We start from the raw sequence: 144179 nt of genomic DNA on the forward strand, positions 1-144179 counted from the left end.
AACAACAGAGGATGATTAACAGTAGGCCTTTGTGCAGAGAAAAATTATGGGAGGATATGTGGCACTGTGTCCAAACCAAAGTTGTCACAATGTACCATGTGACTGCTCATTGCCCTCTTCAATTTCCAGGAAATGATGAAGTTGACCAACTTAGCAAGGATAAGATGGCTGGAGGAACCTCCAGAGGGAGAAACTGCCATTTGGCTACATCATAGATTAAAGTGTGCAGGGCAAAAGGCTAGGTGGGCTGCCGGGACACACTGGCGGCTGCCCAAGTAGATTCCTGATTTTGTTGCTACATGCCAGAGCTGTCTTACCTGCTCTCACCACCCATGATGACTGGATGCCCCCAAGGGGCATATCAAACAAGGTGACACCACACTTCAGTGGTAACAGATAGACTACCTTGGCCCTCTCCTGTTATCTAAAGGGACCAGATATGCATTAACTTGTGCAGACACAGTTACAGGTTGGATGCAGGGCTTCCCCCGCAAAAGGGCCAATCAAATGGCAACTATTAAGGGACGGATCTGGTTGAGTGGCACATGTGACACACCACAGGTAGTCGAAAGTAACCAGGGAACTCATTTCACAGACCACGACATACAACCATGAGCCCAAGACTAGGACAAATTATGAATCTTCCTCCTGCCATACAATACAACAGGAGCTGGATTAATTGAAAGAATAGACAGCCAGCTGAAATAAGCCTTAAGGACTAAAAGTAACTTTATGCAGGGCTGCTGTCTGCCTGAGGAACTGAGGACACTAAATGAGAAACCCAGACATCAACTGCCTGCAGCCTTTTCTGTTATCTTGCCCATGGCCACACCATTAAGATTATAGATAAAGGAAAGTTCCAGTGAGCATTTTCTTGAACTTACCTGGTGTACTAGTAATAATTTACTGTTACCATGTCCTCAGGACTTCACAGCAGAGACAAGGAGCATTAGTTGGTCATGAACTGTACAAGTCAGTGGTTTGCCTTACTGACCCCTTGTGGAGAGGGAGAATGTCTAACTTCACAAGTAAAGGACACTGTGTTGGGCACCTGGCCTTCAGAACAACAGGTGATGCCCAGTGTCATCACCTGAGGAACACTTTGTATCAGTTTAAGACAGTTAGATATGCTGAGGTGTCTCACTCTCTCTATGCTCCTGAAATGCAGATAGATTGGTATGGTACACTTTCCCAGGCAAGTCTATTTTAGTCTACTATCACAAGTTCATACAGTAGCTTGCATACTACCTCATGGAGCTGATTTACATTATGGGTACTTATTAAACATTTGTCAAATTCTCCATAGGTTAGCAACAAGTAACCTATTCCTGGACTGGGCAACAGAAGTTGTGTATCGTGTCACCCAGACCAACTGTTATCTGCTCAGAAATCCCTGTGAATGAAACACAAGGATTTCCCTGGGTAGTTCAACCCACATGTGAGATGGGATGGACTTGGAAAAACAGAACTGAACTAAAATGCAATATCACTCATGCTTTAACCCAAGTGTCTAAACAAATTAATGCTATCTTAATTACCTTAGCATGCTTGCTGAAGAGTTCTTGCTCTATGTGCTGCTGTTGTAAGATATGGATTCAATGTGCCCCAAGATTCCTGTCCTGAGGGCCTTAGAGAAGACATAGGATGGTCTGAGGTTGAGAGGGACACAAAGGGGCTTTTGGGCACTGAAGGGGTGAAGTGTCAGGTTGAATACTAATCAGACCTTAGGAAAGCTTGCAATGAGATAAGAAGGTGTCTTAAGCATGTGATAATGAAGAATAAGGACAGGGGAAACTGCTCACTTCCCTTATCTCCAATCTCTAGCTGAGAATCTGAACAGGGTGACCTTGTTTATAAAAGTAAAGGAATGCACTCATAAACCATGTGAGGAAATGCACCGGTTCCGTGGGCATGCAACCTATCCTACATGCTCCCACCTGCTTGTAGGCATAGTGTAGCCCTCTGCTGTATCCTAGCCCACCAACAAGTAATAAAATGCCCAAAACCTCTCCACTGAGTCCTACAGTGCTTTGGGCATTTGCAGCCCTGGAGTTGAACATTCAACCGTCAAAATCTGGGAGGACAGACGATGAAGCAGGAGACTACAAGATGAGAAGTGGTTGTGTTGTCCCACCATGCACTGGATCAGAAGCAGCCTCTGCAGAGGAGTCCCCATCAGCCTGGGCTGACTTGGCCTCTTCCCTTCCTTCCTTTCCTCCATGCACTCTCTTCCCTCACCTTCATTTACCATCTTACAATACTTCTCATTCCTCTTGAGCTCCTCTACCTCTGCCAATCTTACATATTGCTCTTCTGTCTCAGGTCCTCTCATGCCTTAACTTATGAATGCTCTTTGCATTGCTTCAGTTATCATGTGTCAACCAAAGGATGCTAATCTATGTCTTCTTATCAGAGTTATCTTTTATGCTCCAAGTACAAATATCCAACAGTACAACTCTCTAAGAAACCCCACTAGCACCTTGCTTTATATGCAGCACGTACTAGAAACAAGTGGTTATTAGATGAAGGTGAACCTCTCTATGCTCCTGGTGCATGGCTTTGAAATCCAGCACATTTCCATCTTTGGTTGGTTCCACACAATTCTTCTTAGAAAAATCCTCATCCCATGACTTCGGGTCACTGAGTTGCAGTACTCCAGGGAATACCGTAAATAGATTGCTGTGTCAATGGCCTCTGCCTTGCAAAGCTGAGAAGATCCTGATTTCATCAGCAACTGCAATGCCCTTCTTCATGAAGGCTCACCTCAACCATTCAACATAAATCAGGTCTCTTTCTACCTCTCTTTGTGCTTTTCTCTCATCATCCTTTATAATCAGATATTTATTTGGGTACAAACACAAACAATATTTGTATTGTTCAGTGCTTACCAGTGACCATGGTACAGTAGAAACCCAACAACTATTTACTCAATGAATGAATAAACTGAATTAAACAGAAATCCTCCAATCATCAAACTTCTACTCTGCACCTGACCTACTCCAATTATAGTACTTCAGAGAAGAAGATGAAGATAAATTCAACATGGTTTCTGTCCCCAAGAAATTCACAGTCTAGCATAAAAAAGTCTAATGAAAAAGTCCAGTAACACAAATATTCAAAGATACAGAAACAGAAAAGGAGAGGATGAGTAGGCCTGGGTACCCAGAGTAGAGGAGAAGTGGGAAAGAATCTGAGCAGCATAGACCAGCCTGACTCACCATGATCCCTCAGGAGGACTGGGCAGCTCACACCTCTATTCAGCACATAAAATAACACTAAATAAAACTGAGTTTCTAAGATGCTGCAGTATTAATGATGACATAAAGGTTTTATGGGCAATGTGGGCTGTGACCAAAACTCCTCTACAAGAAAATCAATAGAAACAGAATTACCACAGTGAGAGCAAACATCTCATCACTTGCAGTGGGACAGAGCTGGCATTTATAGCTGACAAAGAGTTCACTTCAAAGTGTGCGAAATCCTTGTTTCCTTTAGAATGTAATTTTACCATTGAGAATGGCAGAATCCCAGTGACCATGCCTTGAGAATCCTGTGGATGGCTGGATAGAAAACCAAGGGTGTTTATTCATCATATCCCTCATTTCTGTCTATAGGATAGGGGATTAAAGTTATTTCTGACAGCTTATCAGATGCTGAGGCAAAGCCACCCACTGATTCAAATAAGAGTCAATACCTTAGACAAGATATAAAATGGTATCTGTTAGCTTTTGAAGCATTAAGAAGTCATCCCAAAACTTAATGACTTAAAACAACGGACATTTATTATTGTGCAAGATTCTGTAATCATCTGGCTGGCCCTCCTTCCCTAGGCTGACTGAGCTGGAGGCAAATTTTCTAGGAAGTCCTCACTCCTATGTCCATGACAATTGAGGCAAAGGAATGCCTCTCTTTTCAGGCTGACTCAGCTCACAGTGGGTGGGCACAGTTTCCCTAGAGTAGTCAGAAAGAATAAGACCCAATGTGCAAATGCTTTTCAAATCTTTGCTTGTGACCCACTTGTTATTGGCCTTTCAGTAAAGTGAGTTCTATGAGGTAGACCAGAGTCACTATAAGAAAGGATTACCTGGACTGGGGGTGTAGCTCAGTGGTAGAGTGCTTGCCTAGCATGTGTGAGGTCCTGGGTCACACCCTGAGCAGTACAAAACAAACAATGACAAAGCACTACCCAAGGGTGAATAAAAGGACAGAAGGCAACCATTTTTTTGCAAACAATCTAGCACAAAGATAAATGCAAAACTTGCCCAGTGAACATTACTACAAAGAACAGTTGGAGTTTATGCTTGATCTTGGAAAAATTCTCATCAAAGTCCCTCCGGTGCTTGTAGTCCTACAAACTGAGATGATTCTCATCACCAGCATAATGACCAATACAGAATGTGTGCCATTTTGTTGATTAAAGGTAGCTAAATTCTCCAAAGATTGACAAACAACACCACATTTTATTTCTTCCTAGATTCAGAACCAAACAAAAGATGGTTACAGGATGAAGAGGAGAATGCGTTTGAGGTTTGCACCTGCTCTCATGCCCACTGCCATAGGCCTGAGGGGACCATTTTGGTAGAATCTGTACTGTGGGGGAGCAGCAAGTAAGATTCCTACAAGGCAATCTCAGAGGGAGAAGGGAAGGGTTGATTCAAGCACATTTAGTTGCTTCTTTCAAACTTCTAATCACAGACCCCAAGCCTTCTCCACCCAACAGGTTCTGCATCCATATCGTCCTCCCTGCCCCTCTCCCTGTAACCATGAGCTTTCTATTTCTTAACACAGTGGACATAACCATTAATCCTACCACCAGTCAGGCACGTGACTTTCAAGGAAGTTCTTATTATCCACGAGACCACTCTCCTTATGAATTCTTCCTAGGGTGGTTGGTAAGTAGTGTGGATTTTGTCCTCTGAAGGCTCCAAAGTGGGAATGAAGACCAAGGTCACTCTGTAACCAAGGTTGAAAATGAAAATGCTCCTCTATTTCCCAGTCACACTTTTCAATAGAATTCATCAAAATTTTACAAAGATATTAAAAACCCAGATATTTTTCAATAATAAGATGTCAACAAAATATTAGTCCTTCCTATTATGAAGTTCCCAGAAGTTAAAATTGAAACAAATATAAATAAATCAATCTTCAAAATCCAATTTTGTTCCAAAATTAGTCTGCTCAGAATTTTTAGTTGAAAATTTTCATATGCAATTGTATATTCACATAGTGTTAACCAATAATATAAAACGATTCAGTGTATCTTTAGAGTTTTCCCCTGTGATACCATCTTGCAAAATCATACTATCACAACCAAGATACTGACACTGATACAGTCAATATACAGAACATTTTCATAATTGCACAAGATTCCTCGATTTGCTCTTTTATACCCACACCCATTGTCTCCCGTTCTCACCCCCTACTTCACCCCCTAAGAACCACTAATTGGTCCTTAAGTTCTACTTTGTCACCTCAAGAATGTAATGTTAATGCAATTAAGTAGTTCACAACATTTTAGAATAGAGATGTTTTAATCAGCATAATTTTCTTAAGATTTATCCAAGTTTGTGTCACCACAGCACATTTTTATCTCTGATTAGTATTTCCTGGTATGGATATACCATGTTTTATTTTCATTATTCACCCACTGAAGGAAAATAGGGCTGTTTCTAGTTTTGACTATTACAAGTAAATCAATGTAAATAAGAATTCATAGAGAGATTTTTGCATGAACGTCAGTCTTCATTTCTCTGGGATAAATACCCAGGAGTTCAATTACTGGTTTTATGGTATTAGCATGTTTAGTATTTTAAGAAACTACCAAACTGTTCTCAAGAGTGCTTATACCAACAATATTCCCAGAAACAATGTAAGAGTAATGGTGGGCAGCAACTGCTGCTATTATTATTTTTTTAAACATTCTGATAGGTACGTAGAAAACCTCATTGTGCTTTTAATGTCATTTCCCTAATGGATAATGATGGAGAACCTTTCCACATACCTCCTTTGGTTAAATGTCTATTCATGTTTTCACTCATTTTCTAATTGGACTGTTTTCTTATTGCATTTTGTATTTTGAGTTTTGAGAGTTTTCTTTGTATTCTAGATACTAGTTCTTTGATAGACATATACTTTGCAAATATTTTCTGTCACTTTGTGGGCAGTCTTTTCATTCATTCTCTTCATTGGACAATTTTTCCTCCGTAGTACAAGAGTTTTTCATTTTGGTGGAGCAAAATTTATTGATAACTCCAGAATTGTACATTTTGTGTCAAATCTAGTAACTTTCCCTATCCCTAATTTCCAAAGATTTTACTCCTTTGTACTTCTAAAGTTTTATAGTTTTATATTTTACATATACTCCCATGATTCCCTTTGAGTTAATGGAGAGTTAATGAGATGAGAGATTTCGTTTGAGGTTCATTTTTTTAGCCTACAAGTGGCTAATCATTCCAATGGATTCCAAAGAATTTTCCATTGTGCATATTTGTGTGGGCCTATTATGAGTTATCCACTGTGCTCCTTTTATTTATGTCTTCTCCAAGATTACACAGTCTTGAAATGGAGTAGGTTCTTTGCTTCACTTTATCCTTTTTTTGTTTTCACAATTGTTTTAGCTATTTTGATCCCATTCTTTTCCTCACCAATTTTAGAATAAACTTTGCCTATATTTACAAAATTATTGCTGGGATTTTGATAAGAATTATATTAAACCTGTGGATCAATATAAGGAGAATTATCATCCTTGCTATGTTGAGACTTCTAATCCGGAAATATCTTCCTTTATCTTATTTAAATCTTTGATTTCTTTCCCCCATGATCTGTTATTTTTAGCATTTTCTCTCTCTCCCTGTCTCTCCTCTGTGTTTGTGTGTGTCTGTGTGTGTGTATGTGTTGCGTGAGTGTGTATAGTTAGGTTTACAGCTGTGTGTTTCATTTATTTGTTAGATTTACAGGTTTAAGTGGTTGTATCTATAACTTTGATTCCCAGGTGTTCTTTGCTACTAGGTACATATATAATTGATTTTTATATTTTCCTTGATGATTGTGAATTTACTGATCTTACTGTTAATTCTAAGTGCTAATCTGTGGAATCTTTGGCATTTTCTTCATGTATAATCATGTCATCTTCATATGGAGACACTTTTTTCTTTCTTCCCTATGTACATGGCTTTTAATTGCTTCTCTTTCCTGATGGTATTGAAGTATCCAGTGTAATCCTGCCTTATTCTCATTCTTGGGGGAAAATATTCAGTCTTTGACTATCAAGAAACATGTTAATTATAAGATCTTTGTAGCAGCTATTCACCAATTTAAAGAATTATTTCTAGTTTGAGAGATTTTTGTTTGTTTTTAATCATGAATAGTGAGAGTTGTTATATGCATTTGTTTCAGCATTGATTAGTAAGATCACATGATTTTTCTTCTTTAAATTGTTGATATGGTGGATTGCATTTATTGATTTCTAAATATTGACCCACCTTCAATCTCTAGAGTAAATGCCACATTGACATGGCATATAATTCTTTTTATATTTCGCTGAGTTCTGTTTGCTAATATTTCATAAGGATATTTGATCTATATTCATGTGGGATATTGGTCTAACAGGTTTTTTTAACTTTTGTTTGTTTTGCTTTTCTTTATGGTTTGGGGTTTTATATCGGCATAATAAAAGTCTCACAGAATAAATTGGGAAGTGTTTTCACCTCTTATAATCTGTAAGAAAATGTGTAAAATTAGAATTAACTTTGGTAGAATTCTCTTGTGAAATAATTTGAGCCTGAAGATTTGCAGGATGGGGCAGTTTTTAAGTTACAATTCAATTTTCTTAATAGTTATAGGACTATGCACACCATCCATTGCATCATGGGTGGTTTAGGGAATGGGTCCACTCCATCTAAGTTGTATGTGCGTGTCTACAGACTTTTATTTTTTTAATTATTATTATTCCTTTTGTGTCAGTAGGAACTATAGTAATACCAAATTTCATTCTTTATATTGGTAATTTGTGTCATCTATGTTTTTCCTTGTCAGTTTTGCTACATATTTGTCAATATCTCCTATTTTTCTAGAGATCCACCTGTTTTTTTAAAATTATGTTTCTGTTTCCATTTCATTGACTTCCATTCTCATCCTTATTTTCTTCCTTCTGCTTGCTTTTGATTCATTTTATTTTTGTTTTCTAGGTTCTTGACATCATATCATTGATTATTCATTTTTGCCTTTTTCTCTAATATATGCTTATAGTACTATTGCTTTAGTTGTGTTTCACAATTTTTGATGTTGCATTTTTATTTTTTTGGTTCAGTGTTATTTTAATGTCTTTTGACTTCCTCTTTGACCATGAATTATTTAAAAAGATGTCTAGTCTCTGCTTTGCCAATCTCTTCTTTTAATTGGCCTATTTAGAGCCCTGATACTCAACACAGTTGTTCAAAAATTAGAGTGTAAGTCTATCATTTTCCATATGTCTGAGATATACATGGTAAAACTAAAACCCACAAAGCTCGTGTTGCTGTTCAGGTCCTGAGGTGCCTACTCATTGCACCTTCTTTTATTTTTCAGAGTCCCACTAGTAGTTTTCTATATAGTAGCCAGAATATTTATTTTTACTTAGCTAAAGTATGTCTTTTACAACTTCCTAGAAGCAGAAAGTCTAAAGAATTTTATGTCCTCCCCCTACTTCCAATTCTGCTAAGAATTATGACTCATATTTTTTCTCACCCTGAGAGTTCCTTAATGTCCAGAGACATTATGTTCACATTCATTCAGAAGCAGAACATGATCTGTCTTCAACCAGAAAATGGAATACTTCCTTCAGCAAGCCAAAGTTCAATTGATCCAGCCCACAATGTCTGTCCTTGCTTTCATAATAAGTCTGAGCAGTTATCAGAACATATACAAGGATCATAATACTGGCCTCACACTCTCAAACAGAGAAAACAATGTTCCCCAGTTCTTTAAAATTTCAACACATGTAACACATGTTCCTAGAACAAAAAGCCATTCCCCAAATTCCAAAGAAGATGTGCCCCAAAATGCAACAGAATTTGAGGGAAGCAGCTATCCGGGAATAAAGCTCCCCTCCATCATATCCTCTCTCCTGGTGCCAGGATCCATGCCCTGTCACCTAGACACACAAGCTGGTGTGGCTGAGTGTGGAGTTCAATGAGCAGTGTTTTATGGAAAAATGAATTGAAAGGACAGGGACCTCAGAGGGGAAAGAGATGTGGGAGAGATGGAGCAAGGCTAATTCCAATCTCATGAAAAGCAGCATCAACAAATAAAATGTGAGACTGATAAGCACAGCATGATATTTTAAAACATTAGAAAATACAAGAAGAAAACCAAAAAAAGTGTTGAAACAGGAGGACAGGAAGGAATGTTGTATCATCAAAATCTATTGTGGTATCATATGATGTGGTAAATACGTTTGTACATTACGGTCCTAACTGTAAAATTAATAAAACTGATTGCTGTAGTCTCCCTGCTGCCTGGGTCAGTGGAGGAATTCCTGCCTCTGAACATCCGTCTCTTCTTTGTAACATCCACTTTTTTTTCCTGCAAGCCGACAGAGCTGGCAGCAAGTTCCAACAGCAGCAACCCATGGGTCAGAAAACAGGTCATGTCTGGGCAGCATTTTCTGAGCCGCCTGGTTCTCATCTTGGTTTTAAAGCCAAGATTCACATCAATTCAGGTCAAAGCAGCCAATGCTCATTGTGCACCCAGCATGAGAGGGTGGGAGTATAAACCCCACCCTGATACACAAGGATATGCAGTCACAACCAAACCGGTCTCACTTTAGAAGAGGTAAACATCAGGATGTAAGGGTACAGGAGTCTCTGCAAGGCCTTCAAAGTGCACACTGATCACAGGAATGGCCAACTATAGAGCTAGATTGGCTTCCGGGAGCATCTGGTCCTTCCTCCTCACTTGACAAAGTAGGAAACAGAAGCCCAGATGGGAACTGTGCCTGCACGCGGCCTGCTCCAGCTCACAGGCACGAGGGTGAGCTGCAGACAAGTAAGTCCAAAGCTCTAGCATAATTGGAGGTTAGGGGAGTGATGTCTGCAGATGTTTCCTGGAGGGAAAGAGCCTGAGGTGGACTTTTGAAAAATGGGCAACAGAAGGAAAGGGTTTCAGAAGATGGGAACTTGACCTTTGCAAACAGCAGAGCTTTGCTCACGTGCATACCTCACCGCAGGCATGCAGTGGATGTGGTTGGTGTCCGTGGGTCACTCACCCTCTGCTGAGTGAGCAGAGACTGTCCCTGACTCAAAGCTACTCAGAAGATGGCAAGAGCTCTGTTCAAGCCCAGCCTGGGCTGTCCAGGAACAGTGGTTCTTCCTTCTAAACATCTTGCACATTGGTCCTCTTTCGTCATTACCCAGCACCACCTCTCGCGGTCCACGCCGCCTTCCTCTTTCACTGCTGTCTTTAAATTGGCCTCCTTGAATCCCCTCTGACCTCTTGAAACCAGTCTTCAAACTGCAACCAAAATGATGTTTAAAATATACACTGTGATAACACTGATAATTTTCTGAAAACTCTTCAAAGGATAAGGATTCTTTTTAAAAAGAAGAAAAAAAAAAAACAGATCAATCTCCTGTACATGGTACACTGGTTATGTTTATTCATGCCCCACCTCTTGAGTGCAGTTCCTCTCTCTGCCCACTTACTCATGGTCTTTCCTGACTCCTAATCACCCAACTTCTACCTGCCACAGGACTTTCGCACACGTTTCTCCCTCTATCTGGAATATTTTCTTCCTCTCTTCACTTAACTAAGCTAGATATCAGCTGAAGGATTGCTTTCCAACAGAATTTTCCTTGGCTTTCAAAACTAAGCTGAGCACACAGTAGGACTTATTCAATTGTACCCTCAGCTATATCCTTTAATTACTGGCTAGCTCTCACCTAGGTGGTGCTCTATAGGGACAAGAATTATTTTGTTTCTGCATGATGAGTTAAATATAACTTTCATCTCACTATCAATTACTTAGCAGGTGGCGAGCAATATTTTATCAGTGAATGAATGAAGCTGAGACAAATCTGTTTTTAATTCATGAGTAAGAAATTATTAAGAATGCCCACTCTTTTCACTGTCTTGTGAAAAATAACATGCATGGAGACACAGATGGGGGGAGGCAAGGTTTTGTTTTATGATTCAGTGTCAAAACAAGAATGATAAAACTGCATGTTTCTCTGCATAAGCCCCAGCCTGTGCTCCTCAAAATAAAACCACCCACCACCAATACATCCCCCCGCCTGGGAAAGCACTCCATTTGAAAGGCAGATTCTCTCTGGGTTGACCCTGATACTTGGATTCTTCCCTTGTCCCTAGAAGATGAATGGCCTGTGCTTCCTCAAGCTCTAGTGCTGCCTCTTAATTAAAGAAGGGTCAATGGAGGCCAGTGAATTTCTGAGAGAAACTTCCACTCAGAGTCCCCTGCATTGCTATTTCTGAAGCCCAGGCAGAAAACCAGGAGAAACTCACAGGAAACAGGCTTGCTGATCTTACAGGAACCCCCTGCAGAGAGCGTGTCTGAACTTCAGAGGTCTGCCAGGTTAGCATGGGGACCTCTTCACCTGGCAGCAGGATGGCAAGGTGCAGCAAGATTCCCATGTGGTGGCTCAAGGTTAAAGGTTCAGACACAGGGGCACACATTGGCCAGTTATGTGACCAGGGATGCATTTTTCCTGTCTCTGCCTGAACTTCTTTGCATACAAGAATCAATGTGAAAATTGGGCTGCTGTGGCTATGAAATGAGATTATCTATATAAAGTGCTCAGTGAGGCTTCAGGCACAGAGCATCCCTTGGTCAGGGCTAAATTCCACAGACAGAGAGGCAAGCCTGAGCTCCACCAAGGCTGTGAGGTACCCTGACTGTGAACTCCAGTCAGTTGGTGTAGAAAGGCTGTTAGTATAAATGCATCTTAGCAGTGGAGGTGCAGCAGCGTGGCTGAGTTGGACTGGAAGATGGACAATAAAGCTAATGTTTATGCAACCCCAATTCCGTGCAGATCACTGCAGGCATTTGCACGTGGTCCTTCTGTTTTCTCTCAAGTCGGGCAAACACCCTCAGTGTGATGCCCCACAGGGACAGCTACATTCATCTTTCATTCTGTGTTGTTTTCAACACAAGGAGCTCTGGGAAGACCACCAACCCTCTCAGCCAAGGTCATGAACAGGAGAAAAATTCTCCTCCAGCGGGCAGACAGGGAGGGAGGGTTTAATACTACTCCACTCTACCTCCTGGAATGGGGCCCCAGGTCCTGTTATCATTCATGCCTTCTTTTCTCCATTTCATTCCCCCACGCTCTACTAATCTTGTTTCCTGTAAACCTTGGGAGAGAAGTCAGCGATGTGGAATTGCCTGTTCTCTTCCTGCTGCATGGGTTTATCTCTCCTAGTAGGATCTATTATAAGTGCCAAATGCACACAGCTAATTCCCCACCTGGCAGGAGCTGCTGGAAAGCATAAAAAGTGGGTCAGCTCATCAGAGTCATTTGTCCTGAGGGAATGCATGACCATACAGGAGGAAAATATGTTAATTTGGCCAGGAAAAAATGTGCCTTTCAATGAATCATGGTTGCAGAAGGAGTTTGAATTAAACCACTCAGGTATTCATGCATGTATTAATTCATTCACTTGCTCATTCACTCATTCAACACATGCTTAGAAAAGAACAGAGTCCATGCAGGACCCCTAGTAATACCAAATCAAAGAGGAGGTCCATATCAACCACATGAGGTAGTAGAAAGTTCATGGGCTTTGGTTTTAATTCACTAATTCATTCATTCATTGTTATGGTTTGGAGATGAAGTGTTCCCCAAAACTCCTGTGTTAATGAAGGAATATTCAGAGGCATAATGATTAGATTGTGAAACTGTAATCTAATCAGTCTGTCCTAGTTTGAATGGACTACCTGGGTGACAATTATAGGCAGGTAGGATGTAGCTGAAGGTGGGGGGTCACTAGGGACTGCCCTGGAGTATCATCTCTAGGGCCCTTCCAACTCCCCCAACCCACTTCCTGGCTACCTTGTGGTGAAAAGGTTTCCTCTGCCATGTCCTTCTGCCATGATCTTCTGCCTCACACTGAGTCCAGAGCTATGGTCATTCAACCATTAGCTGAACCTCTGAAACTCTGAACCAAAATAAAATATTCCTCCTCTAAGTTGTTCTTATCAGGTATATGAGTCAAATGATGATAAGCCGACTAACTGATTCACTCATTCAACTCAGAAAGGATCAGACCCTGTATAGAACACTGGAAATATCCAACCAAAGGGGAGGTCTATGTAAACCACATAAGGTAGAAAGTTCATTGGACTTTGGTGTGAAACTGACTATTGGGTTAAATGCTAATCAGTGTCCAGGAAAACTTGCAGTATGAACAGAAATCTAAACCATGTGATAAAGAAGGAAATGGAGAGCTAGGGATATACTCAGTTGGTAGAGTGCTTGCCTTGCATGCACAAGACCATGGGTTCAATTCCCAGCACCAAAAAGAAGAAGAAGAAGAAGAAGAAGAAGAAGAAGAAGAAGAAGAAGAAGAAGAAGAAGAAGAAGAAGAAGAAGAAGAAGAGGAAGAAGAGGAAGAAGAAGAAGGAGGAGGAGGAGGAGGAGGAGGAGGAGGAGGAGAAGAAAATGGAGAGAGGAGCTGGCCACTTCCCTTATCTCCAGTCTTTAGGTGAGAATCAAAGTAGAGTGATCCTGGCTGTAACATAAAAGAATGTACTCTTATAAAACATCTGAGGAAGTACACCCTTGCAGTGGACATGTGACCTGTCCTGTTTATCCCCACTGCTTGGAGGCAGGATGCAGCCCTCCTTGTATCCCAGCCTGCCTCCTCCAAGGAGTAAGTGAACACTAAAATGCCCAAAACCTCTTCACCGCATCCTCAAGTTTCTTTCTTTGGGTTGATTAACAGGATGTTTGGGGCATCTGCAGCCCTGGAGTTGAACACTGATATAATTTTGAATTTAAATTCTGCCATTTATTTGCTGGGTAACCTGGGATAAACTGCTTAACGTCTCTAAGACTTTGTTTCTTCATCTATAAAATGGGAATTATGATTACCATCTAGGGTATTGTACAATATAAATGTGTCAAATTTAACAACACAGTGAGTGGAGATCAATAAATAAAAACTGTTATTATTATGATGACCATCAGTATTATTATTGCTACTATTCCAAAGAAATAATAAATTGCCCTTAAGGAAGACAATAACAAACATGGCCAAGCTGGTGTTTGTGGTTACAGTTCATTATGTCTCACTTCTTCTAGAATGAGAAGAATGTAAAAGTTGGGAGACATGCATGAGACAGAAACTCAGTAATTTTAGTATCAGGCATGAGTAATCCTTTCTCCTAGACTTTCCAAAATTTAATTTTGCAATATGGAGACTCTGAACACTGCCTATAATCAGACTGGGGCTAGAACACCTGGTGTATGTTTGACAGTATATGCATTTTGGACTTATGAATGCTCTCAACACAAAGAAGCAACTGTGAAACACCAGGTACCCCAGTTTACAGGTGAGGAACCCAGGTTCAAAGAGGCAGATGCCCTGTGAAGATCACACAAACAGGCTCTAACCCAGGACTCCCCCAGTCACAAGGGCCGAAGCCCCCAACACTCAACTTTGACACTAGGACAGGGCAGCTTCGTTAGTCCCTACTTCCCACATCTGCCGCAACCATTGCCGTCAGTATATTCCCATGCTTTACTTGGCTTTGTGGTCCTGAGCAAATAAAATCCAGTGGGCCTGTAGGGAATACTCCCATTCACATAGACAGATGGCTGAGAAAGCAGTTAGGGTCAGAATGCACACAAGCTGAACACAAATCAGCAAAGTGAGACTGAACATAAAGACAGGTGTGCTCAGGGATGTGTAAATAGAGCTCTGATTCAGCACACAAACACATTTTTTAAAAAATAACGTCACTAATATACCAGTAAACTAAAATTAACTTTGAGTGCTCATTAGGCACCCAAGATCATGTCAAGTCTTTTAATCCATTACATTATGTAACACAACAGCCCTGTGAGCCCTTATCATCCTCAAAAGGGTACAGAAGAATCAGAGATATTGAGCCAACTGTCCAAAGTCACACAGCTACCACCAGATTTCGATCCTGGAGCCTTTTGACTCCACACCAGAGTCCTTGCACTGACACAGCTGCTTCCACTCTGTGGCCTCTCCCACGGGTGACTATTCTGCCTCAACAGGGCAGAGTCAGGAGAGAAAAGCAAGGCCCAGGGCTCCACTAATTCCAGTTGCTGCCTAAACACTATTCTTTCATGACTTTTTTTAAAAATTTCACTAAAAAGAATGAACACTGAATCCTACTTGAAAATATTTAAATTTTTATCCAGCCATATGTTACTGCCCAAGGGAGGTGGGCTACCTTCCAAGTGCAACGTGTGAGATCGTGTGGGGAAGGCCTGAGGAGCTCTCGTTTCAGATCTGATGTTCTGGACCCAAACATGTGAGAATGGGGATGGCTCGCGGCAGAGCACTTCCCCGCATGCCTGAGGTCTCGGAGTCGATCCCCATATGAAACGGAGGAGCAGATGCTGTAGCTCCAGATTACAGACAAAATTCTGGTATTCTCTGAGGATCAGAGGAAGACAGCACAGACCACTCCCAGGAACAGCACTGAACAAATGCAAACCCACTCAGGAAGCTTCAGTGTTGGGCCGGACGGAACGAGGTGGGGAAGAGTTATCAAACCTCAGTGTCCTTCACCAGGCTGTGGCCATCGCAGTTAGAATCGTGCCTCTCTGTAGAGTCCGCAATTAGCAACCAGATCTGGGGCTCACTGTGCCCCAGGTCCTACACTGCCTGGTCTGTCCTCACAGTGACCTTCTGAGTGAGGTGGCTTCATCAGCAGTTTGTGAATAGGGAACAGAAATCAAACAATGTGGAGAAAGATTTCAAAGTCACTTCACCCATGCGAGGGTCAGTGACGTTTGTCTTACTCTCAAGTCACAGATTTCCTAAATGTACTCCCTGGTACACTAAATGCCTGATGAAAACGGGCATACATTTACTGTGTTTGGGGAATATGGTTTACCCTATTTATTCTTTTATAAGGGGGACATTAACATGGAAAAGACTCAAAGAAGTCCTAAGTAAAAGAATCTTTTACCTCAGGTTAACCCGGAACTATTGAACCTCATGTGATCAGAACCTTTTAATACTTCAGACACACCTTGGAACACCCTGGGGAAACTTGTGGCTAGAATGCAGTTTCCTGCTCAATGCCCTTGAGAAAAACCACCCAAGAGCCCAATGACCCACAGATGATGAAAGCCCAGGAGCAGAACAAGAGGTCCAAACTTCCACAGCCAGAAGCAGCAGGCTCAGGAGGCAGCCATGAGCTACAAAGCATGTTCAAATTTAAATCCATTAAAATTGAATAAAATAAAGAACAACTTCACCGAAACAGTCACATTTCAGGTTTATAAATGCCATCGGCAGTTAGTGAATACTGACAAGGATACTCTCTTGGACCAAACTCAGGCTCCTTCCTCGGCTCCCTTTTTCCATCAGGGCATGTTCATTGCATTGTCCAGTTTTAGCAAGAATCCTGCTATGTCAATTTAGCCAAGTCCCCACCCTCAACATCTGATCACACTCCGCATCTGAGTTCCTCATCCCCTACCTACTGGGTGATGTCTATCTCCCTTGCGTGTCTTAAGCAAGAGTCCTGTTAGATCAGATGTGGAGAGAAGGCTGTGCCTGTCCTGAGTTGCTCCATTTTATAAAGCATCAGCTTGCCCTGAACTACTCAATTTTGAGTACAAGTGCTAAATCAGAGTGACTTGGTAACTTGTCTGGTTAACAGATAGCCACCATGTTAACAGGAAGGAAGATTCTACCTTGCTCCTAGCTCCTCTAAAGTTAGGAGACAGGTTGGTGAAGGAAAACAGGCTAATTCAAAGCTGGCCTTGAGGAAGTTAGAGGAAAACTTTTCTGTCTCAAATTTCTACCTGGGGGATAGGGTTTGGGGGTCAGACAACTTTCATAAGAGGAGAGGGTAAACAGATGGGATAAAAGGCAGGAAATATACATATGTAGATTCAGTTAGGCTGTACCGATCAGATACATTTTGTGATTGATTTCCTTGGTGCCCACCCAAGTCAGAGGATAGTATCTCAGTTTACATTCTCAGTAGGAGAAAACTCCAGATGTAGAAAAGCAGTTATCAGGAAGTTGCTTTTAATTTTAAAGGGACTCTGTTTCAACCAGATGTTGGACATACGAAACTTATGAAAAGGAATAAACCCAAACTGCAAAGCACAATCATAAGGCACTGAGAAATAAATTTATCATGCTAATAAAAAATGACCACCTGTGAACTTAATGAATTAAATCAGAAGCATATGGATGTATAGGAGTATCAAACCCACATCAGGGAAATCAAGCCCATGAGCTTATCAGACACACCAGACCAATAAATGATGCAACTCCCTGACCTGAAACAAAAAGAGAGGCACCTGAGAGACTGGTACAGGGGCACACACCTATCCATCCTCTAATCAGATCATCCAGTGAACACTTCAGTGAATGAAAAAACAGTGATGGGTTACAACAGTGGACAAGAAGGGCATCAAAACATAGCAGAAGATACACAACTCACCAGGGTAGAATTGCAAAACCTTAGGCAGATTTCATATAAAAACCACACCAATGTTGATTGGCTAATATGCCTGTAGGATGAAGTAGCTCAGAGCAAATTTCTGCTTTATAAAATGGAGTAACTCAAGGCTAGGCACTGTTGCTCTATAGAACAGGGAGGTCAGAGCCCGCTCTCCACATCCGGTTAACTGCAGCAACCCCTCACCCATTTTGCCATCTACTAACCTACAACCTATACCTTAGTTGAAAATTATACTTTTCCTTTTTGTTTTCAAAATCTAGTCTAATTCCCCCACCCTGGCAAAACCCTACTGTCCCTATACCTATCTATGTCTCCCCTTGAGGAGAGTCTGCCTTATTGTGCTTTCCATGAGCACAATAAGAACAAACCATATTGGATAGCTGTGTGACAGAACACTGCCACAGCAGCTTAAAAGTTCTGTGGACGGAGCTGGGCCAGAAACTCAGACTTCTGGACTCAGTATGGAAAGTGGAGACCACTTGGTAGAATTAGCCCCTCTGATATCAGGTTCTTAAGATTCTAGGCTCCATTCTCTGTAAATATCCAAACCAAGAAGCCAAGAAAAGGAGCTTAAAAGGTTGGCTTATTCTCCCTACCTGAAAATAGGGTTTTGCTTGTACTTTGTCACCTCTTAAGGATAATGGAAATAAAATGTGATAATATATGCAGAACAATTTAGATCTATATAATATCTTTTTGACTAAAATTCAAAAGTATTATCATGTCCCTCAGGGCACTATGCTTCCTCCATATTTAGAAGCATAAATATTCAGATATCTATACAATCTCTTTTGAAGGAAGACCTACATTTATATGTAATGACTCTAAAAAATCCTACTGCTTTTTACTGACTCCATTATCAAAATGATGCTCTTATAGCTATCTGGCCACTACCAGGCAAATTTTCCTAAAATATCAATTTTTCCATGCCTACCTCTACTCAAAAGCTGCCAGTAGCTCCCTACTAAGTCTAATTCTAATTCCTGCCCTCTCGGGCTTTGTGGCCACCCATGATGAGGCCCCTCCTGTGTCTCCATGCACTCCCATACTTGTCCATGACTAGGGTTTTTATCCATCAACCTCGGCAGAAATTAGCACAGCAGAGACCCTTGACTGTCTGCTCTCAAGGATGCTAATGATCAAGAACAAGGAGTTCCTTACAAGAAAGGAAACTGAGGCTACACTCTCACCACTGTAGCCCTATTCACAGTCCTTCTGCCTCTTGGTCACACCTCACCCCTGTGATATTGCCCCAGTACTTTAGGCTATAAGGAGAGTAGGTCTGGGAACAGGACAGTCTAGATGCAGGAAGGCCATATGTCCTCTTGATTATTCTTCCCAAAGTGTCCTATCAATTACACAGGTTTGCCTAAGTACCAGCCTTCCCAAGAAGTGACATATGTACTTCTTTAAGTTATCCTCCCTGGCACCTTCAGATCAATATCCAAAACCTCTCTGTTAATGTCCCTCTCTCAGATTTCATCCTTCAGTGACTTATCTTGCCTCCCAGATTAGAACCCCAAACCCCCAGGCTGGTCTGCCTCTCAGTCTCAGGTTATGTCTCAAGTCTCATGTCAGTCTCGAGGTCATGGTCTTTGCCTGAGCTAAGCGCATTATAATTTCAGAACTTTGGCACATCTTTCAAGAGATTTCAGCCTTGGGCCCTCTGATTCCTAGCACTCTGCTATGACTACAGCAGGTGTCACTGTTTGACATCATTAATGTATTGTCCTATTTGTGCGTTGAGTGTATATCAATCCCAAGCAAAATTTGCAAGAGATCTGGGACCGAGCCATTATGAGCTTTGAATTTCTCCATTAATTAGGAAGTGCCAGACACACGGTGGGTGCTCAATAAATAACTGTGCAACAGATAAATGGGGTATCCATAGAAGTAGCAACCTGCTCATTTCTTTTTTGTTTTCTTTTCATTTATCCATTTATTACCATAGACTGGATTATTTATGAGGAACAGAAATTTATTGGCTCATGGTTTGGAAGGCCAGCGAGTCCAAGATCAACGTGCTGGCATCTGGTAAAGACCTTTTTGCCATATTATAACATGGTGGAAGAGAGAGAGGAGGTGTGTGTGTGTGTGTGTGTGTGTGTGTGTGTGTGTGAGAGAGAGAGAGAGAGAGAGAGAGAGAGAGAGAGAGAGAGAGAGAGAGAATGAGCAAGCAAGTGAGGACTAAACTTGTTCTCATTTAAGGAACCCACTTCCACAGTAACATATTAACTCACCCACGAGGGCAGAACCCTGATGACCTAGTTGCTTCTTAAAGTCCCTCTTCTTAATACTGTTACAATGACAATTAAGCTTTCCACACTTGCTTTTAGGGGGAAATACTCACACCATAGCAATGCTCAATTGCTCCAACATCACTTGCTCTTCATCCTTGTCAAAAATTAGTTGAGCACTTTGTGGGCATGTTCCTATGCCATCTGCTCTGTGCTATCAGTATGCCACTCCTTGGATGACAGTTTACTGGTCAGGTTATTGTAGCCATAAATGAAGCCTTCATTTCAGATAGAACAATCTCTTCCACTTCACTCTTCTTTGTAGAATTATTTCAGTTGTTCTAGTGTCACACCTTTTCACACGAATTTTAGAATAAGCCTGTCCATGTACACAAAAATCTTTCATTCTTGCTGATGTTCTGAGAATTTTATGATTTCCTATTTGAAGAACTTCCTCTACCCAGTCTTTAAGGGTATGTCTGGTAGTGATCCATGGTTTTGTCTCCCTTTATTCCTGAGCTATAGATTTGCAGGATATAGAATTTGCAGTTGCCAGCTCTTTTCTTTTAGCACATAGAAATTATTTTAGCAGTTTTTCTCTACCCGTAGGTCTTCCCATCAGATTCCCATTTTTACATAAATTTGTGTTGCCACGTAGGCAATATATCACTTACAGTTGGCCGTTTTCAATATTTTTCTTTGTCTTTAAATTTTTGAAGTTTAATTATCACAAGTCTTGGCATAGATTTTGAGTTTACAAGAAAATCCTATTTTAAGTTCAAATTTCTTAACTATGTAGATTTGTGTCTTTCACTAAATTTTGGAAAGTTTTAGTCATTCTACATTTGAATATACTTTTATCCTCGTTTTCTTTCTGTCCTCCTTTTGGAACTTTATCATCGTACAAAGCATATATATAATTATTCCACAGGTCCCTCGTTATGGTTTTGATGTGGTGTCCCCAAAAGCTCACATGTAAGAACAATGCAAGAAGGTTTAGAAGAGAAATGATTGGGTTATAGTCTTAACCTAATGAGTGAATTAATCCCTAGTGGGATTAACTGAATGATAACTGGAGGCAGGTGGGGTGTGGCTGGAGGAAGTAGCTCATTGCGGGAGTGGTTATAGGGTATGTATTCCAAAGTTGTATCTGTTGGACTTGGTATCAGTTGATTTTCTTTTATCAATAAATTTACAATTTTCCCAATCGTTGTTAGGATGGATGAATTTTTATTATACCTTGGACATTTTGACTCTTAGTTTGGAGACTTGTTTTATATATAAATCATTTATTTGGTAATTCATCACCCTGTTGAGATCTAGCACACAGGCCCTTAGCTACTTTTATGTTCTGTGGCTCGAATGACAATTATGAGAATCATTGGTGTGTTATTTTATTCTTCTGGTGCCAGTGTGGCTCCAGGGTTCTTACTGGGCAGCTGGAGGAGGCAAAAGTTTTCTTCAGGCCAGGCTACCTGATGGCTCTTGGTCAGAGTATGGACTCTGCAGGCAGGTGTTTGTGGTGGGTTCTCCCTCATCTGGGGAGATGGAAAGCATTTTCTGGGCAGGTGCTTCATGCGGCAGGATACCCTCCTTCCTGACACTACTGTGGTGTCTGGTGGTCAATTAATGTCAGTTCTACAACACCTAGTGAAGACAGTCAGTCTTAATTAAGGGTACAATCCAAGACAGAGCTACACAGGCATAATTCACTGCTCCTGTGGGGTTTTTTTCAGACATTGTTCAGAGACTAGAAACTTGAAGCCAGAAAGATAACGCCTGCCTTTCAGCACTGCTTAAGTATGTCTCGTTGTTCCACTAAGTACGCAACCATGGTCAAAGTTAGTGGTAAAATGCTAAATTTGAGAACAGTCTATCACTCTTTGATGTTCATTTTTCTGAGTAGTGATAGAATTTCCTCTTCAGTTGAGGCTCTTTACACATTCTTTGAGTAACTAACTGAAAGAAAATATCTCTTCATCCCTCTTATCCTGTAATATAAATAACATCATCGGGCATTAAGTACTTTATACCTGAAAAGCCTGGTTCTGTGCCTTGGAAACAGTCCCATACTAGTGAAATCTCTCAGAAAGTTGTTGGACCTAGGCCCCTGTTTTAAGGGAATCAGAACATGAAGAAAAAACATCAGATCAGATTGGTTTTCAAGCAGGAAGCTGGACTTCAGTCTCTCTCTTTCATACCAACTTATTTTGTTTTCTTGCTGCATTTGCACAGAAAATATGCACATATTGAAGAGTTCAATAAACTGTAAAATCAAATATGTCAATCAAGAGTTCAGAAATAAGCTGTAGTTTGATTTTTTAAATATCTCTACCAGGTGCCTGTGCATGTGCACACACACACACACACACACACACACACACACACACACACACACCATGTAGATATTATGTGCAAGATGAACATCTTATTTTGTTAAACTCTATTCAAGAGACTGTTCAATTTTCATAATAATTTCAGTAGTATCTCTGCCAAATTTATGCTTACAGAGAAATTTCTTATAAAACTCTTGGATTTGGAATCAGTGGACCCAGCTGCAAAGTCCTACGTCCTATTTAATAATTATGTGTTCTTGGGTAAATCACTCAACTGTGCCTCAGTGTTCTTTAAAAAGGGGAACATTTTTTATGTGGCTTGACAACTTTGAAAAGTGTTTCTGAGGATCCAATTAGCTAATGTAGGTGAAATCTCTTAACAAATTGTAAAATAACCCCTTTTTGAAATTTGCCATTGCTGTTTTATGCACCTGTTTCCAACCTCATTGTGCTGTTCTCTTGAATGCACTTGCCTAGCATTCAAAGAAAAAAGGAAAGCTTGGAAATTTGATTTCAGAATGCCCAATTGCCATCTCATCTAACATTAATGGAAAAGCTTCTGTACCACTATAAAAGTGGAATAGGGACAAGCTGGGAGGTCTTGATGCATACACAGTAGTCCTAGGAGTTGTCTAGCCTACCTGGAAAAGGAGAAAATGGAAGTAAGACATTTGCCCAATGTTTTTTTCCCCAAGAAAGAAATCATAGGGCCTGGGTGACAACCACTGGCCTTCTTATCACAGGCAGTAGATCTTCTCTGCTCACTGCTATTATAAATGTTATGAATCCAACCCAAATGGAGATGTTCCACTGACGGCCCAGCATGAAAATTTTCTGTTCACTCTCCATGACTTCTTTGTCCCTGAGGTACTGAGAAGTACTCTATCACCTGGAGATGGTTCCATGCTGCACAGCAAGTACAAAGCCTCCCATGATGGAAGGGACTGCATTGATTCTGAAAAGCACCTGCAATCACTCCACCAGGGCACTGACTGCCTCAGTAGTCACTTGGTGCAACAGCTTGTGTAGATCCTCTGTGTACTACAGGGAAACCAGTAGCTGCTTCAGTGAGCTTGGACAATGAATCACAATTTTCCACAGCACCTGTTTTACTGTCCTTTAGAGCCCTGCTCTTGACTGAGAAACATCATTTTATAGGAGTCCTTTACAGTTCATTAGATAGCTCTAAGAGCAAACCCTATGTAGAGCTGCCTTATAGCCCAGGTGCCTTCCTTCTTAGGAATGCAACAGAGAGCAAAGATAAATAGAATAAAAGGGGGCCCAGCATCTGGCTTTCATGGAGACCAATGGAACTGGCAGGGAGGAGAGATGGTAGGATTTTATCTTCATAGGCCACAGAGCAAGGCTTTGGGTAGAGGCTGTTTTACTCAACTTTTTTGCCTCTGTGACCCAAAGGCCTGACAATAATAAGGTAGAGGAGAAAAAGTTTATTTGGAACTCTCAGTGTTAGTTGTCTCACTCCATAGATGGCCAACTTCATTGCTATGGGCCTGAGGTGAGGCAGAAGGTCATGGCAGAGGGCATGGAGGAGGAAAGCAGCTCACAGCATGGCAAGGAGGAAAAAGAGAGCGCTTTGCTCACCAGCGACAAAATATAAACCCCAAAGGCAACCCGCAGTGGCCATCTTCTCCAGCCACATCCTTCCCTCTATAGTTACTAGCCAGTTAATCCCTATCAGTGGATTAATCCACTGACAATTTCTAAAGATTTGATTTTTAAAAAATAATTTTCACCTGTTAAATGGTTCTTTTGCCAGTGAGAAGTTTTACTTCACACTTCACTTTTTCATTCTAGGACTCCATTAAAAATCAGGATATTGAAGTGGATTAATCCATGATTAGGTTATAGCTCTCACAATCTGAACATTTTGCCTCTGAACATTCTCATGTTGTTTCACACAGGCATATTTGGGAGATGCTACATATCCAAACCATAACAGAACTAGAAGAAAAGAAAGAAGTCTGCAGGGTATGTTGAGAAACAGATCCCCAAGACCCTGAGAACAGCCCTTTCCTTTACCTGCAGACATTTTCCCTTCCCTTTAAGCATCTCATGCTATCATTCTATAGACTATCAGCAAATCTATCATGTACCCAGGCTAGAGCCAAGGGAACTTTCAGGTTCTTTATTCCCAATTCATTTTTTGTTATATATTTTTGTAAGGTTGTTGGCAAGGAGATAAATATTATTGTGTTCAGTTTTTCCATTCTATCCACCGTAGATTACTACAGATGTCTCATTGCAAGTGTGATGGAAAGAGAAGGAGCCCTGGCTCTTTGACTGCATCTGCCTGAAGTGACGTGTGAGGGGCAGCGTCCCATAAGAGAGTTGGCAGGGCTGGGAAGGACGGGCTAGCGACTCAAATGCCACATATACTGACTCCTCTTACCAAAGTATATTAGATAATGTTCTGTGGATATTTCTCTACTTATTGTATGTCCTTAGGACAATTTCCACAGATTCGACTTTTTAAAATAATTTTCACCTGTTCAGTGGTTCTTGTGCTGGTGAGAAGTTTTGTTTCACACTTTAATTTTCCATTCTGGAACTCCATTAAGAATCAGCCTGTCAGAAAACTTCTGAGTCCCCAGAAATGTGGAGCCCAAAGCATTGACTTTCTCCAGAAATAGCACTAAAGTCAAGATCCTCATTCTATCCCATGCTTTTGTACCCGGATCCCACACTGACTCTGACCATCCCAGCACAGCCCCTTTCCCCCAGGGCTGAACTATCCACTGCAACCCCCTCACCCTTTTCTGTCATCTGACTGTGGGTAGATGAGGTGACTTCTCAGAGTTTCAACATCATTCATCTGTAAATGGCAGTGATACTTCCCCTTGGCGCCTGAGGATCTGGAATGTGATTTGCACAATTCCTCACTCAAATAGCTCCACTTGCCACATCACCACCTTTTCCTCCCTCATTTGCTGCAGTCAATTACAGAAAGGGCATGTGGTTCTTTGCTCAGTTTCAGTGGGTATGTGTGTGAGTGTGTGTGGTGCTGGGTGTTGGCAAACTAGGCACCCATTCTACCACTCAACTACAATCCCAGCACAGTTCAGTGTTATTTCCTGAAAAAGCAAAGGTCCTTGGGCCCTTGCCCTCCTCCTTCTAGAGTACCAGAGGCTTCAGGACCACTAAAATGTGATCCCCTCGAAAGGTGAGTTTCAAACAGAAAGCAGCAGTATCCCTGAAGAGGTGGTTGGAAATGCAAATTCTCAGGCTCTGCCCCATACCTGCTAACTTAGATATTCTGGTGATGGAGAATTCATGAATCTGAACTTTAACAAACTCTCCAGGTACTTTTGATGTAGTTCAAGTTTGGGAAACCCTGGTCCAGGGTCTTCTGAGGAGACCTGACCCTCCTTCCCTAAGTGAGCCCTTTCTCAATTAAAATGTGCTTTAGGAGTCAGCGTTGACTGAAAGAGGAAGTGCTAGGTCAGAGAGGATGGGGAGTCAGTGCGAGAGGCAGGAATCCAACAGGAAAAATAAGGAACCATTTTCCCACCAACACCTCAAGTAGTAAGGGTGCAGTGGCACTGTGTTACACCCTCTGAAATTTTGAAGCAGACAGTAGAGGAAAGCACCCTGCCCTTCCTTGGGTGCTGACCACCACACTGCTCTGCTCTGCTCTGGCTTGGGGTCCCCTAGCTGCAGTGGCTACAGAGAGATTCAAGGGGTGAGTATCTTGTGGGTCTAAGTTTGTTTGTGGCATTGAGGGATTACTAATGAGATATCTATAAGTACTTTATGTAGGCTATAAAGTAGTGCTGGGTGAATGGGGTTTGCATATGACACAGTGGCATTTTGGTAATTACATAAGTCTGTATTCGCCCAAGACTAGCAATGCTGGAGGAAGCCTGAGTTTCTGATGTCGTATCCTAACTAATGCTCGATCAAGACCATCCTAACAGACCATACTCTCCCTACTGCCTTAATTTGTGAGGGCTGCAATAGCAAAGCACCATAGACTTCCATTGAAATAACCATAATATATTGCCTCAAATATCTGGAGGCTGTAAATCTGAGATCGAGATGCAAACAGGGTTGGTTCTTTCTTATGCTCTCCCTTTGGTGTGTAAATGGCCTTCTTCGTTGTCCTCATATGGTCTTCCCTTGTATTTATGTTATCTATGGTCAATATCCTAATATCCTCCTCCTCCTTTTAAAAAGAATTATGTATTTATTTATTTATTATTTGTTTATTTTTTGGCAGTGTTGGGAATTGAACTCAGGATCACATTACCACTGAGTTACACCCCCAGTCTTTTTCTTTTTTTCATTTTTATTTTTGAGATAGCTCCTTACAAAATTGCCCAGGCTCTGATCTCAAATTCGCAGTCCTCCTGCTTCAACCTCTTGAATAGCTGGGATTACAGGCACGTGCTACCATGCCTGGCCTAATCTCTTCTTACAAGGATACCAGTCATCTTGGATTGGGAACCACCCTAATGGCCTCATTTTATCTTAATTGCCTTTTTTTTTTTTTTTTTTGGTGCTGGGGATTAAACCCAGGGCCATATGCACTCAAGGCAAGCACTCTACCAACTAAGCTATATCCCCAGCCCCTTAATTGCCTCTTGAAAGACTCTATCTCCATATACACTCACAGTCTGAGGCCCTAGGTGTCACAACTTCAATATATAAATTTAGGGGTGGGAATGCATAGCTATTTAGTCACTCTCTATGAGAGTGATTATCCTATGATAATGAATTTACTCAGGAATGAACACTATAATGAGACTATGTGTGTCATAATATACTATGTGTTTATTCAGGGAGGCAGAGGGAAAAAAGGGTATTTCAAGGCAAAAAACAGATGAAACAATTATCTTTAGCTACAAGGATCAGTAACAAGGGGCGCATCCATCCAAGGTTGAATGGGCAGTTGTTAGGGAGATGTTTCTGCCGAAATATATTTTGTGTACAGTTGAAGCAGCCATGATACATGGTTGTGGTTGAGTCTCTTGTGATAGTTCATGTTACCAGACAGTTTTGCATGAGATCCCTCCCTCATGACCTCCCAGTCTTAGTTACCTTTTTTTGTTTTGGGGATTTGACATGAGTGACTCCATTGTCATTTTGTAAACTTTCACATCTCAGACAATAACACCAGATAATATGAAGTTGAGAGAGGTTGTCATTCATCAGCATTCAGACTGCCATGAGCTATGTAGGTGGAGTTGGCCAGATCCACAGACCCAAAATAGCTATCCAGTCCTGTCTCCTACAGGTACTTCCCTCTCCTTCTATCCTAGCTTCCCACCTGGCTGCTCAAGACACCTATCACAGCTGGTCCACAGGGAACAGTTGTACCATGAGCCCCTGACTTAGCCCAGAACCTGTCACTTTGCAGATCACTCCCACATCCTCTCAGACACTGCCTGGTATTCTTCTTGATAATTTCAAGTAAGGGATGGAGCCTAAGGTCCTAGTGAAGAAAGGATGGCATGTGTTCTATGGTGTATCTAACAGACTCTCAAGTTGCCTCTAGCTTTGTTCTCCATCTCTCTCTCTCATTTTTTTCTCTCTCCTATTTGGTAACCATAAATGTCCTACCAGCCCCTTGTCCACCAAGCACAGCAGCAACACAAATCTTCCCACATGGTCTTCAACAGGCTAACCTCTGATCACAAGGATGATATCTCAGCCAGGCACATCTGCTTCCACTGGCCTTGTGGCAAGACCAGCAACTGTCAGTATTTGGACCGAATGCAATTTTGTTTGCATTATAGCTGCCCCATAAGTACAGATCTAATGTGAGATCTCATGAATATTTATAAAAGGAGTTCTGAATTTAAGCGAATCACATCCCAACCCAATGAGAGTGCAAGTCAAGAATACTAATTATTTTAAGACATATAGAAGTACACCTGCGATTATCCCACCACCATCATCAAGGTGAGTATATGACAGGGTTGCAGGGCATCATTCAGGTGCAACCAGGTGTTATATGGTCTAGACAGATGTTATCATTTCCTTTGTCAGCTTTTGCCTTAAAAACAAGTATCAGAAAGTAAGAGCAGAAAAGGAATTATTTTATAACACATGCAACATTTTTTCAATTTGATGCTTCAGTGCCCTTTGCTGAGAGTGGGCATCTTTCTCCTCCTCCTCTAGCTATTAAGATAACTTCCCCAAATGCCACTCTTCCACCATGCAATGTGAGGCTGGATGCGTGCCTGGGATAGCAACCTCAAATCCGATTCGCAGAGCCCGAGATAAAGAGAGAAGCCCATTTGAACAAGCAGCTCCACGGGGGATAAACTGTCCGGTTGGTATTGTTAAGACTTAATGAGTACATTCTATGCAACTCTCTGGCAATTATTTCCCAGTGATGTATGACAAGTTGCTGTTTGTACAGGCTTATAAAATGTTACAGAGTTTCATTAATTTACCCTTCATTAGCTATATAATTTTGCTAATGATCCCATCTACATGGAGCACTAGCCCCTCAGAGATGCCAGCTCACTGATAAAGCTTTGCAAATAGCTGCAAACTCAGCCTTTGCTCAAGTGACACCCCGGCATGGCCCTAGTGCTTCCCCTCCCCCAACATTTTCCTTCTGCGTCCAAGTGGAGCAATCTCATATTGACAAATGACTAGTAACTCTGCATATGAAATCACACATTTATTGGAAGGGTAGGAATGTGAAATTAGTAAATCTGTTAATTGTGTACAATTGCCCTAGAATAATGAGGCCGTTCATCATGAACTGTCGTTCCTCGGTGCTGGCTTAGACACAGCTCCGCCACCGGCATCTTTCCTATGCTGGTCCAAACCCTGACAACCATGACAGCAATGGGAGTGGGGTCCGCTGATGAGGAGGGGGCAGGAGCAGCAAGGTGTGGCATTTGCCGGGGAAGGAGGGCGGTTTAGTGGTACAGATCACTAAGCTCAGAATCACTACATTCTGGAGAGAATTCCTGGCCCTGCTGCTTGCCATGTGGCTCTGCATGGGTCATTCTGCTTCTCTGAACCACTGTTTGCTCACCTGTGAAATGGAGACACACTTCACAGGGACGCTCAGAAGATTAAATGATGTAATTATGGAAGGCGCTTGAGAAAGAGCAAAGACTCACAAGACCAAGTTGCCTCTCAATGGTCGAGCAGGAAAATAAAAATGAATCTAGTCCTGAAAGCAAGGAGCCAAGGGGGAGGAAAGGAAGGCAAACCCTTTATAAACTTCCAAAGCCGAAACGTAAGCAAAAGATTTGTTGTTTTTGTTCTTTCTCTTGTTTTGTTTTTTCATTTCATTTTGTTTTTAAGTAAAGAGAGTCCCCCAAGGAGAGGAGAAGAGGAAAGCAGGTCAGCTCTGTGTGTAGCACTTCCACTTGTTGGCATGTGATTCTAACCCCCAACAGACCAGAGACAGGTCTGGGGACAGAGACCTTGGAGCTATCACAAAGAATGAAAAGTGACTGGCCACCACATGGCCAGCAGCTTGTCTGAGGTCAAAACGACTGAGTTCAGAAAATATGTTCTGAGCCCCAGTGAGTTAGAGGCTGAATTGGGTAGAGGCGGAACTTATATACAAGCCCAGCTTAGCACAGTCTCCATCTAACCAGAGAGACAGACACGTGCTAGCAATCACCAACTCTCATGCTATAGCTAGGACAGTAGTTTGTAAGTACAGGGTGAGGTAAGAACACCCAGGCTTCCTGCAGAACAGATGCAGAGGGTCCTGTGGGAGCAGGAGAATGGGGAGTGAGTCTACAGGCACCAGTGTGGCTGGAGCCAGGACAGGGCGAAGATGGGGTTGGAGGAAGGCAGTGTTGCTCCGGGGAGTTGGAACAGCCAGAAGCAGCTGGACCTCACCCTGTATCAGCTGGTTGACTCCTTTCCTCTCTTTTTCTTAGGTTTATTAGAAAGTATTTCAAACCATCTTAAGAGAGAGTGAGCTACATGACAAAGAAGTATCAATACATCTGTCATGTGTGCTTCATGTTTTGTTTTACATTTCAGATTTCATAGTAATATCTTTTGTTTCCCTTTGAGACTCCAAGTGCCTTTTCCTTCCCTTTCCACGGGATAATCACCACCCTGAATTAAACATTTTTATAACTGTACTTCACATACAGGAATTCATAGGCAGTATGCAATATTTTTCCAGGTGTTTTTTTTTAATCCTCAATAATGACATATTGTACTATTTCTGGATCAGGCTTCATTCAGCTTTATTTTATAATTTTTTTCACATAGATCCAGATCATACATTTAACTGTATATAACACTTAATCATATAAATTTCCCACATTCCAATTATTCATCTTTCCACTGAAGGGCAGGTAGGTTTCATTTGTTTTTAAGTTTATTGCAAACAAGTCTGCAATGAACCTCTTGGACAACTGCTTTACATACACTGGTAAAAGCACATGAAGACTATTTCCTGCAAGTAAAAATGAATGGGGTGAAGTGAGTACAGCTTCAATTTTATAAGTGTTGACAACTCGCCCTTTAACATACTAGTTTACACTTTCACCAGCACAACCCAAGGCCTACCTCTTTGCCAGCACTTTGGACTATCAGACTTGTTTTCCTTCAACCCAATCAGTGACTTAATCCCAGATGGGATTAATTGAAGTGGTAGAGTATTGCTGGAGGAGGTGGGAATTGGACATGACTTTGGGGTATATATTTTGTATCTAGAGAGTGGAGACTCTCTCTCTACTTTCTGATGATGTGAGCTGCTTCCCTCTGACACACTCTTTCACCATGATGGTCTTCCTCACCTGGAGTCCTGAGGAATGGAACCTGCCTTCTATGGACTAAGACCTCTGAAACCATGAGCCCTCAAATAAACCTTTCCTCCTCTATAATTGTGCTGGTCACGTCATTTAGTCCCAGTAGCAAAATAGCTAACTAAAACAAGTTCCCATAATCTAATCATTATACCTCTAAACATTCCTGGATTAACATATGAGCTTTAGGAGGGCAGGTTCCTCTTATCCAAACCATAATAGTAGCTTATCATGTGCTGATGGGCTAGCCTGGCTTCTCTTCCAGAAATCACTGTACATACTGTTTCCCATTCACTGTGGTGTATTATTCTTTTCATCTTGGTTTGTAGGAGTTCTGTATGTGATAGCACATTGACAAATATTGCCCCCTAACCAGTAGCTTTTTCCTAATTGTGTTTGTTCTGGATTTTTTTTGAAGCATAGCTATTTTACTATTCTAATAAGTCAACTTTATCAATGTTTTCTTTTATGTTCTTGCCATTTTGTCTTCTTTATGAAATCTTTCACGACACTGATGTAACAAAGCTGTATTTACTTCTAAACTCTTTTTTTAAAATTCTTAACATTTAAGTTTTCATAAGTGTTTTATGTAGTGTGAGCTAGAGATTTCATTTTATTTTACTGTTCCACAAACTAGTCACTTGTCCTAGTTGTGCACATATTGAGCAGTCCATTGTCTCTCCCATCAATTCATAATGTCATGTCCCTGCATGGCCCTTACACCTGGGAGTATTCTTCAAATTGAGACTTCTGCTCAGCTCTGGAGTCCAAGAGACCCTTTGATTCTGATAGAACCTCCTACAATTGGAGTGAGGAACATGAAGAGACAAGGCGACTATTGGTGGGTTGGGGATAAGCTCCACTGTTCTTTACTTAAAGTAACTACACTGCCATCACTGTTGCCAGGACAAAAGTGACTGCCACATGGAACCCCAGGCCTCTGCTCCCTTCCACTTGACAGGGTTCAGTTTCTTCCCATTCCCAGCCCTGCCAGTGGTAGATTTTCTTCCTAAAGTGGTTATTTTACCTTTGGTGAAGTAGAATCTGGAAGACAAAGGAAGATGAGAAGAACAAAAGACAGACAAAGTGAGACTTAGTGAGGAATGTTTCAGATTCTGAAAGACAGTGTGCAGCCTCAGAAAATCAGGGTGGAGAGAAAGGATAGCAAGGGGTGGTACAGGAAAAGCAGGTGATGAGTGAGTGGCCTTTCACTTAATGCCTTGCATGGGCTGCAAGTGGGGAACAGAGTCCTCTTAGAGGATCTCATTATTTCTGCATCTCAAATGCAACGATGCTTTGAGGATGGACTGCCTAAGTATCGATTCTAAGAAAGAATTCATTTCAAAGAAAAGTGGATGGTTAAGATGGTGGATTGAAAGTGAAGCATAGCAGTGAGGCTGACCAACAACAAATACAGATGGCTAGTGTGATAACACAATAAATTGCAAACTCTAGCGACTAAGGAAAGAAATATATCATTCCAGCATAACTGCAAAGGCACGGGAAGGCTCAACTGCTGATCTTATTTCTATATCTGAAAACCCATTTCTGAAAATTTGTGCTAAAAACCTCAACATGGAAGGAAAGTAAAGTGTGTGGTTAACCTTCCCATCTTCCTCATGTTTGTCAGGCAGAGAGGTAGGGGAGGGGAGGAAATGAGTGAGAAATAGAAAAGAACACAATAGAGCTGGTTTCACCTTTAAATGCAGGTTTCATTGTTCCCACTGAGTAGGGGGAAGGATCCAAGGCCCAGAGGTATCTTCTCATGGAAATAGTATTTATATCTGAACTTGGGGAAGCTGAGGAATCCACGCCTCAGACACTAGAGAAACCTCAAAGGAAGAACTGCTCTGCGGTCACCCCGCCACAGGAGCCTACCATGGGAACCTAGATTTCTGTGGCTGCCCTCACATCCTCACACCAGACCCGCCAGAATACAAAGACCCTAACACCTGCCTTCCTATGGTAACTTTAGATGTTATGTTAAAAATTAAAGTGAAATTATGATTAAAAAAAAATAGAAGAAGAGGAAATGAGTCCACTTGAGAGAGTAAAGTAGGGTGGGGGGGATGTGTCACTCATACTACGTCATAGAAACAGTAGCGCTCCCCAAGCCTGAGCAAGAGAAACCAAAGCAACATGGCAACTGTGTACACTCCTGCAAAAGTGAAAGGAAACAAAATAAATGGAATATAAATGCATGTCACATATCACAGAAAGGCATGTTAAAACACTCTGAAAAAACACTAAGCAAATAAACACAAGGAAGTCCATCATTATTTCTTTGACAGCAGAGCTTAATAAAAACATAAATCCACAATATCAAAGAAGAGGCAATAAAATCACAGAAGGAAACCAAAAGAGATACTGCAGACCTGAGGTCACAAGTTGAGAACCAAAGCATCACCTCAGATCCAGGGAAATAGTGTAAACAGCAAGAGCCAAGCAGTCACCTGATAAGCAGAAAACCAGGCGTCAAAGCAAATTAAGCAGTCACGAGATGACAGGGAAGAAAAGCACAGGTGGTGTTATCTAAGGATAACTGGCTTCTGGAAAGTTACCTATAACAAATGGAACAGGACACGTATTCTAATATGCAGGAAAAAGTGTAGACCATTTCTAATCCTGAGCATCAGACATGTGTGCCATAGTCCAGGAAAACTAATTAACCCCAAATAGGTCATTTACCAAGGGGCATTATTCAGGGAGGGGTAGATAACATAAAATTTGTATTTCCTACTATTCAGTGCCATAAGGAGATGAAGTTATTCCTAAAAATTCTGGGGGAAATAAAGAATAATACACTAATAAAGATGGCATTCAAGTAAAACAACTCTAGGCAGATTATCTCAAAGGTGATTCATTTCAAGAAATACAATATCTTTAGTTCCAAAAAAAGAAAACAATAAAACAAAAGGCTACCCACAGTGAAAGGCACCAGCTGAAAAATTTAGGAACAGGGGAGCCGGAAGAGAATATTGAGAGCCTTGGACCAGCTGACACATTGTGTCAATGCTAAAGATTCATGGGGATTATATTTATAGAACAGAATGTGAACCTTATAGACAGGGACAGACAGAAATAATAACTGGCTCACATCAGGAGCTGTAAGGAGTGGAATGAGAGAAGAATGCTGCCCTTATCTTCCATGGCAGATGCTCAATTGAAACTGTATAAAATCAAAACATGTAGTTAAAAATCATTACTCACAACCTGTTAACATTTTTCATAACCTCTTTTCTTACCCTTAGAGATCTATTATATAATAATCATATTTCTTGCAGTGAAGAAACATGTATTTGAAGACCTATTAATTTTACCTCCACTTTTTTTGTTCTCTTAAATTCAAGTGAAATTAAAGATATTACTTTTGTAAGGATAAAGAACACATTTAGAGTACAATTCTCTACTTTTTATTTTTATTTTTATTTTTTGACCAAGGGTTGAACCCAGGGGTGCTTAACCACTTAGCCATATCCCCAGTCCTTTTTATTTTTTACTTTGAGACAGGGTCTCGCTAAGTTGCCTAGGGCCTGGCTAAGTTGCTGAGACTGGCTTTGAACTTGCGATCTTCCTGCCTCAGTCTCCCCAACCACTGGGATCATTGGCATACGCCACCACATTCAGAGAGTACGATTTTCTATTTTTTAAAGATTCAGTTTATTTATCTATTTATCTATCTCCTCATTTATCTTTATTTCTCATAAAAAGATCTCAGATATTATACTTACCTACATTAATGGTCATTGTTTCTAAATTGTGGGATTTGAGAAAAATTGTTTTACTAATATTTTGAGCACTGGTAATTTTCTTTATATTAAGCCTAAAAGTGTTGGGGAGAACAAATGAGGGAAAATGCTAATATGTTAAAAGTGGTCAGTGGGAAGGTATGTAAATGTTCCTTTTCTTGTATTTATTTGCTTTTACACAAATTACTCCCCTCCAATTACTGCTCATGGAGACAAGCAAGGAGGAGCCAGCAGGAGTGTGTGCAGGAGGATATGAGTTGTTCCTTTACTGCATTAACCCCTTTGAGTGTCCTGCTGTCCTAGAGCCACACATAGTGCCCTTCGCAACCTCCACCCAAGACCATCACAGCATCTGCTGCCTGCTCCGGTCACCAGGAGTCTAGTGCAGTCAGTGTAGCACAGGCAGGGCATGTGTCCCACCTGGGCAGATGTTCCTGTTCACCCAAACAAAGGGCACCCAATGAGAACAGCATGAGCTCTTTGTTCAGGGCTTGCTATAGCAAGGGAATCAGTCATTGTCACTGTGTTTGGCAGAGACTCAAAGGCAGACATAGGAGTGGGAAAGCTTTCAAACATGGAAAAAAGTGATGCCATGTAACTCTCAGGTCTGCTGCACAAACGGTTGAGCTTCTACTATGTTTGCTAGAATACTTCTCAAAATTTACATCTGCCATATAAGCAGCCCTCCTGCCCTGAGATTGTCTTGATGTGAAGAAGCCCAAACCAGCCCACCTGGAGAGATCACATGAGATTATTCTGAGACTGAATGAGGAGAAAAAAGCAAGGCAAAACCACTGGCATCATCTGCTCACCTTCAGTTTCAGCTTCAGTCCCAAACCCAAGAAAAGATCCTGAGCTAGAGTTCCCAATCTAAGTCTTTCCTGAAATGATTAACTGTGTTTGTCAGTGTTCTGTTACTATCACAAAATACCTGAGATAATCAGCTTAAAAAGAGAGGTGGACATTTTGACTCCCAGTTTTGGAGATTTTAGTTCTTGGTCTGTTGGCCCCATTGCTTTTGGGCCTATGGGGAGGCGAGCATCATGACAGGGAATGGGTGGTGGAGGAAAGTGTTCAACTAATGACTGGGATGTGAAAAGGGAGGAGGAGGCCAACATCCCACAATCACCTTTGAGGGCACACCCCCAATGAACAGAAAACGTTCCAGTAGGTTCCACATCTTAAAGGTTCTGCCAACTCCCAATAGTACCATGGATTGGGAACCAAATCTTTATCACATGGGCCTTTGGGGGACACATTCAAATCATATAAGTGACTCATAGAAATTGCAAGGGATAATAAGATGATAGTTGTTATTTTAAACCACTAGATTTGGAGATTTGTAACCACAGATAACCAAACACCTTCAACACAGTACTTTTATTCCTCCCCATTTTGTGAATGAAGGGACTAAGTTCAGATAAATTAAATCCCTTAAGGTTAGGCAGCAATTTTACCCCAGAGCCAGGACTTTAACCCCAAAAGACCCAGTAAATCCTAACTAGCATCCCACACTGCTTCTTGCAAAGCCCGGAAGAGAAAAATAGACCAAGAGAGAGGGAAAAAAGTACTAGAAACCAGGAGCTCCTCTGTGTATTGGGACCCACATACATTCAATGGCCCCCTTCATTACCAGACTTAGAGTCTCAGACGTGACACTGTGATGCTTTTAGGGACAGTATGTGATTTTCATGTCATCCTAAACATTTCTCTGATTTCTCAATGTTTTCTTTTCCTAAAGCTGCAGTGACTGTTCCCTTAAGGACAAAACACAACATAACAACCTGTTAAGTAAAATGCATAATCACATTGTGTTTCTTAAACAGATTCAATAACAATCAGTACCAAATTAGACAAGGGTAATCACAGTTGGGAGAGGTCCTTTCTGTTCAGGGTCATTCCTCCCCCAGGGAAAGATGATGGGATCTCACAGAAAACTGAAGGAAAACCAAACATTTAAGCAATGTTATATGCAAAAAAAGATGCCTCATATTGTGGTTGATCCCATCAAAAGAGAAGGGCTTTGTCATATCTTAGGGCCCAGCAGCACTGTTCATTCCCAGCCTCATCTGATATGTTTGGGCAGCAAAAGTCACAGCAGTGAATGCACTTGTCATATTACCCTCCCTGTCACCACCACAGCACAGCCTTTGTGGACATCTCCATACTCTACTATAGACTTAGCATTTTTTAAAAAATGAGTAGTTTAAATTTTTATCTTTTTCTACTCATTGAATCTGTATAATAGAAAAGGGAATTTCGTATGTTTAGCTCTGTGTCTTGGGAAAATGAATCTCAAGATGATGAATTGTTTTCACAGAGGTGGTGTGGAGGCAGAGGGGAAAGATTAGGAAAGGGAAGGGGCTGGGACCCACACATTTGGAGCATCCCTGAGAGACAGCAAACCTGGTGCTGTCAGTCAGGAGAACACATTTAGTTTTCTATGCTTCCAGAAAGATCACATCCTTTCTCTGGCTTCCCTTGAAATCTGCCATGAGGCATACTACTGCTGCTGGAGTTGGACTAGGGTTTCTGGCTGCGTTGTTGCTGTTGTGGTCAGTGATAGATGAAATAAAGTGCTCACTCTGACCTCCTAGCGGGTGTGGGGAAGAGAGGCTCCCTCCAGAAATCATTCACCTTCAGCTGATACCACTAAGACAGCGGATCATTTGTGATGATAGTGACAAAATCCCATCTCAATTACTTGTTTATTTAGTAGATCTATCTTATCTTTATTAGAAGATGTAGCACAATATATCACTGTTTAACATTTAATTGTAAGATCATTTTTCATACTAAAATAATTTTGCAAGGAACACACAATTCTGTTAAGATTTATGATAATACTACAGAGTAGCAATTGTCATCATGACTAGGAATGTCCTTACTTAAAAATTGTTGTTTTCAAGAAACATAGTGTCTACCAGAAGAGATGTATCATGTAATTCAAGTTTTATATTAGAAAAAACATAGCCATTACAGAAATGCTCTGGTAGCTTGTTCAAGTCAAGAGAAAACATTTTTTGGTTAGTACACAGTATATAAATGGCACACACAATTTCAAGGATGTCTTAGTGTGTTTTCTGTTCCTATAACTGATTACCATGGACTGGGAAATTTATAAACAATAGAAGTTTGTTTGGTTCACAGTTCTGGAGGCTAGGAAGTCCAAGAGCATGGTGCTAGGCTTCTGGTGAAGTCTATCTTGCTACAACATAACATGGCAGAGGGCATCACATGGTGTAATAGAGCAAGTGTGCTAGCTTGGGTTTTTCATCCTCATCTTTTAAAGCCACTAATCCTAATTTCGTATGTCTCCCATTCTCATGACCTCCTCTAATCCTAATTATCTCCCGAAGATTTCTCCTACTAATACCATAAACATATGAATTTGGAAATTAAGCATCAAATTAGGAACTCTTGGGGGACACATTCAAATCATAGTAATGGACAAGAACTAAGACTTAGGGAGAGACCTGCCAATGAAAACTGAGAAGGTCAGATGTTCTCATGGTCTAGTAATACAACTCTCCCACACACTTGAACTGCAACTGAATCTCACTGCATGCCCTCAAACAAGGTTGCTAGGCCCTGTCCCCAGAATTTCTGACTCAGCTTGTCTAGGTAGGTGTTATGGTTTCAATATTGGGTATCCCCCAAAATTTCATGTGTGAGACAATGCAAGAAGGATTAGAGGTAAAGTGATTGGTCTATGAAAGCCTTAACTCAATCAGTGCATTAATCCCTGATAGGGATTCACTGAGTGGTGACTATAGGCAGGTAGGATGTGGTTGAAGGAGGTGGGTCACGGGGGACATGCCATTGGGCTGTATATTTTGTGAGCTGAGCTTAGTCTCTCTCTTTCTGCTTCCTTGGCACCATGTTCTCAGCTCCTTTCCTCTGCCACAGTGTTCTGCCATGATGTTCTTCTGCCTCATCTCAGGACCTAAGGTATGGAGTGGTCCATCTACGAACTTTGAAATCATGAACCCCTAAATAAACTTTTCCTTGTTTAAATATTCTTGTCACAGCACCAAAGAAGTTGGCTAAAACAGTTGAGAATTAACTGTATGCTTTCCAAGATTAAGGGACCACATTTAGAATACACTGACATGACAGAAACCCTCAGAGCCTGACGTCTGCCAGCTCAGGGTTCCAATCTTTTCAGTACCATTGACTTATCAGTCACCTTGAGTATGTTGTTTGACTTTTCTAATTATCTTTTACCTTCCTTATTCAATCAAAAACAGCTTTCAAGATAATTGTCAGGATTAAATGAGATTGTGTAAATGACTTAGGTGCAGGGCAACAATGTAGGCATTTAATCAGCAACATGATTTTGCTTACCCTTCATTGAAAATCTTATCCTATTAAATATTTGCCTTTTCAGAAGCTATATAAGAAAATTGAAGTCTCTTGATATTTAATACTTTATTTGTTCTTTAAAGAAGCATTTTCATGCAAACTCTATACCAGATTTTAGGTCACAAACTGGGATTTACCTTGTCATATAATCCTTTACTAACTAGGCAATAAGCTTGCCTTTTGACCATTTTGCCTGGAATAAGCCTAAATAAAGTTAAGTACTAGCATCAAGGAATCTCCACGGGCAGAAAGGAATGGCAGTACATGGGGACCTAGAATGTGACTGACAAATCTACACTTGTTGGTCTTGAAATAGGCTGAGTGAAGCTGTGTTCACCAATCAATGCTCTTGAGGTGCAAGTACAGAGAGGTCCACCATTTTTCTGTGTGTACTTGCCAGATTCTATGCTGGGAGAAGTTCATGGGTTCTCCACTTATTAAGTAATCTGAACTCTCAAAAATAAGCACTTCCTCTAATGTGTTTAGGATGATAACTTCCAGGCATATACTAGGTGAACTGCTCTGCCTGAGGGAAGCAGGTTGCTGGTGGAGTCACTGAAGCGAAGGTGATGGGACAGAAGCTAGCAGTGTGATATTTTGAGTCTGGCCCCAACATTTTGTTTTGGGTGATTTTAGGAAAGGATCCTGCCTTATCTTCCTACATAAAGTACAAGAAATCAAATCTAATTTTTAGGATTCTGCAGGAAATAATTTATATGAAGAATATGGAGTACATGTACATAGATATATGTACACATTACTGAGTGTGTATTGTGTGTGTATCTGTATATTGATATCTATAACTACATCTCCATCTATATATATACATATATGTGTGTGTGTGTGTGTGTGTGTGTGTCTGTGTGTGTGTGTGTGTGTGTGTGTGTGTGTGTGTATTTTCCTGTTCTGTGGATGAAACTTAGGTCTTTCCACATGCTAGCCAAGTACTCTGCCCCTGAGCTCCAGCCCCAGTCCCATCCCTGAATATATTTTCAATGATTGCTTCCAAGACAGTTGTGGCTATCATATTTAAGGCACACATGTGCTCCTTGATTTCAATAATCTCAACCCCAAAACTTTCTGTGACCTTCAGATACCATTCATTGTGTTTAAATCCCAAGGTCTCCATTCACTTCTTTTTTCAACCCCTTTAACAGAGAGTTGTTAAAAGAAACTAAAATAAAATTATTCTAGTAGAAGACTTTTACTGGGCAAGACAAGGTAAAACTATAGTCTTTCCACATAACCAGATCTGATATTGATCAACGAGTAAGTTTTAATGTTAAACTCAATCTGTATGGATGGTTGTGTCTTTTCCCTCTCCTTCCACCTTCACCTCCTGATCTGTCCCCTTTCTCACCTTATACTTCTATTTCGACTCAGTATAAACACTCAATAGCATGAAGTGTGTACATGGTGTGTGCATGTGTGTGTGCGTGTACGCATGTGGGGATACATATCATTATGGTTGGTAATTCAGTGCATCCAACTTTATAACCATGGTCATCTGAAATACCATGATGAGCAACCTAAGTTTTTTAACAAGATTAATCAAAAATTGCAGTAGATTGCCACCAAATAAGCAAGATTTCACCCAGAGAGACACGATCTTCACAAGTACTATTTTCACCAATGCAACAATGCAAGAAGGACATTTTTTCATTTATTGAGGAACTTTTATCATTTTTATATATAGAATGCTTACACATAAATTCAGCATTGTGAAAATGTATTTTCACATGACTAAATATGGAAAAAAATCATAAAATGAATTAGCATTCTCTTACAAGTCTTTACATCATTTATACCTCCAATATTGAGAATGAAGTGAAGATGACATAATGAATTGTAAAAGATAGAGCTGACACAATTAAATGCTGGGAAAAAAACTTTAAGAAGAAGAAAAAGTAACAAATAAAAAACTAACAACTAACAGTTTTTAAAAGAAAATTTGACACATAAAAAAGTGTATTTCAGGAAGAGATTATGGGCAATAGCACAGAGGTAGTCAGTAAGAGCTGACTGACTTTCACAGTCATTAACTTTATTTTCAAGACTTGCATGGCAACGAAGAGTTGCCTTTATTTTTCTTTTAGGACCTGGCTCTCCTCAGAGAGTGTGCTTATATCCAGTTTCTGTGTGATTCAGCTCTCTGAAATTATTCTGATTAGATATACACCAACATGAGTATTTCCTATTAAATTTTGCCATCTTCAGTGCAATACCCCTATATAGATTTGGGTCAGTGGAAATTCGTTTTGCATGCACTCACATGTAGACCACAAATTTGACAGAAACAATACTGGTAATTGAACAGCAACACCATTGAGTAAGTGTCTTCCTATCCTACCATGCGCATAAATTGTTTTCAAACCAGTCAGTAATTTGACTGGCTTCTTCAGGCCAATGCAGCTTTAATTCATTAAAAGCTCCTGGAATTTCATCAGCTGAAAGAAATGTCAATGTAGACAAATGACACAATTTAAACTGAAGTTTTTGTCATTGTCTTGTTGCATGACTGGAATTGGGTTTCTATTCCCCTTGCATATTTTTTTTTCATGAAAATTGCTGTTTTGGTGATTTTAGCTTTTGGAATTTCAACATACGTGATTGTGATTTCCAGAATTTTGGTCTCTAGGGAATTTTATGTATTAAGGATTTTAGGCTCTATGAACTTTTCAAGATTTCGGTATTTGGGTTTATGATGTTTGGGATTGTGCCTCGTGGGATTATGTTAAGCAACAGAATTTAGGTGCTACAATGTCAGTATATAATGCTTAAATGTGCAATTGTTTTTACATTTGTTTTTAAAGACAATTACTAAGATTATTTCTCCTTTGTGTGACCAAAAGACCTGACAAAAACAACATTGAGGGGGGAAAAGTTTATTTTGGCTTATGGTTTCAAATTTCAGTCCATGGTCAGCTGGACCTGAGATGAGGCAGCACATAACAGTGGAAGGGCATAGCAGAGCAAAGCAGCTAAAGACATGGCAAACCAGGAAGCACTCTGCTCACCAGTGACAAAATATAAACCTCAGTGGTGCACCCCCAGTGAACTACTTCTTCCAGCCACACGCCACCTTCCTACAGTTACCACCCCGTTCATTCATACCAATGAATTAACCAATGATTAATGCCTGTCTCTCAACCGCCACGGAATTCAATTCTAAGTGGATCAAAGACCTAGGAATCAGGAATTAGGAAAAACCTACTAGAAGAAAATGTAGGACCAACACTTTAACATATTAGCACAGAACTAACTTCCTGAGCAAGACTCCTAAATCATAAGAAATAAAACAAAATATCAGTAAATGGGATAGCATCAAACTAAAAACTTCTTTGCAGCAAAAGGAACATTTAAGAGTGTGAAGAGAGAACTTACAGAATGGGAGAAAATCTTTGCCACCTGCACCTCAGATAGGGCATTAATTTCCAGAATATACAAAGAACTCAAAAATCTTCACACCAATAATAAATAAATAAATAACACAATCAATAAATGGGAAAGGGAACAGAACAGACCCTTCTCAAAAGAAGAAATACAAATGATTAACAAATATATGAAAAAAAATTCAAAATCTTTAGCAATTAGAAAAGCACAAATTAAAACTACTACACTGAGATCTCCATCTCACTCCAGCCAGAATGGCAATTATCAAGAGTATAAGTAACAACAGATGTTGGTGAGGATGTGGGGAACAAAGAATGCTCATACATTGTTGGTGGGACTGTGAAGTGATAAAACCACTCTGGAAAGCAGTTACTGAGATTCCTCAGAAAACTTGGAATGGAAACACCATTTGACATAGCTATCCCACTCCTTGGCATATGTCCAAAGGTTTTTAAAATCAGCATACTGTGGTGACACTGATACCGCCATTTACTGGTGACAAGTTCTGTTTCCTCTAGTGTTGAAGTTTGAACACTAGAGAAGCACGCCAAGGCAAGCATATTAAGAAGGTTTTATTTAAAAGTAGTAATGATACAGGCTTCTCCCAGGAGGGAGAAGGGAGCCATGGCTGATGTAGAGTCCCAAGAAGTGAGCATGCCCTACATCTTTTATAGGTTAAGGTCTCTTTTGTTCTCTACTTCTTTACTCCCTTATCTCTCCTTCCTGCCTACTTGACTAGGCCCAGTTTTGCAGGTGAGATATAAAAAATGAGAAGTGGATGGGGCAGGGACCCCAAAGTGATTCATCCAGGCAAGGGACCAGGGGGCATTAATTAGCAGTTCCTTGCCTGCAGTCCTTGATAAGGGCAGGTAAATTTGGTAATCGATGGACTTGAAGATCCTTGACATTCCATTCTCCCAGGGGCAGTGTCCAACTTCCAGAGGCAGACAGCTTTCATATAGTCTCCATTTCCTTGATTTGACTGATCCCCTATTTCTACACTAACTTCCTGTCCCCAATTCTGGCTTCAACACAACTACATCAATGTCTATAGCACCATAATTTACAATAGCTAAGCTACATAACCAATCTAGATGATCAACAATAGATGAATGGATAAAAAAAAATCGTGGTATATATATACACAATTGAATATTACTCAGCCATAAAGAAGTAAGACTTTATGACATTTGTCAGTAAATGGATATATCTGAAGACTCTCATGCTATGTGAAATACCCAATTCCAAAAAACCAAAGGTTTAATATTTTCAATGATATGTGAAAGCTAAACCATAAGGAAGGTGGCGGGGAGACAAGAGAAGTTCAGTGGATTAAACGAATGGAACCAAAGAAAGGGAGAGAGGATAAGAATAGGAAAGACTGTAGGATGAATCTATCATAATTTTCCTATGTGTACATATGAAAATACCTAAGTGAACCCCACCATTGTTATGCCCACCCACAAGAATGAGGTCCTAATTAGAATAAGAAGTAACCTATGCTTACGTAATTTTGTCCAAATGGATTCTACTGTAATGTATAACTAAGATGAACTAATAAAATAAAATTTTAAAAAATTAAAGAATTAAAAAGGAAAAAATAAAGTTTTCATAATTTAATCATTTCACTTCTAAGCATTATTGCATTCTCTCATACATGAATTTTGGAGGGGTACCTCATACCTATTAGTATTAGTATTAGTAGAACCCATGCCTGATCAGTCAATTACATTATCCTCCTTTTTGACCATTGTTTCATACTTGAGTAGAAGCCTACAGATGTGTGCATAGTGAATAAAATGGCAATAAACTACAAAAGAGTGGACACTTGAGAGGGATTCTTCTCTAGAAAAAGGAAGAAACCAAACCTTAACTTCAAAGCACATGCAAACATCTCTTACATGACTTCAACTCCAGTTGTAGTGAGAAAAGGGCTTGAATCACTCAGGTATGCTCACCATAAGAAAAAGCAGGACAAATTGAGCATCAATTAACAAACTTTCTTAGCCCCCTCAGGAAACTGAGGTTGCAGATCAATTTCCCATACCCAGATCTGTAGAACAGGTCCTTTTACTGCAAGACAGAACAGAAATTGTGTAGCACTTAAATGGTAATTTCAACAAATAGTTAAAGGCTTAAAGTGGACTGGTCTGGCTGAGAAACTCTAAAGTCCACAACCTTGGAGTACCACAGACTTCTGTGGCTTTACCTCTGGGAATCCTATCAAATTAGAAGGGGGAAGATCTAGAAAGATTCCCGGAGAGCATAGCCAAGAAGCAATGTGTAGTCAATGTAAACCACATTCAGAGGCTCCTGCTCTCCAGAGGCTACTCCACAGGGGAGGATTTGCCAGAGCCTTATTCCAGTAAAGGGACTGAGCCCCTTTCCAGTTCCCTCCATACTTCAAGTCTCACCTAACTGGGAAGAGAGTCTATAGGGACTATAGCTTCAAAGACATAGATTGGGAATGACACAGCAGACAGGAAGACCAAAACCAGATCTACGGGGAAATATCTGTGAAGGTTACAAGTCAGAAAAGAGTTGAGATTTAGTAAGAATCCTATTCAACACCATCTCTAGGCTACATCTTCTCACTGCACCAAGAAGACTCCAACATAATATCAAAATGCCGTAAGGTAAAATGCAAGGAGCAACCAGATAGACGGCCTCTCTGAGGAGGGGTACACAGGGAAGACGTAGAGTCAAGTAAAAACAATTTTAAGGACACCAGAGGGGTTCGAATGCCTTAAAGTAAAAATTAAATACAGTCCAGCCACTGACCAGACTAGCATAAGTCTTCATGTGAAAGGTTTCTTTACCTAAGTTTCTATTACCCTATTTAAAATGGCTGGATTTCAACAATAACAACCAAAAAAATGAATCTCGTTTCAAAAGCCAAGAAAAATATCACAACCAGGCTTAGATATGACACACATGTTGGAATTATTAGACATAGAATTTAAAAGAGCTATGATCAATTTGGTAAAACCTGTAATTAAAAAAGTAGATGCCATCCAAAAGAAATGGGTAATGTTGGCAAAGATAAAAACTCTATGGAAGAATCAAACTTAAATGCTATAGTTAAAAAACATGTAAGAATAAAGAATGTCTTCTTCATATTTATCATTAAACTTAACATAGTGATCTTGAAAACAGGCCCAAAGAAACTTCTCAAAATAGAAAGTAAAGAAAAAAAGAAAAATAATAAAAGATAAAGAATTCATAATAACAATAAAGTATAACAAATCATTCAGAAAATATGAGACAATATCAAAAAGTATAACAATGAGGAATCAGTACACTGGAAAAAGAATGAGAGTCTGGAAAAGAAAAATATTTGAAGTATTAATAGCTGAAAACTTATCTTTCAGATGTAAAATAAATACCAAATCATAGATCCAGGGAGATCAGAGAATACCAAGCAGAATAAATACTGCCTTTCCCTTGACATGTACAGATATCATATTAAAACTGTAAAAAACCCAAGAGGAAGAGGAAAAAAAAGAAGTTCAGTAGGTGGGGGAGGTACATATAGAGGAACAAGGATGAGAATTAAGTTGGACTTTGCATTAGAAAACATGCAAACAGAAGAGAATGGAATAAAATATTCAAAGCATAAAAAAACCCACCAACTTAGAAATTTACATTGAGCTGGACATTGCTTTGAATGGGGAAGAAAAATAATTTTCTCAGAACAAAATTGAGATGATTCATAACAAGAAGACCTGCCCTGCAACAACTTCAGAAAGCAATACTTCAGGCAGAATTAAAATAATGCATGTTAGACATTTGGATCTACTTAAAGGAAGGAAGTGCTTCAGAATATGACAAAAAATGAGTATAAAGCAAGAAATTTTATTTTCCTAATTTCTAATTGATCTATAAAGTAAATTTGTTTAATGAAATTTGAAATAATTTTAATAACACAGTATATGATTATAGTATATAGATAAGTGAAATGAATGACAGCATTATCTGCTGGGTGAGAGGGAAGAATGTTGTGTTATAAGGTACCTGCACTACATGCAAAATGGTTTAATTATCTGAAAGATAGAAAAAGCACTTGATAAAATTCAACGATCTATCATGATAAAATCCCTCAATGAATTAGGCATGGAAGGAATGCATCTCAGCACATTGAAGGTCACACGTGACAAACCCACAGATAACATCACGTCATTGGTTCAGAAACAAGACAGAGATGCCCATTCCCACCACTTCTGTTCATCATTGTACAGGAAGTCCTCGTCAGAGCAATCAGGCAACATAAAGAAATAAGAGACATCACATAGGAAAGGAAGAAGTGAAGTATTCTCTGCTGACAGCGTGGTCTTATACATAGAAAACACTAAAGACTCCACTAAAAATATTGTTAGAACTGATTTTTTTAAATTCAGTAAAATTTTGCCTTTGGTTTTTTGGGATTGGTTTATTTCAGTTAGCATGATATTCTCCAATTCCATCCATTTATCTGCAAATGCCATAATATTATTATTCTTTATGACTGAATAATATGTATACCATAGTTTCTTTATCCATTCATGTGTTGAAGGTATCTAGGTTGGTTCCACAATCTAGATATTGTGAATTGAGCTACTATAAACATTGATGTGATTGCTTTACTGTAGTATGCTAATTTTAAGTCCTTTGGGTTTAAATGGAGGAGTGGGATAACTGGGTCAAAGGGTGGAACTTTAGATTACAGAGAGAAATGGGGGGGTATGAAAAATGGTGAAATGAGACAGACATCATTACCCTGTGTACATGCATGATTACATGAATGGTATGAATCTACATCATGCACAACAACAGAAATGAAAAGATGTACCCCATTTGTGTACAATGAATCAAAATTCAGTATGTAAAAATTTAAAAAAAATTTAAAAATTTAGTAAAATTACAGGTAAAAAAATCATTAGCAATACTATGCACTATATGCCATGGATCATTTGTAAAACCAATTAAGAAAACAGTTCTATTTAAAATAACATCGGCAAATAAAATGTAGTACTTAGGAGCAAATTTCACCAAGGAGGTTAAAGATCAGTATTATGAAAACAGTAAAACACTAATTAAATGGAAGATGATAGAAATAAATTGAAAGATATCTCATATTCATGAATTGACAGAATTAATATTTTAAGGCATTCAAACTACTCAGATACATTGTAGATATATTAGATCTACAGATCCAATATAATCCCTATTAAAATTCCAATGTCATTTTCCACAAAAATAGAAAAATATTCTAAAATTTATGAGACCATAAAACACCTCAAATTTAGCCACAGTGATCTTAAACAGAGAGCCTAAAACTGGGAGCATCACTGTTAGTCATCTTTCTGTTACTATAAACACACAGGTTACAACAAATACCTGAGAATTAATCAACTCAAAATAGGAAAGGATAATTTCGGCTCACAGTCTATGACTGGCCCTCTTGCTTTGGGCCTGTGGCAGCAGCACCGTATGTCACAGAGGGACTGTGTAGTAAAAAACCCAGTTCACCTCGTGGCTGGGAATCAAAAGCGGGAAAAGGAAGAGACCAGGGTCTTGTAGTCTCTTCAGAGGGCACCTCTCCAACGACCTAAGATTTTCCACTAGGTGCCACCTGTGAAAGCTGCCGTCACCTCTCTGTAGCACCAGGCTGGGGACCAACACCTGTTCTTTAGGAGATACTCCACATCCAAATAATAGGAATCATACTACCTGATTTCAAACTTTATGACAAAGCTAGAGTAATCAAAATAGCATGACACAGGCATAAAAACAGACACAATGATGAGGTCAACAAGATAGAGAGCTCAGAAATAAACCCGTAAGCATTAGTGGTCAATTGACTTTCAACAAAAGTACCAAAAACACACAAAGGGAAAAGGATAGTCTTCAATAAATGATGTTAGAAAAACTGGATATCCACAAACAGAATAATGCTATTGGACTCAAACATACAAAAATCAACTCCAAATGGATTAGTGACTTATATGTAAGACCTGAAACATAAAACTTGTAGGAAAATGATCTAGGAGAAAAGTTACATGACATTGGTCTGGGTAATAATTTCTTGAATAGGATAACAAAAGCAAAAATTGACAAATGGGGTTTCATCAAATTACAAAATTTCCGCACAGCAAAAGAAACAACAGAGTGAAGAGACACCAATAGATCAGGATAAGGTATTTGCGATCCATACATGTGACAAGTTGCTAATATCAAGGCTACATAAGAAACTCAAACAACACCATGGCAAGAAAACAAATAACCCTATTTACAAATGCAAAAAGGCTCTAAATAGCTATTTTTCAAAAGAAGATACATAAAGGGCCAAAAGTTATATTTAAAAATTTTTTCTCTGATGACTAATCAGGGAAATGCAAATTAAAACCACAGACGAAAACTACTTATACCTGTTAGAACGTCTACTCTCAAAAAGATGAAATGTTAATAAACATGGGAAGACCTCACCATTGGTGGTCATGTAAATTGGTGCACCCATTTCTGGAATATAGTATCAAGTTTCCTCAAAAATCTAAAAATGGAATTATCATGTGTGATCCAACAGTCCCACTTCTGGGTGTATATACAAAGGAGGTGAAATCAGTGTATTAAAGAGGTTCTGCAATCCTGTATCCACTGAAGCATTATTCACAATAGCCAGGATATGCCAACAACATAAGGGTCCATCAGCAAATGAATAGATAAAGAAAATGTGGCATATATGCAGTGAGATATTATTCAGCCTTAAAAAAAAGGAAAGAAACTCAGTCATTTGCAATAATGATGATGAACGTGGAGGATATGATGCTTGGTGAAATAACAGTCTCCCGATTAGTGAAAACCTGTCAGTGTGGGATCCATGAGGTCACTTATCTGTGTATTTAAAACTGCCACTCTAAGAGTAGGGAGCAGAATGGTGATTACCAGGGGCCTGGGGCAAGGGTCCAAAGGCGTGAACAGAAAACAGGGTGATGTTAGTCAAAAGGTAGTTTCCAATAAACTAGAGGAATAAATTTTAGTGAGTCATTGTGCACCACACTAGCTATAATTAATAGTAATGTATATTTCAAAATTGCTGGAAGACCATATTTTAAACATTCTTACCTTGAAGAAATGATAAGAATGTGTGGTGACAATCATATAGATTAACTTGATTTAATCATTCCACAATGTATATGTGTATCACATTATACCCCACAAGCATACATAATTATTATCTGCAGTTTAAAAACACGTTTGAAGTTGACTTTGACCTGTTAAAAATGTATATTATAGACGGGCACAAGGCACACAGCTGTAATTTCAGTGACTGAGGAGGCCGAGGCTGGAGAATGGCAAGTTCAAAGTCACCTCAGCTACTTAGCGAGACCCTAAGCAACTTAGTGAGGACTATCTCAAAAAATTAAAAGAAATGGGTTGGGGATGTGACTCAATGGTTAAGTGCCCCTGGATACAATCCTTTATACTAAAAAAAAAAAAATATAAGCTTTCAGGCAATCAATATTATACTGTTTTGTAAAATATTTGTTTTATAAGAATAAATAAAATGGTTTTATAAAAATCCTCTATTTAAACCACAATTTATACTACAATGAATCCTGCTTATACATAATTATAATACACTAACTAAAATAATAATAATTATTATTATAGGAAGCAGGTCAGTTGAGTAGAGTAAGCAGGTCAAGAAGGGGACAAAGGGGAAGAAAAATGGAATAAAAATTCATCAAATTATGCTATGGGCATGTACAAATATGGCATAATGAATCCAATTATAGTTATAATTATATTGTTTATTATAATACTCCAACAAAAAGTTAATTAAAAATAATGTAGCAACAATAACATAAAATTCCTAAATATGTATAAACCTAGAAAATTAAAAGTATCAAAATACATAAGCTAAAACCAGTATCATTAAAAGAGAAATGGATAATTTGACATTACAGAGAATTCCACACCTTCCTTTCAGTCATTGATAGCTATCATTGACAAAAAATTACTAATGATATACCTGACATGAGCACCACCATCAATCAACTCCATCTAATTGGCGTGTAGAGTGTACTTCATCCCGCAATGGCAGAACACACCTCAGGTTCACATGAAACACTCTCCAAGTTCTGGGTCATAAAGCATACCTTAGAAAATTCAGAAGAATAGAAATCATACAAAGTGTTTCCTTAGACCTTAGTGGAATTAAACTATAAATCAATAATGGAATGGGGGGGAATCCCCCCATTTAGAAATTAAATACACTTTTAAATCAAACAAGTAAAAGAATAACTCTCAAAAAAGTAGAATATGCATATATATTTTAAACTAAATAAAAAGGAAATGCAAATCACCAGAATTTGTGGGATGCAACTACAGTCAGTGCTACATAGCAGGTTAGGTCAATGATGAATCACATATATGACATAAGATTACAATGCAACTGGAATAGGAAAATATGGGAGAAAAAGTCAAAAAAAAAAAGGAAATTTCAAGAGAAGAAAAAGAAGAATCCCCAAGAAAGTTCACAGTGAAAGGTTTAAGAGAAGCTTTTGCAAATCTCAATTTCCTGAAAAAGTTTGGAAACGTGGACCCAACACTGAAAGGCTGTCATCAATAAACAGAAATATTAATGGTGCTTTACCAACTTATAAGCCAATCTGTGCTAAAATAAGAAACAAGCCAAGCAAACTCCCATGGACATGTTTCTGAGAAGACTGACCCCTCCTTCTGAAGAGCCTCGGATAGTTCCTCGGGATGCTCCGGAGGAGGCGCTGTGGTGTGGGAGGTGACAGCTCCATGTGTGTCACTGCCAATGGCACAGGACATAGAGGTGGAAGGAAGCCTGATGGTCGTGACCCTGTGCGGGTCTAAGCTAGCATGTGTGTTTGTGTCTTAATTTTTAACCAAGAATTTAAATAGTAAAAAAATTGAAATAAAGCTTGAGGTATGAAAAAAAAAAAAAAAAAGAAAGACTCTTTAACAAACATTACTGGAAAAAATGAATATACATATGTAAAAGAGTGAGATTAGATCCCGTCTCTCACCTTATACAAAAGTAAACTCAAAATGATCAAAGACCCAAGTACAAGACCATGAACTTTGTAACTGTTAGAAGAAAAATTAGGGAAAAAAACGCTAACTTATAGGCACAAAGACTCCCTTAACAGGACCTGTATGTGATGGGCTCTGTGCCCATCATAAGTTACTTAGTGTGACATGTTTAACAATATAGAAAGATAATTCCTATGTAAAGAAAAATTGCTCTTTTTCAATTCCTATTGCTCCTAAACAATGTACCATGTGAACAGTGATTGTTAGTAACCATTCTTTAGTTTGTACCTAGGTAAGGGTCATTTTGACCCACTTTCCCCTCTGTCGATGATCTCATGATGTTAATGTGTAATTTTGAATCATAGCAACAGACACTTATGAGTAATGTGATTTTTGGTATAAGAACCCCTACAACCCTGTGGTAGGGGCTGTTCTCCCAATAGCCATTTTTGGGGGCATTGTGTGAGATAGTCAGTCGGCCAACTTAATAAAGACTCTCAAATTTGGGCTTCTCAGTGGTGATCAGTCTGTTCTTAAGTTGCGCCCCATAACACTGTATGGCTTGGAAGTGGAGAAAGAATCAATAGGATGGCATCAATTTGAAAAGTTTCTGCACAGCAAAGGAAACAATTAACAGAGTGAAAAGACATCAACAGAATGGAAGATGATCTTTGCCAGCTCCTCTTCCAACAGAGGATTAATATATAGAATATATAAAGAACTCAAAAACCAACATTAAAATGTCAAATAACCCAATCAACAGGTGGGCAAAGGAACTAAACAGACATTTCTCAAAAGAAGTACGAATGGTCAAAAAATCATGTGAAAAAAATGTTTAACATCTTTAACCATCAGGGAAATGCAAGTGAAAACAACACTGAGATTCCATCTCACTCCACGTGGGATGCCAATCACTTATACAAATAACAATAAATGCTGCAAGAATGTCAGAGAAAAAAAATTCTCATACACTATTGGATACATGCAAACTAGTACTATGGAAACCAGTATACAGGCTCCTCAAAAATCTAAAAATAAAGCCACCATAGAATCCAGCCCCACCACTCACTGATATTTACCTAAGACAGTTGAAAAGCCAGCACACTGTAGAGATACCTACATATCCTTGCTTATGGCCGTGCAATTCACAATGGCCAAGTTTTGGAATGAACCTAGGTTTCCATCAACAGATAAATGAATAAACAAAAGGTGGTATATATACACAATAGGGTTTTATTCAGTCATGAAGAAAAACAAAATCATGTCATTTATAGGAAAATGGATGGAATTAGAGACTATAGTTTTGGGTAAAATAAACCAGATTCAGAGATAAATTATTATAAGTTTTCCTTCATTTGTGGAAGCTGAGGTGGAAAAGGGACACCATGAAAGCAGAAGGGTGACCATTAGGATAGAGGGAAGGGGAGGGAGGAGATGAGAGTAGGGTGTTATCCAGGAAGGAAATTTGTCAAGTTTTGTTTTTATATATGTGTGCATATGTCAAAATGAAATCCACCACTCTATAACTAAGATGCACCAATAAAAACAATTTAAATAGTTTAAAGCTTACAGTACACATAAAAATGTTTTTGTACAACCATATATGTGTTTGTGTTTTAAATTCAAGGTTATTATGAAAAAGTCAAAAAGATAAAAAATTTAAATTGTATGAAGTAGAAATATTGCCATAAGGCAAGGTCAATTTATTACTGATGAAAGAAAATACTCTAAGTAAATTTAGTGCAGCCTAAGTGAACAATGTTTCTAAGGTCTACAGTAGTGTGCAGTAATGTCTGAGGCCTTCACTCACTCACCTCTCACTCACTGATTCATTCAGCACAGCTTCCAGTCCTGCAAACTCTATTTGGACTACGTGCCCCCTATAGGTATACAAATTTTATTATTATATATTATACTTCTATACCTTTTATAGGAGCACATGAGTTTAAACACACAAATCCCTGCCATCGTGTTACAATTACCTACAGTATCTGGTGAGTAACATGCTGTACAGGTTTGTAGTCTAGGAGTGACTGGTCATATCATATTCCCTAGGGGTATAGTAGTTATCCCCCCTAGGTTTGTGTATGTACATGCTAAGATGTTCACCCACTGACAAAACTACCCACATATGCACTTTTCAGAATGTGTTTCTTCATTAAACAATGCTTGACTGTCACAAGGGGAAATTTATAATAAAAAAAGAACATATTAGAAATGAAGAAACCTCCAAAATCAATAACCTAAGCTTCTATCTTAGGAAACTAGAGAAAGAAGTGCAACTTAAAACTAAAACAAGCAGAAGAAAAATATTTTTTAAAAAAACTAATTAATTAAGTTAAAATTAAGATAATAGAATAAAATCAACGAAACTAAAATATGCTTCATTAAATAGATTGATAAATTTGACAAACCTAGTAAAAAAAAACCTAGTAAAAAGAAAAATAACTTACAAATTACAATGTTAAAAATTAAAACAAAGTATCATTATTAATCACATAGGCATTAGAAATAGTGTAAAAATTATTATTTTCAAGAAATTGCTGTATTTCATTTAAGTTACGTAATTTGAAAGAACAGAGTTAAGTAACTTAAATGAAATACAGCAATTTCTTGAAAAAGACAAGCTACCAAAACCCACACAAGGTAAAAGATTATTTAGTCCAACATCTATTAAAGAAATTGAGTTAATAATTAATCACTGCCCAAAACAAAGTACCAGGCTGATGTGGTCTTACTAATGAATTCTCCCAAACACTTAGGCAGAAAGAATACCAAATCTTCACTTCAGAAAATATCACCTGAAGCCAGTGTGGTGTCACACACCTGTAATCCCAGCAACTCAGGAAGCTGAGGCAGGAGGATCACAATTTTGAGGTCAGCCTTAGCAACTTAGTGAGTCCCTGAGCAACTTAGTGATACCCTGTCTCAAAATAAAAAATAAAGAGGACTGGGATGTGGCTCAGATTTGGTGCCCCTGGGTTCAATCCCTGGTACCAAAAAGCAAAAAAGAAAAAGAAAGAAAGAAAGAAATGAGAAAGAGAGAGAGAGAGAGAGAAAGAGAGAGAGAGAGAGAGAGAGAGAGAGAGAGAGAGAGAGAGAGAGAGAAAGAAAAAAGAAAGAAAGAAAGAAAGAAAGAGAGAGAGAAAGAAAAGAAAGAAAGAAAAGTCAGCTCAAGATAAAAAGAGAGGAAGGTTTCATATTTATTCTACCAGACAGGCATTAATCTAAAACCAAAATTAGATAACATACCAGAAAAGCAAACTACAAACCACTGTCTCACATAAATACATGTGAAAATCCTCAATAAAAATATTAACAAAAACAGTATAAAAATGATTATACTTCCTAACCAAGCCCATATCACAGCATGGCAAGCCTGATTCAACACTTAAAAGTCAGTGGAAGCAATCTACCGTATCAACAAGTACAAAAAGAAGAAAAATTGACCATACTAACTCACACACACATGTACACAGACACAAACACACAAATTGTTGAAGTCCAACACCCAATCTTGATAAAGTTCTTAGCAAGTTACATGCATAAGTGAACTTCTTCATCTTGACAGCATCGCCCCAAACCTACAGTGGACATTATACTTGGTGGTGGAAAAAGAGTTTTCTTCCTAAAGTCAGGAACGAGTGAGGCTGGGAATGTACTCAGTGATAGAGAGCCTTTCTGGAATGTGCCAGAGTGCAGAGGAGAGCTTGTGGGCAGGCCACACGGGCCTACAGGTGTTCACATTCGTAGGCCTACAGTGATTCCTCAGTGTAGAACCTTCTCCACAACAGCGATTAAGTGATCCTCCACAACAGTCTTACGTATTATAGAAAAAAAAAAACAAAAAACAAATACATTAGGGAACTAACTGCAAAATGCAAAACCATAAAACTTGTAGGAAAAAATAGGTAATAATCTAGGGGACTTTAATTTAGAAAAATTTATACATAATACCAAAAAACATAATTCATGCAAGAAAAATTGATAATATTTATAAAAATTAAAATTTTTATTCTCTAAAAGACAAAAACAGAAGAATATACATGCAAACCACAAACTGGAAGAAAATGTTTGCAAAACCCATATATAATAAAGAACTTATATTAGATATACACAAAGAATTCTTAAAAGTCAACCATAAGAAAGCAACTGACATGATAAATAAATTTGCTAAAGACCTAAAAAGGCACATCACTAAAGAAAATATACAGATTGTAAAAAAGAAAGCATGTGAAAAAATCCTCAACATCTTTTGCCATTAAGGAAATGCAAATTAAAACAATAATGAATTATCAATATATACTGGATAGAATGTCTAAAATTAATTAAAAAAAACTGACACACCAATTGCTGGATACAGTGAGGAAATAAAAAGAAATTTTCATTCATTGACAATTGCAATGCAAAATGGAACAGTTACATTGGAAGACAGTTTGGTAGATTTTTACAACACTAAAAATACTTTTACCATATTTATTAGTTCAGTACTGCTGCTAAAGCAAATTACCATGCATTTGATGATTTAACACAAATTTATTCTTTTACAGTTCCAGACATTAGAAGTGCAAAATCAGTTTCAATGGGTTAAAGTTCTTTGTGGGAATGCTGCTCTCTGGAAATTCTGGGAGGAAATTCATGCCCCTGCCTTTTCCAGTTTCCAGTGCTAAATTCCTTGCATTCCCTGGCTCTTGACCCTTTGCTCAATCTTCAAAGCTAGCAGTACATTATCTTCAAATTTCTCTCTCTGATTTGGCACGTGATCTTTAACACTGCAGTCAATTTTGCCTCTGCCTATTATTTATAAAAACCTTTTAAGAACTCTTAGTTAGGGTCAGATAATGTGGATAGTTTCCCCCATTTCAAGATTCTTAATTTTGTCACACCTGAAAAGTTTATTTTTCCCCATAATGTAATATTTTCAAATTCTAAGGATTAGAAACTGGGTATGTCTGCTGGCCACCTTTCAGCCTACCAAACCATACTCTTCACTAATTGTACATCTACATGTTACCCAACTGATTTAAAAACTGCATCCACACAATAACCCGCAAGTAAACATATACTCAAAATTATCCAAAACTGGAAGGAATGAATATTTAAGGAGAGAATAGATTTTTTAAATGGTGGTATGTCTATACTATTCAACCATAAAAAAGAAAGAGTTTTCAAGTCATGCAAAGACGTGGAGGAAACTGAACATATACATCTAAGTGAAAGGAATCCACTTAAAAAGACTGTGTACAGTATGATTCCGTTTATTCATCATGACAGGGAACTCAAAACTACAGAGATAGTAAACTGTTCAGTGATTTCCACAGGCTCAGGGAATGGAATGTTCAATAAGAAGTGAACAAGAATTTTTTTATTAGGATGGCAAAACTATTTTGTATGACACCATGATGATAGATACATAACACTAAGCTGTTTTTCAAACTCCACGACATTTTACAACTGGTAGCGTGCACATTTATGTATGGGAAGAATGCAGAGTGTGAAAAAATAATCTGATTTCTATTAATGAAAGGAATATGAGAAAAGTTTCTGATCTAAGTAACTTTAGAAATGTGTGGGGTCTGTAGACTACCAGCAAAAGGAACTGCATAAGAATGACCTAACTGACAAAAGAGTTCCACATAGGGTACAGATGAAAAAGTTCTACACATATTCAGTACCTGTGTGCCAAAATGAAAAATTACATAAGTGAGATGCAGAGAGTGGAAACCCAAGTTTTCACTCCTGGAGCAGGAGGTTATAGATAAGCAGGGTATGAAGGCTAAAATGATCTGTGTGTCCATGAATTGGAGGTGGAATTGGAGACATCAGAATGAACCATTGTTTATTTTCATACAAATACACATGTCAAGAACAGATATACTTCTAGGACTTCAGGAGTCTTATTGAGGAAGCCAGTTCCTAAGCCACCATTATGGAAATTTGGGCCTACATTGTCTTCTAATAGGTGCAGTTTCTCTGGGCTATGCAAGGTCCTTGATCCACTTTGAGTTGAGCTTTGTGCAAAGTGAGAAATAGGGGTTCAATTTTATTTAGCTACATATGGATTTCCAGTTTTCCCAGCACCACCACTTGTTGAAGATGCTATCGTTTCTCCAGTGCATGTTTATGGCAGCTGTGTCTAGTATGATATAACTGTATTTATGAGGGTATGTCTCTATGCTTTCTATTCTGTTCCATTGGACCTCTTGTCTGTTTCAGTGCCAATAGCATGCTGTTTTTGTCACTACAGTTCAGCAAGACTTCTCAAGTGCAAGAAATAAAATCAAGAATCAATAAATGGGATTGTATCAAGCTAAAAAGTTTCTTCATAGCAAAGGAAAGAATTAAGAACATGAAGAGAGAGCCTACAGAATGGGAGAAAGTCTGCTGCCTGCACTTCAGATAGAGCATTAATCTCCAGGATATACAAAAAACTCAAAAACCTTAACACCTAAAAAATAAATAACCCAATCAATAAATGGGCAAAGGAACTGAACAGGCACTTCACAGAAGAAGAAATATGAATGGTCAAAAAATAGGCGAAAAAATATTTCAGCATCCCTAGCAATCAAGTAAATGTAAATTAAAACTACAGTGAGATTCCATCTAATTCCAGTCAAAATGGCAGTTATCAAGAATACAAATAACAGGGTCTGAAGTTGTAGCTCAGTGGTAGAGCACTTGTCTAGCACATATGAGGCACTGGGTTCAATCCTCTGCACCACATAAAAATAAATAAATAAAATAAAGGTATTGTGTCCATCTACAACTAAAAAAAGTATATATATATATATATATATATATATATATATTTATATATATACATATAGATTAAAACTAGCAACTAGCAATAAATAAATGTTGGAGAGGATGTGGGGGAAAAAGTACACTCATATATTGCTAGTGGGATTGTAAATTGGTACAACCACTCTGGAAAGAAGTATTGAGATTCCTCAGAAAACTAGGAATGAAACCATCATTTGACCCAGTTATCTGACTCCTGGTGTACACTCAAAATAATTAAAATCAACATATTACCACATCAATGTTTATAGCAGCACAATTTATAATAGCTAAGCTATGGAACCAACCTTGGTGCCCTTCAACAGAGGAATGGATAAAGAAAATGTGGTATATATACATAATGGAATATTACTCGGCCATAAAAATAGAATGACTTTAAAAATGTTGCTGTTAAATGGATGGATCTGGAGTTCATCATACTACATGAGATAAGCCAAACCCAGATGCCAAAGGTCAAATGTACTCTCTGATATGCAAATGCTAACACACAACAAATGTTGTGGTAAGAACAGAAGTTCAGTGGATTAGACAAAGAGGAATGAAAGGAAGGGAGCAGGTATGGAAAAAGGAAGAACAGTAGAATGAATCAGACATATCACTTCTATGTTTATATATGAATACACAACCAGTGAAACTCCACATCATGAACAACCACAAGAATGGGATTCTAATTAGAATCACTTATACTCCATGTTTTAGTCAGCTTTTTCACCACTGTGACTAAAGAGACCCAACCAGAACAACTGTAGAGGAGGACAAGTTTATTAGAGGACTCACAGTGTCAGAGGCTTTGGTCCATAGAAGGCTGGCTCCATTCCTCAGGGTTCCAGGTGAGACAGAACATCATGGTGAAAGAGTGTGTCAGAGGGAAGCAGCTCACCTGGTGATCAGGGAACAGAGACAGAGGTATCCACTTGCCAGATACAAATATACACTTCAGTTCCCACTTCAACCAGCCACACCCTCCCACTTCAGTAACCACTCAGATAACCCCATCAGGGATCAATTCACTGATTAGGTTAATGCTATGACTCAATCGTTTATCAAAAACCTTCTTGCATTTATCTCACACATGAGCTTTTGGGGACACCACATCTAAACCATAACATTCCATGTATGTATAATGTGTCACAATACACCCTACTGTCATGAATATCTAAAAAGAGCAAATAAAAACACAAGAAAACAGATATGTTAATATGTGCATATACAGGAAGTTATTCCACATAAGAATATATTTCCACATAAGAATATATCCTCTGAGAAAACCTAAAGCAATAATATCTCAACAGTGATGAGCACACCATGTTTCAGTTAAAAGAACCATACATGCTTGGAAAAACGGCTGATTCTAGGACTGGGGCATGAAATAAGCATTTGGATTTGGACCTGTCAGAAAGTAAGGAAGTGTTCACCCAAACAAATCAAAGTGATAAGAGTTTGTCAAAGTGACATAGGAATCAACAGAAAGAGCTTTCAGGGGCCAAAGATGAAACAAGTGTAGTAAAATACAAACGAGTTAGTATTGGATTACAGCACAAAGTATATAGCATACGTGTCCATGAGTCCATACTGACATAAACCAGTGACCAAAGCAATAAATAAAAAGATTATCACAGAAAAATCTCTCAAGTAAAAGAATTCCAAAAATGCTATGAAGGTAGCTGTGCCTTCGAGAAGCTGCAGCAGAGTCACCTGCCCTCACATGCTTAGTGACTTCCTTCTAAAGACTTATGGAAAGGGGAAAAAGAGTGACCTTATAACCCTGCTCAGCCAGGCGATCAGTGATTAACTGCAACAGTGGCAAGTCGCATTTTTAGAATGTGCCTTTGATATGATGTGTTGAAAATGGCCCTTTACACCTGTGGTCTTTCTCCCAAAAACTCATTACTCCAATCTAATTATGAGAAAACACCAGACAAATCCCAATTGATTGGTTCATGATGAGTGCTTCTAAAAATTCTAATGTCATCAAAAAATAGGTAAGCTGAAAACCTGTTACAGCCAAAAGGAGCCTCGGTTGACTTAATGATAAATGGAAATTATCTGTACTATCTTCTAACTTTTCTGGAAATAAAATCCTATGTTAAAGTAGTTTGCTTAATAAGTTGTTTAAAAAGTAGACCTCCGCTTAATTTCTTGAGAATCCCAGGTAAACTGGGATTATTTCTATTACGCCTGAGATAATTGCCTTCCCTGAAAATTGCATGTTGGAATCCATATTTTTGCAATTTCCCAGTTGGATCTGCCAGCTGCTGCAAGCTTTATCTCTGCAATGGATATCTGCACTCAGCAATCTTTCCTCTCTACGGAAGATCAAACCAGCCCCAGGATCTAATTAAAGGTCTCCATACATGGAACTCGGCAGGAACTGAGGCAAGGAGTATCTCATCATTCTGTGTCCAGGGTGACCAAACAGGGAATAATACATCATCTTTGGGAATAGAAGCTTGCCTTCTCTGATGGTTTTTAAAACATGGGCTGCTGCACATCAAGCATGTATCAAGAGTTTCATTAAAGTTTGTGATTTTATGTTTTCCACTAACCACTACAGAAACTTCAAATGTGGAATCTTTTTAAATGTAAAGATAAAAATACTTACCTACTATTTTAGTCATTTTATGTATCTGAAGATGAACAAGTCTGTGTGCCCAATTAATCATATACAATTTTACCATGTAAAAGCTCAACTGTGCTTTAAAACATCAGGTTTCAAGGGACCAAATTCAGAAATTCCTCACTACAGAAAGGAAGTAAACAGTACAAGATCATAATTTGGTTCAGGTATTTTCAAAAATAACCGTTTCTACTCCGTGAGCTTTAGTATATGGTAATATTCTATTTATGTAGAGGTAGAGTTAATTTATATTTATGTAGACTATTTCCCAAAATTGTTCCCAAAACCATAACAATAATTGATTTGACTTTGGGGTGTTAGCTTAATAGAACACTAAATGCCCTGAAAATTTCCTACTATAAGCACTTAGAAATACTATAAAATGATTTAATAAATATTACATTAAATGCAGAATTTAGCTTACACAAAGAATGTGAATGATGGAGAAATCTTTAGTATCTAAGAGGCAGGAAATGTAGTCAAGACCAATAAACAAAAGAGTTATGTAGCAACTACCCAAGTGGAGGTAAGGCTGAGAGAATCACCTGCATTTGCAACCCAAGAACCAGGATATAGTAAAAAATTAAAACTAGAACTCTTATCTAAATATACCTGCATCATCAGTGAATTATTGAATTTGATATTTTATTCACCAGCATTAAGAGGCTCCAAAACAACCACAACCACCACCACCACTACCACCACCACCACAAAGCACTTAGTTCATTTTACCTGGGCTCAGGGCAAAAGATAAAAGAATTCTCCCTTAATAATTAGGTTCACACTGGCATTGGATTTGACTTGGCTCTACGAACGTGGTTTGATGGATATTTTTGTGTTTTAACTTAATGGGGCACAGGCTACTATGATATTTGGCCAAACATTATTCTGGGTGTTTCTCTGAGAGTACTTTTGGAAGAGATTAACATTTATGTCAATAGTCTAAGTAAAGTAATTGCCCTTCAAAGTGTTGGTGGGTCTTATGACATCAGTTGAAGAAATGGATAGAACAAAAGCTGACCTTTCCCTAAGTAAAGGAGAATTTTCCTGCCTGATGATCTTTCCACTGGCTCTTCCTGCCTGCCATCTTCCAACTGGGGTTTTCTCTTCTGCTTTTACAATAGCTTCTGACCCTCGGACCTGAACTGGGATATCAACTCTGAGGATTCTGGACTTGCCAATCTCTATTATCACATAAGGCCACAGCAAACTTTTATAATGAATCACTGGTATAATAACCTATTAGTTCTGTTTCTCTGGAGAATCCTAAATAATCAATACATGTCCCAAGACATTCATCTGAAAATTGGTCTCAGACCAGTAATACTCCTGGAGTGTCTTGTGAGTCAACTCCAAAGCTGTTTGTTATAAAAGGTCTAAATACAGGCTGCAAAGTATTTCCACAGATAAAATGTTATTAAAAGTGAACTGACAATCTAAAATAATGAAATGCATGAGGAAAATAGTTATGCACAATCTTTGTTGAGGGTCCAAATTAATAGCAGATTGAGACTCCTCCAAATTTCAGATAATAGAAGAACATGTAATTAGTATATTTGAAATAACAAAAGACATGAAAAAGAAATAAAAACCAAAAGATATAACAAAACACTAAAAATATAGGTTCCTAAACTTAAAAACTAAAAAAAACAAAACAAACAAACAAACAAAAAACAGACATGGAAACATTTGTAGAGGTAAAGAGATTAGGAGATTTGGAAGCTATATAGATCATATTAATAGAATTCAATTTTCATCTTCTATGAATTCTGGAATGTAGAATTAGAAGTAGTTTTAAGAAAAAAAAGTCTCAGATTCCTCATATTTGTTTTAAAGCATACTACATTCTGTTTCATAAAGGCAATGAATCGTATCAACTATTAAATGAATATGATATGATCATGTGTTACAGTGAACTTGGAATATATCAAAGGCAGTGTCAGTTTTTACTAACTGTCACCAAAATACTTGACAAGAAGAACTAAGAGAAGGAAAAGTTGGTTTAAGATCATGGTTTTGGAGGTTCAGTCTATTGTCAACCAACCCTGTGGAGAGCAGTGACAGAGGATGGGAGGCCAGTGACAGAGATTGGGGGTCTCAGATGACCTCACGGCTGTGGCAAGCCTGATGCCTGGGAATGTTCCTGTGCAAAGGCATGGGATGCTTAGCTGCAGCAGCAATGCCCTGCATGTGTAGGTTCTGTGCAAGAGCCCTACCAACTCTGACCTTGATCTCAGGCACATAGCTCTTGGGAATAAAGGAATTCTGATGCTAGACAACCACAGTGTTTCACCAGCTCTGCTTCTCCTGTTCCTGCCTATTTAACAGTAACTCTAAATTATGGACTTTCTGGAGAGCCACACAAAGCTCCTAAGGTTGCATTTTGCAACTGTGGATTGCAACTGTGGAAAAGCTACATAGATGTTCTAGTTTCTTTAACTTTCCTGAATACAAAGAATAATGGTTGGTTACATATACTTTAACCTGATGATGAGACATATGTAAATAAAGATGGCTGGCGTAACTCTTTAGATAGGCATCTCCATCAGAGAGCAGCTCTCCACTGGTGGTGGCACAATCCCATTGCTCTGGGCCTGAGCTTCAGCAGAGCATTGTGGCGGAAGTGTATGGCAAAGGAAATCGGCTGAAATCATGGCAGCCAGAAAGCTTTCTGGGAGGAAGTTTAGAAGGGGCCACAAAGAAGATAACCTTTTCAGGGCATGCCTCAGTGACCCACCTCCTCTAGCTACGTGCCATCTGCCTACAGTTACCACCCAATGAGTCCGTTCAAATTAGGATGAACTGATTAGGTGACAACTCTCATGATTCAATCATTTCACCTCTGAGTATTCCTGCTTTAACCCAGGACTTTGGGGAAAGACCTCATATCCAAACCATTTTAAGTAGTGATTGCTTAAAAACTGTCAAATACAAAAAAAAAAAAAAAAAATCATATAACCCACAATGGAATCATAGCTAATCTGATGGTAGAGTTTCTAGCAGCACCATCAGAATCCAAAAGAATGTGACTTATTTCTTTGACATGCAGAGAGAAGAAAGATGGTTATCAATCTAGTTTCACACATACTAAACTATTATTCAAAAAAAATGGGGAAAACATATTTTGGAAAAATTCTGAAACATTACTACTCAAAAAGTCTAGTCAAAACAACCACTAAATAATGCAAATTGGCAAGGAGGGAATGCCTTTCAAAGGAAAGAAAGGAAAAGAGTTATGATGGAAACCGGCACATGGCTGAGTAAATCTGAAAAATAATTTACGTTATACAATAATAATAAAGCTGATAGTGATAACCATGATAACTAATTTGAGATATAGAAAATGAGGCAAAATTAATGTACTGCACATATATAACAGAGGAGAATAATAATCAAGGATTCTAAGTCTGAATATTCAGAAAACTTTGAAGAGTATTGATTAACACTAGAAATTTTGGGGTCAAGTACAAGTGTTAAAAACTCAATAGTAGCTATGGAAAAGTAATCACATAGGAAGACAGACAAGAAGGATGGAAGAAGATGAGAAATTCAGGTATAAGTCACAAATTGGGTTAAAGAAAATTAAAAAAAACAGTGGGGAAGAAAAAAACAATTCATGACCAATGACAACAGAGAAAGAAAATATTAAAGAACACAATTAAAAGCATTGTAATTAGAAATAAACATAAACTGGAGAGAAAGAAATCCAAAGCTAGTCAGATTTGAGCCCTGAGTTCCCACATGGGCTCCCCTGTGTCCCGTGTCTGCCACAGTCATATAGCATCCATAGGTAACTCTCAAAATTTATTTAAAAAAAAGACCTCAAATCATAATTACACTGATAACAGAGATTCCAGTAGTAACAACAAAATCCCAAAGAATATGAATCTTTTCTCCAATATACAGAGAAAAAAAATGGTCAATTTACTCACATGCCTACATTATTATTAGAAAAAGGAAACTATTTCCATAAACTAAAACTGCAATTAATAAAACAGCTGTGTCACTTGATATGACAGACATGTCCAACTTTTATCAAAATACAATAGGGCTCATAAAACCAGGTATGTCAAGGATCCCTGGGACCATCCTCAGTGATTTGCTTAAAGGACTGTGGGACTCAGATAAGCGATCGTGCTCATGGTTATAGTGTAGCAATGTGAATGGATTCAGATGAAAATCAGCAAAGGAAAAGGCATATTGGTGAAGTCTTCCATGATGCAGGCCTGAAAATAGCATTCTGTCCTCCTGACATGAGTGCCTCATTCCAGAAGGTTGATGGTGAACCTTATTCCAAGGACTTGCATCTGTTTACGTGGACCTGCCTGGGAGTTCTCTGAGGCAATTATATGGTATGGTTTGGATGTGGTTTGTTCCTAAAGGTTCATATGCTGGAAACTTGTTCTTCAAGTGCTGTTGAGGTGGTGAAACTTTTAAGAGGTCCTAGAGTAAAGTGGATAAGTCTGGGGGTTACCCTCAGAAGGGATTAATGCAATTCTTACAAGACCCCAATTAATTCACATAAGAGCTGATTATTATGAAAAGAGCAAATCTAACCCTGGAGTCTCCCCTGCTTCCTGTTTCTCCATGTGATCTACTTCTCTCATTTGTCAGTATCGTTCATCATGGCACAAGATAGCCAGAAGATCCTCACTAGAGGTCATCTAAAGGGGTTGCCCAATCTTAGAATTTCAGAACTCCAAAACTGCAACCTGGCTTAACCTCTGAACCTCATTGATTTAAGATAGTATTCAGGGTCAGGTACTTTGTTATAGAGACACAAAACAAGACATGCAGATGCAAGGAGCATGACTTATTTATTTGTTTGTTTGTTTATGTTTCATTTCACTCAAAACTCTCCCAGAGTAAAGAAGTAGCTACAGGTAAGTTTCTTGGATATGCAATTTTGTGTCTTATATAAATGTTTGGGAAGTTTGGGGCTATTATTTACTCAAATATTCTTTCTTCCCCTTTCCCACTCTTCCTTCTTTTTCAGATTCCCATTATGTGTATGTTGTTACACTCAGGACCATCTTGTGAGTATTAGATTCTTTTTTCCTTTATCCTCTTTGCTCTCTGGACTGGATAATTTCACTTGGATTGTCCTCAAACTCATTGATTCTTTCTTTTGTCTTTTCAAACCTGATGTTGAAAACCCAGTGTGTTTTTCATTTAAGTTATTGTAATTCACATAATGAACACCCCTCTGTATTTATTTATTTAGACATATATTACTTTCTTCAATTTGGTGGATAGTTTTTCAGCAGATTAAATATACCTTTCCACTTCCTTCTTGCCTACAGGGGTTCTGATGACAAATTATTTGTTAATCTAATTGAAGATGCATTTTCTGTGATGAATCATGTTTTCTACTTTCAAACTTTTCCTCATATTCTTCTTTTGGCAGTTTCACTAGAATGTGCCTTTGTTTGGATCTCTGTGAGTTTGTGCTATTTGGCATTTGATTAACAAGGAAAGAAAATAACTGAATAGATGGATGAGAGGAGATTAAATCAGTAATCAAAAACACCTCAGCAAACAAAAGTCCAGACCCAGATAACTACAGAGGTGAATTTTGCCAAATACTAAAAAGAGCTTCAAAGGTCTTGGAATAAAATATATCAAACTCTGAAAGAAAATGGATGCCAACCAAGAATTTTATATCCAACAAAACTAAGCTTCAGATTTGAAGATGAAATAAAAGTCTTCCATGATAAACAAAATTTAAAAGAATGCACAGGTAGAAAGCTGGCATCACAGAACATTCCCAGCAAAATATTCCATGAGGAGGAAATGAGAAACAGAACAAAACAAAAACAATGAAAACCAGCAAACAGAGGAGATACCCTAAAGGAAAAGTCAGTCAAAGGAGAAAGTAAGTAAAAAGCCAAAAGTAAGCTAAAATGATCAGGAATACAAAACATATCTCAATAATAACCTTGAATGTTAATGGCCTAAACTCATCAATCAAAAGACATACACTTGCAGATTAGATTGAAAAAAAGACCCAACAACATGCTGCCTTCAAGACTCACCTCCTAGGAAAAGACATCCACAGACTGAAGGTGAAAGGATGGGAAAAACATATCACTCACATGGGGTGACTTTAGTACAACTCTCTCACCACTGGATAGATCTTCCAAACAAAAAGTAAACAAAGAAACTAGAATTGAATAATACAATTAATGATTTAGACTTATGGACATTTATAGAGTATTTCATCCATGATCAAGCGAATACACTTTCTTCTTAGCAGCAAGTGGATCCTTCTCTAAAATAGACACATTTTATGCCACAAAGCAAAATTAGAAAAATCAAGATAAAATAAAAACAGAAGCTACTCCAACACCTGGAGATGAAAAATCATGCTATTGAATGAAGATTGGCTAGCAGAAGAAATCAGGGAGGAAATAAAAAAAATACTTAGAGGTAAATGAGAACACTGATAAAACATATCAAAATCTGGGACACTTTAAAGGCAGTCCTAAGAGGAAAGTGCACTACATTGAGCACATTCATTGAAAGAATAGAAAAATCAACAAATAAATGACCTAACATTACATCTCAAAGCCCTAGAAAAAGTACAACAAATCAACACCAAAAGCAGTAGAAGACAGGAACAAATTAAAATTAGAGCTGAAAACAATGAAATTGAAACGAAATAAACAATTCAAAAAATTGACAAAAGAAAAAACTGTTTCTTCAAAACAATAAACAAAATTGATAAGCCATTAGCCCCGCTAATGAAGAGAAAAAGGGAGAAAATGCAAATTACTAAAACTAGTGAGGAAAAAGGAAACATCACAAGGGACACTACTGAAATACAGATGATAATTAGAAATTATCTTGAAAATTTATACTCAAATAAAACAGAAAATCTCGAAGACATTGACAGATTTCTAGAGATATATGATCTACCCAAACTGAATCACTTCACCCTGCACAAACCTCAAATCAAAGTGGATCAAAGACTTAGGCACTAGGACAGAGGCCCTGAAACAAACAGAAGAAAGAGTAGGCCCAAAAATTTATTCTGTCTGCTTAGGACCTAACTTCCTTAACAAGACTCCTAAAAGACAAGAAATAAAATCAAGAATCAATAAATGATATGGATCCAAACTAAAAGCTTCTTCTCAACAAAGGAAACAATCAATAACATGAAGAAAGAGCCTATGGAGTAGGAGAAAAATCTTTACCACATGCACATTAGATAGAGCACTAATTTCCAGGACATATAAACAACTCAAAACTTAACATCAAAAAACAAATAACCCAATCAATAAATGGGCTAAGGAACTGAACAGACACTTCACAGAAGAAGATCTATAATTGATCAAAAAATATATGAAAAAATGTTCAACATCTCTAGCATTTAGAGAAATGCAAATCAAAACTACTCTAAGATTTCAGCTTACTCCAGTTTGAATGTCTATTATCAAGAATACAAGCAACAGTAAATGTTGGCGAGGATGTGGGGGTAAAGGTACACTCATACATTGCTGGTGGGACTGCGAATTGTTGCAATCTTTATGGAAAGCAGTATGAAGGTTCATTAGAAAGCTTGGAATGGAACCACCATTTGAGCCAGCTATCCCACTCCTCGGTTTATAACTAAAGGACATAAAATCAGCATACTACGGTGATGCAGTCACATCAATGTTTATTGCAGCTCAATTCACAATATCTAAACTATGGAACCAACCTAGATGCCCTTCCACAGATGAATGGATAATGAAGCTGTGTTATATATACACACAATGGAATATCACTCAGCATTAAAAGAGATAAAATTATGTCATTTGCAGATAAATGGATGGAGTTGTAGAATATCATGCTAAGCCAAATAAGCCAATCCCAAAAAACCAAAGGCCAAATTTTTTCTCTGATATGTGGATACTGATCCATAATGGGTGGGGTCAGGGAAGAAAGGGAAGAATGGAGAAACTTTGGATTTGGCAGAGGGGAGTGAGGGGAGCGGGTAAGGAGATGGGAAAGATGGTGGAATGAGACTAGGTACATGTATGTTTGCATGAATGGTGTGACTCTACATCATATACAACCAGATAAATGAAAAGGTGTGCTCCATTTGTGTCAAAATGCATTCTGCTGTCATGTATAACTAATTAGGACCAATAAAAATAATTTTGTTTTCAAAACAGAAAACGTGTGCTGTGGTAGAGAATCACATGTTCAAAGCCAGCCTCAGCAACTTAGCTAGGTCCTCAGCAACTTATGAGACCCTGTTTCAAAATGAAAAAAAAAAAAAAAAAGTGCTAGGATTGTTGCTCAGTGATTGAGTATCTCTGGGTTAAATTCCTGGTATAAAATAAAAAGAAAGAAAAAGGAAAAGAAAAAATGAGAGAGAGTTGAGATAACAGCAGTAAGAAATATATATTGGTATAAGGGAGTGAAGGGAGGGAAAGGGGTATGGGGGAAGGAATGATAGTAGAGTGAAACAGATATTATTACCTCATGTACATATATGACTGCATGACTGATGTGATTCTACAACATGTACAATCAGAAAAATGAGAAATTATGCTCCATTTGTGTATGATCTATCAAAATGTATGAATGCATTCTACTGTCGTGTACAACTAATTAGAACAGATAAAAAATTTAAAAAAAGAAACAGGAAAATTAATGAAGTAGATACTTATAAAATAAGCAGCCCCCTTGTCGTAATACAGAAGGGAGAACTGAATTTGAGAAATGAGGCAAGTGAGGGACTCTAACACCCCAATAACACAGTTCCATTAATAAGTGACCCAGGATAAACCAATCTATTGAAGGATTAATAAAAATACAAGCATGCTTACAATGATAGAATAATAGAAGGAGAACACAGGACCTGTTAGGGACAGATTAAAATTTACTAGAAGATACAGCCAAAAATTGGAATAAGTAGCTTTACAACATTCTAAACAATATATTTTAAGTGAGAAAATGAAGTTGGGAAAGAGCATAATTTTTTAAAGAATCCTTAGAAAATAAATGAACAGGAGGAAAATGTTAGTTCTGAATTCACAGAATTCAGGAAACAAATAAAAAGGCAAAATCATTTCAAAAATGAAATCTGAATTACAATGAAAATAAAAGACAATTGACACTTTTGAATCCACATAATAGCATATAAAAGAAATATGAAAAATACCTAGAGAATTGAAAAACAATGATAAAAGGTTTAGATCAAAGGCAGTAAATACAGAAGACAAGCAAAAGATATCAAACACATGTGCACCTGCAGGTCCTGATATCAAAAACAAAGAAGAGAGAACAAGTGCTTAAAAACAAAAATCAAAGCCTATCTTGAGGGTGAGGGAAAAGGATATTAAACTAAATAACTTTGGAAACCAGTATGATCTGTAAGAATGAAGTTAAAAGAAACTGCATTGTACTCCACACGATAATGTTGTTACCCAAGAGGCAAGGGTTACTCATTTGGAAAACATCATATGCCCTGAAATTGAACAATTGAGTAAATAGATGCACTCCCACTCTTGAAATGGGAGTTGAAGATTAAGCAGGGGCGGATAGAATGATCTGATGCAATCCATGAATTTGAGAAGTATCAGTATGAATACACGTTTAGATCAACACAGATACAGAAGGTCATACTAAATGTGTGTGTGTGTGTGTGTGTGTGTGTGTTTATGGACATGTATAGGTATGAATAAGCGTATTTCCTTTCAGCTGAGAAGGCTTAGAATCAGTGACACCCCAGTGACACCCAGTAACAATGACACCCCTGGTGCTTACTCAGATCTTCTTCTGATACTACTCTCCAGTACTAGTAGCCAGGGCTCCTTAGAGAACTAGCTGATTCGAGGACTCAGCACAGGGAATAGACAGTGTTAGTCTAGAGAATCTTGAAGTTCAATGAATGAATTAAGGAAATCCTCCTTCCAAGAAAGGGACACAGAAGCAAAGGACACAGAGGCTGATACCTTTCTATGGTCAAGATTAGAATTTATACACACACACTCAGAGATTAGAAGAATTTACATGGAGAAAGTGAGGAGGGAGGGAGGGTGGGAGGAAAGAAGAAAGAGGAGGAAAGGAAGGAAGCAATCATAACCCATTGAATGAAACAAATATTCATGAGTTCATACTGATATGATTAAATTACTTAAAAAATGAAAGCATGGATCATTGACAAATTCCTGTGCATAAGAATCTAGAAATTATGTAGAGAATTCACCCTTAAAGTAGTGTGCATGACTCCTCACTTCTTAACTGTTTTCTGCATATTCTGACTTCTATCAAATACTATAGTTTCGAAAGGAGAGACTGTAATAACTTTCTTTTGGAGAAACTAAACTAATACTACCTCAACTCAGCAATTTAGAAATACGGGAAATTTCTTCAGCTTCATAAGAACACCAACAACATTATACACCTAACATTATAGTTAATGATGAGAAAAATAATGCTTTTCCCGTAAGATCAGGAATAAAGTAAAGGCAATTTTCCTCAACACCCTTATTGAATATTATATTGAAAGTTCTATTTCAAATAATAAGAAAATTAAAAGTTAAAAGTTATAGGTTGGAAATAAACTGTTTTTGTTCTTAGGTGAGCTTATTATATCTGTAGAATTTTGCAAATAATCTAAAAAAAATCTTGAAACTACAAATAGAATGCAGTTAACATGAAGAATGTATTAGTTTTACTTATACTTGTAAAGAAAAATTCAAATTTGAAATAAAAATTAATTTCCATCTATTATAGCAACAAAATTAGAATACTTATGTAGAAGTCTAACAAAATATATACATAGAGCGTCTTTATACAGAATTTGAAAAGAACATTGATTAAACAAATCAAAGAATAAAAAAAAAATGATTTTGCACCCACAGATTGCAAATTTCAACATGGTTAAGAAGTTGATTCTTCCCAAGTTGATCTGTATTTTCAATATATCCCAACCAAAATTCCAGTAAGTTTTATTTTCTTTCATTTATTTTTTTAATTTTTAAAATTTTAACAGACTGCATTTTGATTTATTGTACACAAATGGGTACAACTTTTTGTTTCTAAGACTGTACACAATGTAGATTCACATCATTCATGTAATTGTACATGTCCATAGGGTAATGATGTCTGTCTCATTCCACCATCTTTCATATCCCTGCCCCCTCCTCCCTCTCATTTCCCTCTACATAATCTAAAGTTCCTCCATTCTTCTTCCACCCACAACCCCCACCCCATTATGTTTTGTCATCCACTTATTAGGGAAAACATTTGACCTTTGGTTTTCTGGAATTGGCTTATCTCACTTAGCATGATATTCTCCAATTCCATCCATGTACCTGCAAATGCCATAATTTTATTCTTCTTTATGACTGAATAATATTCCTTTGTTTATATATACCACAGTTTCTTTATCCATTCAGCTGTTGAAGAGCATCTAGGTTGGTTCCACAATCTAGCTATTGTGAATTGAGCTGCTATAAACTTTGATGTGACTGTGTTGCTATAGTATGCTAATTTTAAGTCCTTTGGGTATAAACAGAGGAGTGGAATAGCTGGGTCAAATGGTAGGTTCATTCCAGGTTTTCTGAGGAATCTCCATCCTGCTTCCCAGAGTGGCTGCACCAATATGCAACTCCACCAGCAATGTACAAATGTGCCTTTTTTCCCCACATCCATGCCAACACCTATTATTGCTTGTATTCCTAATAATTGTCATTCTAATTAGAGTAAGATGAAATCTTAGAGTTGTTTTAATTTGCATTTCTCTAATTACTATTTTGTTTTAAATTGAGCTAAATTTCCCAGAAATTAAAATTAACTGAATATTTAATTAATTGAATATTTAGTATTTCTGAATATTTCAAATAAATGGAATTATATATGATCTTTGGTATCCAACTTCTTTATAATGTTTTAGACATTTGTCCATGTTGTAACATTTACCAGTATTTTATTTCTTATGGATGAATAATATTCCTTTGGATGGATGTACCGTACTTTGTTCATGCCTTTATCTGTTAATACATACTTGGGTTGTTTTCACCTTTTGGTTATTGTGAATAGTGCTGCTGTGAACATTTGTTTACGAGTATTTGTTTGAACACATCTTTACAGTTCTTTGGGGTTTATTTCTATAAGTAGAAGCAATAAGTCATATAGTAATTCTATGTTTAATTTGAGAACCTGACAAACTGTTTTCCATGGGGACTACCCCTTTGTGCACTCCCTCTAGCAATGCATAAGGATTCCAATTATTCCACATTCTCACCAGTTATTTTTAAATTATTTTTACAGTTTGTTTTAGTGGGTTTTTTTCACTGCTGTGACTAAAAGACTGACCAGAACAATTGTAGGGGAGGAAAAGTTTATCTGGGGCTCACAGTTTCAGAATTCTCAATACATAGACGACTAGTTCCATTCCTCAGAACTTGAGGTGAGGCTGAACCTCAGGTCAGAAGAATGTGGTGGAAGGAAGCAGCTCACATGATAATCAGATACCAGAGAGAGAGAGAGAGAGAGAGAGAGGAGAGAGAGAGAGAGAGAGAGAGAAACTCCGTTTGCCAGTACAAAATATATGCCCAAAAGGCATAGCCCCAGTGCCCACCACCTCCAACCACACCCTACCAGCCTTCGGTTTCCACTCAGTTGATCCCATCAGGGTATTAATTCACTGATAGTGTTAAGGTTCTCCTACCACCACCACTTCACCTCTAAGTCTTTTTCCATTTCCACACATGAGACTCTGGGGGACGCCTCACATTCAAATCAAAACAGGGTTGGCCAAATGGGTGTGAAGTAGTATCCAACTTTGATTTCGATTTGCATTTTCCTAATGGCTAATGATATTGAACACCCTTTCAAGGTCCTTTTGGCTATTTGTATATTTTCTTTGGAGAAATGTCTATTCAAATTCTTCATCTAGATTTTGTTTTTTACAGACTGCATTTTGATTCATTGTACACAAATGGGGTACATCATTTCATTTCTATGGTTGTGCACAATATAGATTCATACCTTTTGTGTAATCACACATGTACATAGGGTAATGATGTCTGTCTCATTCCACCATTTTTCATACCCGCCTCCCTCTCATTTCCCTCTATGTAATCTAAAGTTCCTCCATTCTTCTCTCACCCACCCCCATTATACATTTCATCCAATTACCAGGGAAAACATTCGGCCTTTGGATTTTTGAGCTTAGCTTATTTCACTTAGCATGATGTTCTCCAATTCCATCCATTTACCTGCAGATGCCATAATTTTATTCTTCTTTATGACTGAATAATATTCCTTTGTTTATATATACCACAGTTTCTTTAGCCATTCATCTGTTGAAGGGCATCTAGGTTGATTCCACAATCTAGTTATTGTGAATTGAGCTGCTATAAATATTGATGTGACTGCATCATGTATTATGCTTTATCTAGATTTTATGGGATCATTAGTCATTCTGTTGTTGAGTTTTAAAGTTTCTTTAGCATATGCTGGATACTGGACCATATTATTTGTGAGTATTTTCTTCCCATGTCATGGATTTTCTTTTCAATTTCATGATAGTGCCCATTCATATGTACATTTTTTAATTTTAATGGAATCTAGTTTATCTACTTTTGCTCTGTTTCTCCTATTTTTGGTGTGATATTTAAGAATCAATTACCAAAGATAAGGTCAGAAATAATTACTCCTATGTTTTCTTCTAGAAGTGTTCTGACTTAATTTTTACAATTAGAAGTTTGATCTACTTCGAGTTAAGTTTTATAGTATGCAATTGGCATCTAACCCCTTGTATTAAATGTGGATGTTCATTGCCATTTGTTCTAGAAACCTTTCTTCCCCATCAAATGGCCTTGGCACACTGGTTATGTCAACTATATTTTTTTAAATTTTATTTTATTTGTTCTTTTTAGATATACAAGACAGTAGAATGTGTTTTTGGTATATTATACATACATGAAGTATCACTTATTCTCATTAGGATACTATTCTTGTGGTTGTATGTGATGCAAAGTTAACCTGGTCATGGATTCAAATACAGGATAAGAATGTTATCTCAATTAACTTGTAATATTTATTTCAAAAATAAAGAGTTTATTTCAAAAATCTTGGTTTTGTTTTTATTCTTTATGTTTAATATTATGCTGGTACCAAACTGTTTAGATTAATATAGCTCTGTAGTATATTTAAAACCAGGAAGTATGAGTCCTCCAACTTTATTCTTTGTTTAAATTTGTTTTTGCTGTAGGGGGATCTTTGCAATTCTCTATGCCAACAAGCACTTTGGTAAACATCAACAATCAAACTAATTGGAAAAGCAAAAAGATCTAGATTAATAAACATAATACTGAAGAACAAGGTCAGAAAACTCAACAGATTTTGAGGCTTACAATAAATCCAAAGTAATCAAAACAATGTGGTATTGGTAAGAGATGCACACATAGATTAATTGAACAAAATAGAAAACCCAGATAAAGATTGCATAAGAATTGTTAACTAATCTTTGAAAAGTAACAAAGGCAATCCAATGAAAAAGAGTACAATTTGTCATTCATATGCAAAGAAAAAATAAACAATGACCCACAAACAGACCTTACAACTTTCACAAACTGAATTATAGATCTGAATGTAAAATGTAGAATTGTAGAACTTCTTGAAAAAAATAAGAGAAGTCTGAATTACATTGGACAGTGACATTTTGGGTGGTGTTTGTCTGAGAGTTTTACATACAAGAGCAAAAGACGACCTTGAAAGAAAAAGATTTACAAATTTAACTTTATTAAAATGAAAAGCTGCACTTTGTTAAAAAAAATACTATTATAAGCAAGTAATAGACTGGGGGAACATACATTATATACACATATCAAATAAAGCGTTGTATTCAAAATATATAGGCTGTCTTAAAATTAACCCCCCAAAACAAATGACTAAAAATGGACAATTGATCTGAACAGACACTTTCCCAAAGTACATGCAATACATGACAAATAAGTATATAAAAAAGATGCTCAACATATTTGTAATTAGGAAATTTTCATCCTAAAACTATAATAAGATATCATTATACACCTGCTAGATTGGTTTAAATCCAAAAGTAGGCAATATTAAATGCTAATAAAGATATGGAGCCAAATTTTTTCTGAAAAATGAAAAATGTTATAGCTATTTTGGAAGATAGTTTTGCAGTTTCTTACAAAGCTATATTTAGTTTTACCATACATTCTGAAAATCTTTTCCTAGGTATCCATTTAATCGATTTGGAAACATGTCCATACACAAACCTGCACATAAATATTTAGGTTTTGGGTAATGATGAATAAAGGCTCCAAAAACTAAAATACTCTTCAGTGAGTAAATGAATTAAGCCATGGTTAAACTCATCAAATGAATGAAAATGATCAGCAATGAAAAGAAATGTGCTATCAAGTCACAAAAAGACCTACATGAATCTTAAATACTTATTGTTAAGTGAAAGAAGCCAGCCTGAAAAGACAACATATGGTGTGATTCCATTATGTGGTATTCCAGAAAAAGCAGAACTACAAAGATGGTAAAAATCTGCAGTTGCCAGGAGTTTGGATTGGAAGAGGAGGTAGAATACAAAGGGAGATAGATATGGGACTTTTCAAGGCAAAGTATTAATTGTGTATGATACCACAACTGTAGATACTATGGGGTGAATTGTGTCTCCACACAAAATTTATGTTATTGCTCTAACCCCCAATACCTCAGAATGGGACTATAGTAGGAGACAGGGTATTTAAAGAAGTGATTAAATTAAATGAGTCCATGGGCCCTGATCCAATATAACTAGTCTCCTTACATACAGAAAAGATTAAGACTCAGACAATAATGATAGAGGAAGGCCATATCCAGAAAAGATGGACATCTAAACTCCAAGGAGAGGCCTCAGGAGAAACCAACTCTGCCCACATTGATCTTGAATCTCTGGCCTCCAGATGTGAGAAAACAACCTTTTGTCATTTAAGCCACCAAGTCTAGTCTCGTATTTTGTTTTGTCAGTAATAGCAGACAAATACCATGGATCTAAAACATTATTTGTTTCTCAAAACCCATAGAATTTTACTACACAGAAAGTAGAACTTACTATATGCAAAATCCAGGAAAGAAAATTAAAAAAAAAAAAAAAATAGGAGGTTGGGGAAACCCAGTGTGGAATTTGGAATATAACAGAACTATCCAACTCTAGTTACCAATGTAGAAAACATCCTCAATAAGTGAATGGGGAAGAAGTTGTCAGTCCAGATGGTTTTGGAAAAGTACAATTTGTAATGGGAAAATCATTCTGTTAAACAAAATAAACTGAATTCAGAAGAGTCAAGGGATTGCATGTTTGCATGTTTTCTCTCATATATGGAAGCTAGAGAAAGAAAATTTAAAAGGAGGCTATCTCATGAAAATGAAAGGAAGACCAGGGAAAGGGAGAAGGAGAGGGAAAGGGGACTTGCTGGGGGACAAAACTGACCAAATTATAATGCTATCTTGTGTGCATGTACAAATATGCAACAATGAATCCACTATTATGTATAATTATAATTCACCAATTAAAAAGAAAAGAATTTGCCCAGAAGCACTGATGGAATCATTTCTTATGGGTTAAGCAAGATGGACTTCAAAGTTGCCCTCAGCTTGATCAGATTTTAGATGGGTTTCTTTCTGCTTCTAGACCTCTGAACACTCTTTCCATAGAGCATTTACTTTAGGAAACTTTTAACTACATTCTTTCTCTTCTCCCTTTGAAATGGATGTGAATCTTCCTCCAGCATCTCACCAGTTTTACGGTTCAGGAAATTTCTTTTGTAAGAACCATCATGTATATCCATAAGAAATTAATTTAAAAAATGATAACTATCAATAAATAACAGAAAGATCAATGGAGGTACTGGTGAGGGGAAGGGAGAAGAGGTACTGGGGTCTGGATTAGAATGAGATATATTCCATGCTTCTGTAATTATGTCAAAAATGATTCTACTATTATGTAAAACTAAAAATAACCAATAAAAATAATAAAAGAACCATTCTTTGCAATGTAGTTATCACGGAAGGGAATACCCCTGTGTCCTATTCTCTTTGAGAGGGTAGAAGCCCAATTTTAACCAATGCCAACTGGAAAACAAGAAGACCTAATCATAGAGGAAAATTTTTGCAATCTCAGAAATAACTCGATGGGCTGGACACGTCCCATTAACCAACCATCCTCATAATAGCTCCAGTACTTTCCTACCAACTCACCCCAGCACTCAAAAACCCTCTCATCTTTTGTCATAGCAGAGTTAAGTTCGGTCATTTCCCTCTATTACAATAGTTTTGAATAAAGTCTCCCTGCCTATTTGTGTCCATTACATTTTTTCCCTTGGCAGGGCAATGGGTCAACAATTCCGACACCACTACACATGTATGCTGGAGCTGAATGACTAAGTAAATATATGGCTGGTGGTGGGAGCCAGGTTCCCTATGGTCCATGGGGTTATGGTTAGAACAAGAAAGAGACACCACTATGAATTCATGCTTATCTTAATAAAAATTCAGATTGTTAAAATAGAAGTACTTATAGATATGTACATATGCATGAATTAGTATACATATTTTTTCTCTTTTTTTTCCATCTATTGCCTTCAAGGGACTAATAGAGAACTCTTCATAGCATATGTAATCCTAGACCTTGGCGTTTGTCAGCATTCTCCAATAAAAAGAACCAGGGTTCCTTGGATAAATGACTGATCCTAGGACCTGGGCAGGGACTATACAAGATGAGCATGAGGCATCTTACAGTTTCAAAAAGTAAGGGAGTGAAAACATTTTTTTTTTTAATTTAAAAGTACCACAGTGGTGGGGGGTATTTCAAGGAAACACAAAAACCAATAAGAGATTTCTCAACCATCAAAACAAGAACGAATTGACTGTCTTGCTTCCAAGGAGCTCAATATAAAAAAGGAGTAGAAAATAAAGCAAAAGTTTCCATTGGAGAAGGTTAATAAGCACTGCATTCAAGGTTAACATCAACAATAAGTCATTCAATAGTGTGCACATTTACTATGATGTGATGAGACTGATAGTTTATCTCTGAACTCTACTTCACAAAGACATATTACTCCAGCATAAACATGAAAAAAAGCATCAGACAATCATCATTCAGAATATGTGGGAAATATATATACTATCTTTGCAACATTTCCGCTAATCAAACTGGGTCATAAAATAAAATTTTGGTAAATTTTAATAAATTTTAAAAACCTAAACTCCCAATGAAATGCCCCTACAAACCTATTAATCTCTTAGAGTAGTTATATTTTAAAAACACAACAGTGGTAAGGATGTGAAGCATTTAGAACTCTCTTACATTGCTAGAGATGCAACCTTGCAAAACTGCTATGGAGAATAGTATGTCTGGTTCCTGTATTTCAAACATATTTTATCACATTAGGTATTTAATAAAAAAAAAATGAAAGGGTATATCCACATAAAAGCCTGGATATGGAATATTTATAATACCATTTCTAATATTGCCAAAAATGTAAAACAACTTCAATATCTTTCTTTATTTAAATGGATAAGTGACATTCATACATGTGATACATTCAAAGTAATCAACAATTGATACCACCTCCATGCATCAATGGATAAATCTCAGATGCATTATTATAAGTTGAAGGAACCAGTATCGAAAGGTTACATAATAAATGATTATGAGAAAATATGGCAAAATACTGACAATTGGCAAAATATGTCTTTCTGTAAATTTTCAATGTATTTTATAAATTAAAAAGAAACATGAATTCCAAAAAGCTTGACTGGGAATGGAGGAGATATTCATAATAATTTGAGTAGGAGAAATACTACAGAACCAGGTTTAGTTCTGCTCTGTTCTGTCTGGCCAGTGTCTGGAAGGTCTGAGCCTTGGGTCCCCCTATATACTGATACCTTGTAATTTATCCCGTCTCCTTTCAATTTCCTTATAGTCATGAGTGATGGAGGATTGTTGCACCCATTTCACAGATAGGACAGTAAAGTATGGTAACCTGTCTTGGAGCTCAGTATACAGGCGTGCTGGCTTGCCGACTCTAGCCTGCCTGACAGCCACTCCACAGCACTGCCTCTACCTGCCAGAAAGGAGACCAGAGAAGCATGAGGCTCGGTGCTAGCTGAATGTTAGAGTGCACAAGCACGTGCCCACTCCTAAAGCACAACAAAGCAGGGCCACTTTCCACCAAGCTGGTATTCCCAGAGCCTCAATCGCTGCGTGAGAAAGCCACCCAACATCCTCACAAGCAGAGAAACATAGGCATTTCTGCTGAAGACTCTCAGTTGAGTAAGACCCAGAAAATTAGCCTAAATCTCAAATCTGCTTTCAGGGAAAAGGCAACCATGTAAAGAGGGTCCCAGGTCTGTGCCAATAGCTCAGGGACCTAGGACCTGCCAACTCAGCTAGATGCACTTGCTCCTATACAAAATGAAGACACTGCAGTCAACTTGGTCTCCCAAGGGAGAGGCAATGGGCACAGGAGTGCTCCATGGACTGTAACATAATGCATTCGTAAGTCTATCCTGATTTTTTTTTTTACTTATTTTTAATTGTAAACAAATGGGGTACAACTTGTTTCTTTGTTTGTACATGAAGTAGAGGCATACCATTTGTGTAATCATACATTTACATAGGGTAATAGTTTTTGACTCATTCTGGTTTTATTTCCCTCCCCCCTACCCTCCCACCCTCTTTTCCCTCTATACAGTCCCTCCTTCCTCCATTCTTGCCCCCTCCCACCTCCATTATGTGTCATTATCCACTTATCAGTGAGATCATTAGTCCTTGGTTTTTTGAGATTGACTTATTTCACTTAGCATGATATTCTCCAATTTCATCCATTTGCCTGCAAATGCCATAATTTTATTATACTTTATGACTGAGTAATATTCCATTGTATATACATACCACAGTTTCTTTATCTATTCTTCAATTAAAGGACATCTAGGTTGGTTCCACAGTCTACCTATTGTGAATTGAGCAGCTATGAACATTGATGTGGCTGTATCTCTGTAGTATGCCGATTTTAAGTCCTTTGGGTATAGGCCGAGGAGTGGGATAGCTGGGTCAAATGGTGATTCCATTCCAAGTTTTCTAAGGAATCTCCACACTGCTTTCCAGAGTGGCTGCACTAATTTGCAGCCCCACCAGCAATGTATGAGTGTACCTTTCTCCCCACATCCTTGCCAATACCTAAGTTGCTCAATAGGAAAACCACAACTGAAGGCAATATTCAGTGCCCTCCAAGAACAATGGTTACATGGCCCTGTTGTCACAGCCACAAATCGCACCCGCCAACCCAGCTCCACCTAAGACACATTCAGCCCATGCCACCTTCCCATGGCACCTCCACCTCACTGGATCCTCCCTAGTTCCTGCCCACACCTTGCCACATCAAGATTCTCTCCTAGTCTCCTCTGGTCCTTCTGCAGGTTTCAGCCCTGGCACTGTATCATCAGAAGAGTCTTTGGCCAGAGAAGCTCAGGCCTTTTTCTTCAACCAGACTCAGTTGCTCAGAGACTGTATGCCAGTATCTCCAGGTACCCCACTTCTCCTTTCAGAGCTAGGAGGCAGGGCAGCAGTAAATAAAATAAATACCTAAAAGATATGAGCAACATTTTTTTTCAGTCCTGTGATTGAACCCAAGGGTGCTATACCATTGAACTATGTCCCCAGGTTTTTTTTATATTTTATTTTGAGACAGAGTCTCACTAAATTGCTCAGATTTGGCCTAGAATTTGTAATCCTCCTGTCAGAGCCTCCCAAGTCCCTGGGATTATAGGCATGCACCACATTGCCAGCTATGTGGGGTATTTTAAAAATGCAGCCCCTTATAGCTGGGCATCAGCTCCAAATGACCAGAGCTGAGAGGTCCTATGAAGGATGTCCACATAACTTTCTTATTTTACCCACCAAGGTCAAGTATCCTCTACCTATGGAATCCAAAACCATTTTTTCTGAAATACCAGGAACCTCTTTAGGTCCTGAAACATGGGCCTGTCCCCCCAAAAATGCCACACTCTCTTCACCAACACCCCACCCCTGCCCTAGTCTTTCATTACCTTGTTTCAGCTGGGGCTGCTCTAGCAGAAACCACAGACTAGGTGGTGGCTAAACAAGAGAAGTTTGTTTATTCATAGATCTGTAACCTGATGGTCCAGATTCAAGGTGTGGGCAAGGTTGGTTTCTTCTGATTCCACTTTCCTTGTCTTATAGATGGCTGCCTTCTCCCTGTGTCTTCACATGGTCTTCTCTGTGTGTGTGTCTGTGACCCAATCTCTCCTTATACGGACACTAGTCTTCTTGGACTAGGGCCCAACAGCATGACTTCATTTTATACCTCGGTTACCTCTTTAAAGGGTCTGTCTTCAAATACACTTGCATTTGGAGGTTCTGGAATTAGGACTTCAGCACATGAATTTTGAGGGAAGACACAATTCAGCTCATAATATGCCATAACTCTCCGTGTGCTCTGAGTCCCCAACAGAACTAGGTACTCCTTTTCTGTATCCTCAAAGATAGCTCTGCCTACCCACAAAGTAGCACTTGGAGTGTGCTTTCAATTGAAATTCATTTGTGTATCTAGCCTTCTAATGCTGCCACTGAATGCTACTCCCCTGATTAGCAAGGTGGCCTCTCTTCCTCACCCTTCTCAGCACTATTGCATGAGATGGCAGAGCTGGTTTGCCCCTGACTGTAATGTAAACTCTTTTATTACCAGTCAGGCTGGGGTTCAGGTATTGTCATCAAAGCTTAAAAGCAACATTGGACTTTGAATTCTTATTTCTACAAACAAATACCACATTATCATAGGAAAAATCCTGAGAAACAGATTTTAATGTATATACCTTTCAACATTTGAAGCTTAAATAAAAGTGTAAGAGCCTGTTTCCTGCCACCTGCCTTTGGCATCTGACACCTTCTCTGAGCTCAGTTCAAACACTGTCTTCCACAGGGCCTTTTCCCCAGTCAACATTCCCCTCGTATGGCTCACAGTGATTATTTATGGGGATATCTATCTCGTCCTTCAAGTTCTTGAGGGCAGAAAACCTCTCTGATGCATTGCAGTATTACCAAACTTGGTACGGTGCTCCATGGAGATGCTCACTAAATGCTTTAGCAGTAAATGAATAAATTTTATAGTCATTCCTTGGAATCCATGGGAGGATTCTCTAGGATATCAAAATCTAAGGATACTCAAGTCTCTTACATAAAATGGGATAGTATTTGCATAGAATCTATATACACATTCTCCTATATACTTTAAATGATCTCTAGATAACTAATGCTACCTAATAAATTATAAATCCTCTGTAAATAGTAGTTATGCTGTACTGTTAGGGAAAAATGATGAAAAAGTTCTGTAAATGTTCGGTGCAGGCACAATTTCTTTTGATATTTTCTATCTGCCATGGTTGAATCCATTGATGTAGAACCTACAGATATGGAAGTTGGGGTCAATTTTAGTATTTTCCTTTCCACAATAGATTTTGGACCTTTCCACCTTTATAACTTTATTTTCTTCATGCCACCATAGATTTACATTTTCATCAATGGTTAAGAAAATGTTAAGATTGATTCATATGTTTTCCCCAGAAAGTAAACAATTTCTGGCACAAATAGTCCTTAGTATACATCTAATGAATTAACTTGTGAGATTGAATTCTTCCTTAGGTCGCTCCAGACTCATCATGCCCCCTCCTACTGTCAATTATAGTAGGACATTAACAAATCTGTTCATCCATTCATTGAACACACTGCACTGATCCAATGCTGGGGTACAACAATAAAGAAGATGTGGTGTTTTTCTGCCAGATGGTACCAAACCATCTGCATGCGGAGACTTTTGTGCAAACAAGCAAAAATGCACCCAAGTTAATACTGCATGCAGAATGTGGAGGGTTCTGCAAAGACGCCAGTGGATCTGGAAGGGTAGCAAAATTGTGAAGGACCCCATGTATCCTATGAGAAGTCTAAATTTCTTCTAGTCACTTCTCACTTTCACATAGTTTCCCTCATCTGCAGATTGACTTCATTTATCCATGGTCAAACAATGGTCTGAAAATATTAAGTGGAAAAATGCAGAAATAAACATTCATAATACCACACTGTTCTGAGAGTCATCAATAAAATCTCATACCAACCTGCTCCATTGCACCTGAAATGTGCATTTCATTTCTTTGTCCAGAGTATCTATGCAATATGCAATACCTTCCTGTTAGTCCTTTGGTAAGTCTCTGGGTTTCAAATTGACTATCACAATATCACAATGCTTGTGTTAAACCAACCTTTCGTTTACTTAATAATGGTCCCAAAGCGAAAAAGTGGTAAAGCTAACAACTTGTGTATGACAAAGCAAAGCTGTAAAAGTGTTTCCTTTAAGTGGAAAGGTGAAAGTCCTCAAATTAATAATTAAAGAAAAAAGTCATATCCAATGTTGCTGAGATCTATGGCATGTTATTGTTGTTAATCTCTTATTGTGCCTAATTTACAAGTTAAACTTTCTCTTAAGTCGTATATATAGGAAAAAACATAGTGTATGTAGGGTTTGGTACCATCTGAAGTTCTGGACAGGCACTGGGGTTCTTGAAATGTATTTTCCACAAATAAGGAAAGGCTACTGTTTCAGGTTTGGATTCATGTGCAACATCAAACCAAGTAGGTCATGGAAAGAACTGAAAAGTTCTACGGAAGGCACCCAAGAAAAGTGAATTTCAGTAGACAGGCACAGCATGGAGCTGCATGAAAGGAGGTTTGGAGCAAACATGGTGAAGGGTGGGTATGAGCTGGGCCAGGTGCAGGGGAGGGAGATGTGGGAGCCAGAGCCAAGGAGACGCCACAGGTGGTTTTGCAAAGTCTTTTATATTTCTTTATCTTTTTAAGTGTTTATTTTGCTCATGATGCTTATTACCATTTCCTTGATATTCAGTGGATGGCAAATTCTTGGAGGACAGGTACTTGTATCCACCTTCACATCCTGTAATTCCTGGCACCCTGGAGAGCCCAGTAAGAATTTCTGAATATATGTGTAAATGAGTCAACAGGAAATGGTACTAAGTTAAAAGACTGGGCTTATTTTCTTCCAGTCTCTTCCTGATTTTCCCTTAATGTAAGCATCAAGAAGCCCTTGAATTCTATCTAACCATAGTAAATCATCTGGCATTCGTTGCAAAAGGAACCAGGGCAAGTTTCCACCAAGTAGAAGAGATATTTGAAAATAAGGTCAAGGGAAAGAATATTTTATTTGTTGTGTACTCATGGGGACAAGAGCCAGATCTCCCTGAAGTAGCTGTTTGCCACTGAGCAGATTTCCCGTATGTAGGATGAAGTTCATACTTGTGTAATGGATGGATGAAAACATGAATGAATCAGTGAGAATGACAAAGACAGAGAAGATAGTAAAGGGGTGAGATGAACAGAGAGATTTCATAGAAGCACTGTCAAACCGACAGCATATGGCAACCTAAGCATAACAAAAGAACAGAACACAGTTTTCAAAGATGCTTATGAAACTCCGATTGATTTCTGATGTATTTATTTCATTTTATTTATTTAAGTCCTTGGTTCTCAAAAGCTGGTCCAGCCTGGATTTTCTTCTAATGTGCTACAATTGGTTCCAGTCAATAACTTGCCACAGCACCACACCAGAGCAGTTAGAGGGTCTATCTCTCTTGGCCCCAGGAACAGAACATTGCAAATGAATAGTAATGTCTGCTGCAGGCACATGTCACAAAGGTGGGATCTTAGTTCAATTCTTGCTGCTATAACTGAGTACCACAGACTGAATAATTTATTTAATAAACAAGTTTTATTCAGCTTATAGTTCCAAAAACTTAGAAGTTTAACATCAGGGGGTCCTTCTTACTGTTGAGAACTCTCTGCAGAGTCCCAAAGGAACACAGGTGTCAGGTGGCAAGACAGAACATCAGAACTCTTCTTCTTATAAAGCCACAATCCCAATGAACCAGGGCACCACCCTTAAAGCCTCATTTAACCTCAGTTAACTTCCAAAGATCCCACCTCCAAATACCAAAATCAGAATGTTTACTCCTCACAGTTGGACTAAATATCAACATGACTTTTGATAAGAATACTCAAACCACCATAGTGATATGTGATTTTGCCAAAACTGCAGTAAGTCTTTCAGTGTGGGAGAGCCTAGGAAATCATTTCACATCCCAAGTTTGGCCCAATACCTCAATCTGAAAATATATATGTACTGATGATTTAGTGAAGCGATGAGAAAGAAATACTGGAAATGAATTCCATCTCTGCCACTCACAAGCCGGGCGACAGTGCACAACACACTTAACTTCTCTGAGCCTTTTTGCTTTTGAAATATTGGGCTCTTCATTCAAGATGTACTTATGCCACACTAGAACACTAGGGAGTCCAGTTAAAAATGTGTACAACCATAGAAACAAAATCATGTACCCCATTTTGTACAGTGAATCAAAATGCAGTCTGTAAAAAATAAAAATAAATAAATAAACTTTTAAATGTGTTGAATGCATGTATAAATGAGTGAATAAGTACATGGCGGAAAAAGTGCACAGAATGTACTCAATAAATGATACCACCTATTGCCATGGATCTTTGAATTCCTGCATGTCACCTGCAAAAAAAAAGGTAGTTAGTTGAGCAACAGCAGTTTGCGTCCTTCAGAAGAGCCTGCACCATGACTTTGGGCAGCAGGTAGATTCCTACACAGTTCCACGTTCCTGGGGACCATCTCCCCATCATTCACCAAACCCTGTAGATGAGACTGTGAAGACATTTTGAGAATGTAAGATGACCAAACAGCTGACTTAAGAAAGGGGTATTGCCAGGTGCAGTGGTACAACACCTGTAATCCCAGCAACTCAAAAGGCTAAGGCAGGAAGATTACAAGTTCAAAGCCAGACCCAGCAAGCTGGCAAGACCCTCAGCATTTTAGCAAGACCCTTTCTCAATATAAAAATAAAAAGGACTGGAGAAATACTGAGTGGCAAAGCATCCCTGGGTTCAATCCCCTGTACACCACTCCCTGCCCCACAAAAAAGAAAAAAAAAGAAAAGAAATGAAAAAGAAAGAAAGAAGAAAGGAATATCCCCATTAGTTGCCTGACCTAAACAAGCAAGTACTTTAAAGGGACTGGGCTTCTCCTCACAAAAAAGATCTGAAGTGTGAGAGGCTCTCCGAGTCAGGGAGATGCGACACTGCCAGCTTTGAAGAGCTGGGAAGCAGCACGCAACTGACAGCCAGCAAGAAAATGAGACCCAGTCCTAGAGCCTCGAGGACGGGACTCTGCCACAGCCACTGCACCTGGTGAGGCCCCCACACTCCATAAGAGACACAGCTCTGCAGACATCTGGGTTTCAGCCTCTTAAAATGTGAGCAGAGAACTAGGTGCTCGCCCAGGATTGGCCTATGAACCGTCAGAAGCACTCCTGGAGGCCCTGAGTCATCTGTTATGCGGCAACAGGAAACGAATGCGCCCTTCGTTTGCCAATTTTATTTTCTCAAGCTTCAAAAGCTTTTCTCATCCTAAGACTGTCATAAAAATAACGTCTCTGGAAAAAGATGGATCTTAAGGCAACTTTCTTCAATGTCTTACAGAGGACGTCACAGTGAGACTCGAGGTGACCCCTTCCAGGGAACTATCGCCTTCCATCATTTTGAGATGATCGGAGAGTTGCCTTCCTTTTATAATAGTGCTTGTGGTTGGTTTTCTGAGGATGGAAGTGACGTGTGCTTAGAGGCAAGTTTAAAGATTCAGAAAACAGAAATGAGAGTGTAAATTACCATTTATCCCACGCTCAGACGCACCCCCGCAGAGATGTTGAGAGCAACATGTTCCTCTCAGGCCTCATTAGACATTTATTTTCACCAAGATTAAAAACATACATTTATTTAAAGTTTTTATTGGTACATATTAATTATGGTGGGTTCCATTGTGATATGGTTTATATACATATACATATAACTTGGTCTCTTTTACTCCAGACCCTCCTTCCTCCCTCCCCCTGGTACCCTTCCTCTCCCCTAATGGTCTTCCTTCTACTTTCATGACAACCCTTTGAGTTTGTTTGTTTTCCCTCCATCTTCCACATATAAGAGACAACATATGATACTCTTCCTTCTGAATCTGACCATACATTTATTTTAACAAAATTAGAAATGTAATATGTCTTCAACTGTTTCTCTGGCTTATTTAACTGCCACACAATGATATGCAGGGTTTGCATTACCCAAAACAAATTTCACAAAACAATACTCACCCTTACAACCTCCATCAAATTCTGATAGCTTCTGTTCTGTTTCATTTTTTAAAAATATTCTTTACAACCTGCTAAACTGATTGCAGGACACACAGATGCACTATTACCTGTGGTATAATCATTTCTATATTCCAAACTTTCTACTTTACATTATTCCACAAACTTCCCAATGCCATTAAAATAATCTTACATATGTTTATCATGGATTTATGATAGTCAATGTTATTGAGATATTATATTGTTTTGGTTTTTTTAGTTAAACATGACAATAGGATTAATTTTGAAATAATTGTACAGCATAGAATATATCTTATTCAAATTCAAACTCCAGTACCTGCCTTCCCCTTCCTTTCCTCCTCCCCATCCCCCTTTCCCTCAATTGACCTTTCTGCCATTTACCTATACTTACTATTATTTTAAAAATTTATTTCTTATGGATGTACATGATGGCGAGATTCACTATGTGTATTCATATATGAACAGGAAAGTTATGTCAGATTCATTCCACTGTCTTTCCAATTCCTGTCCCCCTTTCTTCCCTTCATTCCCTTTTGTCTAATCTGCTTAACTTCTACCTCACTCCCCCCAATTGTGGGTTGTCTTCCACATATCAGAGAAAACATTTGACCTTTGGTTTTTGAGAATTGCCTTATTTCGTTTAGCATGATATTTTTTTTTACCTGTTTTCCTATGTTTGAATATCAACTTGCTTCATATTTTTAAAACTGAAATAAACTTTTTTTCTTGTCCACTGACCCTTTGTATAATCCTCAGCAGTCAAACCAAGAAGTGAAGTCAACTGAATGTTTACATGACTATCTCCCTTCTAAGTAATGTCGAAGCAGAAAAAGACCCTGACTTGAAGAATCACATCATTCCATGGCCTCCTCCTTGAGCCCTGCTGCACTTACCCAAGGTGCCAGAGGAAAAGGCCCTGGGGAACACAGTTCTTCCCTGGACTCGGAAGGCCTGAAGGTTAGAGAAACCTTGGAGAGAACACTGTGTGCAGTTCCCAGCCAGGGAAGGAAGACAGAAGGGGCCTTCAACTGCAGTCACCTGAGCAGTGCAGTAGTAAGCTCCACGGCTGCCAAAATGTTTTCATTGCTCATTAACCGTTAGCATTGTTAGCTCTAATGGACTGTGATTCTTGTTGTTGCTGAAGCAGGCTGGCATGCTCTCCTTCCGGGGGAGCCAGCCTGCCATGTCAGCATCCCCGCAGGGGCCTGTGTGCTCACTCCAACATGCTCACCTGCTGCTTCCAGCCTGCCTTCCCTCTGCAGTCTCAGAGGCAGCCAAGGACCTCGTTCTCCACTCAATTCAAAGGCTGTCCTCAAGCAAACTCGCTTTCTCTCCCTCCGCCTCCCATTTAGCGGAATATTGAAAGCAGAAATTTCACTTCTCTCTGCATTATTTAAGTGTGAGTGCAAATCTCCTGAAACAAGCAGATGTTAGGTTGCTTTCATGGGAGCCCCAACCCTGTGTTTGTCATGTACTGGTACAAGCTTGGCATTGGACTGGGGGCATCTTATGGGGTTATGGCCTTGGAGGAAGGATCTCTGAGTTGTCAGTCCAAACCTGAGGGTGTAAGCAAACCCAGGTAAGGGTGAAGGTGGGGACAGGCATGTGTCAGCACACCTGTTCATTCCAGGGAGAACCGTGGAATTGCATTACTTCACAATTCAGTATTTTGGGCTACATGCCATTTTCTTCCTTTTTACTCTTGACTAATTTCTGGCTATATTGCAAGACTCAGCCCAGGTGTCTTCTCCAGGAAAAAAAATTTCTTTGACTTCCCTCTTCTGGGCTCCAATAGCATCATTATGCACCTCTTGCATGGGAGTATAGTTATTACTCTGCCTTTCTTGATTATGCATCTTAATTTACCTTAGTATCCCCAGCATGGTGCTTGTCACATAGTATGTGCTCAGTAAATTTGACAGTGAACTGAAAACATTCAGAATTATTAATACCCTATCCTGATAAATCTATCCTAACTTGAAAACACTAAAGAGAAAAAATGCATGGAACATAACCTAACCTATGGAACATCCAAGCTTAGCACCTCAGTGCACTGGAGAATCTCAGTTATTTCTCCTTGTGGTCACCCAGCCGATTGGGTGCTGGGGCCCACTGCAGCTTCCCAGCCTTCACAGAAGCCTATCACTAGCCTAGAAAAAGATGGAAATTCAAAATTCAAAGTATGGGTTCTACTTAATGTTTATCACTTTCCACCATCATAAAGTCAAAATAAGCTGAAGTCACCATCATGAGGGTACCACCTGTGTGTATAAGTAAGAATCAGCTTTGCCTTTTTAAATAATAGAAATTTGTTGACCTGTGGTTCTGGAGGCTGGAAGTCCATAATCAAGGCGTCAGTGGGGCCGTGCAGGAAGGAACCTGGTCCAGGCCTCTCTCCCTGGCTTGTGACTGTCTGTCATCTGCCCTGCCTTCATCATCTTCCTCTGTCCATGCCGGTGTCCTAATCTCGTCTTCGTATAGGACCCCAGCTGTGCTGGATGAGGGCCCCCCACGCTCAGCACCTCAGTCAGCTGGGCTGGCACCTCAGGCACCTCAGAAGCACCACCATTTCATCAATCACATAGGATTGTTACAAAACTTTACTACTTAACGTCCACAATGACCCACTTTCTGAATAAATTCATGTTCTGAGGGAACAGGGGGCCTTGTGTGGATTTTTTGGGGGGTAGGCACAATTCATCACATAACATATGCCAAATAATGACACAACCAGTTTATTCTTCAAGAATCCACTCTAGTTAAATCCGACTCAATAGAGTGCTTGCTCTTGAACTAAGAGCAGCAGAATGGAGAAACTTGAGTGTCACTGCACTCGAGGGATGAACATGGTTAAATTATAACATGATTAATAAATTAACATGGTTAATTATAACAACTAGGGGGGAAATGGAATTAGTAGACAAGGACACAGTGCTGCGGTGGCAGTCGGAGCCCCAAGGTGGACTCTTGGGCACCTGTTTTTGCCCCTTGTTTGCTACGTAACTTGAGAAAGTCACTTCCAGCCTCCAAACCTTTTCCTGGCTCCCACAGAATACCATATTTTTAAAAGCATTTATTTAAATCAAATAAGGAGTAATATGATTATAGAAGGATGCAACAGTAACTAAATAAAGTCATTCCCCAAGAAGGCAGTGTGGCCCAAGACTTTAATCAACTTCGAGGTTATTTTTGCTAAACGGATTCTAATTTCCTTCTGCCAAATCAAAGAATTCTCACTTTTTCATGATCATTTTTAAGAAACAACATTTCAGTCTTTTCCATTGGGTTAGGTTCTCTGTTACATCTTTCTCTTTCTTGGTCTGTAGAGTCATGTCCTTCAGTCCATGGAGATCATCCACAATTTGGGAAACCGAGGCCTCTGGCATCACAGGTGATATTCTGACTCCATCTTCTACTGGTTAGTAGGAGGTCCTCTAGGGCAGATGTGGCCACCCTTCTCCTGAAAATGAAACAAAACAAGCCCAACTGATAACTATAACTTCCCAACATTGATATTGATCTGTCTCCCACACACTCTCCATTCTGTCCCACCTTCAGGAAAAAAAAAAAAAAAAAAAAAAAAAACTCCCCAAATACAAATTATGCTGCAGTCAGAGAATAATCCCTCCAAAAAGTAACATAAGAAAGATTTTGAGCTCTAGCTAGGATATACACAGTCAAAACACCAGTACTCTAATTATAACAAGTAGGGGGAAATGGAATTAGTAGACAAGGATTTTAAAATAAATGCTATAATTATAGTAAATAAATTATAAGGAAAGGTAAGACAATGTAGAAAATAGACAATATAGAAACAATTCTAAAACAACTAGACATTCCAAAATGAATGTGAAATTAATAAATCATTACCCTAATTTTAGTAAAAATAAGAATATAGGAAAAGCATCAGTGAACTAGAAGATTATACAATAGGAATGTTCCATGTTGAGGACAAAAAATAAAACTAAAATAAAATAGCAAAGCAGGAGAGGTAGTGCAGAAAACAAAGAGAAGGAGTATTCAAAGAAATAACAGTTAAGAAGTCTCCAACGATAAAAGACATCAACTAACTGATTCGAGCAGGAAAAATAATAAGAAAAGCACACACAGGCACATTATAGTCAAATTGCTGAACACCAAAAATAAAGATAAAAGCTTAAAAGCAGCACTCCCCGCAAAAGAAATGTAATATTAAAGGAAATAAAAATGAGAATTACAAGTGTCTTGACAACACAAATGATAAAAGCCAGGCAATGAGATGACATCTTTAAAGCATTGAAAGAAAAATAAAACATTCTAAACTAGATTTCCACATCTCATAAAGATACTCTTCATACTTGTAATTGAAATAAAGGCATTTTCAGACAAACAAAAGCAAAGCTTGCCCTCAAAAAATAACAAAAACTGAATGTGGAGAGAAAATGATAAAAGCCAGAAGGATGATTCTACAAGAAAAGATGACAAACCCACAATCCTCAATGCACACACATATACATACCACACACTCACTTGTACATACATGCACATGCGTGGAAATATGAACATGATTTTTTTCCTTTGTTAAAGTCTGTTAATAGTTAAAAACAAAAATAGAACAATGTGCTCTGAAATTGATAACTTGTAGAAGTAAAATATATGCTAATAGAACATATTGTATCAACATACAGAAGGAATCATACTGTTCTAAAGTTCTGAGAAAAACACTAATTTAAAGTAGGTTATGATAAGTTAAAGGTGTATATTGCAGTATGTTACAATAACTGGTATATAAAAAAAGATTAAAAGGCATCATCAAGAGCCCAAATGGAATATAAATGATATAACAAAAATTTCTAAATTTTAAAAAACAGGAAAGTCAGAACAAGGTATAAAGAAACAGAAGAAATATCAAATAAAAAATTGCAAGATGTTACACTTGAGCACCATCGAGACAGTAACTGTATTAAATCTAAATAAACTCAACAACCTAATTTATAGGCAGATATTGTCAGATGGGATAAACAGACAACACCTTATTATATGTTGTTTACAAAGCACATTTTAAATGGGAGAACAAAGGTAGTGTGAAGGCAAATAGTTGGGACAATATGTAACATGCAAATATTCGTCACAATAAAAAACTGATGTCGTCATGTTAGATGGATGAGGAAAATTTGAGAGACGAGAAAGGGCATCTCATTATCATAAAAGAACTAAAGACATGACATTTTAAAATCTCTAGGTTCCTAATAACAGCTCCACATTGTATGGAGCAAAACCTACAAACAAAGGGGGAGTATATACAAATCCACAATCAAAGCTGCGTATTTTCTACCCACATATATCAGGAACTGATAGAATAAGCAGATTTTAAAAATCAGCAAAGAGAGAAAATTTTTTTTAAAAACCTGATGACTATAGAATTGTACATCCAACAACTGCAGCATAAACTCTCTTTTCAAGAACATATGGAATATTCAACAAAATGGGCCAAATGCTTGCTTATGATACAAATCTCAGGACTGGTAATCAGAGTATGCTTTCAGGATAAAATGAGATTAAATTTAAAATCTATTAAACACGTGGACCACTTGAAAGTTTTCAGATGCTTGGAAATTTAAGAACTCATTACTGAATAACCTATGAATCTAGAATCAAACAGAAATTATAATATATTTCAAAATAAATAATAATGAAAGCATGCATATGAAAATTCATGGGATGCAAAGTAATGATTAGAGGTACATCTATAACTCCATAAATACTTGTATTAGAAAAGAAGAAATGGTCAATTAGACCAAGAAAAGTGAAAAAAGAAGGCAGCTGTAGAGATAAAAGAAATCGATGAACTAGAAAACCAGGGTGAAAAAGAAAAGTTAATGAACCAAAAAATTGGTTATTAGCCAAACTAACAAAATCAGCAAATTATGAACATAACTGATAAAAAGGAAGAAGACAAAACTTACTATATGAAAAAATGAAAATGGTCACATTACTACAGAGCCTGTGGGAATTAATAAGATAAGAAATGAGAGGAAGATTTTCAGAATGGTGGAGTGAGGAGCAGGGAGGATTCTCTTCCCATCAAGACAACACTTTGAAGAAACTTGTTTACGTTTAAATAACAAAATCTTCTGCTCCTTGTCCTTATTTAAAGTCTGTGGATACTCAGAGAAGCGACACAAAAATTTCGACACAAGAAAATCTACTAAAACACACCAAATCCTAGTGTTTGAAATCTAAACTCCAGTGAAGCCCAGCGTTGTAGAAACTGCTCCAGAGGCTCTACTCCAGGGCAGTAAACAAGAAGAAAGGTGCTCATTCTCTTTGCATCTCCCAGCCTAGATCTCCTGAACTCACAATGGGAAGATCAGATCATGGAGTATCTCATCTTCTCCAGTTCTGTGAAAACTCTATTTTAGGTAGGCTCAGAGGAAAGGACCAGCATTTTCTTCCTCAATCGCCAATTTATAGGGCAGGAGCTATAGCCCAGATGTAGTAGATCAAAAATAATGTGATCCAATCACCTCCTCCCAAGCTCGCTACTCATAGGATGGAGGTTCCACACCAGCAGGAGAAAGCTGAGATGCACAGGGTTATCACCCACCTCCTTGTGCCCTGTCACAACAGCAGTGCCACTGTGGGAGAAGTGGGCATCTGTCCTCTGCAGAAGTTCTCTCTAAAAGGAGAGGCAGTTCATGATAAAGAACTACATAGCTCTGCCTGAGGGAGTTCAGTTAGAGCATTTAGAATGTTTATGGGCACTGTAAAAAAGAAAAATGGAGATCTAGATAAGCAGTAATTAAGAGAAACAGGATGCCCAGGGCAGTAGCAAACAGAATATGTTTGACTAGAATTTTAACAGAGGAAAAGCCCTCTGGGATCATGGTCAACGCTGCCTCTTGGGAGTACACTGTACAAATGCTAGACCATGCTCAGTAGGTGTGGGGCGGACTTGTCAGCATTCCTTAAGCTGCATGCAGATGCATCAACAGATAAAGTAACTCTCACTGTCACTGGGAACTTAAACACACCTCTAACCAAACACTAACAGAACCATGAGTTACTCTGGCCCAAGCCAAGCTCAAAAATAAAATAACACATATACCTAGCAATCCGAAAGACTGTGAGTGTACACGTGACTGATCCCTCTCAGGAGTCATCAGAGGGGGATAATCTAAGCCCAGCTGAATGTGGAGCAAGACTGTGAATTCCAGGAACCATGAAAGCATTCTCTGAGTCAGACACACATCCAGGGGTAAGGAGTATATCATCTTGCCAAAGGGGCCTAGGCATACCCATTAACTAAAAGTAACAAAGTCTAACCCAGGAATGCCCCATGGGAACTGGGCAAAAATTATGAAAATAAAAATAAATAAATAAATGTGAACAACAATATCAGTGGCTACATGCCCCAAGATAGACCATATGGTAGACAAAGCAAACCTCAATCAATTTGAAAGAATGGATATTGCAGGAAATATGTTCCCAACTACAATAATATAAAATCACAGAAAAAAAAAAAAACAAGGAAAGGAAATTTGTGAGATTCACAAATATGTATAAATTCAAAACACTGATTTCAAAATACCAATGAGCCAAAGGGAATTCACAGGGAAAAATACAAAATAGTTAGAGATGAATAAAAATGAGAATACTCTAACACTGCTAAAGCAGTGTTCAGATGGAAATCTGTGGTCGTAAATACCTATATTATAAAGGAAGAAACATCTCAAATCAATAATATAAATGTGCATCTTAAACTAGAAAACAGGAGCAACATAAACTGAAAGAAAGGAAAATAAAAAAGATAATAAGCATTATACTGAAAATCATTGAAAAAGAGAATAGAAAAACAATAGGGAAAATTAAAGAACCAATAGTGAGTTATTTTAAAGATAAGCAAAATTGATAAATATTAAGCTACCTGACCTAGAAAAAAACTAAAACTACCAAAACCAGAAATTTAACAGCAGATAGCTACCAACCTTAGAGAAATAACAAGTTATCATAAGGGAATACCATAAGCAGCCATTTGCTGTAAATGTTGAAAACATAAATGGAATAGAGAAGTTCCTAGAGACATAAACTAGCAAAACTGACTCAAGAAAAAAATGGAAAATTTGAGCAGACATATGACAACTAAGAGATTTAATTAGATTTTAAAATTCTCACAAAAAACTAAGCCCCAGGAGATTTCAATACTGGTTTCTACTGAATGTGTAATAAATAATTAATGCTGACCCCTCACAGTCTTCCAAAAATAAAAGAAATAAGTGAGGGAATACCGATGAACTCATAAGGTCACTTTTACCCTGGTACCAAAATGAGACAAAGATTACATGAAATGGAAACTGCAAACTCTATGACTCAAGACACAAAAATCCTTAACAAAATACTAATGAATGAAATAGTGCAATGTATGTAAAGGATTATACACCATGACCAACTGAAATTCATCCCAAGAATGCAAGGTTGTCTAAGCATAAGAAAAATCAATCACAAAATTATAAACAATAAAATTATGCGATTATCTTAATAGACACAAAACATTTGACAAAATTCAAAATCTTCATGATTCATCAAAACAAAGAAAAGGAAAAAAAAATTAACACAAGAAATAAAAGAGAAGTCCCTCAACCTAATAAAAGCATCTTCAATAAAGTCAAGTTAATAAATTTAATGGTGAAAGACTAAATGTTTTCCCTGTAAGAGTAGGGAAAAAATGAATCAATGTTTGCTCTTGACACTTTTATTCAAAATTGCATAAGAGACTGTCCAAAGGAAATAGAAAATCTTAAGGAATTTAGTAAAACATTAAATTATTGTCAATTTCAATAAATGAATTATCAAAGTATCAATTTTGAGACATAATATACATAATATAAGATCAATATATAAAAATCAGTCATTTTATATAGTAGCAATAAATAATCCTAAATTCTACTAAAAAATAATTATTTTTAATTATAATTTCAAAAGGAATAAAATACTGAGGAATAAATTGAACAAAATAAATGTCAGACTTGTTTCCTGAAAACAGTGAAGTTTTGAAAGTAATGAAGATCTAGATAAGTGAAAAGACATTTCATATTCATGTACAAAACAATTAATATTGTAAAGACATAATTACCTCCCAAATTGAAGCATAAATTAACTGCAACTAATATCAAAATCACCTATTGAACTTTTTTGTCAGTTTGCCAGAATGATAGTAAAATTTATAGAAAAATAGAAGGGACTGAGAATATTCGACATGCTAAATAAGACAATCAAATTTAGAAAATTACACTTCTGGATTTTAACTTATTGTAAAGCTACAGTACTAAAGACGGTGTAGAAATAGCATAACAAATATAAATTAAAGAAATAAAATTGAGAATCCTGAAATAAGTCCATACTGTTGATTTAATTCACTTTTGACAAGGGAGACAAGAGTTCAACAGAGGACATAATAGTCGTTTCAAACAAATGTTGTGGGGACACATTGATTTCCACTTGCAAAAGAATGAAATTGTACTCACTTCCCCCATCTTACTTGAAAAGTAACTCAAAGTATATTTTGGAGCTGAATCTATAAGCTAAAATTATAAAACCCCAAGAAGAAGACTTAGTAGAAAATTGTCATCATCCTGATTTGAACATTGTTTGCTTTTTGAAGACATGACACCAAAAACCACAAATAACAAAACAAAAAAATTGAATTTTATCAAAATTATTATACTACCAAGAAAGTGAAGAAAAATAACTCACAGAATGGGAAAATGTATTTGTAAATCCTATACCTGATAAGAGCATTAAATACAATTCCCTTTCCAATCACTAAGAAAAATACAAATAACCCAGTTTTTTAAATGGGCCATGAAACTCAATGGGTATTTTCCAAAGACTATGTGAAAATGACCCATAAAAACATTAAAAGATGTCAAGAGAAAGAGAGATCATATTACCCAGAGAATCCCCACCTTGGTATATAGTCAAGAGAAATGAAGACATGTGTATTAAAAATAAAAACTTATATCTAGATGTTCACGTCAGCATTATATGTGATAGCCAAAAAGTGAAAATAAACTATGTGTCCATCAAATTATGAATGAATAGAAATGCTGTATTATTTGACACAACAAAAGAAAGATGCACTAATACATGCCACATGGAAGAATCCAGAAAATATCGCACAAAGTAAAAAAAAAAAAAAAAGCCAGCCACCAAAAAACACAAATTGCATAATTTCATTTATATGAAATGTCCAAATTTGACAAATTAATAGATACTAAAAGATAAATGATTACCTAGTATAGAGGAGAAAAGAGTAGTGACTACCCATGGATATGGGGTAAGGAAAATATTATCAACTTAGATTGTGACGATGGTGGCAAAATTCTGTAAACATACAAAAAAATCAATGAACCTTTTATTTAATTATTTTTAAAATAAGTTTTATTGTATATATTTAAGGTACACAACCCAATGTTATAAATACTTACATATTGTAAAATGGTTGCTATAGTGAAACAAGCTGACATATCTATCATCTCACATAGTCACCAATCCCCACTCCCTGCCCCCCATTCTCCCATGGCAAGAACAGCTATAATGTATTCATTTAGCAAAAATACTGAATACAATAGTAATAATACTATTATTAACAAAGTCCTCATGAGGCACCTTAATCTTTCCATTTGTTCATCGCACATACATAAAAAACACATTGTACACTTTAAAAGGATGAATTCTGTAGTTAGTAAATTATACTTCAAAAGTATGTTTAAATGATAATAAAAATTTAAACACATTTGTTAGCAACTTATCTGAAATGGACAAATTAAATAGTACAATTTACCAAAACTGACTCAAGAAGACATAGAAAATCTTAATTAAAAATGGTAAAATACAAAGATTACTAAGAAATTGAATCTAATTAAAGTCTTCTTATGCTGAAAAGTCCTGCCTCAAATAGTTCTGCTGGTGAGCTCTCTCAAATTAGGAAGGAACAATATCAATATTCCACAAGTTTCTTCTAAGGAAAGAGAAAGGGGGATATTCCCCAACTCTCCTAATGATACTTACATAACCCTGTTACAAAAGTTTTTCCAAGATACTTTTGAAAAGAAAATTAGAGATCAGTATTATTTACTAATTTGCTGCAGAAATCCTAAACAAAGTATCAGTAAACTTAATCAAAAACTATTTGGGAATTATAATGCATTATGATATCAAACAAAATTTAAGGCAAAAATGCATTTAACATAAAAAAATCAGAATAAAGAAATGTCATAGTTCCTTTTTACAGATTCAGGAAAAGTGCACAAGTTCTGGCAGTTTGGAAACTTGCTAAATAAGCCATGTAAATAAAGGAGAGACGGAGGAAGAGAAGGCAGGGGTGCGGTGGAAGGAGAGGGAGAGAGAGATTTCAAACTTTTTCAATGATCTGCTGTCACCGTGGTTTTCAAACATAAGTGTGCTTCAGAATCACCTGCAGTACTTTTTAAAAAAATATTTATTGCCGGGCGCGGTGGCGTGCGCCTGTAGTCCCAGCTACTCGGGAGGCTGAGGTGGGAGGATCGCTTGAGTCCAGGAGTTCTGGGCTGTAGTGCGCTATGCCAACTGGATGTCCACACCAAGTTCGGCATCAATATGGTGACCTCCCGGGAGCGGGGGGCCACCAGGTTAACCAAGGAGGGGTGAACAGTCCCAGGTCGGAAACGGAGCAGGTCAAAACTCCCGTGCTGATCAGTTCTTTTTTAAAAAATATTATTTATTGTTTTTAGTTATACTTGACAGTTGAATCTATTTTGATATATTTATACAATTATGGAATATATCTTATTCTAATTAAGATCCAAATCTTGTGGATGTACGTGATGTTGAGAGTCACTGTAGTGTGTGCGTGTGTGTATAATGAAAGTTGTGTCATATTAATTCCACTGTCTTTCCTGTTCCTATCTCTCCAACCCTTCTCTTCATTCCTCTTTGTCTAATTCACTGAACTTCTATTCTTCCCCCACCCCATTGCTGCAAGTTAACATTTCTTAAGTAGCAGATATCTGATCTATCTCCAGCATTTCTGATTCAGTAGGTCTGGGGTGGAGCTCAAAAGTTCACATTTAGATTGGTATGGTATCCAAGCTTTGAGAACAACTGTGATACAGTATATATAATTGAAATCATGTGTGATTTGCAGGTTAGGTTAGAAGTCATAGAAGCATCTTCACCTTGTCTCTCTTTATGGTACCCTCCTTCTCATCTTTCCAAATTCTTCATTGGTTATAAGGTCAACTATTTCTACTTCTTTTTGAATCCTTGATTGTGGAGTGTGGTGATCTGGATCAGAATCTTTGATTGTCTTGTGGTCATGGTGCTCTTGAAAACACTAGGCATTTCCTGTGCAAAAAAGTATGGGTTAAGATTGCCCAGTTGCTATGGTGACACCCTGCCCATGAAGGCTCTGTGCAAAGCACAGAAGCTGTATCAGTCGTCTTTTTTTTTTTTTTAATTATTGTATACAAATGGGATACATGTTGTTTCTCTATTTGTACATGGAGTCAAGGCATACCATTAGTGTAATCATAAATATACATAGGGCAATGATGTTTGATTCATTATTTTTTCCCTTCCCCCCACCCCTCCCACCCCTCTTTTCCCTCTATACAGTCCTTCTTTCCTCCATTCTTACCACCCTCCTTATCCCTAACCCTAAACCTAACCCTAACCCTATGCTAACCCCTCCCACCCCCCATTATATGCCCTCATTCCCTTATCAGCAAGATCATTCAACCTTTAGTTTTTTGAGATTGGCTTATCTCACTTAGCATAATATTCTCCAATTTCATCCATTTGCCTGCAAATGCCATAATTTTATCATTCTTCATTGCGGAGTAATATTCCATTGTATATATATGCCACAGTTTCTTTATCCATTCATCAACTGAAGGGCATCTAGGTTGGTTCCACAATCTGGCTATGGTGAATTGAGCAGCAATGAACATTGATGTGGCTGTATCTCTGTAGTATGCTGATTTTAAGTCCTTTGGGTATAGGCCAAGGAGTGGGATAGCTGAGTCAAATGGTGGTTCCATTCCAAGCTTTCTGAGGAATCTCCATACTGCTTTCCAGAGTGGCTGCACTAATTTGCAACCCCACCAGCAATGTATGAGTGTTCCTTTTTCCCCACATCCTCGCCAACACCTATTGTTGCTTGTGTTCTTGATAATTGCCATTCTAATTGGGGTGAGATGAAATCTTAGGGTAGTTTTGATTTGCATTTCTCTTATTACTAGAGATGTTGAACATTTTTTCATATATCTGTTGATTGCTTGTACACCTTCTTCTGTGAAGTGTCTGTTCATTTCCTTAGCCCATTTGTTGATTGGATTATTTGTATTCTTGGTGTGGAGTTTTTAGAGTTCTTTATAGATTCTGGAAATTAGCGATCTATCTGAAGTATGGTTGGCAAAGATATTCTCCCACTCTGTAGGCTCTCTCTTCACATTACTGAGAGTTTCCTTTGCTGAGAGAAAGCTTTTTCCCAGCACCATTTGTTGAAGAGGCTATCTTTTCTCCATTGCATATTTTTGGCCCCTTTGTCTAGTATGAGAAAAATGTATTTATTTGGGTTTGTGTCCATGTCCTCTATTCTGAACCATTGATCTACTTGTCTATTTTGGTACCAATACCATGCCGTTTTTGTTACTATTGCTTTGTAGTAGAGTTGAAGATATGGTATTGCGATACCCCCTACTTCGCGCTTTCTGCCAAGGATTGCTTTAGCTATTCTGGGTTTTTTATTCTTCCAGATGAATTTCATAATTCCTTGCTCTATTTCTGCAAGGTACATCATTGGGATTTTAATTGGAATTGCATTGAATCTGTATAGCACTTTTGGTAGTATGGCCATTTTGACAATATTAATTCTGCCTATCCAAGAACATGGGAGATCTTTCCATCTTCTAAGGTTTTCTTTAATTTCTTTCTTTAGTGTTCTGTAGTTCTCATTGTAGAGGTCTTTCACCTCTTTTGTGAGATTGATTCCCAAGTATTTTATTTTTTTTGATTCTATTGTGAATGGGGTAGTTTTCCTAATTTCTCTTTCTGAAGATTCATCACTTATGTATAAAAATGCATTGGATTTATGAGCATTGATCTTGTAACCTGCTACTTTAGTGAATTCACTTATGAGTTCTAAAAGTTTTCTGGTGGAATTTCCAGGTTCCTCTAAATATATAATCATGTCATCAGCAAACAGGGATAGTTTGAGTTCTTCTTTCCTATTCGTATCCCTTTAATTTCTTTGGTTTATCTAATTGCTCTGGCTAGAGTTTCAAGGACGATGTAGAATAGAAGTGGTGAAAGAGGTCATCCCTGTCTTGTTCCAGTTTTTAGGGGGAATGCTTTCAATTTTTCACCATTTAGAATGATATTGGTCATGGGCTTAGCTTAGATGGCCTTTATAATGTTAAGGAATGTTCCCACCACCCCAATTTTTTCTAGTGTTTTCAGCATGAAAGGATGCTGTATTTTATCGAATGCTTTTTCTGCATCTATTGAAATAATCATGTGATTCTTAACTTTAAGTCTGTTGATATGGTGAATGACATTTATTGATTTCCGGATGTTGAACCAACCTTGCATCCCTGGGATAAAACCCACTTGATCGTGGTGCACTATCTTTTTAATATATTTTTGTATGTGACTTGCTAGAATTTTGTTGAGAATTTTTGTGTCAATGTTCATTAAAGATATGGTCTGAAATTTTCTTTCCTCGATGTGTCTGTCTGGTTTAGGTATCAGGGTGATATTGGCTTCATAGAACGAGTTTGGGAGGGTTCCCTCCTCTTCTTCTTCATGGAATACTTTGAGGAGTATTGGAATGAGCTCTTCTTTAAAGGTTTTGTAGAACTTGGCTGAGAAAAGTCCTGGACTTTTCTTTGTTGGTAGGCTTTTGATGACCTCTTCTATTTCATTGCTTGAAATTGATATTATTTAAGTTGTGTATGTCCTCCGTGTTCAGTTTAGGCAATTCATATGTCTCTAGAAACTTGTTGATGTCTTCGAGGTTTTCTGTTTTGTTGGAGTATAGATTTTCGAAATAGCTTCTAATTATGTTTTGTATTTCACTCATGTCTGTTGTGATATTTCATTGTTCATTCTAAATTTTAGTAATTTGAGTTTTCTCCCTCTTTGTTAGTGTGGCTAAGGGTTTATCAATTTTGTTCATTTTTTCAAAGAACCAACTATTTATTTTGTTAATTTTTCCGATTATTTCTTTTGTTTCAATTTCGTTGATTTTGGTTCTGAGTTTAACTATTTCCTGTCTTCTACTACTTTTGGTGTTGGTCTGTTCTTCTTTTTCTAGGACTTTGAACTGTAGTGTTAAGTCCTTTATTTGTTGATTTCTACTTCTTTTGTTGAATGAGCCCCATGAAATAAATCTTCCTCTAAGTACTGCTTTCATAGTGTCCCAGAGATTTTGATATGATGTGTCTTTGTTCTCGTTTACTTCTAAGAATTTTTTTATTTCTCTCCTGTTGTCTTCTGTTATCCATTCATCATATAATAGTGTATTATTTAATCTCCAGGTATTGTAGAAGTTTCTGTTTTTTATTCTGTCATTTATTTCTAATTTCAGTCCATTATGATCTGATAGAGTACAAGGTAGTATCTCTATCTTCTTGTATTTGCTAACAGTAGCTTTGTGGCATAAAATATGGTCTATTTTAGGGAAGGATCCATGTGCTCCTGAGAAGAAAGTGTATTCGTTCTTTGATGGATGGTATATTCTATATATGTCGGTTAAGTCTAAATTGTTGATTGTGTTATTGAGATCTATGCTTTCTGTATTCAATTTTTGTTTGGAAGATCTATCCAGTGGTGAGAGAGATGTGTTAAAATTGCCTAGTATTATTGTGTTGTGGTCTATTTGATTTCTGGAATTGAGAAGCATTTGTTTGACGTACGTGAATGAGCCAATGTTCGGGGCATAGATATTTATGATTGTTATGTCTTGCTGATTTATGCTTCCCTTAAGCAGCATGTAATGTCCTTCTTTATCCTTTCTGACTAGTTTTGGCTTGAAGTTCACATTATCTGAAATGAGGATGGATACTCCAGCTTTTTTGCTGTGTCCGTGTGCATGGTATGTTTTTTCCCATCCTTTCACCTTTAGTCTATGAGATGAGTTTCTTGCAGGCAGCATATTGTTGGATTTTTCTTTTTAATCCAATCTGCCAGTCTATGCTTTTGATTGATTAGTTCAGGCCATTAACATTCAGGGTTATTATTGTGATATGATTTGTATTCCCAGTCATTTGACTCATTTTTGTTTTTTGACATGATTTGGTTTCTCCTTTATTTGGCTATTCCTTTAGGCTAGTTCCTCCCGTTGCTGATTGGCATCATTGTTTTTCATCTCTTCCTCATGGAATATTTTGCTGATAATGTTCTGTAATGCCAGCTTTCTTTTTGTAAATTCCTTTAGCTTTTGTTTATCATGGAAGATCTTATTTTGTCGTCAAATCTGAAAGTAAGTTTTGCTGGGTATAAGATTCTTGGTTGGCATCCATTTTCTTTCAGGGCTTGGTAAATGTTGTTCCATGCCCTTCTAGCTTGTAGGTTCTGGATTGAAAAATCTGCTGATATTCTTATTGGTTTCCCCCTGAATGTAATTTGATTATTTTCTCTCGCGACCTTTAAAATTCTTTCTTTATTTTGTATTTTAGGTATTTTCATAATAATGTGCCTTGGTGTGGGTCTGTTGTAATTTTGTGTATTTGGAGTCCTATAAGCCTCTTGTACTTGGTTTTCCATTTCATTCTTCAGATTTGGGAAATTTTCTGATATTATTTCATTGAATAGATTGTTCATTCCTTTGGTTTGTTTCTCTAAGCCTTCCTCAATCCCAATAATTCTTAAATTTGGCCTTTTCATGATATCCCATAATTCTTGTAGATTCTGTTCATGATTTCTTACTTTCTTCTCTATTTGGCCAACTTTGTTTTCAAGATTAAATAATTTGTCTTCAATGTCTGAGGTTCTGTCTTCCAGGTGTTCTATCCTATTGGTTATGCTTTCTATGGGGTTTTTAACTTGGTTTATTGTTTCCTTCATTTCAAGTGTTTCTGTTTGTTTTTTTTCAGTATCTCTAACTGTTTACTGAAATGATCTCTTGCTTCCTGTATTTGGTCTTTTAACTGTTGATTGGTGTGATCATTTAATGCCTGCATTTGCTCTTTCATCTCCTCCTTCAATGCCTACATTTGCTCTTTCATCTCCTCATTTGCTTCCCTGAATGTTTTAATTATGTACATTCTGAACTCCCTTTCTGACATTTCTTCTGCTGTGCTGTCATTGGGTTTTATTGATATAGTATCTAGGTTTGTTTGGGACATTTTCTTCCCTTGTTTTCTCATATTGGTCAGCTGTCAGTGGGACCCTGAGATATTGCAGATTTCCTCTATTGGCTTATAGTGTCCCTGTAGATTTCCAGTGTATCACCTCTAAGCCTTCAGTCGGAGGGGACCAGGCTGCTTGGGCAAGTCCCTGGCTGCCCTGTCCTGGTCCCTGAAGTCGCTTGCGGGCCGGAGCATGCCACACTGGCTCCGGGACTTGGAGCTGGTTCTGATCAGAAAGGCTTTCCCTGGGGGGCCTGCTCCGAGATGCTGGAGAAGCTGGCCGTGTGGGAGGGACCCACTGCCAGAGTGCTCAGGGTTGCCTGGGGAAGACTCTAGCTGCCCTGCCCTGCTCTGATAAGCCACCTCTATCCGGGCCAAGCTTTACCTGGCGGGGGAAACTCACCCGTGGCTCTATTTTAGTCCGAGTCTCTCAATGCCTCCCCCAGAAGCTGTATCAGTGTTGACCTTGATCTCAGATACCAGCTCCCAGGGATAGAGAATTCTGAGCACAGCAAGATAACCACAACGATTTGCCAGTGCTGTGACTTCCAAGCCTGCCCACTTAATAGAAACTTTGGACAGTAAGATTCCTGGTGCCACAGGAAGCTCCTAGCATTGCAACAGTGGAATAGCTACAAAACTGTTTCTAGTCCCTAACTTTCTTGTGCACAAAGAACAATCCCTCTATAGTGTTTAACTTCCTGATTGTGAGACCATATATAATAAATGTGCAGAGCCAACTCTGGGTCACTGCTTCTCTATCAGAGGTCAGTGTCCCACCTGATCCCAGCTTTCTCTCTTAATGTTTGTTTGTTATGGCATTTGATTTCCTATAATTTTCTGGGAAATGATTTTTTTTGCCAGTTATACAAAACATTGTTGAAACAATGTTCTTCTACATTGTAGTTTTTCTTTCTTCTTATCTTAAACTCCATTTCTCCTTAATTGATCTAATAAGCATTATCTGTTTTGTTGGTCTTTAAGGATAAATAAAAACAAGTTTTATTTGTTCCTTTTAGTTTTATTGTTTAAATATGCATTTAATTTAGTTTTTGTGCAAAATTGATTCCCTCTCTCTCCGTGTTCTTGGTTCCTTTATCTTTGTGATTAGTAATGAAGACTTTCAAAGATGTACTTTTATATTTGAGTATACTATAACCCATGGCTCCTGGTGTGTGTCCTCTTTATTCACTGATTTTTGGATACAGTCACCCCTCCTTATCTCTGGGTTCTGCATCTGCAGATTCAAGCAATCATGGTCCAAAAATATTTGAAAAAATTGAACCTGTACTGAATGTGTACAGTTTTTTTCTGATCATTATTTCCCAAACAATACAGTATAACCACTATTTACATAGCACTTACACTACATCAAGTGTTTTTTGAATTCTAAAGATGATTTAAAGTTTACAGGAGGATGAACATAGGGTTATTTGCAAATACTACACATTTTATATAAGGAATTTGAGCATCTGTGGAATAGGCTATTTGAGAGGGTCCTGGAAAAAATCCCCAACAGATATTAAGGACAACTATTGGTAATTTCTGTTTCTTGTCTTCTTTGATTCACTGTGTGTCTGCAAATGTCTTTCATCTGGCATGACAGGTGAGTGTCATCTAAACTGAGTGGAGGATTCTTGGGATATGATTTATTTTCTTCATTGATCTGTGAATGTTCTTCAACTGTCTGTTACCTGTTTCCAATGTTGCAGATGAGAAAAAAATAAATATATCTTGCTCTGATTAATTTCCCCTTGCTAATGAGTCGTCCTTTCTGTCGGAATTCATTCCTGTAAGTTTCCTTTTATCTTTGGGATACAGAAATTTACCAGGAGAGAAATCCATATTGTATGGAATCCAGTCTTTTAAATCAGTTTTCCTTCTGATCAGTGAAAATTTCCTCTGCTTTTGGTTTAACCATTGCCTCTTCCCCATCTGTTTCTTCTCTGCATCTCTGACTCAGTGATACACTAGATCCCCTAGACCTGTCCGGTGAGTTTCTCCTTTTCTCCTGCTTGATTTCCATACGTTCATACTTTTCCTCTGAGACTAGAAATATTGCTTTTCCATGATCTTCCAGGTCACTGATTTGGTTCTCCTTGGTCATGCCAAGGAGCACTCTACCAGAAGTGAAAAAAGAATTAACCCAAGGACCCTGCAAGTCCTTGAGAGCCAAGAAGCTCTGACAGCCCCTCTGGAATGACAATGCACACAAAACACACATGCACACACATATACAGCTACACTCATAGATGTGACACACATAACTCATACGTGTACACACACATATACATGCACATTCACCCCCCAGCCCCAGCCTTCTACAAGGATATTCTGACTCCCTGAAGATCAGTTCTATCCCTGGAACCCTGGTCTTTGCTCCAGGATATGGCTGCTGGTCTTCTGGTTGTCCTCTGAGAATACATCCGTAAGTCTGTTCTCCAACAGAGATTCTGGCAGAGCCCTCAGTCCAGAATCTATCTTCCCAGCCTGGCTGGCTGACTGGGGATTAGAAGTTTCCCTCTCTCTGTATCCCAGCCATTTTCAAGCTTGAGTGGACTCTGTAATCACAACCAGTTGTACAGCAAGCCCTGGGTGGGCCAGCTGGATAATACTCTGACCTCCACTAACCAGACTCTGACAGTCAATTACCCAGCCTTCTTCCACCTCTGGGGACAGGGAGGCTGGGTCAGAAAACGATCCCCCACAGAGACAGTCCAGGTGGCCCTTTCAGCAGCCTAGGTGGGAGGGAAGAATTTTTATTGAAAACAAAAAAAATCAAGCAGTAAGGAAATATAACTGAGATACTGAAAACATATTCCTGGACCTCTGCACAAAGAGCTAATGCTCTGCTTTGAGCCTTTTAACCTAAATAGCATTTATCCTGTCCCTAGTATGTGGTGACATTGGTACACTGTAGCTCACTTGGACCTGGGGATAAGTTATTATTGCCTCTGTTTTGTAGATTAGTAACCAGAAGATGACCCAGTCTGCAAAGACTTTCAAGATTCTTCCCCTAGACAATATGGAAAACAGAACAAGATGTAAAAAAAAAAAAAAAAAAGAATATGTTTCATTGATGAAATAAATACTCAGTAATTCATATCTATGAGTAAACCCCATGGGTATTTGATTTTCTCTAATGACCACAATTTTCTTTAGCCTGTGGATTTATACATTTCTGGACCCTTTTATCTTTACAGATCACTCTAGTAGCTAGCATTTCCTTGGTGTTATGCAATCTCTGTTAGCCAAAATTAAGGTGCCAATAGCTTCATATGTAAGCCAGAGAAGTAAGAGAAGAGGATAGCCTCACATAAAACCAGAAAGCTGTGTGTATTTGTGTAAAATCTCATGGTTAGGAATAGTACCACCAAGGCAGGGACCTGGATCTCCTGACTCCTGACCCTGCAAGTGCCCCATCAGACCTTCATTCTATACCTGTACCTGTCTCCTCACCTCCTTCAGTTCACAACTAAGCTCAGGGTCAGCAAGTGTTAGGAGAAGCCCCTGGCATCAGTCCACCTGGTCTTCAAAACTAATGTTTTTCAAGCTTCCAGCATTTTCTTTTTAATTCTTAGGTTTATAGACCAGTCTTGAGGCTTCCTAGAAGACTTTGATTACTTGCCCTGAGAATAAAAAGCATGACCTGGAAGAGTTTAGTTTACCAAGAACGTAATTTCCAGGTAGGACACGAAGATGAGTGTCTAGCATCAAAGCACGTCCAATGTCATTATCTAAATGTTTGTCTTATTTCTTTGTTTTAAAATAACACAAGCAGGTAAAAGTGAAATTTGGCTTCTCCTGGTTAATTTTTTAGTTCTGACTCACTGGAGATGAGATAGCCAGAAATTCAGAGAAAGACTTTCCACCAAGCTGTTGTCCACCAAAATTTGTCCCTTATATCCATTTTTCCTTAACATATGCACACAGTCACCAGGACAGTCCCTTCCAATACAATGGCATGCAAACATGTTTCCCTTGCAGCAAAGACAAATAGCAAACCATTACATGTTTTATAACCATTGACAGTCCTATTAGCCTGTTAATGTCTTGTTAGAAATAATACTGTACACATGCACACACACACACATGCACACACACACACATTCACCATAAAATCAATTCTCAATAAACAACCCTCCAGCTCACTGTGCCAACTCTATGCATGCTATTTATTCTCTATTTCAGCCTTCTGGGTGACAGCTAATGCAAATTGGTGCATCTACAAGATATATTCTCCTTATTGTCTGATGTATCAAGATTGTTTATTCATGGGAGATTAACAGAGAATATAGAGAAAAGGAATAAATGGACACATTTTGCTAATTGAAATGAGAGGTGCATAAAATATGAGTTATGGATTTGCCTGTTTTCATAGTCGCCTTGAGCTTCAGTTCTGCACATTGCCTCTTGTTTTCCTTGAAGACATGTGCTGGTGATACATAGCAGTGCTTTGGATTCAATTAAGTATCAACACTGGGAAGTAAATTGGTTTTTTCAAAAAGGCAAAAGATAATCTATATATGGTTTGATGTAGACACACAAGTGTCTTATTCAGAGCATAAGGATGAATTTTTGTGTACACTTGCCCACAAAAAAAAAAAAAAAAAAAAAAAACAGAACTAGCTCTGTAGCAGGTTATCTGTGAGGTCTTTATTTTTTTGAGGAAATGGAGAAGAAACCACTTAAGTGATGGCACAGTGCAGTGGGGACCCAAGTGGAAAATCACACCTATAATGAATGCATCAGGCTAACAGACCATCTGTGAAGCAATGTTGAGATTCAAATGGAATGGCTTCCTGGCACTCTCTACAAATTTGCTTGTATTTTTCTGCTTGAGGCCAGCTATCCTACTGTTTTTTCATTTCTTTGGAGTAGCTAATGTGTATGATTGTAAACTCTCTAAACATAAGGCCATATTTTAATCACAGAGATTAAGCCTGTTTATATTCTATATTAAAGATAATTGTGTATCCAGTTGTCTCCCTTCGTAAAGGTGCTAATGACAAGGACAGGTAATGTGAGGAGGCCTAGGAAATACTATGAAAAACATTAGCATCAAGTGGACTCATTTTCCTTTGTTGGTCTCAACTGAAGGGCTAGTATGGTCAGTCAGGATCATTTGGGGCTAAACCTGGAGAATTTCTCTTTGAGCATTCAGGGACTGCAGAGATAAAGAACATGACTGACTATGGTTCCATAGGAACTTGTCATTCTACTGACTAAAGACATGACTGAGAAAGGCCCTGGGTAAGCAGAAAAGTTGCCTGGCTGAGTGAGGAGCACCTGTGCCCTTGGGCCACCCACGTCCCACCATAGTTTGAGTGGTCTTGCTTGCCTGAGACCTTGGCTACCATAGCTGGTGGCTGTCCTGGAATGCTAGTCCTCAGGTCCCTTTTCTTTGGTTATAGGTCCCTCCCCATGATTGCTGCAGTGACCTAGTGTCCAAGTGCTATGGTTGAAATACGGTTTGTCCCTTCTGAAATTCATGTTGCACTTTAACCCTCACTGTAAAGCATTAAGAGGATGGAAACTTAATCTGACTATGATCTTTAGGAGTGGGGCCTTTGGCAAGTGATTAGGATGAGACAAGGTCATCAGAGGGGAGTTTCTGTAATTGTACCTTCATGGATTTATAAGAAGAGGGAGAGAGACTGGAAGACATATGCACATGGGCACTTGTGGTCTCTTGCTTTGTGATGCCCTATATTACTTCAGGGACTCTACTGGCAAGAAGGCCATCACCAGATGCAGCCCCTCAACCATAGACCAGAACCTTGAGCCAAAACACACCTCTTTTCTTTATGACTTGCCAAGAATAAGACATACAGATCTGAACCAATTATAATAATCAGTTGATCTGATCATAGTGATAGCTTCAGGGATAAATATATCAACCAGGCAAGACCAGTTAGAGACGGGGACGGGAATATATATATGCTTGAATTGGGGAGATCTGGGAAATTAAATGTGAGAGCTAGTAGCTCCTACCTGGAAATGTCTACCTGCAAAATAATAAAGAAAGTAACAGAGAGTCAAAAGATAGAGAAATGCATGGTTCTCTCTGATATGTTCTCTCTGATGTGCGGTTGCTAACACACAATAGGGGGGTGTAGGGAAGAATAGAAAAGTTCATTGGGTTAGACAAAGGGGAATGGAGGGAAGGGAGGGGGACTGAAATTAGGAGCAAGGGTAGAGTGAGTCAGACATAACTTTCTATGCTCATATGTGAATACACGGCCAGTGAAACTCCACATCATGTACATCCACAAGAATGGGAGTTCTATTCCATGTATGTATAATATGTCAAAATATATTCTACCATTGTGTATATCCAAAAATAACAAATAAAAACAAAGAGAAAGAGAGGCCAAATAGAGTTATCTTAGGTCTCTGGACTGAGTTATGACTGAAGTTAAACTTCTGTGAATTTCTCAGTAACATGAGTTAACCCATTACCACTTTGCTCATGCAGGTTTGAGCTGGGTTTCCTCCACTTAACAACCAAAAAGAATCCTGACTAATCAATGCCTAGCTCCTGAACATGGCAAGCCTAGAGGTGGGCCTCAGATGCCTCTGGTTTAGAAAACTCGTGCTGCAAACCCTGTAGGGATTTTGTGGCAAAAGATGGCATGCAATCCCCTGCTGATAAAAAAAAAAAAAGTGTAGTTCCCTTTATTTGTACCCAGCATAGTCTCCTCCATATTCCATGAAAAGTGGAAGATATTTAAGAAGGCATTGAACAATAACATCCAACCTTATGTAACAGAAGTAGATTTAAAACTCACCTTGTGAACAAAGTGGTCATGCCGGCATCATCATTGCAAAGATGTATAGATTTCCGAGGTGCTTCCAACTTCCAACCAAGGATCACTGAAGAGCAGGAAGGGGAGGTGAGATGCTGAAGTCAAAGGTGTGTATAAGTCAAGTCCAGAATAAAGGAAGAGTATCTCCATCCTGGAAAAAAAGTATATCATAGGTTTTCAAAGACTCAGAGGCAAAGACTCAGAGGCAAAGCAAAGTTGGGAATTCAGAGATAGGGCTAAGCAATGAAGAAAAACACTGGAAATAAATGTGGTTAACCTTGGGTCATCAATTAAAGGGTGGTGGTATCTGCAGCTGTTTTCTGAGAACTCTGGGGGAATGGTACCTGGGAGGCTGGACTCAGAGGAAGGACCAAGTGGGAAGGGTGGAAAGATCCTAAGTCATCAGGATCTTTTAACAACAAAATCAATAAGCAAAATTCCCCATATACTCCAATGAAACACAGAAACCCCTCAAGAGCACAGATGTTAACATCTGGAAATAGTTTTCTGTGGTTTAAGGAGCATGATGTGAACAAATCACTGATCACATCCCAGTTTCCTCTGCACTGCCTTGCACCACAGAGCAACAATCAATTCTCATGAGGGCAGACAAGCCCATTCTGACAGTCATCGACTCTGCAGCATTAAAAGATTTTTTTATGGTACAATTGTGATTATACTGAGCATAAAGCTCATTGTGCCATGATGAAGCTCTGACCTGGAATAGATGGCCTCAGTCAGCCATCCACATCCTTGTTCCTCTGCAATCAACACAGCAGACATCTCCAGGAAGCGCAGGTGACTCAGGGAATAGAACCTCTATAATCTCAGCATTTCCGACAGCAGAAAAAGCTCTATCAGGTCCCACCTGGTCGTGGAAAGTGTATCTTCTCCTATGTGTGTGTGTCACAGGGTCTCAGGCAGAGAAACTCAGAGGCAGGAGATCACACACCACATGTCTGTCCTATGCAAGAAGAGGGTGATAGACTGGCAATGAGCACGTGTGAGCCAGGCAGACATGAACATGGGCTCATGCCAAATGTAATTCAGTGAGACCCCCTTAATCCCAGACGTAATTTCCTTAGCACCTGGAAAGAAAGGATATCACTAGTCCCCCGAGCACTCCCTAGAAAAATGCACATAGTGATGGTCACCCTTCTTTGAGTGGCTTTCCTAACCAGGGATATGTTTTCAGTAAGTACTAAATTGTGAACTGTGGAGAAAGCACATAGGAGTCAGTGGGTGTTTGGAAAGTTGGGCTTGGGGAGGGAGACTGCAGTCCCAGATGGATGATGCTCTTGTCCAGAGCTGTGCACACTGGATCTGTCTGTTGGGAGGCACCATTACAGCATGTCAGGACTCCACAAATGTGGCAGGCGAGACCCGGGGCCCAGGGTTACGCCACATGCATCCAAAGATGGCGACTGGCAGAGAGTCAAAGGGCGTGTTGAATGCACCTTGAGAAAAACAGGAAGCATTTACCATTGGCTGTATGATAATTAGTTCAGCCGCCTAGTGCGTGGACAGATATATCTTACATGTATGCTTGAGCTCGTGATCGCTTGAACTTTAATAGGATTGGATGGACATATCTGGTTACAATTGCATATGCATGAGACTGCTTATATATTGAGGGTGTTATCCAAATAAAGTGGAAACTGCGGACTGTAGAGATAGCTTAGTTGGTAGAGTGCTTGCCTTGCAAACACAAGGTCCTGGGTTCGATCCCCAGCACCGCAAAAAAAAAAAAAAAAAGCGGAAGCTGCTTCATGAACCTCTGAGATGTATGTGTCGTTTGTCCCGCTGGTTGGTGGTAAGCAGCAAGTGGCGGCCCATACCGGGAATGGTGAGCACTCAGGTAAGTAAAAGACAGTTTCACTAGCGTAATTAACGAGGTTTCCCTATTTGAGGAAACGGTGGCCTTAAGGTTTTAACGGAAGATTCCCCTAGAGAGGGGATGTTATGAAAGGCTGTCCCAAGAGACAGCGAAGGACGTCCTGTGGTGAATGAATATGTGTAAGATGTTACCTTTTCTTTTTTCGTTTCTGTTTGTTGTTGTGGTGGTGTGTAAGGTGTTATTTGTGTTACCTTTTCTTGTTTCGTTTCTGTTTGTTATTGTTGTGGCGATATGGACATTAGTTCGTTTCTGTCTGACTTCCAAAAGACCAAAATTTCAAGAACGGTTAAGAGAAGGGGAAAAGATATTAGGAACTGTAAAAGAAGAACAATCAAGCTGAGCTTCTGAAAGAGAAAGTAGATGCTCAGACCTCTGTGCCTCCGCCAGAGCAGTATTAACTCCAGAGATGGGAGTACAACCAATACCAACTTCGGTTGTCGGCCCATTACCTAAAGGAACAGTGGTACTAGTTCTGGGGAGGAGTTCTTCTGCCTTAAAAGGATTAAATATTGTCCCTGGAGTTATAGACCCTGATTTTACAGGAGAAATAAAAATCCTTGCTTCTTCACCAAGAGGTGTAGTAATAATAGCTCAGGGTGATCACATAGCACAATTGTTGGTCTTACCCAGCTGCCATGATCAATATACATCAAAGAATATTATTAGGGGAAATAAAGGATTAGGTTCTACTGGCCAAAATATGGTCATGTTAACATTGGATTTAAAAGATAGACCTATGACAAAGTTAGTGATAGAAGGCAAAAGTTTTGAGGGCTTATTAGATACTGGGACTGACAAAAGTATCATCAAAATTACAGAATGGCCCAAAGCCTGGCCACTTCAACAGGCAGATCAGACTTTAAGGGGATTGGGTATGACTTCCAATCCTAACAAAAGCGCAGCCATATTAAAATGGAAGGTGGCTAACCAGGAGTTATGTTCTGATACTGCCCGACGTAATGCAGTTGCGGGCAATCCTCAATGGAATCTAAACATGCTGACAGGCCAAAGACCATATGAAGGGCAAGGTAATAAGATTAATTTCCACCCCGGTGTGTATCAACAAATTAACCCTCAACTTTTAATCTATCATTATATGGATGATATTTTGCTAGCTCATAAGGAAAAACCTGTCTTAGAGCAATGTTATAATTCCTTACTAAAGTCACTGGAAAGATGGGGCTTACATATTTCCATTAATAAAGTAAAAACGACAGACACCAAAAACTTCCTGGGATCTATCATAAATGCAACTATGGTTAAACCCATAAAAATTACCATTCGGGTGGACAAACTTAGAACTTTAAATGATTTTCAAAACTTTTGGGTGATATTAATTGGATTAGACCTTACCTTCATTTACCCACCTCAAGTTTGGGCCTCCTGTTTGATATTCCTAAAGATGATTCTGACCCCCTTTTATAAGCGGGTGCTTACCCCTAAGGCTCGAACAGCTCTCAAGCTTGTTGAAACAGCTATGAAAAAGGTTCATCTTGATCGTATGGACCTAGCTAAGCCTTTATCATTCATTGTCTTGGCCACAAATAAGTTACCCACAGGAGTGTTTTGGCAAAAGGGTCCTATTCTATGGGTTCACATGAATTATTCCCCTTACAAGGTCTTATCCTTGTTTACTGAATCTGTGGCAGAATTAATCCTTAAGGTGTTAAAAGTATCCCTTTCCACCTTTGGTATTCAACATGTCACAGGAATTCCCTATAATCCTACTGGACAAAGCATTGTTGAGTGTGCCCATTTAACGCTTAAAAACATGCTTTTTAAACAAAAAGGGGGAATAGGGGCATCATACAGATCCCCAAAAGACAAATGATCTGTTGCCTTATTCATCTTAAATTTTTTAAATCTCGATTCTGAGGGCCAATTGGCTACTGACCGTCATTCAGAGCCTAGTAAAAAACATCTACCTCAAGTGCTCTGGAGGACATTCTATCAGGACAATGGAAAGGCCCGGATCCGGTGTTAATCTGGGCCTGAGGGTCTGTTTGTGTTTTCCCACAGGACGCACAATCGCCAATTTGGGTGCCAGAGAGATTGGCCTCAACAGAGACCCCAAAACAGGAAGAAGATGAGGAGGCTTCTCCCGCTGATGGTGCTGGCGATTTCTCACCAAGTTAATGGAGGAGACTCGCGTGAACTATGGGGGATAGTAAAGACGTGGCCCTATCCTGTACCCCTTACCAACTCTTCTATTCTATATCCTCCTATTTTTATAATTGGCCACATTTCTTCAGTCCGCTGTTCAATGGGGAAAAGAATGGTTTGGGTTTTTGTCCGGGGGAGGTTTATTGTGTGTTGTATCTGTTCTGTGCATACAGTGTTTATACAAAACGCGTTTACATTGGCGCAGAGAAACAGCCATTATTCGGCAAGCTCTCCTCACAATTGATGCTGGCTCATCCTCCCAAGTCTGATTAAATGTGCTAGACTGGTAGTCAAAGAGGGTAAGATTCATGGGGAGCTCATACCAACCTAAGACAGGAAATGAGGGCTACAGCCTCATTGTCCAATGACTGGTAAGGATGTTGCCCTGCCGTGGACAACCTAAGACAGGCACGGTCTCCTTTATAAACAGCTAGGGGGAAATGTGGCGGGCGAGACCCGGGGCCCAGGGTTACACCACATGCATCCAAAGATGGCGACTGGCAGAGAGTCAAAGGGCATGTTGAATGCGCCTTGAGAAAAACAGGAAGCATTTACCATTGGCTGTATGATAATTAGTTCAGCCGCCTTGCGCGTGGACAGATATATCTTACCTGTATGCTTGAGCTCGTGATCACTTGACCTTTAATAGGATTGGATGGACATATCTGGTTACAATTGCTTATGCATGAGACTGCTTACATATTGAGGGTGTTATCTGAATAAAGTGGAAGCTGCTTCATGAACCTCTGAAGTGTACATGTCGTTTGTCCCGCTGGTCACGGCAAGCAACACACAATCATCCATGAGCAGGTTCATCCTCTTATCACTGAATCTCAGTTTCCAGATTTTTTTGAGCATATGACCCTGGCAATCATAACTGCTTTATGGGGTTGTGATAAGAATTGAATTAAGTGAGAAATGTGACCATGAATGGCAATTGACTTCATATTCTAATAATGGGAAACTTCTAGAAACTGAAGACAGTCATGCCTCAAAGAAGTTGATGCAGAACCTAGCTGAGGAACATGCACAGTTGAAGGAAGGGTGACAATCAGGTGCAGAGCTGAGGTGTTGCTCTGATGCCTCATTCCCCTCCTGGTAAGACAAACTCCATTTTACACATACCTGCAGAGCTCAGAAAAAAACAGGCTTAGTGAGGAGAGAGGGGCTTCCAGACCCCTGTCCAAAGAGCAGCTTTGGGTTCAGATATAGTGAAGGGAATAATCCAGAGAGACCAGGACTGTTAATTTTATTTTATTGGTTCTTCTTAGTTATACAGTTTCATATTCTGTAAAATGTGGATAATAAAGTTATACCTCACAAAGCCATAACCTACACTTAGACTTTATTTCAGTGTTTGAAACATAAGTACTCAATAAACTATTTCTCCAATAATACAATTATACAAACATTGAATATATCTTATACTAATTAGGATCCCCTTATTATGGGTGAGCACAATGGTGAAGTTCATTTAGGTATTTTCATATGTGTACATATGAAAACTATGTCAAAATCACTCTACTGTCTCTCCTATTCCTATCACCCTTCCCCCCCCCCCTTTTTTTTTTCTTTTGTGGTGCTGGGGATTGAACCCAGGGCCTTGTGCATGCAAGGCAAGCTCGCTACCAACTGAGCTATATCCCCAGTCCCTTCCCTTCCTTTTGTTCTCCTTTGTCTAATCCACTGAAATTCTCTTCTCCCCTGCCCCCCACCACTCCTTTATTGTGGTTTAGCTTTCACATATTAGCAAAAACATTTGACCTTTGATTATTTTACTTAGGATGATAGTCTCCAGATCTATTCATTTACTGACAAATGTCATAAAGTTATTCTTTTTTATGGCTGAGTAATACTCCCTTGTGTATATATACCACAATTTCTTAATCCAAAGACCTAAGAATTAGATCAGAAGCCCTGCAATCTACTAGAATAAAAGATATGGCCAACACTTCAACATATTGGTATAGGTACTGACTTCCTGAACAAGACTCCTAAAGCACAAGAAAACCAAACTCAATAAATGGGATAATATCAAAATAAAAATCTTTACAGCAAAGGAAACAATCAAGAGTGTGAAGAGAGAATGTACATAAAGAGAGAAAATCTTTTCCATCTTTATCCCAGATAGAGCATTAATTTTCAGAATAGACAAACAACTAAAAAAGCTTAACACCAAAAAACAAATAATCCAATCAATAAATGGACAAAGAAACTGAACAGACACTTCTCAAAAGAAGAAATATGAATGGTTAAAAAATATATGAAAAAATGTGCAACATTCCATTAGAGAAATGCAAATCAAAACTACAGAGATTCCATCTTACTCCAATCAGAACGGCAATTGTCAAGAATACAACAACGAATGTTGGCGAGGATGTGGGGGGAAAGGTACACTCATACATTACTGGTAGACTGCAAATTGGTACAACCACTCTGGAAAGCAGTATTGAGATTCCTCAAAAAACTAGGAATGAAACCACCATTTGACCCAGTTATCCCTCTGCTCAGTATATACCCAAAGGACTGAAAATAAACATACAGTGACACAGTCACATCAATGTTTATATCAGCTCAATTTACAATAGCTAAGCTGTTGAACCAAACGAGATGTCCATCAACAGGATCTCCTTTTGTAGAAAGACAGAGTCACCCTTAGGACTCCTAATCTCAAAGGAAAGCTCAAAAGGCCTCTTGGGGGAAGTTCACTCCATGCAGCCTGGCAGTGGGGTCGTAGAGGCCAGTCACACATGAAGTCTACTCTGGACACTTGTTCCCAGATGGACTGCTCCCACAACAGTAAGCCAAGCCCAGCAACTGACCACAGTTGAGCCATTACCATGTGGAAATGACAGCATGATGTTACCCTGAGAACCACTACAGAAAATCATTATTAAGCAAAGGGTCATTCCTACTCTGCAGAAGGCTGTTGTTGGAAGATACAGTCCCAGAGACTCATCATTGGTTGGTCTTTGAAGTCACATGTTGGGCTCTGACTATATAGCATGCAATCCTATAGGTCCAGAAAGAGCTTACACTAACCATTTCCAATTATTCAGGGCAGAATTAACAGCCCTTATAATCATCCACCAACCTCTGAAGTGGTTTGGTTTTCTTTGACTTAATGTCTTCAGATAACCAGCCCAGGAAAATAGGCATTACAGCTACAGCAGAATCTATCAAATGCTTTGGGATGCTCCTAGGATGCTCCACAGACTCACAAGCTCTGGGTGCTGGGCATGGCATATAATGGTAGGTGCCATTTATCTCTGTCTGATTGTTGTGCTGTCTCTGAACACTTCCAGTATCAGCAAGTTCATCCCGCTGTTGAATGGCACTAAGAGTAAAAGTAGGAAATGGGGGGCAGGATATTTAACTGTGTTTCCCATTCCAACTCTGCCAGGCAGATATGTGACCTGGTAAAAGCATTTAACCTCTCTGAATTTGTTTCCTATTCTGTAAAATGTGGATAATAAAGCCAACTCACAAAGTCATCATGGGAATAATCTACACTAAGATTTTATTTCAGTGTTTGCCACATAAGTGCTCAATAAATTATCCCTCCAATAATAATTTTCCCTCCTCCTCTTCCTTCTCCTTCACTGTAGTGGTAGTAACAGTTGTTAAATCAAATTTAATGTTGTCTCTCTGAAGTGATGGTTCCACTTTGTTCCAGTTCAGCCGTCTAAGACCCCAGATCAGCAGCAACAGGGTCAGGCCATGGTCATGTCAGCAAGAGCATGGCTTGTGAAACTTGGTAACTATACTTAGTTGCTGATTTTCTAAGAGGGTAAAAGGTAAATACACAATTTGTTTTCCAATAAACAACCAACCATAAAAGGAGAAAACAAATACAATGATAAAACCTCTTAAATCTTAAGTCAAATAGATCACTCAAAGCAAATCTTAATAAAATTGGCAAAAAATGTGCATCCCTAGTTGGAATGAAATAACAAGAAAACTATGCTTAAGATTTTCTAAAGCAATCAGAAACATACCCAAATAAACCAAAAACTCATACATGGAGACTATTTCTCCTCTTGATTTGTGTGTTTTAAGGTACCAACACTGGTGTTTACTTTGTGCCACTAATGGATCCCTCCCTATCTGAAACAGCCAGGTCAACTAGGGACAGAAGTCACAGCTAGACCTAGTTTTGAGTCTCCAGAATGAGGCATATAATTTAGTTCTTAGTAGATGATCAGCTGGCATCAATGCCAGGGGAGACCTCTTTGAGCATCTTCCCAGCATCTTTACTCATTTTCTTCTCATTTTGTTGTGATAAAAGACACATTACAAAAGTTGCCATTATAGGCACATTAAAGGACAGTTTCATAACATTAGTCCATCCACACTGTAGTGCACCATCACCACCACCCATCTCCAGAACTCTGCATCCTCCCAAACTGAAACTCTACCCATTAAACAAAACTCCCCATTTTCCCCTCCCACTGGCCCCTAGCAAACACCATTCTTCTTTCTGTTTCTAAATTTGACTATTCTAGATGCTTTGTGTCAGAGGAATTATGAAGTATTAGTCTTTTTGTGATGGGCTATTTCATTTAGCACTATGTCCTCAAGATCCATCCATGTTACAGCAGATGTTCAAGTGCTCTTCCTTTTGAAGGTTAAGTAATATTTCATTCTGTGTATAGATATATTGTACATTCCATATTTGGCTTATCCATTGCTTGTACCTTTTTGACTATGATGAATAATACTGCTGTGTTCATGGGTGTACAAATATCTGTTGGAGTCTTTAAACTCTTTGGCTGGTACAGTCAGAAGTGGAAATGCTGAACCATTTAACTCTATGTTTAATTTTTGGAGAAATGGCCATACTATTTTCCACACTAGCAGCAGCATTTTTATCTCTAACATCAGTGCACATCAATTCCAAACTCCCCATACTTCATCAATGCATGATTTTTTTATGGATGTGTATATGTGTGCAAGCATGCACAAATGTCAAGTCAATTTGTTTTTAAGTAATAGCCACCCTAATGCATGTGAAGTAGTAGGTTATTATAGTTTTGATTTTATTTCTTTAATGACTATTAAGGCTTAGCATCTTTATCTGGCCATTTGTATATCAGGTGGAGAAATATCAATTCAAGGTCTTGGTGCATTTTTTAATTGGGTTCTATGATTTTTGTTCTTAATTTGTAGATATTGTTTATATATATGCTGGATTCATGATTTATAGATATTTTCTCCAATTCCATGGGTTGTCTTTTCACTTGATAGTGTCCTTTGATGCACAAAAGTTTTGATTTGTTGAAATCCAATGTATCTATTTTTGTCACCTAAGTTTGTTGTCATATTCAAGAAATCAGCCAGATCCAATGTCATGAAGTTTTTCCCTTATGCTTTCTTGAAAGAATTTTATATTTTCAACTTGTATGTTTAGGCCTTTGATTCCCCTTCTCTCTTTAACACTCCTTCATTCCTTCCACAGGAATGATCCTCAGTAACCTGACCTCCATCTTAGTCAGCTCAGGTTGCTATAATGAAACAACACAGACTAGGTGTCTTAATACACATTTGTTTCTCACAGTTACAAAGACTGGAAGTCCAAGATCAAGTTGCCAGAAAATTTGGTGTCTAGTGAGGGTCCACCTTAGGGTTGCTGTCTTGTCACTGTGTGCTCACATGCATTCACATACATAGAGAGAGAGCATTCCTCTCTGCTTCTCTTCTTATAAAGGTACCTATTCCATCATAGCTGCCCCACCTTCATGACCATTTGAAGTATGGTTTCTACTGAATACATATTGTTTTTGTATCATTTTGTACCAGTCAAAAAACTGTTAATTCTAACTTTTGCAAACTGGGGACTCTGTAACACACATACACATATATGAGCATGGACTTGTATAAATACATGTACACATACATTTACATGATCTATGTGTGTGTGTGCATGCAATTACCCATACTAACTAAGACCAGATTAAGCCAGGGATTGGTGAACTACACCCGTACCCCAAATCTGGCCTCAGCCTCATTTTGTACATAAAACTTTATTGAAACACACCCATGCCTACCTATTTACATATTTTCTATGACTGATTTCATGCAACTGAGAGTTGAGCAATTGTGAAAAAGATTACGTGAACTATAATACCTCAAATATTTACTATATAACTCTTTAAAGAAAATATTTGCTGACTCTGGTTTACACCATCAACATCATCACATATAGCAAATATTTTCAGAATATCCATGTCTAAAGCACCATATCAAATGCTATAAAAATTATGCATTAAGATTATATACACTTCTGCATCTGAGTACTTCATTCATAAGATATCCAAGGAATTGCCATAAAGAATGGGAAGTGTTTAGGGCAGTCCACTGTGTTTCTTTCTCATTTTTCTTCCTTCTAAATAGCTTTCTCTTTTTTGTTCTCATAGAATACACACTCTCTCTTGCCTTTCAATAAACATAATTCATTGTGGAATTATTAGACCTTGTGTTGTTTTCCCTGGTGCATTTCTTAAGCAATGTGAGATTCTAAACAGAGAGAATTCAATGTCTGGGAGTGTGGCATCTAGGGCAACCTCCTGTTTGAATGCCATCATGGAGACGAGTCAGGAAAGTTCTCAATCTGTCTGTGCTTGAGTTTCCTTATCTGTAAAATGTAATAATAGAACTGCTATAATGATTATGTGAGTTAATGCATGGAAAGTAGTTAAAATAGAGTCTGGCACAACACATATTCAACTAGAGTTAGCTGCTATTATATTGTTGAAGCTATGCCACTAAATATCAACTTTAGTAATTATGGAAGTATCAATAATGTTCTAGGTGCTGCTCCAATACCAGGGTAAACAAACCTACTTCCTTCAAGGGATTATTGCATAAAGTCAAGTTCAACAAGGTTTTGATTTGAATAAGTCATTGTGGACCAATGTGCTTCTCCAACAGTAGCTCTGCAGTGGGCTGGATCCTATTCTAAAGTTTGAGGAGCAGACAGAACAATGTAAGCATCCGCTGATTGATCGCTATAATCCCTAGGCTGTTCCCACAAGCTACCATAAAAATGGACTTTGTTGCCTCTCAGGCCAGTATGTCCCCCAAGTAGTAGTGGCATCAGCAGAGCAAGATGACCCACAGCAGCACCATGTTTGTGAATGATGGCTCAGTCATTTCAACAGAAGGAAAAGAGAGGCAAGGAATCCAGATCCTGTAGACTAAGGAAAATCCTTTTGTTTTAAATTCCCATTCCCACCATCCCTGCGATCCCATCCTTTGCACACTACAAAATCAGCACCCTTCTCCCTCCAGTTCATCACAAACTTACTTCCAACCACCTTCTATTTATTCCAGTGGAGCTTCTCATCCACCGTTCCAACCAGACTGCTCATGTCAAAGACCCCCATGACCTCCATGCTGCCAAAAACAAAGGATACCTCTCAGTCCTTATCTTGGTGTGTCTCCCAGAGTTTTAAAATTGTCAGTTTTTGTTTATCTTCCATGGGATATATCCCTCTCTACCTTTGTTTGGGGGTGCCTCTCAGTGGCTTTAACTGTACCCTGTACATGGTTCCTTCCATTTGGAGACACTAACTTGTCTCTGAACTCAACAACCCATCACTCTCCTGGCCTTTGCCCACCTCCAAGCAGCTCTTTCCCGGCTCCTCTCCTGCCTTTTCCTTCTCTACTTGATAGAAGATCCCAAGAATGACCCAGTAGCCTGTCCTGGGACCTCTTCCTACCACATTTCTGAGTCATTGTTTTTAGCAAACTTTTTTTCCCCTGGAATAAGCTGAGATTTATAAACAAATTTGGAAATATAATACACAGCATTTCCAGAAAACTTTTACTTAGTTTTTCTCATTTCTTCCAGCTTATATGACCATCACTCATTTGTCAAAATGAAGAAGCCTCTATTGGTTCAATTCTATGAACTAAATTCCAAACACCGTGTGCATCCTCCAGGATTTCCATGAATGTCCTCTGGATCTAACCCAGGGTGTGGCATTACTTTTACTTGCCATGTTTCCTGATCTCCCCTCAAAGTGTCTCAGCTTATCTCTGTTTCCATGTTTTACAGTCTTGAGGCAAGGACCAACCAATCCCCAATTTTGTTTTCTCTAACGTTTTTCACTATAAGATAGAGGATATGAATGGATCTTGGAAAAGACCACAAAGAAAGATTTTCCTGCTCATCAAGTCCTGCTAGGGGTAGATGATATCTCTGGTAACATTCATCTTTATCATTTGATTAAGGTGGTATCTACCAGACTTCTCCAATTTACAGATACTATTTTTTCCTTTCTCTATTTTATTCTTCCAAAGCAAGTCGCTATACTCAGTCTTGAGGGATATTTAATTCAGTTATTATCTTTCTTGTTTGAGAAGTTCTATCTGCTCCTTTCATGAATATGGCTGGTTAATTTTGACTGCCTCATTTCTCCTCATGCTTCCAATCTCCAATTTATATCCTTGAACATTTAAAACAACCTTATTTCATGTTTCATCCAGGTAAGTCCAGCATGTGAAGGGTTTGCAGATCTGGGTCTGCCACTGTTTGTTTCTGCTAACTCTCATGTATAGTTCGATGATTTTTTAAACATCATGAACTCGAATTTCTTAGAACTTCACATCTGAAAATTTCTTGAGGGAGATGTTTAGAGTACATTCCTCCAGAGATTATTTCAGTTTGATTCTGACAGTACCCAGGGGAGTATGTAACTGTTTGTTTCTGCTAACTTTATAGTTTAATGATTTTTTTTTAAATCATGAATTCAAGTTCCTTAGAACTTCACTTTTCAAAATTCCTTGAAGGAGATGTTTAAAATGCATTCCTTCAGAGATTATCTCAGTTTGATCCTGACAGTATCCAGGGATACCACCAACTCAGGTCTACTTTAAATTAAATTCTTAGCTTAGAGCTACTAAGGTCACAGACCTCATCTAATGTCTGGACCTAACCACATGTAACTACAGGCCAAGAATTCCTAGTGGGAGATTGTTATTCACTTATTTTTTTCCTCTCTACTTTGGGCCTATGTCTGAGACAAGGAAGCTTGTCCCCAGTTCAGTGTCAGTGTCCCCAGTTCACCTCTGAGGAATGGAAGGTTTATGAGGGCCTGCATCTCACCTGACATAGTCCAAGCATTTCTTTCTTGAAATCTGAGTTCATGACCAGTTTTAGCCTTTGCAAGTGCTTGTCAAACTAGAACTCTTAACCCCTTAATGGGTCAGGAAACAAGTTAAGTGAGCTGTGACCAGGAACACTTTGAAATGAATTAGGAATAGAAGAGAGAGAAGAAAAGAGAAAAATCTAGAAAAATCTATCTAGTTGTTAACAGAGTGAAATCCCACCTACTCATCCTTCAGGGACCCCATGCCACCATGGCTTCTCAGATATATTTTTTGTATTTTTAGTGCTTTTTTCTAGGGATTACAATATACATTTGAACTTTTGCACAATCTAGTAACATTTTACCACTTCAAATAGAACATAGACACCACACAGTCAGTGAGCCTATTCAATCCTCCCCGCTTCCTGTTAGAGTACATATTGAAGCTCCTCAACGTTGTTATGCTTGCAGTCAACAGTCAGGCATATTTTAAAGAATTCACAGAGAGAAATACAGCTTGCTACATTTACCCAGATCTTTATCATTTCTGTTCATCTTCACTCCCTAAGCTCCAAGGGCCCCCCAGTATGACTACCTATTTTCCTGAAGAAATTTCATCAGTATTCATCTTGAGAGCAGATCTGCTGGTAATGAATCCTCAGGTCTTTTTTGTTTGTTTGTTTTTGTGTTTGTTTTCCATCCATGAATGTTTTTATTTTGCTTTGATTCCTGAAGGGTGATTTCACTGGATATAGACTTCCTGGTTTGCAGTTTTCTTCTTCCAGGACTTTGAATATCCTGTTCCTCTGCCTTCTGCTTCCCTGGTTTCTGATGAGAAATTTACATTCACAAAAATAATTGCTCCTTCCAGTAATATGTTGGTTTTTTTTTTTTTCTGAATTCATTAAAGATCTTTGATTTTTCAGCAGTTTGATTATAATGTGTCGAGCGCTGGTGTTCCTCATTAATGGCTTTAATGAGATAGAATCCACATGCTACACAATTTACCCACTTGGTGTAACTTGACAAATTTTAGTGTATTCACAGTTGTGCAACTGTCATCATAGTCCATTGTGGAATACTTTCATTACTCCAACAGAAACCCTCTTTCTTAGCTGCCACCCTCAAATTCTCCTCCCCAAGCAGCTGTGGGCACAACTAATATGCCTCTGTCTCCATAGGTCTGCCATTCAGAACTTCTCAGAAAAATGGCATCCTAGAATACGTGGTCTGCTATGACTAACTTCTCTCATCTAGAATAACGTGTCAAAATTTATCCACCTTGTGACATGGGTAGCACTTCACTTTTTGTTTTTAATTGTCAGATTTTATACCACTGTATAGATGTGCCACGTGTCATTTATTCATTCATCAAATCATGGATATTGAGTTATTCCCACTTTTTGACTATTATGGGCAATGCTGCTAAGAACATATATGTACAAGTTTGTATACGTGTGTATGTATATATATATGTGTCCAGTTATCTGGGGTCGATATCTAAGAGTGAAATTGATCCATAATATGGTAAATCAATGTTTAATGGGTTGAGAAACCACAACACTATCTTCCAAAGCAGCTGCACCATTTTACATTCTCACCAGCAGTGTATGGAGATTCCAGTTTCTCCACATCCTCACCAACACTTGTGAATTCTGTCTTTTTGGTTATAGCAATCCTGGTGGGTATGAAGCGGTATCTCATTGTGCTTTTGATTTGTATTTCCCTTAGGGTTAATTTTACTGAGAAGCTCTTTCATGTGCTTGTTGCCTACTTATATATCTTCTTTATAGAATTTTCTATTCAGATCATCTGCCTATTTTTAATATGTGGGTTATTATTGCACTGTAATAGTTCCTTATGTAGTCTGAGTTCAAGTCCTATATCAGATATATGATTTCAAAGTATTTTCTCCCATTCAGTCTGTTGTCTTTTTTCATTCTTGATGGTGTCTTGTGAAGCACATTTTTTTTACTTTGATGATACACAGTTTATATATTTTTACATATTTTTTCTTTATATTTTATGTTTTTGCTTATATATGAAGCCCTGGGTTCAATTCCCAGCACCAGAGCAGGGGGGAAAAAAAAAAAAAACAGGAGTTCACCACTACCATACTGGTCTTTCCTAATGTTAGGACAGTTTTCCCCCACAATTTGGCTGCTAATCATTTTCTAATGTCCTAAGGTAGTTGTTCTTATTTTATTTTTTATTTATTTATTTATTTATTTTGTAATTTGTCCAGCATGTCTCTTTTTAACTACTATGAAAAATAATCTGCACTTTTCAATTCCCAGCACTGAAAAGGGAAAAAAACATCTTCAGTGAGCTTAATTTGTTTTGGTCAGAAATGGACTACTTTAAGCCACTTTTAATAACATGTAATCCCCTTAATGCTTTGTTTTTTTTTATTGAGAGATTGCCTCATCTCCAACTTGAAGTACTGCTTGTGTGCTAGGTTTTCATTCTTAATTCACTGCTAAATTCCTAGTGTTCAGAAAAATATCTAGGACATAATAAGCCCTCAATAAATATTTATTGAGTAAATGAATCTTTATGCACCATGATTTTTCTACATTTTACTTAATATAATTTCCTAGAAATTAAATTACAGGCCAAAAGGCATAATTACCTTTTAGGTTATATTCAAGTTGTCAGAGCCTTTCCAAATGTGTTCCACTCCACACTAATAAAAGAGAGTGCCTGTCTCATCACAATAGACTTTTTTAACATTTTCTAATTTATAGGTGAAGATGTTATCTCACTGTTATTTTTATCTGTACCTAACGCTTTTAACTCAAACATCTCTGGATCTTCTGGAGAGATCTTAATTATCAAGAAAAGAACATCCTGCCAGGGTGTTCTGTGAGCTCTGGCCTTTGAGGTCCCCCTGAGGGGGAATCCTCCGCAGACTCCCTCTTTGGAGAAAGGAAGGAGCAGGAAGCTACTCACTAATAACCTTTTGCAAAAGTCACCTTGGGTTTCACTACCTTCTAGACCCTTCTCATTCAAATAGTTGTTGCCAATTCTTTACTGAAATAATTTCTGTTATTTTTTCAATTAGAAAACCACATGCAACAATCATCCCATGGACTTCCAGTTTCCAGTTTTAAGAAATAAGAATAACTCATCTGAGGCAACCTTGTTAGAAGACAATTTTAAATGCTGGATAAATATCTTTTGAAAAAAATCACATAAAAAAGCATGTAAAAGCTGAAGAAGGGGAATCTCAGATCATCTTTTAAAGTCTTTTAAAGACTTAAATTGAATTTATTTAGGCAATTACACTTTCTTGAGTCTCTATGTGTGTGTGTGTGTGTGTGTGTGTGTGTGTGTTGTCAGGATTCAACCTAGAACCTTCTGCATACTAAGTACACACTCTACCACTGAGCTATACCCTCAGCCCTCTTAGATTAAAGAAAGTAAAATCAAACTCCAGAATTCCCAAGTCCTGTGGGATTTTGCAAATATAAAGATTCTCTAAACCAGGACCCACTCAAGCTGGGAAATCTTAGAGGTGACATTTTAAGCCTATTCCCTTTAGCTCATGGCAACTACAACACGAGTTTTTGCCCTACCCTGCCCTTCTAACTATAAGGAAGTATAGAGAAAACTACCTTCTTAGGAGAAGCAGAGCAAAACAAGTTAGAGAAAATGTGAAAAGCAGAAAAAAGTTCTGGAAAGTTTCTGACCTTCACACACATTTAGAACCAGGTTCTGCCAAGGAGACTCTGCTGTACCTCATTTGAGGTCCTTTGCAAAGCTTCTCAAGACAAGTGTTATGGCTTGGATATGAGGTGTCCACGAAAAGCTATTCTGTTAACACAGAAATATTCACAAGTAAAATGATTGTATTATGAAAGCCATAACCTAATCAATCCATCCTGGTTTGTATAGTCTAGCTGGGTGGTAACTGTAGGGAGGTGGGCCGGTCACTGGGGGCACGCCCTGGAAGGGTTCATCTTCCCTAGGACCCCTTCCTCTTTCTCTCTCTACTTCCCAACTGCCATGAGCTGAGCTGCTTCACCACACTTTCTGTAATGAGGTTTCACCTCACTCCAACCCAGAGCAATGGAGTCAGCCAACCACGGACTAGTCCTCTGAAACTGTGAGCCAAAATAAATTGTTCCTCATCAAAGTTTTTCTTATCAGATATTTTGTCACAGCAACAAGCAAACATTAGCCATTAGAGGTGCTTGGGACCTTCAGCCAGGGGCCGCCTGAAGTAGTTTTGAAGCATGGCACAGAGGTGTAAGAGGCCTGCAGGGTGACCTCCAGAGGACCCAGGAGCACAGATACCATGACTTCATCTTCCCCCTCCGTCTGATTCCCTGAGTCCTCACATTGGCCCAACCAGAAGCCCAACAGTGGAGAGCCTATCTAAAGCTCATTTACGTCAGCATCACAGGGCACTGAGCAGGGTGAAAAACAGAAGAGAATGCATGTGGGAGAACAAACACAGGTACGCAGTGCCTGCAGAGTGTAGAACACTGAGTAAACTCAGGAAACTCACGAAGGAATTACTGGGTTCTGATGCAGTTTACTACATAGGCTATGAGCACAGCTTAGAGGATTTCAGACATTCGGTTGACAAAACCCTCGGGCAGTGTGTGTGTAGAGAGTCTTGGCATTGCCAGCAAGTGTCAGCTTCCTTCACCCTGCCAAATTTCAAAATGCATCCAGCATTGGGATAAATTGCACATTAAATCACTAACTATGCATAGAGGAATGGAAAAGCCTCCACCCTTCCCTTGGGCCCTCCTCACACTTATTCAAAACTAAAAAAATACTGAGGAATGGAGGCGTATTCTTTTAAGACCTTGTACACTGCTAAATAGGATCACTGTGTTTTAAAGTGACTGTCACCGTTGCTAACGTCTTGGACACTTATGACCTGTACTGAACAGAGAGCTGGGAGATGCCTCAAGGGTAGGTAGGAAGGGCCTGCTCTCACATTACTCCCTTCTGGAGCATTAAAGACTGTTGTATTACTTCTGGCTCCAGTGTTGGCTAATTTGTACAATTGGATGTCGTGTGCCTTGGCTTATGTGTTTTGTCTTCCATAACATGCATTATGAGGACTTAGAGATACTCAGCAAGTTACTAAAGCACCATTGTGTTCTACATCTATATCTCTAGGATTTGGATGTGTTTGAGTGATTTTCCGAAGGCTCCTGTGGGGCAATCTTGGTGCCCTGTATGCTGGAATTGAGGTGGTGGGAGCTTTAAGAGGTATGGCCTAATGGGAGGAATTTATATCACCAAGTACCACCCTCGGACTACTGTGTTATCCTGGAACTCTTGTTAGTTCCCAAGAGAGTACATTTTTATAAAAAGAGCAAGCCAAACACCTGAATCTCTCTGGCTTCCGGTCTTGCATGTGAACTCTTGTACACACAGCTATTTCCTTTCCTGCTACTCTGCCAAGTTATGACACAGGTAGAGAAGTCCTTGCCAGAGGCCAAACAAATAGAACTGCCAAATTTTGGCTTTCAGCCTCCCAAGCTGTGAGCTGAATACAGTACTCAGTCTCAGGTATTTTGTTATAGCAACACAACACAGAATAAAACATATATTTAGAATTTAAAGAAGAGGAAGTATATAATAAATTGGGCATTCCAGGGAGCTTGGTTAAATATCATTATTATAGAATTAAACCAAGAACAGTTGTTCCTGCCTATAATTCCAGCAACACAGAAGATTAAAGCAGGAGTATTGTAATTTCAAGTTGCCAGTTTGGGCAACTTAATAAGACCTGTCAAAAAAAAAGAATAAAAGAAAGAAAGAGGGTTGGGGATATAACTCAGTTATAGAGCACCTCTAGGTTTAATCTGTGTGCCACAATAAATAAATAAATAGCTATACAATTATACCTCCATTCATGTAAGAATTAACACCACCGACGTTTGAAGCTGGTTTTAAAAACTTTTCCTATGCTCTTTCTCTACTGACAGTAACTCCAGCTTAGTCCCTGGCCCCTTGTATTGCATAGACTTTTCTTCACTTCAAGACAGAAGTCAAGGTCAAGGACATTGGCTTATTCTCTGTATCCCCAAACTCATCAGTGTCTTCTAGGGAGTGGTTTTATTGATCACCTACTATTTAATAAGCACTGTGGTGGACATCATACTAGGCAAAGAATGAATAAATAAAATTTGTTCACATGAAATTTATATTCTAATGGGGAAATAGGATATAAACATATAAATTAAATAAATAGTATGTCAAGAGTTGAAACTAAGAAGACAAATAGAAGAGAAAATGATTATAAAGAAGGCATGCCAAAACCAGCTGAAAATTGCAAAAACTAACTGTTATATTTTCAGAAACTTTGCGTGACCTTTGTCTTTACTTTGGCAGGCTAAAATTGACATGTGAAAGAACTTATATCATGAAAATCAGCAAGTACTACAAATTGGTGAGTCCTACCCCTTAATCTCAAAGTAGTCATTGAACTGCATCATGTACCAGAGCATCATGTACCACATGCTACAGCATGCGTAAGGGAGAGAGAGCTCCTGTTTTAGATAGGATGTCTAAAGAAGGCATCACTGATTATGGAAGAAATTTATAATCAATCAGGTCTGAAAGCAGAGCAGTATTTCACTTCCTTAGGGAAGGTAAGTCTTTGGTTCTATTAAGACCTTCAACTGATTGGATGAGGCTCACCACATCATAGAAGATAATCTGCTATACCCAAGTTCCACTAATAAAAATCCTCAGAAAACTTGGAATGGACCCACCTTTTGACCCAGTTATCCCACTCCTTGGTTTATACCCAAAGGACTTAAAATTAGCATACTTTAGTAATGCAATCACATCATTGTTTATAGCAGCTCAATTCACAGTAGTTAGATTGTGGAACCAACCTAGATGCCCTTCAACAGATGAATGACTAGGGGCTGGGGAGATAGTTCAGTCGGTAGAGTGCTTGCCTTGTAAGCATAAGGCCCTGGGTTTGATCCCCAGCACCCAAAAAAAAAAAAAAAAAACAAAACAAAAAACAGATGAATGACTAAAGAAACTGTGGTGTATATATACACAATGGAATATTATTCAGCCATAAAGAAGAATACTATTATGGCATTTGCATATAAATGAGTGGAATTGGAGAATATCATGCTAAGTGAAACAACCAATCTCAAAAAACCAAAGGCCAAATGTTTTCCCTGATAAGTTGATGATGATATATAATGGGAGTGGGGGGGGCAGGGATGAGAGAAGAATGGAGGAACTTTAGATTACATAGAGAGAAATGAGGGAGGGGGTATAAAAATGTTGGAATGAGACAGACATCATTACCCTATGTACATGTATGATTACACGAATGGTATGAATCTACATTGTGTAAAACCATAGAAATAAAGTGATGTACCCCATTTGTGTACCATGAATCAAAATGCAGTCTGTAAAAATAAAATCAAATAAATAATAAAAAAGGAGAGATCTCCAGGAAAAAGAAATTGTTAATCTCATCAAAAAAATACCCTCACAGAAATATCTAGAATAATGTGGGACTAAATATATGAAACCATAACCCAACCAAGTTAACATATAAAATTAAGCATTGTGGTGGGCATTTGAGAAGAGGCTGAAGTGAAGGCCTGTGGTGACCAGGGGGAGCAGCATTCTTGGTAAACAGCATGTCATGCGAATGCCCTGACACTAGGTGGAGACTGGGGCCAGGGAAGGCCCAGGTGCCAGATCATGTTTTCTTCTGGGTCACCTTAAGGACATTGATTCTTATTCCAGGTTAAACAGAGTCACCAGAGGACTGAACAGAGTGCTGAGAGGAGTCGATGAGCATCTCGACAAGTCCATCTTCACAGTTCTGCTTAGAGCAGACCGAAGTGGACAAGGGTGAAAGGAGCAGGTCTAGGAGGAAGCTACCTGGGTAGCCCGGAAGGAGAATGGAATAGCGCGGCCTAAAAGGATGTGGTGAGAAGCAGCAGTTCTTGCCGCTATTTTTATAGAACATCCTAAAGGTTGACTGACATATCAAATGACTCCATATTCCCTTGAGCGAGTGGAAAGACTGAATTGCTGTTTATCAACATGGAGAAGACTATGCGAAGTTGGGATGAACTTCAGACACAGAGCAGATCACTAGTTCGGGGTGGGGCATGTTGTATTTGACACGTTCATTAGCAGCCCTTAGTGAATGTTTTCGACATGAGATGACATTTGCTCACCCCGAGACAGCCTCCTTCCAGTTCTCCATGAGCTCCCTGCCTAGAATAGTGACCTGCCAAATCAGCAACTCCTCCATGTGTTTGCAGCAATCCAGGGGCAAGTCTCTCTTTGTGTGAGTCAGTTTTTCATCACGGTAGAAAAAAATAATAATAATAATACCCAAGGTAATCAACTTAGAAGAAGGTAAGTTTTATTTTGGATCACAATTTCAGAGGTTTAAAGCATGATCACTTGGCCCCATTGCTTTGGGCCTGTGGTGGGACAGTACATCATGGTGGAAGCACATGGTAGGGGAAACTGCTGAGCTTATGGCAGCCAGGAAGCAAAGGGAGAGAAAGTGGAGGAGTGAGCTTCTCAATGTCCCCTCCAAGGACTTCCCTCCAGTGATCTAACTTCCTTCCTTCCTGGAGACCTCATCCCCTAGAGCTTCTGCAGTCTCCCAGTGGCACCGCGTGCTGGGGACCACACGTTGAACTCACGGGACTTGGGGGAAGTTCAAGATCCTAACCACAGCACTCCTGCTGCAGTGTTCCAGGCAGCTCCCGCCAACCTCCCATTTTCGGAAGTCGTTGCTTGGAGTGGCCCAGCCCTGTTGGAGTTAGAGCCATGATGACTGGGCTGACCTTGTGAAAACCATCCTTCAGCTGCCAAGTTTTAATTTGGTCCAGGACTTGGGAGGGAAGGGAGGATGGACACTTGGGCCTGGACTTCTGATTGATATCTCTGCAGTGACTCTCCTGGGATGACTGTCCTGTGTCTGGTGGCTCTAAGCTCAGTAGTCTCTGGCTCAAAGGTCACTGTGGCAGGCTTCAGAAGTCAGGGGTGACCACATGAAAAAGGGAAGCAGAGGACAGAAGACTCTTGTGCAGCTACCTTGAGAAAATGCAAACAAGGATCTCATGGAGAGTCAAACTGTGAGCCGGCATTTGCATGTGTGGGCGTGCAGCCTCTTAGCATCCATCTCTCATTCACCCAGTTTCTAACCTTGGGGTGACTCGGGAGGAAAGGGAGAGATTAACATGCAGCTGGAGTCTGGATTTTATACCTTCATGCTGCGTCTCAATTAATCAAAGATTTGCCATAAAAGTTAACCGGCAGTGCTCCACACCAAGTCAAGTCGTAAAATATGAGCTGATTAATTTCCTTCTAATTTGTATGATAATTAAAATTCTAACTTTTAATTCCATTCATTGTCCTCCCACAAGGAGTCTGATCGGACTTTCCTAATGCACTCAGTGACAGTCTTCTTCCCACAGGGTGGTTTTGTTGCCTTTATGGTACTACGTTCCACTGTCATTCATCAAGGCCCAGAGATAAATGTGTGCTTATCGCTCTAGCCTGCACTGACATGAGCCAGCAAGGAGCTGAGCCTGTGCCCATAAATCAAACACTGAAAGTCATTTGGTATTTTATCAGGATGTCAGGCTAGCTCTGTGAATGTCCCTTCCCCTTAATGAACAATTAACTTGCTAAATGCAATGAGGCCCCAAATACATCTGAGCCACACAGGGCATGGCTGAACATGTCCTGGATGAACCAGGAGGCAGCTCTCACATCAGCATGCACCAAGGAAGTCCAAATGTACTCCACTGTGTTGATGATGAGCTTCTAAAGGGTAAAGATGCCTGTCTAGACTCCACCTCAGAGTGCAGGAAGGAAAGAGGAAAACCATTAACAGGAACCAGTTTCTTTACAAACATTGCATTGCAAAGCTTCTTTATCATTCAGAATTGCATAATACATTCACAAGTTACATATTCCATGAGGAAAATGTTATTATACCCACTTTACATTTGAGGAAACTAAGGTGTGACAAGACTAAGTGAATCTCTAAGATTATATAGTTCAGGGTGATGGGATTTGAATTCAACACTATATTACAGGAAATGTTTTAAACTGGTGGTCCTCCCATGTATGCATAAAAGAAATCTCTATTTTATTGAGCATCTATGGCATGCCAGGTTCAATTCTGGAAACTTAATATATATTATCTCTAATTTTACCAATAATTATCAGACCTCATCACCCCATAGCCAAGTCACCATTAAACTCTCAAATTTCACAGGCTAAAAAGATTTTATTGTAAATCTGTGCAAAATAATAGACAGCTCTACATAAACAAAGTTATTAAGTTCTCCTTACTATGGAATTTATTAGTGCTTTTATTCATTGAATGCTGGCTATGAAATCATATTGTGAGACAGCACACAATTTACCAAGGTCTGTGGTATTAGAACCCTTTTCTGGGGCTCACTAGACACTAGTGTTTTGGAAGACACAAACCGGAAGGTGTCCCTCCAACATTTTCCCTCAACTGTCTCCCACTGTCCCCACTACAGCTAAAAACACATCTTTATTTCCTTGTAGCCTACTACAAGACCTCCCTTCTCCAGGAAGTCACACCCACTATTGTATAGAAAGATGTCACTAAGTTAGATGGTACTAGGCTCCTTCCCAAGCTCTTGCATTTAACAACTGTGTGACTTTCGTCAAGTTGCTAAACTTTTGTAAATAATTTTGGTAAATTACTAAGACTCTCTATGCCTTTCCTCACTGAGTTTTTCTACACATCAAGTGATGAACTAAGTCATGTACCTTTATTAGCTAATTTAGTCCCCTCAACATAATGTGTGTTTGAACTGCCTTATAGGCAGCCTTATAGAGTCATCATGGGGAACAAATGTCTTGCTAATGTGATTCTTCAAGCTGCTTTATTGGTACATAGAAAACACATCATAAGGACATCATTCTTATTAACTAGCAAAGTCATCAGGTATAGCAAGTGTGACTTATACTTCTGCTTAAGATGGAGTGACAGGGAGCTGATTTGTTTTCCCACTCCCCACCTGAAACAACAAACAGACAAAATATATTAAACATTAGTTTAAAAACACTGGACATCAGATAATGCAAACTGTTCATTCCTGGGAGAGGAGAATAAACCAAGTGATTCCTATGAATTCTCCAACCCGCCACTTGAAAGAGTTTCCAGGCTGGTCCACAAAGAGAGATAAGATAGAACTAAGAGTTCAGGGAATCAATAACATCCAGAGCTTGCATGACAATGTACCAATAAGAGGAACTTTATCAGAAAGGAACTTAGAGATCTACAGAAGGTCCTCTTTGAGATTCAGCATAATGATGATCAGCATTTACACATTAGGAAACTACCTCTGGGTGGGGAAGCAACACCTGAAAGAATGATACTAGAGTTCAGTGTTCAACCGGGATGGCTGTTGTGTCTCTTCCTGTTGGTTTAAGTGGGAAAACTCTTAATTCATGGGTTTTTGGTGGGCTCACTCAGGAAGGCCTTGACTTTGTAGTGTGGAAAAATGATCAATATATGGAGTATTGTTCCTGATATTCCTCACAAGTGATAGAATTAAGACCTGAAATGAAATAACTGTTTCCAAGTCATATAACTGCAGTTCAAAAATATTTAGGAATACAGACACTTCACAGATCTACAAGCAATCAACAAATACATGAAAAAATGTTCAACATCTCTAGTAATAAGAAAAATGCAAATCAAAATTACCCTAAGATTTCACCTCACCCCAATTAGAATGTCCTATTATCAAGAATACAAGCAACAATAGGTGTTGGAGAGGATGTGGGGGAAAAGGTACACTCATACATTGCTGGTGGAGATGCAAATTGGTGCAGCCACTCTGGAAAGCAGTGTGGAGATTCCTAAGAAAACTTGGAATGGACCCACCATTTGACCCAGCTATCCCACTCCTTGGTCTATACCCAAAGGACTTAAAATCAGTGTACTACAGAGATACGGCCACATCAATGTTCATAGCTGCTCAATTCACCATAGCCAGATTGTGGAACCAACCTAGATGCCCTTCAACAGATGAATGGATAAAGAAACTGTGATATATATATATATACACACAATAGAATATTAATCAATCATAATGAACAATAAAATTATGGTATTTGTAGGTGAATAGATGGATCTGGAGACTATCATGCTAAATGAAATAAGCCAATTTCAAAAAACCAAAGGATGAATGATTTCTCTGACAAGTAGATGATGATACATAATGGGGGGTGGGAGGAGACAAGAATGGAGAAAGGATGGACTTTATAGAGGAAAATGAGTGGTGGGAGGGGTGGGGGGGAAGGAAAGATAATAGAACAAGACAAACATCATTACCCTATGTATATGTATGATTACACAAATGGTGTGATTCTACTTTGTATACAACCAGAGAAACAAAAGTTGTACCCCATTTGTGTACAATGAATCAAAATTAAAAAACATTTAGGAATACAAAAATATATCTGATATCCAACAAAATGAAGTTCACAATGCTTATCATCTAAACAAATATTGTTAAGTATACAAAGAAGCAGGAAAACCTGTGAAGAAAATAATTGATCAAGTAAATTAAACCAGAACTAGTATAATCTTAAAATTATATAGTTAATATCATTCTACTTATATACTTAAAATAGTAAGTAGTGAAATAGAAAATATAAGAAAGGTTCAAATAAACTTTAAAGATAAAAACTATACCATCTGAACTGAAAAATTTGTTCAGTGGAATTAATGGATGAATAGAGAAATTTTTACTTAACTTGAAAATATAACAACATAAATTATCTAAAATAAAACAAACAGTATAAAGAGCATTGGGGAGATGTGGAGCAAATTTGAACAACCTGGTGTACATTTAATTAAAGTCACTGAAGAGGAGGGAGCACAGAAAAAATATTTGAATATTTTTTTTTCATTTTTTTTTCTTTTTTTTTATTGTAAACAAATGGGATACATGTTGTTTCTCTGTCTGTACATGGCGTAAAGGCATACCATTTGTGTAATCATAAATTTACATAGGGTAATGTTGTTTGATTCATTCTGCCATTTTTTCCTTTCCACCCCACCCCTCCCACCCCTCCCCTCCATCTATACAGTCCTTCCTTCCTCCATTCCTTCCCCCCTCCCTAAACCCAACTCCAACCCCAACACTAACCCTTCCCACCCCCCATTATGTGTCATCATCCACTTATTAGCGATATCATTCTTCCTTTGGTTTTTTGAGATTGGCTTATCTCACTTAGCATGATATTCTCCAGTTTCATCCATTTGCCTGCAAATGCCATAATTTTATCATTCTTTATGGCTGAGTAATATTCCATTGTATATATATACCACATTTTCTTTATCCATTCATCAATTGAAGGACATCTAGGTTGGTTCCACAATCTGGCTTAAACAACAAAGGCTCAAAATTTTCCAAACTGATATTCAATGAACTCAAAGCACAAGAAACATGAAAAAAAAAAATAATGATCTGCACCAAGACTCACCATAGGCATATGGTTCAAAGCTCATAATAAATCTTAAGGCAGACAAAGGGGGAGAGCACAGACAATTTCACGTTGTGTGTTTTTTGTATAGGAACAAATAAAAGAATAACAGCTGAATTTCTCATAAGAAGCAACACAAGCAAAGCAACAGTGGGACAACATTTTTAAAGTGCTAAAAACAAAACATTACAAAATAATCAACCTACAATTCTACACCAACAAAAATATTTATAAAAATAAAGACATAATTAAGGCTAATTCAAATAATTCATCACAAAGGACTCACACTCCAATAATTACAGTTAAAGGAATTCCTACAGGCAGAGGAACATGAAACCAGATGAAGATACAGATCTAAATCAAGGAAGAATGCCCAACAGAAACACTAACTGCATGGATAAAAATAAAATATTTCTATTATTTAATTATCTTTTAAGCTAATTGACTTTTCAAATAAAAATAATAACAATGTATTTGGGCCTTCTAAAATATGTATTAGGAAAGTGTATGAAATAATAGCATCAAGGCATAGATGAAACATATGGAAATATATTACTATACTTTCTTTTATTGTACATGAACCATATAAAATTACAGCAGATTGTTATAAGTTAAAGATATATATTATTGTTTATCTATTAGATTTACTGCTGTATTAGTATAAAGCTATTAAACTCCATTTTATTATGTTATTAATTTATTCTATTATGTAATTAATTTTAAATCTCCTATGTTATTAAATGTGAAGGTAAACTATTGAGTTAAAAATGTTCAAAATAAACATTAATAAGATAAATAAAATAAGATACAGACAAAGTAAACAGGAAATATGATAGACATACATTTAATCTTTTCACTAATTTCATTAGATATAAATTTTTCAAATAACCCAAGTGAAAAGTTGCTTAGGCTGGCTTAGGAGAAAAAGAGTCCACTATTTGTCGACTACTGCTTTAAATATAAATAGATTAAAAGTTCAAGAATGGGGTCCAGGTGTGGTGGACACACCTATAACCTCGCTGGCTCTGTAGGCTGAGGCAGGAGGATCACAAAATCAAAGCCAGCCTGAGCAACTTGGTGAAGCCCTAAGCACCTTAATGAGATCCTTTCTCAAAATAAAAATAAAATAAAATTAAAAAATGGACTGGGGATTTGGTTCAGTGGTGAAGCGCCTCTGGGTTCAACCCTCGCTCAAGAATGAGAACTGATATGTCATGATAACAGTCTGATGCTGAAGCCAAAACACAAAGACAAAAAAAATGTGAGCACCTATTTTAGCATCACACAAAGTAGATTCCACAGCAAAGTGTATAATATTGGATAATGAAGATAATTTCATAGTGATAAAATAATTAGAGTATTAGGCAATCCTAAACCATCATGCATTTAAATAAGAGCTTCAAAATGCAAGAAGCAAACACTGATAGAACTGTAAGGGGAAATAGAAATATCCACAGTTGAAATTTTCAAATCCTTTCTCACAGAGATTGATAGAAAAAAAATGTGTAATAAGCAAACATACAGTAAACTTGAACATTTTCAAGTGACTTGAAATAATTGACAGTTAAAGGACATGACACCCAACCAGATCAGAATCACAGTGTTTACAAGTACACTACAGAAGCTTACCAAGGCATGGTGTTCTGGATCATAGCAATTTTCCACAAATTTAAAAGAATTCCAGTCATATAAAACATGTTCTCTGACCACAGTAGAATAAAATTTGATACAACAGCAAGAGATCTATAAAATTTCCAGATATTTTCAAAATAGATAGAAACTTTCTCAATAACCCATGAGGCAAAGAAGAAGTGAAAGAAGGCATTTCCAAATTATTTTGAGATCAATGTTCCTAAGAATGCAGTGTAACAAAGTTGTGGGATGCCATGAAAGCAATCTTTAATGGGAAATGTAGAGGACTAACTATCTGTAGTAAGGAAGAAAGGCTTCAAGTTGAAGAATTCTATGTTCTCTTCATACACTAGGAAAAAAGATTAAATGACACACAAAGTAAGCATAAAGGATATGTTAAATACCAGAGAACAGTGGTTAAATAAAGAAATAAGAAAAATACAAGATCAGCAAAGTTATAGTAGGCAACACCACAAGTAAAAATTGGTTATGTTTTTATGAACTAACAATAGATTAGCTTGAAAGGAAATTTAAAATATTATTCAATTTATAATAGTAACAGAAATTCAAAAAATGTATTAAGGAAGTAACTAAACCACTGAGGTGAAAGACGTGTACACTGAATACCACAAAACATCACTGAAAGAAACTGCTGATATAAATAAATAGAAAGACCCCACATTCAGAGATTAGAAGACTTAATATTATTAAGATGTCAATGTTATTGAAAGCAATCTGCAGATTTGGTGAAATCTCTATCGAAATTGCAAGGATTCGTGTTGCAGAAACAGAAAATTCCATTTTAAAATTCACGTGGAAGTTCAAGGGACCTGAAATAGCCAAAAAAAAATCTTGAAAGAAGTGCAAAGTTGGAGGTCTCACACTTCCTGATTTTGAAACTGATGGCAAAACTACAATAATCAAAATAGTGTAGGACTTGCAAAAAGACAATAACATGGAATGGAATAGAGTGCTCAGAAATAAACCCTTGCATTTAGGGTCAAATGACTTTCTAACTTGGGGTGTAAAGGGTCCCAAGACAATTCACTGGGGAACGGGCATCCTTTTTCAATGAATGATGCTAAGACAACTGGTTGACCACAGGCAACAGAATAAAGGTGAATTTTACCTCACACCATATTTAAAAATTAGATAAGAATGATCAAAGACCTAAATGTAAGAGCAAAAATTCAGGTGAAAATCTTCATGACATTGGATTTGGAAATGATTTCATGGATATGACACAAAAGGCAGGGGCAAGAACAAAAATGGGATAAAGTGCAATTCATAAAAATTAATGGTTTGCATCAGAGAACACTATCAACCAAGTGAAAAGACAAGTCACAGAATATTAAGAGAATTATTTTCAAATCATGTCAATAGGGGATTAGCAACTAGAATATACAAAGAAATGACTCCTAAAACACAATAACAATAGCAATATATCAACAACAAAACAATTCAAAAAGGGCAAAGACTCTAATAGACATTTCAAAGAAGATTTACAAATGGGCAATATTACTAATCATTAGGAAAATGCAGGTTATAATGAGATTATCACTTCACACCTATTAGGATGCCTAACATAAAAGTACATAAATGACAACTGTTAATTTATAAGGATGTGGAGACAGGAACTTTTCTGCATTGCTGAGGAAACAAAATGTTGTAGGCACTGTGGAAACCAGTTTGGTGGGTTTTCAAAAAAAATAATTTTGATTATAATATGATCCAGTAACTCTACTTTTAGATATATGCCTGCAAGAATTCAAAGCAGAATCAGGAATATGTGTTTGTACACCCATGATCACAACAGCATTATTCACTATAGCCAGAAAGCAGAAACAACTCAAATATCTAAAGCTAGATACATGGATAATCCAAATGTTGCTCTCTCCCTCTCTCTCCCTCTCTCTCTCTCTCTCTCTCTCTCTCTCTCTCTCTCTCTCTCTCTCTCTCTCTCACACACACACACACACACACACACACACACACACACGCACAATGGATAACTTCCTGCCTTTAAAAGGAAGGAAATTTTGATACATGAAATAAGCCAAGCACAAAAAGAAAAATGCTGTACGAGTTCACTTACATGGGCTATCTAGAGCAGTTAATTACTTAGAAAGCAGAATTGTGACTTCCAGGGGTTGGAGAATAGAAGAATGGGGAGTTACTATTTAATAGGTGGAAATTTTCAGTTTAGGAAGATGAAAAGTTTGTGGAAATGGGTAGTGGTTGTGGCTGTACAACAATGTAAATGCACTTAATGCCTTATTTAAGAAATGATTACAATGGGAGATTTTATATTACATACATCATCCCACAAATAAAAATTTTTAAAAGGATGCGGGACAGCTGGAACTCATAAACTTTTGTAAAATGCTACAACCACTTTGGAACAAGATTTTTCAATTCTTAAATAATTAACCACGCCAACCAGATGATCCAGATATTCCATTCCTAAGTATTTACCCAATGAAAGAAGAAAGACTATGTCTTTATAAATAGATACGTATTGCAATCTTATTTTTTTATTTTTATTTGTTCTTTTTAGTTATACATAACAGTAGAAACTTTTGATGTATTTATACATGCATGGAATATATTTTATTTCAATTAGAATCCCAGTCTTGTAATATACATGATTGTGAGATTCACTGTGGTATATTCACATATGGACATAGGAAAGTTATTTCAGATTCATCCTACTGTTTTCACTATTTCTATCCTTGCTCCCTTCCCTTCGTTGCCTTTTGTCTAATCCATTAAACTTCTATTCTTCTCCTCCCCCACTTGTCGTATGTTAGCATCCACATATCAGAGAGAATATTTGACCTTTGGTTTGTCGAGATTGGCTTACTTCTCTTAGCATGATAGTCTCCAGATCCATCCATTTATTAGCAAATGTCATAGTCATTCTTCTTTATGGCTGAGTAATATTTCATTGAGTATATGTACCACAATTTATTTTTCCATTCATCTATTGAATGGCATCTAGGTTGCTTTCATAGCTTAGCTATTGTGAATTGAGCTTCTATAAACATTGATGGCCTTGATCACTGTAGTATGCTGATTTTAAGTCCTTTGGATATGCACTAAGGAGTGGGATAACTGGGTCAAATATTGGTTCCATTCCTAATTTTCTAAGGAATCTCCATACTGCTTTCCAGAATGGTTAGACTAATTTGCAGTCCAACAATGTATGAGTGTACCCTTTTCCCTACTCCCTCACCTACATTTATTGTTACTTGTATTCTTTATAATTGCCATTCTAGTAAGAGTGAGGTGAAATCTCCCTGTATTTTTAATTTGCATTTCTCTAATTACTAAAGATATTGAACATGTTTTTTATATATTTGTTGACCACATTTCTTCTTTTGAAAAGTATCTGTTTAATTCCTTTTCCCACTTAGTAATTGGGTT

This window comes from Sciurus carolinensis, chromosome 3 (genome assembly GCF_902686445.1).
Source record: "Sciurus carolinensis chromosome 3, mSciCar1.2, whole genome shotgun sequence".
In the NCBI taxonomy this organism is placed as follows: Eukaryota; Metazoa; Chordata; class Mammalia; order Rodentia; family Sciuridae; genus Sciurus; species Sciurus carolinensis.